General features: G+C 41.4%; 1 protein-coding gene, 1 long non-coding RNA gene and 1 other non-coding gene across 3 annotated transcripts; 1 reads left to right on the forward strand and 2 right to left on the reverse strand.

Moving 5' to 3' along the window:
* Nucleotides 1-32,766: 32,766 nt before the first annotated feature.
* NPSR1 (neuropeptide S receptor 1) lies at nt 32,767-84,352 on the reverse strand. The gene is made up of 7 exons (XM_044946677.2): nt 84,173-84,352; nt 75,948-76,041; nt 70,766-70,967; nt 59,176-59,252; nt 45,033-45,119; nt 33,957-34,137; nt 32,767-32,903 (listed from the first exon to the last, which is right to left on the reverse strand). Exons 1-7 carry the CDS (start codon nt 84,212-84,214, stop codon nt 32,813-32,815), a joined length of 774 nt encoding a protein of 257 aa, XP_044802612.2. The 5' UTR covers nt 84,215-84,352; the 3' UTR covers nt 32,767-32,812.
* On the reverse strand, nt 62,233-62,339 carry LOC112586735. The gene has a single exon (XR_003111221.1). It is a non-coding gene; the product is annotated as a U6 spliceosomal RNA (small nuclear RNA).
* LOC102390371 lies at nt 83,304-110,755 on the forward strand. The gene is made up of 3 exons (XR_006552802.2): nt 83,304-83,410; nt 103,583-103,693; nt 110,128-110,755. It is a non-coding gene; the product is annotated as an uncharacterized LOC102390371 (long non-coding RNA).
* Nucleotides 110,756-113,957: the final 3,202 nt, after the last annotated feature.

A 113,957-nucleotide genomic window follows, 5' to 3' on the forward strand; every position in this document is an offset into this window, starting at 1 on the left:
AGTCCAAGGGACTCTCAAGAGTCTTCTCCAATACCACAGTTCAAAAGCATCAGTTCTTTGGCACTCAGCTTTCTTTGTAGTCCAACTCTCACATCCATACATGACCACTGGAAAAACCATAGCCTTGACTAGACAGAGCTTTGTTGACAAAGTAATGTCTCTGCTTTTGAATATGCTATCTAGGTTGGTCATAACTTTCCTCCCAAGGAGTAAGCGTCTTTTAATTTCCTGGCTGTAGTCACCATCTGCAGTGATTTTGGAGCCCCAAATATAAAGTCTGACACTGTTTCCATTGTTCCCCCATCTATTTGCCATGAAGTGATGGGACCAGATGCCATAATCTTAGTTTTCTGAATGTTGAGCTTTAAGCCAACTTTTTCACTTTCCTCTTTCACTTTTATCAAGAGGCTCTTTAGTTCTTCCTCACTTTCTGCCATAAGGGTGGTATCATCTGCATATCTGAGGTTATTGATATTTCTCCTGGAAATCTTGATTCCAGCTTGTGCTTCCTCCAGCCCAGTGTTTCTCATGATGTACTCTGCATATAAGTTAAATAGGCAGGGTGACAATGTACAGCCTTGACGTACTCGTTTTCCTATTTGGAACCAGTCTGTTGTTCCATGTCCACTTCTAACTGTTGCTTCCTGACCTGCATATAGGTTTCTCAAGAGGCAGGTCAGGTGTTCTGATATTCCCATCTCTTGAAGAATTTTCCACAGTTTAATTGTGATCCACACAGTTAAAGGCTTTGGATAGTCAATAGAGCAGAAATAGATCTTTTTCTGAAACTCTCTTGCTTTTTTGATGATCCAGTGGATGTTGGCAATTTGATCTTTGTTTCCTCTGCCTTTTCTAAAACCAGCTTGAATATCTGGAAGTTCACGGTTCACGTATTGCTGGAGCCTGGCTTGGAGACTTTTGAGCATTACTTTACTAGCGTGTGAGATGAATGCAATTGTGTGGTAGTTTGAGCATTCTTTTGCATTGCCTTACTTTGGGATTGGAATGAAAACTGACCTTTTCCAGTCCTGTGGCCACTGCTGAGTTTTCCAAATTTGCTGGCATATTGAGTGCAGCACTGGAATTCCATCACCTCCACTAGCTTTGTCTGTAGTGATGCTTCCTAAGGCCCACTTGACTTCACATTCCAGGATGTCTTGTTCTAGGTGAGTGATCACACCATCGTGATTATCTGGGTCGTTAAGATCTTTTTTGTACAGTTCTTCTGTGTATTCTTTGCTATGGCAACCCACTCCAGTGTTCTTGCCTGGAGAATCCCAGGGACGGGGGAGCCTAGTGGGCTGCCGTCTCTGGGGTCACACAGAGTCGGACACGACTGAAGCGACTTAGCAGCAGCAGCAGCAGCAGGTCCTTATTGGTTATCTGTTTTCAATTCAGTTCAGTCGCTCAGTCATGTCTGACTCTTTGCGACCCCATGAATCACTTTAGTAGTGTATATATATTAATCCCAGTCTCCTAATTTATCCCTCTCCTTTTCTTTCCCCTTCGGTAACCAAAAGTTTACTTTCTATGTCTGGGTCTATTTCTGTTTTGCATGTAAGTCATTTGTATCATTTTTTAAGATTCCACATATGAGCAATATTGTATGATATTTGTCTTTTCTTTCTAACTTATTTCACGTAGTATGAGAGTTTCTAGGTCCATACATGTTGCTGAATATACCTCTTATGGATGGCATGGACATACTTTCTGAGGCAGTCTTGATTTCAAATATTTGTTTCTATTGTTATACTTTCTCAGAGCTTGTGTCCAGGCCATAGAATCTTAATTCAAAATATATGACCATGGTGTGTATACAGTCCTTCTAATCTCTACTGAAATATTTATTTATTTATTTAATTTTATTTAATTTAACTTTACAATATTGTATTGGTTTTACCATATATATTTTTTTTAATTGCCTGTGAGTCTCCCTTAGGAGACAGTGAGATCCTAAGGGTAGGATCTCACTAAGAGTAGATGTGATTTCTAAGGGTAGAAATCACATCTTACTCATGTGCATGCTCCAGTCTGGCTTAATTGATAAAGAGCATTGCATGGAATGAGAAGAGTTTACCTTGTATCCATCTAGATGTCAGTTTTTATGTCTTTTTCACTTAATAGTGTGTTCAGATTCCTTTTTCTCTCTCCTTATCAAACCAGCTTGTTTGGAGAAGGAAATGGCAACCCAGTCCAGTATTCTTGCCTGGGAAATCCCATGAGCAGAGGAGCCTGGCAGGCTACAGTCCATGGTGCTGCAAAAGAGTTGGACATGACTTATTGACTAAACAACAAACTCATTAGCTACTCCAAACCAGCTTGGTCGAAATGATAGAAACTCACTCTGAGGCATCAGAGACTAATACCAATTTTGTGTGGTAGTTCGTTTTCAATTGGCATCAAAGACTTTGTCCAGAAGCATCCACAAGGAAAAGGTCGGTGACCAAAATCCCATGTGTGTGAGGGCAAGTACATATTGAAATGGACAGGATGGTAGGTTTGGAGCAGAGGTTCTGAACCAGGGATGATTTTCCCCTTCTTCTCCCCACTCAAAGAAATGTCTGGAGACATTCTTGGTTGTCTTAACCTGGGGAGGGATGCTCTACTGGCATCTAACGGGTAGAAGTGAGGGATCCTACAGTTCACAAGACAGCCCCCAGAACAGAGAATTTTCCAGCCCTATATGTCAATAGTACTAAAGATGAAAAATTCAGATTGAGACGGTTTCCTATTGCAGCTGTAACAAATTTTCCTGAACACAGTGGCTTAAAACAGCACAAATTTATTACAGTTCTGGAGGTCAGAAGTCTGAATGGATCTCACTGGGCTAAAAATCAAGGTGTCAGCAGGACTGTGTTCCTTCTGGAGTTTCTAAGGGAGAATACATGTCCTTGCTTTTTCCAGCTTCTAGAGGCCACTCAGATTTGTTGACTTGTCCCTCCTGCACTTCTTCAAAGCCAACAATGTCAGGCCAAGTTCTTTGGGGCCATGCCTTGACCTTTTTCCACTTTCACTTAACGACCTCTTTCACCTAAGACCCCTGATTATGCTGGGTCTATCCATATAAGCCGGGATAATTTCCCTGTTTTCAGGTCATGTGATTAGCAACCCTAATTGCACCTTTGACCTTAATTCCCTTTTGCTCTATAATCTAACATACTCCTAAATTTGGAGATTAGGATGTGGGCATTTTTGGAGGCCATTATTCTGCCTACCACAGAGCTCTGTCCTTGTCCTACAAGTGTTGGTACAACACAATCCTAAATCAAATTCATTTACTGGCTTTATCAAAACTAGTTTGCAAGTCATTTAAGTAATGCCCAAATACGATGATATGATTTTAAAATAATTAAGTGTTGACTGATTGAGATATATAATTGATCTCATTCCCCTTCAATTATGGTTACTTACTGACCAAGGCCTGCAAAATGACCTCCTATGGCTTTGTTTCCTGAACTCTAGGGCTTGTTAAGGGCTCTGGACTCAACCACACTGGCCTCCCAGTGTCATTACCTGATAAGAGGTTTATACACGAGGATCAATAGCCAAATGGAAATCAATATGCCTTTTCATTAAGTGCCAGAGGCAACAACTCCTAGTATAGAGAGGAATCCAAGCGACTTCACTCCTCTTCCCTGAAAATGTAAGATATCAGCCTAAATCTCCTACCCAGTTATAGGCAGAGTGCAGGTGGATGAGAAAGAACCCGAGGTGGGCCTGCCCAGAGGTAGAGGTCCTGTTGAAGGGAGCAAGGTAGTGTGCATGAGGACCAATCATTGTCTGCTCCCACAAGTCAACCTGAAAAATGAGGTTAAAGAAAAAGCTAACACGAGTTTAGGTGGACTATTGGACAGTTGCACTACCCTTAGGAGGTATATTGGAATCCGGGGGGCTTTAGCAGAAAGATTGGGGTTACCAATAGTGAACAGAATGGGCAGTGGAGAGAGTACTGGTATTGGAATCAGAAGTTTCAGTGTGCTGGTGCTGGCTCAACTCTGCCTGGAAAGTCTGCCTTGCATAGCCTTCCAGGGCTTAAGCCACTGCCTGCTACTGTCCTACAGCCTGGTGTTCCAGCCCCCTTCAAGCAGGGCAGGTGCATGCAAATCATTACTATTCTATTATTACTGTTACTTTCTCTACAGAAAATGCACCAGTAGATCGGTGGTCATTACTTTAAGAACACTGTAGGAACATAGCTCTAATTTCAGGCACTCTCTAGCTTTTGATAGTCAGACCTGAATGCCTGGCATGTCACAGAGACTGTGGTCCTGTTGTTTCCTGAGTTGCATGCGAGCCCAGAGGAACATTCTGTTTTGGAGCCACCAATATGATTTATTTGAAAGTCTATAATGAACACGTGCTTCAGATGAAAGAATCAGAATGGTACTGCCAGCACTCAGCCTATTACACTAATGCTCTGCAGGGAGGTAGCTTGAAATTGCTTGCATGAAGGCAGTGGAACACAGAGTGGAGAAAGGGAGCCTGCAGGCAGCCAGAGGTCCCCTATTCTTCATCTTCAATTTGCAAGCGTCTGGGATGCCAGCTGCAGTTGGCAGAGTGGTGACGCTGGTGTTGGCCTGGAAGGCTGGCTGGGCTGGAGAAGTGCCTTCCTTGCATCCCACAGTCTTCCCAAACTTGCTTTTGCTGGCTCCCTTTCCTCTCTTTGGGTGAGAATCAGGAAAGAACAGAACCCAGTGTCCCCACCGTGCCAGGGTGAAGCAGGTCACTGTTCTGGTGACAGATGGAATGGCTGTGCCCCGCTGGCACTAGCACATACATGCCATCAACCTGGAGAAGGATCCAGGGGCTCTGGGTGGACACTGGCCTCACAGCCTAGATGGATGACCTTTTGGGCAACATAAAAAGCATTCTTTCAAGTGAGTGAATGACCCGGAGATGATGGTATTGTATTTGCTAGTGCCAGCGGGGCACAGCCATTCCATCTGTCACCGGAAGTGTGACTTGCTTCACGCTGGCACTGTGGGGATGCTGGGTTCTGTTCTTCTTTCCTGACTCAACTGGGAACCTCAGAAAGTGCTGATATTGCCATTTGCAGCATATCTTGCTCCTTGAAGTCTCAGCAAAAATCCAAAGCCTCATGTGTGCCCATCAGCCCTCCCTGGACTATATGGGAGTATATTCATCTCTTACAGCCACTGTGACAAATTACTACAAACTTAGTGACTGAAAACTCCACACAGTTTTAGAAGTCAGAAATCTAAAACCAAGATGTCAGCAGGGCTGTGTTCCTTCTGGAGGCTTCAGGAAGAGTCTATTACCTTCCCTTTTTCAAAATCTAGAAGCCACCTGTACTCCACTCCATTCCAACTTTTGTCATCACATCTCCTGCTACAGACTCTGAGTCTCCTGCATCTCTCTTGTCAGAACCTTGTGATTACATCGGGCATAATCTCCCCATCCTGAGATCCTTAACTTAATCATATCTGCAAAGTTCCCTCCACTGTCAGGTAAAAGATTCTGAGACTGAGAGCCGGACGTCTTTCGGGAGGGGGGCTGGCTGCTTCTCAACCTACTGGTATAGGAGCACCACAGTTGGTGGTGTGGGATGGGGAGACCACATCCAACCTTTGCCCATCCAGCCTGGCAATGCCTCCTTCAGTGTGGTGGCACCAGGCCCCAGGTCAAAGGGCAGCCCTGGACTCCACCTGCTAGGATAGGTGTATCCCAGCCACTGCCCACAACCTCTCTCCTGATGCTACTCATCTCCCGCCACCTGCAAGTGACCTTGCAGCTCCTTCCCTCCTTGCTCACTTTTTGTTCATCACTAGAGCAATTGGGTTGTGCCATTTCCCTCGTTCTATCCTTGGATTCTATCCAGGAACCTCAGAGGGTGTGTTTTCTCACTTATTAGTGGAATGCATATTTTTCCATAGGTATTAGTTTCCTGCATTTCAGACTCTTTTGTTGACTATGAGGGCTATTCCATTTCTCCTAAGGGATTCTTGCCCACAGTAGTAGATATAATGGTCATCGGAATTAAATTTTCCCATTCATGTCCATTTTAGTTCACTGATTCCTCAAGATGTCAATTTGATTCTCTTACTCATGTCCTGCTTCTGCACCTTGTGACCCTACTCAATTGACCATTTTCCCCAGAAAGCTTGCCATGGCCTAACACGTCCTGTGAAGTCTGAGCACATTCATGTTACAGCAGAAATGCAGAGGTATGCTATCTCTTGACACCAAAGATAGGAGTCTGAGGGTAGCATATGGGAACAGGGATGAGGTCTCAGTGCTTCCTTGTCTCTTGTGGGCAGAACATCAGGCATGATGAGTAGGGGCAGAGAAGTAGAACCAGTGGGACAACTTAGGGGCAGGAAGCAGAGAGATTTGTCATAGGTGAGGGTGCCTCATGAGGAGACCTGCTTGAAACAGAGGATACAGTCACTGCCTAGGGTAGCTGTGGCGGGGGCTGGGGCAGTTGTTCTCAAGAAGACAGACTAAGAACCCAAGACAAGACCTGGACCAACAAGAGAAGATCAGGAACCTCAGAGGGTGTGTTTTCTCACTTATTAATGGAATGCATATTTTTCCATAGGTATTAGTTTCCTGCATTTCAGACTCTTTTGTTGACTATGCGGTCTATTCCATTTCTTCTAAGGGATTCTTGCCCACAGTAGTAGATATAATGGTCATCTGAATTAAATTTGCCCATTCATGTCCATTTTAGTTCACTGATTCCTCAAGATGTTGATATTCACTCTTGCCATCTCCTGCTTGACCACATCCAATTTACCTTGATTCGTGGACCTAACATTCCAAGTTCCTATGCAATATTGTTCTTTACAACATTGGACTTTATTTTCACCACCAGACACACCCACAACTGAGCATCATTTCCGCTTTGGCCCAGCAGCTACTATAACAAATTCCCCAAAATTTGGTATCTTAAAATAGAAGAAATTTATTCTTCCACTGTTCTGAAGATCTGAAATCAGTATCAGTGGGCTGAAATCAAGGTGTAGGATGGCACTCCTTTTGGGCGCTCTGGGGAAAATCTGTTCCTTGCCTCTTTCAGCTTATGATGGTAGCTGGCTTTCCTTGACTTGTGGCTACTTCAGTCTCTGCTTCTGCAGTCACATTGCCTTTCTTCCCTGTGTGAATTGTCACTGTGCTCCTTTATAAGGATGCTTGTAATCACATTATAGCCCATCCTGATATTCCAGGATAATCTCTGCATGTCAAGATCCTTGATTTAGTCACACCTACGATGATTCTTCTTCTTTATAACATTTACAAGTTTCAGTAGTTAAAACCTGTTATATTTGAATGACCGATTTTCAACCCATGACACCATCTTTACACCAGCCTTGTCAATGGCCATGGATGAAGAAGGGAGATGAATGACCACAGTGACATTTCCAGTCTCTCGTCATAGCTCTGACCTTTGTAAAATCAGTCACACGGTGAGTGCCAATGATGATGGGCCTGACATTCTTAGAGAAAAGTGCATCTACAAGATGCTCCAGGCTCAACTTGTATTTCCTGCCCCAGGAGTAGAATCAGCTCTAGATAAACCATGAGGTCTTGCATTAGAGAATGGTCATAGAATCACTAAGTGCTCATTGCTACTGCAGTGTCCCTGCTTTTAATCCCTCTTAGCTGAAAGAGCAAGAAGATATATGTGTGTTTACTAACCTGTGTTTTTCTAAGTGGCTGTTCACTTTAGACTGGGTATTTCTTGGATTCTTCCCCTTTATATTCCTAATAGGAATAGAATTGTTGGGTCCCAACAACAAGGTCCATCAGCAGGACAAGTCTATTAAAATTCACATAACGAATGAGTCTGAATGGACTTTATCCTAATGATACATATTTGTCAAGCTGTATCCTCATAGTCTCCCTTCTGTACTTCATAAGGTCTTACCCTGGGACTTAGACTCATGTTTTTCCTTTTACATACCATGCCTGGCTGGCCCTTAACTTCTACTTATCCAAATTTCTCCATTTTTTTCTAGGTCCAACCTGGATGATTGCATGCATGTGTTTCCATTATCATAATTCATCAAATTGTGTATCTAGGATTTATACAAATTTTCAAATGTATGCTTATTGTTCAGTTGCCCAGTCCTGTCCATCTCTTTGCGACCCCATGGACTGCAGCACACCAAGCTTCCCTGTCCTTCCCAGAGTTTGTTCAAACTCATGTCCATAGAATTGATGATGCCATCCAACCATCTCATCTTCTGTCATCCCCTTCTCCTGCCCTCAATCTTTCCCAGCATCAGGGTCTTTTCCAGCGAGTCAGCTCTTTGTATCAGGTAGCTATATTTTCAATAAAACATTTACTTAAAAAGATACCTTTGATCTAGGTAGAAGACATCAATGACTTTGCTCCCATGAAGTTGAAAGTAAACTTCATGATACTAAAAATAAAAGTTTTTATGCATCAATTAAAATATATTTGTCTTGAAGAAACCCCATCTCAAATTGGTTTAAACAAGGATTTTATTATCTTGGGTTTTAGGAAGTTTTGAGGTAGGAGGACTTTAGGCACAGCTGCTTTGGTGGTCCAGTGATGGCACTGAGGACCAAGGTCTGATGGTCTGCTCAGGCCCCCTGGGCGCTGACTGTGTCCTCGGTGTCAGCAGCCACACTGAAGCATCACTGTCAGACCTCTCAGTACTCAGAGTGTCTCTTCCTGTGGCTCCCCCTAAAGAGCACGGGAACCTTCCCAACAGCTTCCCCCCTCACAAAAATCTTCCCTTCAACACACCCTGAGTCAGAATTTTAAAAGAAAAGGGAGGAGTCTTGGTATCTTTATGTAGGTAACAAATGCTATCCAGAGCTTTCTTCTGAAGAAGAAAGCTCTTTCAGGCAGACTCGCATTTCTGGGATTTTTCCTCAGATCAGATCAGATCAGATCAGTCGCTCAGTCATGTCCGACTCTTTGCGACCCCATGAATCGCAGCACGCCAGGCCTCCCTGTCCATCACCAACTCCCGGAGTTCACTGAGACTCACGTCCATCGAGTCAGTGATGCCATCAAGCCATCTCATCCTCTGTCGTCCCCTTCTCCTCTTGCTCCCAATCCCTCCCAGCATCAGAGTGTTTTCCAATGAGTCAACTCTTCGCATGAGGTGGCCAAAGTACTGGAGTTTCAGCTTTAGCATCATTCCTTCCAAAGAAATCCCAGGGCTGATCTCCTTTAGAATGGACTGGTTGGATCTTCTTGCAGGCCAAGGGACTCTCAAGAGTCTTCTCCAACACCACAGTTCAAAAGCATCAATTCTTCAGCGCTCAGCCTTCTTCACAGTCCAACTCTCACATCCATTCATGACCACAGGAAAAACCATAGCCTTGACTAGACTGACCTTTGTTGGCAAAGTAATGTCTCTGCTTTTGAATATGCTATCTAGGTTGGTCATAACTTTCCTTCCAAGGAGTAAGCGTCTTTTAATTTCATGGCTGCAGTCACCATCTGCAATGATTTTGGAGCCCAGAAAACTAAAGTCTGACACTGTTTCCACTGTTTCCCCATCTATTTCCCATGAAGTGATGGGACCAGATGCCATGATCTTCGTTTTCTGAATGTTGAGCTTTAAGCCAACTTTTTCACTCTCCACTTTCACTTTCATCAAGAGGCTTTTTAGTTCCTCTTCACTTTCTGCCATAAGGGTGGTGTCATCTGCATATCTGAGGTTATTGATATTTCTCCCGGCAATCTTGATTCCAGCTTGTGTTTCTTCCAGCCCAGCGTTTCTCATGATGTACTCTGCATATAAGTTAAATAAACAGGGTGACGATATACAGCATTGACGTACTCCTTTTCCTATTTGGAACCAGTCTGTTGAAGCCCAAGAATACTGGAGTGGGTAGCCTTTCTCTTCTCCAGGGGAACTTCCTGACCTAGGAATCGAACCGGAGTCTCCTGCATTGCAGGCAGATTCTTTACCAGCTGAGCTATCAGGGAAGCCCGGGATTTTTCCTAACCACCCTTAAAAACATATTTGTTGGCTCTTCTCTGCCTTGTCTTCTGATACTGTTGGAATCTGGTTTGAGTGGCCATCACTCTCCTGACCTGCTAGAGGCAAAAATGGGCAGTGAAGGGTCAGGCAGTACCTGTTAGAAAGGAGATGCCTTGGCAGTTATCATGGACCAGGAAAGAGCTACAATGCCCTGAGCAGGGCTGCAGGGTTGGTAAAACAGGTCCTAGACCCAGCTCCTGGCCCAGGATTTTGGAGGTGGGCTCAGTGCCTCACAAGTGTTCCTTCAAATTTTTAAGCACCATTCTCATTTTATATTTTGATGATAAATTTATTAATATCTTTCTCCCTAATCTTCTGTAAACTGCTCAAGACTAGGGAGCATGCCATCTATTTTGCTTAGCTTTGTATATCCAGCTTTGTACAGTGTCCAGAAAAGCATCTGGGACATATGGGGGTTTGCCACTACTGCTTGAATCAGTGAATATGGTGGAAAGGTATTGGTTTTGAGAACAAACCAATGTGGGTTCATTGCCTAACCCAGGGGGACATTTCAGCTTCTGGCTTTCATCTAGGGTCACTTAATTTCTCTGAACCTAAGGAGAACACTACCTTTCAGTCATGTCCGGCTCCTTGGGACTCCATGGACTGTAGCTCACTAGACTCCTCTGTCCATGGAATTCTCCAGACAAGACTGAAATGGGTAGCCATTCCCTTCTCCAGGGAATATTCCCAACCCAGGGAACAAACTCAGGTCTCCCACACTGCAGGTAGACTCTTTCCCATCTGAGCCACCAGGGAATCCTCTAGGAGAGCTTAGTATGTGTTAGTGTGTCCCTTTAGGAGAGCTTAACACATGGTAATGTGTCCCTTGTTTTTCACTCCCCTGACCCCAAACCCCACCACACTGCTTCTTATGAATCACATAGGAACCAAATGCTCGTCTCTTAGAATGATTATGGGAATTAAATAAAGTAAAATGTGTGAAAGAAAGTGCTTTGTAAAAATTGATGCTAAAATTATGAGGATCGTCATTTAAACAGGAGAGTGGAAGAGCCCTGAAGTCTGTGTCCAGCTCACAAGCTTCTAAAAAGTACACAAAACTTCTTACCCTGCAATTGATTTAGCTATATGTCATTTAAAGACCTCAGTGGCATTTTTGAAGGTTGATTATGCAAAGCAAAATTGACTATATTTTTAAACATTTTTGTATTATTGATACTCTGACATTTGGAGCCTTGATCTTAGAAAGACTGCCCCTCCCAGGGCCAGCTAATTTCTAAAGGTAGCAAATGACTTTCCCAAGAGTGCACCTGTGATATACAAACCAGCCAACCCAGAGCCCACACCTACATCATCTCCTTTATTAAACTCACACAGAACAAGTCAGTATTCCTCCTGCCCTGAATTACCCCAGAGCCAGGCCTCAAACACCTAGAGACCACCCACACAGCCCAGAGCCTGTTGAACTCCTTCCAACTTTCCCACCCTAAGCTTATGATTATATCTATCTTGCCTGGCCCATCCTTTCTGGGGAAAACCCCCCAAAAGCTCTGGGCGCTGCTCTCCTCTCTCTCCTCTTCTGCCTCCTTACCCACCTTGTGGCCTTACATGGCATAGCATGGTGTGCCTCTTGTTTCTAGGGATCTGTGACTATAAATTCCTTCTATCACAGTCTTGTCGGTGCCACAGGGACAAGGGAGCCTGGGGTCACCCCTGTCCTTTGGGCAGTGGGGGTGGAGAGCAGGAGTAAAGAAGAGAAAGGAATAAAAGAAGAGAAATGCTATAATCCTATCATCCTACCTTCCAGGTATCTATGTATCTATATATCAACATGTGTGTATTTTTAAAAAATTGGAGGTATACTGTTTATTATTTACTATAAAGCATATACATATAACATACAAGCAAATGGAGTTACACTATAATATTGGCATTTAGCTACCTTTTGTTAGCAGCATTCTGTGTAGTTGGATCTTAGCAGTATTTTGCATAAATTGGCACTTTTCAAGTTTGGTTGTGCTTCGTAATAACCTGGGGAGCTTAAACCTTTTTGTAAATCCCAGGGCTCTTTCCCACATGTTACTGTGTCAGAATTTCTAGGTTTGAACACTGCATTTTTTGCAAGCCCCCCCTGGAGGCTCTGACACAGCCCAGCCTACTGCGACTCATTTTCAGAACCACTGGTGTCCGGGTGCCGTCGTGAGCAGTTAGAAGTGGCAGAGGGCCCGGGACCACCTGCAACACACGGTGAGAGCAGAGGAGCCAGGAAGGGCCCACTGCAAGGTTTCTGGCTTTCTCCTTGAGAGCATCACACAGTCAGCGTCCTGAGGGTGACATGGAAGAGAGGACTCCGGGAAAGAGGAAAGGCTGATCGAAATGAAGAAGGACTGGGGTCTTCCTGTGTGTGACCTCATTTTGGAAATTCCTCACATGACATATCGTCTACCCCCGACCCTGTATCTCATCTTCCAATAAGACCACCACAGATATCTATCCCCCACTTTTTTTTTTTTTTTTTCCTGTGAGCGTCTCTGATCATTACTTTCATCCTCTTCAACTCTTCCCTGAGGGCTGGTCCCTGCTGCTGTGTCTGGGTGTCTGCTCAGGGGACGATGGCATCACAGCTGACTCCAGCTGAGCAGCTTCTTCACACCCTCACAGACACCCCTCAGATCTCAGCTCTAATCCCACCCTGGGGCTGAGAGAGGCTCTAAGCCCTTGTGAGTGAAAACGTGGTCCCAGAGCAGCAAGAGTAATCTCACCTGAAAGCTTGTTAGAAACACAGAATCTCAGGCTGAATCCAAACCTGCATTTCCCCCAAATCCCAGGGGATTCCCATACACATGGAAGCCCTGTTCTAACGGGTAACATCTTCCAAAGAGCACAACTGCTTCCAGTGCCCTACCCTCAAGGACCTGGTTCAAGGGTGACATCAGAGGCTGCATGTTCAGGCAAGCCACCAAGAGGCTCAGGAAGGAACTTGGCCCTGCAGCTTCGTCACTGGATTGGCCAGAAGCTCCCCAAGTTTAAGGTGAGGGCTCAAGCCATTCTCCAAGAGGGTTTCAAGCCCTAGCACTTTATGGAGGCCTGCAGCTGTGCTGGTTCGTGATCCTGGTGACATCTGGCTGCTATTGTTTGGGGAGAATAAGGACCAGCAGGGACAGTATTGCTGCAAAAACTGACTAAAGAGACCAGGCTCCTTTCTGTGTCTGGAGTGACAGGCCCAATTCTGTTTGGGAAAAAACACAATGGCTCTTTATTCACTGCATGTTGCAGGATTTCAATGTCAGACACCAGCCAGATAGACCAGGGGATGATTAAGAGACAAAATACACGGCATTGTGTGCACATCACCCTGAAAGCACTATTGTAACAGCCTTTGTTCACGCAGCCCCTGCCTGGGCCCCTCCACCTTCCTCAGAGATGCTGTGGACCTTGGACATGCTCAGGTCTGTTCAGCTCTTCTCAGGAAAATGAGAGTGAAGCTACAGCAAATTCCGATGGAGTCTTCCAAGGGTGAGTGGGGAGGGGGAGATGCAGGGGTAAAGGACAGGTGGACAGAAGGTGACAGTGAGGCTTGGTTAAGTCAGACCACCGCGGATCAAGGAAGAGGTGTTGGTAGGCAGATCAATAAATGTTGTACTGGGCTCTGAGGAGAAGAAAGATGAGGACAGAGAAATGTTACCAGTGGTTCACACTATGAGACATAATATCAGGAAGCCCAAGTTCAAGTCCCACACCCCACTTAGGGCTGTGTGGCTTGGGCATTTTGCATGTCCTTTCCAAGTCTCATTTTCCTCATCTGCGAAGTGCAGATTCTGATATTTGCCTCATGAGGGGATGCGACAATGAAATGAAATGGAGCACGAAAAAGTAGCTAGTCTACTTGGCACAAAAATCATAAGTTCTAGTTCAGAAAACGTCGCTTTCTTTGTCTGTCACCTAATACAGACCACCGCCCCTATCCCTGCCAGTTCCACACCCTAAGAAAGAGTCAAGGCCTGATCCCCAAAAGCAGTGTTGGGGGAGGGGACGGGGCAAGTCTAGTGGCAGTGAGAACTATGACAAGTGTCCTGGTGGTCATTCATTATGGTCTGAGCTAAGGCGGGGCGTAGAGGAATGGAGAAAAGGCAGCAATTTTAAACAGGGTCTGATGTCATCAAATTTGCATAGAATCATCACTTTCAGGCACTCTTGAGTGAGCTGGCCTGTGTTTTTGCCCTTTGAATTATTTGACTGTTTCACATGAACTGTCCTATTGTCCAATCCCTGCTCCACTCATTCTTGCCCTCACCTGGTAATGAAGGACCACTCCTTGCTCTCAGTTTCCAGAGGCTGCTGCTTAGGAACAGTCCTGCCCGCTACCATACTGTGTCAGCCCGGTCTTGGAGGCCGGTCTTCTTTCTGTGGCCTTTATGGGATTCCCTTCCTCAGAACCCTGGCCCTAATGCTACGTCAGGTGAGCTTCCCTGTGAAGTCATCCCAATTCCTCAGGAGAGGTTGGTCTCCACTCCCCCTGGTGCCACTGCTTCTTTCAAGCAGGCTTGGTGTGCAGCCAGGGCCCCTCCTCATCCTGGCCACCTTACCCAGCCCTTTGGCAGGCTGAGGGCTGGCAGTGCCTCTCTCCCTATGTGTATTCTACTTTAACAGAGGGGGACAAAGCAGCCCTGATGGGTCTAAACTGGAGTTGCCAAGGTGGCCAACACAGTGATGGATACCACAGGACACCAAGTTGCCTCTCTCCTGTGAAGAACAAGGCCTGTCTTCCTGGGCTGTGCTGGGCACCCAGCTCTTCCCTTTAGTGCAAGTTCACTCTCTCTCATGCCGAGAGCAGGCTCACCCCCACCCATCCTCTGGATAAGTACAAGTGCTGCTATATACCTGAGGTGGATTCTGCTGGGGTTTACACTGGATGTCGAGTGCAGCTCTGTGTTCATATCTCATTCCCTTCCTTTGACTTGGGGGATTACTCTGTGCGAAGGGACCTTCAACTCTCATTAGTCAGGATGCTGAAAATTCCCGGTCCCCATGTTCTCCCCAGCTGGATCAGAGCTACTTGGAGATAGGTAGGCTGGACAGGCATAAGGGCATGCTGGGGGTGCTGGCCGGGGAGCACTAAAGGGTGCTGCAGGATGACAAGGGGTTCTAGACTCCTCCTCACTTTTACTTCTGGCAGGTCGAAAAACTTCCTTTCTGAGGACTCCTTGCTCTTTAATAAAGGCAATTCACCAGGCTTATTTAGTAGTCTTCTAACATACCCCAGATACTTTGGCTATTTGGCCTATTTGAACTGTCAGTCTTAGATTCATCTGACTTGATTTCCTTATTAACTTCTTTGTTTGGGGCAGAGGATTGAGATAATTCAATATATTACAGCTTCTCATGTTATAAATTTTAAGGGTTGGAAAATTTTAATAAAACTGATAGGCTTTCTCTATCTGGGGTAGATGTGCCTAGTTTATTCATTCTGCAAATTTCAGAACATCTTTTCATAACTGAGCTCCCTACTGAATGCGAGGCTATGCACACACACAATGTCCAGCACCACAATGTCCTTGAAGAAACTGCCTTTATTTCCTCCTATGGCCTGGAGAATTCTTCAATTTGGCATGAGTTTTGCTGTGGATATCTTCTCCTTCACCTTAACCTCTGAACCTCATACTAACCTAAAGAATAAAGCAAAGATTCACTCTCTTACTCTCCTTTCTTCCCAAAGTGCCAATCTTGCCAAACTCTCTCTTATTTATTCACACCTTATTCCCAAACTTAGTTGCTCAAGCCATCTGACAGGTGGGCAAGAAGAAGCTCACATGTTCGTGGTTTTCTAGGGAATGACATTCTGATAACGATTATGGAAATGAGTTGTTCTGGTCACACAAGGCACAGTGAAACACGGGGCTAGAAGGAATTGAACATCACGAATGAAATGACTTAGCAGCAGCAGCAGGGTCCAAGATACCACAGTGGATGAGTTCCTCTGAACTGTCTGTTTCTCTCTGGTCTCTCTCCTCCCTCTTCTCTCCACTTGCGTTTCTCTGTACAGCTGCACCATTGTCCTTTCTCTATCAGTCAATTTTCTCTGCTTACTCATGGGTCCTACTGTCTTATAAGCTTGAAATGGTCCATTGTAACCTCTCCCATTTGATCATATAAAATTTGGGTTTCAGTTCCCACTAAATGACCCATTCTCTTGGCCACAGTCTGCTGACGAGTCTGTGGATGAGTCCCCATGGGTTGGTGGTCTACCTTGGTCTAATCTGCTTTAGCCAGAAGGTACTAGGCCACATTGGAATGAGCACTGGCCTGAGTATTAAAGGCAGGACAGTGTCCTTCAGGAAAGACTGTGGGTGTGGAAAGCACACTAAAGGGAGCCCATGCCAGCATTATTCCTGCTGTGGTGAGAATCTGAACTCCTCTCTCTATTTCAAGACAAGGAAGGTGGTCTCCATGGCAGGTGAACTCTGAGGCAGGGAGTTGCTGAGGGTATAAACTTCCTTCAGAAAGAGCCTGGTGATTTGTAAGTAAATACCACTAATCTTCAAAGAACAATAAAAGAATGTGCTAAGGACCCCCTGTTATGTCTACTAAGAATGACCTTTTCTGGACTCTGCAGTCAGGAGTAGGTGGAGAGGGAGGTCACTCAACTTTATCCACGGGCTTCCCTGGTGGCTCAGCTGGTAAAGAATCTGCCTGCAATGTGGGAGACATGAATTCGATCCCTGGGTTGGGAAAATCCCCTGGAGAAGGGAACAGCTACCCACTCCAGTATTCTGGCTTGGAGAATTCCGTGGACTTAAGAGTTGGACATGACTGAGTGACATTCACTTTGTCCAGGGAAGCCTATTTGTCTGGCCTTCCACAGACTAGTCACAAGAGAGAAGCAAAGGTAATTCTCCTCTGTTTTATACCAAGGAAATTAGCAATGGGTATGTCTTGGGAAAGAGCTAATACAATCTGGATGGGAAACAAAGGAAAGATTGTTAGAAGTCAAAACAGGGGGTGCACAAAAAAGAAAACACTTTTTTTTCTTTTTTAAAATTTATTTTATTTTATTTTATTTTTTTATTATTTTTTTTATTTTTAACTTTACAATATTGTATTGGTTTTGCCATATATCAACATGAAAACACTCTTTTGATGGGGAGAAATTTTCCATGGGGAGGTGTGGTCATCTTTCTCTAGAAAGCGGCTCCCTCAGTCCTACCTGGTGAGGTTTAATCTGAGTGATTTGAAGGCAGGAGGATGATACTGAGCATGCACAGCTCAGCTCTACTCACTTTCTCTTGGGCTTGAGCTGTCCACAGGGTATAGAAGTTTTCTTCTGCTTCTTTATGTCTCCTCTGAGATGCTAACTCACTGCTGTAGGAGAACCTGTCCTGGGTCAGTTTCAGGAAATTGGAGGGTAGAGAAGGCAGGGTGGCCTGAGGGCTTCAAGAAACAACTTCCAGAAATTCTTTAGCTTCACCCTTTTCTAAGTCCTCAGAGTTTTTCCCATTCAGCTTGCAGATGAGGTTGGGGGTAGCATGAGAAATACTCAAGGGAAGTTTTTATGGATTATGCTATAAAAGAGAACGCACAACTTTTCTTATGATCCATTGCCTAAAATTCATAGGGCCAAAGTTACCTGTAAAAGAGGCTGAGAAATGCATAATGCAGCTGTGCCCAAGAGAAAGGGTAAATACAGATATTAGTGAGCAGTAGCTCTATGTGCCACAGTGCGTGCATGCACGCTTAGTCGCTCAGTCATGTCTGACTCTTTGCAACCCCATGGACTGCAACCTGCCAGGCTCCTCTGTCCATTGGGATTCTCTGGCAAGATTACTGGAATGGGTTGCCATGCCCTCCTCCAGGGGATCTTCCCAACCCAGGGATTGAACCCAGGTTCTCGCACATTGCAGGCGGACTTTTTACCATCTGAGCCACCAGGTAAGTCCAAAAATACTGGAGTAAGTAGCCTATCCCTTCTCCAGGGGATCTTCCCAACCCAGGAATTGAACTGGGGTCTCCTGCGTTACAGGTGGGTTCTTTACCAGCTGAGCTATCAGGGAAGCCTATTTACCACAGTGGGTTCATTGTTAGCAGGCTCTCTTGACTGCAGGTGGAGAAGGCAATGGCACCCCACTCCAGTACTCTTGCCTGAAAAATCCCATGGACAGAGGAGCCTGGTAGGCTGCAGTCCATGGGGTTGCAGAGTTGAACACAACTGAGTGACTTCACTTTCACTTTTCACTTTCATGCTTTGGAGAAGGGAATGGCAACCCACTCCAGTGTTCTTGCTTGGAGAATCCCAGGGATGGCAGAGCCTGGTGGGCTGCCGTCTATGGGGTCGCACAGAGTTGGACACAACTGAAGTGACTTAGCAGCAGCAGCAGCAGCTTGACTGCAGGTACAAGCCACATTTGTTAGTAATAACGGTGTTGTTCTAATCTCTCTCCTGTCATCCTTTATTTGATTTTATAATCTATTCAAAGCTCTTGTGGGGAACAGAGACTATTTTTGGACCCTTCAACTCCAACATTTGGTGCAGGTCCTTGGAACATCGAGAAATAAAACACAGGAGTGGAATAACAAATTGGAGGGAATTGGACTCTAATTTTCTTCAAACCTTAAATCAGATGGGTAAAGAATATGATTTTGGACCTTAAATCCTTTGGACTTTAATATATTTGAACTCTAACTTAATCATTGACTTCAGTCATTGAAATTTAATTTCTTCCCAGAAAATTCATGATGAGAAAGGGTTGATATTCAAACTTGGAACATCTTGTAATTGGTATTTTATTGCTGGAATATCTTAACATGATTTAATTTCTTTGTAGAGCATATAATGATTAGAGTGACAATATAATTTATCACCCAAACTAGGATAGTTCTGAGAGAAAAAGGAGGCTCTATTAATAATTATGCTGGGACAATAGTCGTAAACCTATACTGTTTGGGTTGAGCTGGACTGTATGATCACTCTAGCTATATCGGATAGTGTGGAAGGACGTTAAGAAAGAGAAATTGAATAGGGGATTAATTAAAGCAGTATAGAGATTTAATTGAGATTTTTCTGACTCACGTAAAAGCCCTGTTGGGATCAATTCTAACTTGTCCATCAGTGGTCCCAGGAGGGTCCACAGGGGAACTGTACCAGTCAGGGGCCATACAAGGGAAAGAGGAGCCATGGTAGATATTTCAGAAAGAAGGGACTTATGTACAATTGGGTGCACAGGTGCTAGAGAGCTGAAATAGCAAAGAAGAATGGTAGCCTAGGGATTAATAACTGCAGACAGCAGCTACCACCCCTAAGACTGGAGAACAAAAGGAAGGAGGTATTACCCTAGGAGTTTAGAGAAGGGCCCCCAGGACAGATGTTGAGGTCTCTGGGGCAAGCTCCATGCACCTGAGGAGAGGTGTGGTCTGAATCCTGCTAGTAACCCTGAGGAGATGATGGGAAAGCTGATGATTGAAATACAGAAGGAAGCCCTCTATATTTCCCAAATTGTGTTCTTTTTCCCATATCCTACCCATTTCCCTTTGGCAGACCTTACCTAACAAAAAACAACTAACAAAGGAATTGGGAAATGTGGTTTGCAGAGTCCCAGCCTCAGCTTCAGCATCAAATGGAGTGGAGGATAGGCTTGGAGCAAAGAAACAGTAGGGGCGTAAAGGGTCCAAATGAAGTGGGTGGCATTGGGGGGGTACCTGATGAAAGAGGAATAGAAAGGTCTTGATAGAACTTATGATCTCCTCATCGGAGGATCACCACACCCCTGGCTGACCATAGCCTTAATATTTAATCACAAAGAGTTAAGAACAAATAATTGTGGAAAGTCAGTGGTGGATGATGCTTCTTCATTTCTGATGTGTCCTTTCTTGGAGAGATGTCACATTTTCAACTTTTATTTGCTCTTCAGTTGTTGGAAGAGGTAGACACATTCATCTGTGTCATGAATTTGGAGAGAATAAACTGGGCATGCTCAGCTCAGCCTTCCTCCTCTCCTGGGTGCAAACTGCTTGCAGGATGCTAGTGTTCTCCTCTTCCCCTTTATCCATAAATCTTATTAGTTCACTAACATTTATCAATACATACTCTATCCCAGGCAGTGTTCTGGTCCAGGGGATATAGCAGTGAACAAAATAGGCAAAGATCCTTGTCTCATGGGAGATGTTGGCAATAAGCAGTAAACATAATCATAATCACATTATACAGTGCATTGGAAGATGATAGATGCTGGTGCAAAAAAACAAATCACAAAACAGTGCAGGAGATCAGGATTGCTGGATTGGCAGCCGCAGTGTGAAAGAAAGTGGTCTGGGTAGGCTGACTTAGCAAGTCCATTTGAGCATATGAAGAGAGTCATTTGTCTGCTCACATTCAGAACCCTGTCAACGCCATAGTTTTAGAGGTGAATACTGAACCATTCTTGGAGAAGGAAATGACAGTCCACTCCAGTATTCTTGCCTGGAGAATTCCATGGACAGAGGGGCCTGGTAGGCTGCAGTCCATGGGGTTGCAAAGAGTCAGACATGACTGAGCGACTGAGTATACATACATGCATTGCTCACTCTCTTTCTCAGTCCAACCACCACTTGCCCCTAGTCCTGGACATGCCCTGAGCATCTAGTTTGAGTAGGACTATGGACTCTGGCCCACAGCACAGATAGATTTAATCACTAGGTTTACCTGTTGAGGTGTCATCTTGGAACAAAGTCCAAACCATAATTGCCTATCATTAGTGCTTTACCCCGCTTTGCAAACAGATACACACGGTCAGTTAGCCTACCCACCTCATCCTGCCTCCACTCTGCAGCCAGGACAGCAGTATTAAGGCAATAGCTATTGCTGTTGGCAGACAAATGTGCACACAGTTTTTCTTTAAGGCAGCAGTCCTTCAAGTGTGGTCCAGATCCTGGTGAGTGGAGAGGACCTTTCAGGGAGGGTCTGTGAGATCAAAACAATTTTCATAGTAGCACTAGAATGTTTTTTGGGCCTTTTTCATTTTCTTTCTCTCTTGTGTATGGTGGAATTTTCCAGAGGTCACATGGCATGGACTAGCACAACAGATTGAGTGCAGAAGCAGATTAAAATACTCCTTTTTCCCCCTAACTACATATTTGTGTGAAGCCTGATTTTCTTTACATATTTCTATCAAAACAACATATTGCCACAGATTGAATGCAGAAGATCTGAAAATCCAGCTGTCTTCTATTAAGCCCAACTTAAAGAGATTTACAAAAAGTTAAAACAAGTTGATCTTCCTGCTAAATTTTTTTTTGAAGAGGGAAATAGTTACTTTCCGTATAGAAGATATTTATGTTACTATGTATTGAGTTTATTATTGTTATTTATAAAGGAATTCATAGGTAAATATTAAACAGTTTCTCACATTTAATTTTTAATGCAGTAAATATCTATGAGTATAATCCATATAAACAAGCATGTGAAAGTCAGTCAATTGTGTCTGGCTGTTTGTGACCCCATGGACTGTAACCCGCTAGGCTCCTCTGTCCGTGGAATTCTCCAGGCAAGAATACTGGAATGGGTTGCCATTTCCTACTCCAGGGGAATCTTCTCAACCCAGAGAATGAACCCAAGTCTCCTTCTTTGCAGGTGGATTCTTTACCATCTAAACCTCCAGGGAAGTCCATAAACAAGCATCCAGGGAAGTCCATAAACAAGCATAAAGGGGTCCCGAGTCTGAAGAGGTTAAGAAAGATTGCTCTCAAGGGCTTCAGTGTAATACCCTATCTGCATGTTTTTACAGCCCCCAGACATCCCTTCAGAGGCATCCTTCCTTGTTCTCAGACACCACATAAACTCATGGCGATGCTTCCCCACTTGATTTCATTTGCGTATCTACCTGCATGTAAAACACTCTATACTAAGGTCTGTCTTCTTGTGGTGAAAGAGCATTTAGTCTAGAGTGGATAGAAGAAACAACATTTAGTCCTGGGTTTACCTAACCATTATCTGGAGAGTTGCAAGGTGATGAAGTTGGACTCTTAGAAGAACATTTGTCCTCAGGTTGGACCTAGGGCAACTGGACAGAGGTAAGCCAAGGTGGCCCACACCCTTCCTGGCTATGAGAAACTTGGGCTTTAAAGACCTGGCATGCTGTTAAGCACTGGTTCCTAAGTACTGGCACCTCAAAGAGCTGCAGGAACCCCTGCACAAGAATCACCTGAGCTGCTTGCTGTATGTACAGACTTCCAGGCTGTACTCAGAGACCAATGAATCAGAATGCGGTTGGAGATCTCAAGATCTGTACTTCTTTCCTAAGCCCGTGAGTGATTCTGTGATGCAGCAAGATTTGGGACCCTTTGATCAGCCTTCTTAAACCCTGTCAAATCATCATGGAGATGAGTCAACATGCTTTTGACACCAAATATTTGTCCTGGCTACCTCCTGCAGGCTCAAAGTATCTACTTTTTTTGGAAGTTAGTTCTTTGGCAATAGGGCGGCAATGCCTCAAATGTTCCCTCTTTACATGAAAGCCTCTCTGGAGAAATGCTGATGTGGCTGTACTTGGGGAGTAACACAGCAGGTGTATGTACATGCTATACATGAGGGATGAGAAAGGGCAGAAAGGAGGAGGAGAATCTTTGGAAGGACATGGGGGTTGGAGTTATGAGTAAGAACTTCAGGACTCCAGGACCCCTCAATAGGCAACAAGAGAACAGAAGCTAGATATTGATTTCCACTGGACTGACACTCAAGACTCTATGGAGGAGCCAAGATATTTCTGCAGATTTTGAAAAATGTTGGCATCAATATTCCTGTTACTGGGTGTGAATGATACATTGCTGGCTCAGAATGCAGAGAAGGAACCCAGAAACATCTTTGGGCCATCTCATCTCTGCCGTTTCTTGTGTGTAATCGAGACCCAATTGATCACCTTCCTGTTTCCAATCTGGCTGCCTTCTCTGCACTACTACCAGAATAATAGTCCTAAAAGACTTTGAAAAGCTACAGTTTTAGAAACTTCTAATTGTAAAATATAACACACATTCATAAAAGTGCTGCTACTGGTGCTGCTAAGTCGCTTCAGTCGTGTCCAACTCTTGTGCGACCGCATAGACGGCAGCCCACCAGGCTCTGCCGTCCCTGGGATTCTCCAGGCAAGAACACTGGAGTGGGTTGCCATTTCCTTCTCCAGTGCATGAAAGTGAAAAGTGAAAGTGAAGTCGCTCAGTCGAGTCCGACCCTCAGCGACCCCATGGACTGCAGCCTTCCAGGCTCCTCCGTCCATGGGATTTTCCAGGCAAGAGTACTGGAGTGGGGTGCCATTGCCTTCTCTGCATAAACGCACACCAAATGTAAATATATAGCTTAATGAGTAATTAGAAAGTGAACACCCAAAGCAAGAAACAGAACCTTACCAGCCCCTCTTCTGCAGGCTCCCTCCCAAACACAGCTCTTTCCCATCTCACAAAGGAGCCTCACTCTTGGCTTTTATAAATTACTTCATAAAAGTAATTTCCTTGCATTGCTTTAGAATGTTATCACCTGTGTATGCATCCCTACATACAATAGTAAAATTTGGCTGGTTGTGCATTTTACATAATTGAAATCATATAGTATCTTTTAGTATTTATCTTCTTTACTTTTATATTATGTTTTTAAAGATTTTTTTTTACGTTGTGACAAGCAGCTGGGGTGGGGTTTTTTTTGGTCATTTTTGGTGCTATAAAGTACTTTATTGTATGAAATATACCATATTTTTTTAATCTATTGTCCTGGTGGGCATTTGTTTCACTTCCACTTATGGTTCTTATAAATCAGTATTATTATGATTGTTGTTAAGTTGCTAAGTTGTGTCTGACTCTTTTGCGACCCCATGAACTGTAGCCCACCTGTCTCCTCTTGTCCTTGAGATTTTCCAGGGAAGAATACTGGAGTGGGTTGCCATTCCCTTCACTAATTATTATGAATATTCTTTCACATATATTAAGGCTCACATGATTCTACTCTTCTGTAGTATCTTTACTCAGAAACGGAAATGCAAAGTCATAGAGTATATACATCCTTAATTTTATTAGTTAAAGGCTAGAATGATTGTAGGAGCTTTCCTGATGGCTGAGATGGTAAAGAATCTGCCTGCAACGTGAGAGACACTGGTTTGATCCTTGCTGCTGCTGCTGCTGCTAAGTCGCTTCAGTCGTGTCCAACTCTGTGCGACCCCATAGATGGCAGCCCACCAGGCTCCCCCGTCCCTGGGATTCTCCAGGCAAGAATACTGGAGTGGGTTGCCATTTCCTTCTCCAATGCATGAAAGTGAAGTCACTCAGTCGTGCCCGACTCTTAGCGACCCCATGGACTACAGCCTACCAGGCTCCTCTATCCATGGGATTTTCCAGGCAAGAGTACTGGAGTGGGGTGCCATTGCCTTCTCCGGGTTTGGTCCTTGCTATGCTATGCTAAGTCACTTCAGTCGTGTCCAACTCTGTGTGACCCCGTAGACGGCAGCCACCAGGCTCCCCCGTCCCTGGGATTCTCCAGGCAAGAACACTGGAGTGGGTTGCCATTTCCTTCTTCAATGCATGAAAGTGAAAAGCAAAAGTGAAGTTGCTCAGTCGTGTCCGACTCCCAGCGACCCCATGGACTGCAGCCTACCAGGCTCCTCCATCCATGGGATTTTCCAGGCAAAAGTTCTGGAGTGGGGTGCCATTGCCTTCTCTGGGGTCTGATCCTTAGGTTGTACTAAATATTTACCACCAGAAAACAATGAAAATTTCTGATGTTTCACATCCTAACCAACACTTGATATTGTCAAAGTTTTAAATTTCTGCCAATCTGGTGGGTGCATATTAGTATCTCACTGTGATTTAATTTACTTTTCCCTGACTTCAGTGAGATTTAACATCTTTTCATTTGGTGTTTTATTGGCCTTTTAGAAAATATCTTTTCTGAAATCAAGTCCTGATCAATTTCTATCTGTTTTCAATTGTCTTTTCTTAGTGATTTACGTGAATTTTGCATATTCTAAATACTAGATCTTGGTCATTTGCAAATATCATTTCCCATTCTATCACTTGCTTTTTCACCCTTTTTTATGATGTCTTTTGATTTTCTAATTTTTTGGTAATCAAATTTATTAATCTTTTCCTTTAAAAGCAGCAGTTTTTGTGTTTTGTTTAAAGAGCTCTTGCCCTATTCAGAGATCTTAAAGATCTTCTCTTACATTATTTCTTCAGGGTGTTTTATTTCATGCAGTTAGATCCATAATCCATCTGGAAGCACTTTTGCATATAATCCACCAGGCTTTCATTTTCATTTTTTCCCATGTAACTGCCCAATTTTCCTTACATCATGTATTGAAAGAGCACCCTTTTTCCATTCCTCTGCAATGCTGTCTCTGAAATAAAGAAGTTTTCCAATATGTGGACATCTTTTTCTGAACTTTTTTACTGTTACATTTGTTAATTTGTCTACTCTGACACAATACTATAACTTTCATTATTATGGCTTTGTGATAAGATCAAGTATCTAGCTGATCAAATATTCCCACTTTTTTTTCCTTGGTCTTGGCTAATTTTGGCCTTATGAATTTCTCTATAAATTTTTAGAGGCAACTTGTAAAGTTCTACAAAATTCCTGCTGGAGCTTTGATTGTTACTATATTAATCTTACTGATTGATTGGGGAAGAATGGATGATTTTATGATAAATCATGGTGTACTTGTTTCTACATTGAATTAGTTCCTCTTTAATACCTTTCAATAGTACTATGATTCCTCCATAGAGATTCACACACCATTTATGAATTTATTCTTAGGAACTTGATCTTTTAAGGCTATTGTAAATTGCAATTGAAAAATAATTTTCTATTTGTTGCTCTTGTGTGGAAATGATATTGACTTTTGTATATTGATTTTGTATCCTGCAACCATACTAAACTTTATGATTACTTTTAATTAGTTACAATTATAATTATTAATTCTAATAATTGTATCTTATTTTGATATTGTGTACATTTATATCAATAATAAATTGATTTTTATTATGCATTGCCAATCTGTATGCCTTTTATCTTTTTGTTTTTATTGCTTTACTATATTGGCTAGGATCTTAGTACAATGTTGAATAAAGTGATGATAATAGTATTCTTTGCTCATTCATTCTTTATTTCAAAGGGACTACCTCAAAGTTTTATCATTAGGATTTTTGGTACATAATCTTTAGAGTTAGGGATTTCTTTTTAACTCAAATTTGTGAAAATCTTTTATTGTGCCTTAATGCCCAATAATTTTATTGAACATTTCCCCTGTATCTGTTACACTGATAATGTGTTTTTTTAACTCTTGTAATCTATTAGTATAATGAGTTATTTGAGTAATTCTCTAATATTAAGCCAACTTTGCATTCCTGAAATGAATACAACTTGGTCATGTGTTTTAGTCTTTTTATATTTTGCTGGATTTGGTTTGCTAAAATTTAATTTGGAACTTTTGTTTTTATTTTCATGACAAAATTTCACTTGTAATTTTCCGTTTGGTAATATCTTTGTAGGGTTTTGACATTATGGCATTTTTAGTCTAATAAATAGTTTTAAGTCTCCTGAATAGTATAAGTATATAGAATTGGAGTTGCTTTTTATTTAAATTGTGGTAGAACTCTCCAATGAAGGCATATTTTTTCTTTAGTAGTTATGATATTTACTACTCAACTTTTCTGTTTCTTCTTATGTCAGTTATAGTAAGGTGGCTGTTCATCTATATTTTCAGTTTGCTTTAGTACTTGATCATAATATCCTTTTATTATCTTTTTATTGACTTCAAGACCTGCAGAGATATCCTTAAAATAAATAATACTGCTTACTTGTGCCTTCTCTCTTTTTTCCCTTTGACCAGTCTCACAAGAGGTTTATTGCTTTTATTATTTTTACAAATAACAGAATTTTGTCTTGAGCTTCTAAAATTACATGTTTGTTTTCTATTTTATTACATTTACTCCTGCACATTATTTTCTTGCTTGTATTTCCTGTGGCTTTGTTTTGGTGAATTTCCCTAACTTCATGAACTAGATGATTTATTCATTAACTTAAAGGAAAAGAAGAAAAAGAAGAAGAAAAAAAAAGAAAAGAAGAAAAATTCTTTTTAGTCCTTTGTTTGTATCCCACACTTTTGGTATAATTTCATTATCATTCAATATGATTGTTTTCTACTTTCCATGTACTTTTTTCTTTGATTATAAGTACTAAGAAGTATATTTTCTGGTTTCTAAACCTGGTAATCTTCTAGTTAAGCTCCTGCTCTTGCGTTCTAGCATAATTGCATTGTGATCAGAGAAACCAGTCTGTTTGAGCTCAATCTTTTGAATGTTTTTAAGCTTATTTTATTTATGGCTGACATACGGTCAAGTATTGTAACTGCTTCACATGTGCTTGAAAAGACCATTTATTTTGAAGTGGTAGGATAATGTGCTCTACCTGTGTTATTCATGTTGTTCCAATTATGCAGATCATTCCTAGTTTTTGTCTCCTTCAATTACTGAAATTAAGTGTGACAAAATTCCCCACTATGTCTGTGGACTTGTCTATTTGTTTGATAGTTCTGACAGCTTTTGAAAATACATATTTTTGAGGCCATCTTGTAAATGCTTAGAAATGTAGAGTTATATCATCTCACTGAACTAAAACATTTATCACTTGAAATGTCCCTGTTTACTGCCACTAATGCTTTCCCCCCCTTAAAATGTATTTAGTCTTTATTAATACAGTCTCACCAGCTTTTAGTACTGTTTCCATGGAATACCTTGGTCCTTTCTTTTATTTCCAAACTTTCAGTGTCCTTGTGTTTTAGGCATGTCTCTTGCAAATAACATATAGTTGTTTCATTAAAAGTCTAATCTAACAAAAACTGGAGTATATAATCTGCTTACATTTTTACAGTTACTGATATATTTGGATAAAAAAATCCACCATTTTCCTATGTGCTTTCTATTTGTCCCAGCTATTCATATTTCTACTTCTCTCTTTTCTTGCCTTCTTTTAGACTGCTTGAGTCCTTTTATCATGTTTTTCTTCTTTTAGTTTCAAAGTTATATAGTTCTTTATTTCTATTATTTTAGTGATTACAACCTACATTCTTGAAATGAAAACATGCATTCTTGGTGTATCAATGTCTAATCTATATTCTACCTACATTCCAGGTAATGCAAGGACTTTAAGCAATTTAACTACCTTAATTTTGTCTAGACTTTATATGTCTACTATTGTTGTATATGTGAGTATGAATACTGAGTCACTTCTTTGAGACTTCTTAGGGAGTCCCCAAATAGTCAGAAAACCATGAGACTACATGACTCAAGCCTCTGTCCATCTTAACATTCTGTATGCATGGAATTGCACTTTTAAAATGTTAATCAAACCAGCCCTGTTGAGGATAATACAGTCTTAAAATGCAGCTGCAGAGAAATGAAGCATGTGTTTTTCAGGTTTCCAAAAGCTAGGAGATTGGCCCCTCAACAGGACCATCTACTTTTAGTCAAATGCAATTGAAAAACTGCAGGAAACACTGTTCAGTTCAGTTCAGTCGCTCAGTCGTGTCCTACTCTTTGCGACCCCATGAGTCGCAGCACACCAGGCCTTCCTGTCCATCACCATCTCCCGGAGTTTACTCAGACTCACGTGCATCGAGTCAGGGATGCCATCCAGCCATCTCATCCTCTGTCGTCCCCTTCTCCTCCTGCCCCCAACCCCTCCCAGCATCAGGGTCTTTTCCAGTGAGTCAACTCTTCTCATGAGGTGGCCAAAGTATTGGAGTTTCACCTTTAGCATCAGTCCTTCCAATGAACACCCAGGACTGATCTCCTTTAGGATGGACTGGTTGGATCTCCTTGCAGTCCAAGGGACTCTCAAGAGTCTTCTCCAACACCACAGTTCAAAAGCATCAATTCTTCGGCGCTCAGCTTTCTTCATAGTCCAACTCTCATATCCATACATGACCACAGGAAAAACCATAGCCTTGACTAGATGGTCCTTTGTTGGCAAAGTAATGTCTCTGCTTTTGAATATGCTATCTAGGTTGGTCATAACTTTCCTTCCAAGGAGTAAGTGTCTTTTAATTTCATGGCTGCAGTCACTGTCTGCAGTGATTTTGGAGCCCCAAAAAATAAAGTCTGACACTGTTTCCACTGTTTCCCCATCTATTTCCCATGAAGTGATGGGACCAGATGCCATGATCTTCGTTTTCTGAATGTTGAGCTTTAAGCCAATTTTTTCACTCTCCACTTTCACTTTCATCAAGAGGCTTTTTAGTTCCTCTTCACTTTCTGCCATAAGGGTGGTGTCATCTGCATATCTGAAGCTATTGATATGTCTCCCGGCAATCTTGATTCCAGCTTATGCTTCTTCCAGCCCAGCATTTCTCATGATGTACTCTGCATATAAGTTAAATAAGCAGGGTGACAATATACAGCCTTGACGTACTCCTTTTCCTATTTGGAACCAGTCTGTTGTTCCATGTCCAGTTCTAACTGTTGCTTCCTGATCTGCATATAGGTTTCTCAAGAGCAGGTCAGGTGATCTGGTATTCCCATCTCTTTCAGAATTTTCCACAGTTTCTTGTGATCTACACAGTCAAAGGCTTTGGCATAGTCAATAAAGCAAAAATGGATGTTTTTCTGGAACTCTCTTGCTTTTTCTATGATCCAGCAGATGTTGGCAGTTTGTCTGGTTCCTCTGCCTTTTATAAAACCAGCTTGAGCATCTGGAAGTTCATGGTTCACGTATTGCTGAAGCCTGGCTTGGAGAATTTTGAGCATTACTTTACTAGCGTGTGAGATGAGTGCAATTGTGCGGTAGTTTGAGCATTCTTTGGCATTGCCTTTCTTTGGGATTGGAATGAAAACTGACCTTTTCCAGTCCTGTGGCCACTACTGAGTTTCCCAAATTTGCTGGCTGTAGTGAGGTATAGTCATATGACCGTAAAAAAAGTATAGTTGCCAGAAGGCCTGTAGCTCACTTAAGATGACTCTAGAAGAGTAGAGCTGCTTTATTTCCTGCAAAATATAATTTTGTCTTCCTATTTCCCCACCAGATGCAGGCTTGTGGTCCCTTCCGACACTGTGGGTGCAAAAGGAAGAGGCAAAGTCCTTTCTGTATATGGATGTCTAGAGTTGTCATAATGATGTGGGGAAGTAAGTTTGAGCTGTGTGTTTGGTTGAGAAGGGATACTTTTTTCTCATCATTAATCACAAATTAAAGCCATTTAAAAGGTATGGGAAATGTTGCTTGGCAAAATTAAACTTCCGTTAAATTATGCTCAATACAATCCCTGGAAGCAAAGTTTTTACCATTCATATTTAATTTAGTTCAGTAAAGTGGAGACACTTATTTTCTCTAGCATGGCTAAATATATTAAACACATCTATCCTTATTATCCTAAATTTTTGCCTATGCCTGAAGCTAAGTGATAATGCAATTATAGGTGTCTGTGACATCTTGGTGTAGGAAGTAAGCATCTTAATTTTATATATCACTCTGTTGGCTTCTCTGGCCCCACTTGGGCGTCCAAGGCTATAAACATGACATCACAACACTAAGCTGCTCATTTTCTCCAAGAGTTCAAACTGTATTTCCCAATTGGGAAATGATGTTTCTCTGACTTCATGGTGATAGATGGAGAAATTACACCTTCTAAAGAGCAAACAACTTGGCCATGAGTCATACAATCATTGCCTCCCTGGGGAGGAAATTCCAGAAGCTATGACTCTATGGATTTAAGTTAAGCCATTATAATCTCAGCACCTATATCTGTAAAGAACCCACAAGACTCTCTGCTCCAGCCTTATTTTGTTCCCATTTTACAGATGAGACAGTGATGCTCAGAAACATTAAATAATTTATTCCAAGGTCATAAGACTATGAAACTATTACCAGCATTTCTTAGTGTTTAAATCATGTTTCCTCAAGCTCAGAAAATACATGAAAAGGAGGACCCCAAAGTCCTCACCAGTATGAAGCAAGTTTCATTGTACTGGCAGCTTGTCTTGCAGCAGCCTGTACCATTATCTTACTGATCTCCAGTCTTCACTGGGAATAGGAGTCTCAGTGCTACAGTAACTACAAAATCACATTCACAGTTTTTAAAGCCCACAAAGCCCCTCACTTGACTCTCTCCTTAACTTTCAGGGTCTATTGATGGATGAGGTAGGCATGTTATGCCTTTCTCAGACCAGAGCTTGACAGAGGTTGAAAGCATCTGTCAAAAGAACCCAGGCCTCCCATTTTGCCATGTAGGAAGGGCAGCCACCAGATTTTGCACTGTTAATTGGCTCCCATGCAGACAGTTATCTTAGCAATGATTATGTGGGTCTTCTGTAGCACATCTTGATTTAAAGTGAAATGTCAAAAAGCACTTCTCAACTGCTCAGAGCTTCCAGGTTTGCTCACATTTAGCTGGTTGGACAGAAAGGAAGGCAGCCTTCAGTACTGTTCTGTAGATGTACAACTAGATTATTCAGTCTCCTCAAATTCAGAAAGTAATTCTAAGAGAGATGGTAACTGAGGAGTCTGATTTCTAAGTATCTAAGAGATACTTTTCTTAAGGTCAGATGGAATTGAAAAGAGAGTTTATGGGAAAAATGCCACTGTGACCTTCAGCATGAAGTCTTTGGGTTGACACCATAATGAGGAATGGAGTGCTATTAAAATAATAACTCCACTAGCAGTAGACGAAAAAAGACTTAAGCTCAAGATAATTTTGGGAAGGAGGATTTTGCCAAGGAGATTTTAATGTCAAGAATGTATGTGAGGCTAAAAATAAGGAGCTCACGCGCATCCTAGAACTGTGGGTGGGGATGTATATATAATCAAATTAAATTATTCCACTTCCACTTATGGAAAAATCTGATGGCAAAAATTGATTAGAAAACATTTAGTCATATTTCACTTGGATTATGCTTATATATATCAAACTCCAGGCTTGTCAAAATAAGGCCCACGAGCGCTTCCCAGCCAAGGTGTTAGATAGACAATGGCTAAAATGTGCAAAAATGATAAAGATATTACAGAAACATCATGCCTGGAAAAGCCACAGGCATTCAGCTCCCAACTATAGAGAGAGAAGTGTCCCTGAGGTATGAGACATGGAACCCAGAGTGGCCTAAATGTGGAATGCAAAGGGAGGAGCCTTCAGAGAGCCGGAAAGACATGTGTGAGACCCAGGTGCCACCTCTCAGAGCCTGGAGGTCAGAGCCCCATGACTTTTTGCACTGTTTCTTTTCCTACCAAATAAAGTACCCCTCAATTTCGATTTTTCTCTGGAGGGCCAGCACTTATGTTCTTTCTGCAAATCATCTGTCGATACAATGGGACCGTGAGGCTGGCTGCTGCCAACACATCCGTCTGCCAACCATGGCCATCTGCAGAGGAGACACAAAGCCTCAATGCCTGGAAATGAATTTATTATTTGTTGACATTTCAAGGACAAACATCTCTTTGGCCACAGCTACTGAAACTTGATTCCAAAAATGGGAGGAAAATCTAGGCCCAGGTAAGCCTTTTATTTACTTCTTAAATTGTAATTATAAGAACATGTACAAACATGCTTTGTTAGTCAATTCCCTCTGCTTGCCCAAGCCTGGGCCCCAGGCCAGCAATGTCTCTGTCCGTTGATTCTGGTGCTGACAGCGAGAAGGGCAGCTAGGAGTGGTAGGGAAAGAAGGGGTATCTTTCCTGGCTGGTGTGAATAGTTTGTAACTTCCTATTGGCCAATACTTGCTGACTTTTTAGTGTTTGCCTTGTGCATCCCCCAAGTGATAAAGGTACAGGGCAGAGAAGTTGGCTCAGGCTTTATACACAGGCCCAAGGTGCTAATGGGAACCCAGGAGAGTTGACGGGGCTCAGCCCAGTGCTACCAGTGCCCCATGATCTACATGAATTCTGGCTTGGACAGAACCTGCATCTCATGCTTCTCAGTTCTCTCCCGACATGTCATTCTGGAATCCCGTGATCTTTGCTCCCTAAAGAAAGAACAAAGAGAAAAAATCATTTGTCCTGAATAATTTAACTGTTCAGGAGCTAACACTTGTGGAGAACTTATTAAGGATCAGGCATTGTGCTAAGCACTTTTAATGTAATAGCCCTCACCATACTTCCCCACCACTCACAGCCCTCCTTCCTACAGATCAGCGCCAGAGCCCAGTGACAGAGACATCACTGGCTAAGATGTAGGCACTGCTATTGCTATTAGTCCCCTTTTACATGTGAGGAAATGGAGGTTTATGGAAGTTAAATAACTTTCCCTAGGTCGCATATAGCTATGAATCAACAATGGCAGCATCAAACCCAAGCCTATAACCATTCTGCAATTCCATCATGGAGACAAGAGAGGGCAGGGAGGGGCTGATGGGTGAGAGGCCAGAGGCAAGGCAGGTGAGGGATGCTAGCCATTCTAACATATCAGTGATGTTTAGGATCACTGAGAAATGCTACCATCCATCCATAATTCTAGAAGGACTTGAAAGATCTTGTCAACTGATGGAAGAGAGATTCAACAGAGGGCATCAAACCCAAGCCTGAAACAATTCTAGTACGATTCTATCCCCTAAGGATTTTTCCACCTACCCCCTGTAGATTGTGCAGTAAAACAGCTGAAAAACAGCAGACTGAGTCATTGTGGAAAGGATCTAATTTCAGATCTGTAACTAATTATTCATATAATCTCAATAATGTCACTTAATGTGTGAGCCTTAATTTGTTTATCTGTAAAATGATAATTCTTTGTGTCCTGCTATCTCCATGGCATTGTTTTGAGGCAACTCATGGGGAGAAGCTTTGAACGAAAATAAGGATGGTCTATATGTGACTCAATTAGGATGATTGCTATAGGAGGTGATGTGGTATAGGAGAAAGCATGAGCCATGGCTGGGGGGCCTAGATTTGAATCTGTCAAACTAGCGGGAACTTTTTGACTCTCAGTTTCTCATCTATAACCCGCCCGGGAGCTCTAGCATGAGGAAGACACAGGTTGGAGGTGAGTGCAGTGGGCTTCCCCATGTCTGGATGCCCCTTACCTGCAGGGGAAGCATATGGAGTTGCTGAAAACACAGTAGATGAGGGGGTTGATGGCACTGTTCAAGGCAGGCAGGTTCTGAATGATCACAGAGGCGTAGAAACGCTCCTCAGTGTTTGGAAGGAGGCTGAAATTGTCCAAAATGTCAAAGAGGAAGTAGGGACTCCAACAGCAGATGAAGGCTGGGGAGAAGAGAACCGTTAGCCCTGTAGCAGCCCACAGCCCAGGGGGCCCTCTGTGTTGGCCCTGAGTGGAGCTTCAGTGAGGAGGTCCTTTAGCACCTGGGATCTCAGAAATATTTAGAACAGTTGTGTGTGTTCATATTAATGTCATGTTTACTTAAACACACACACACACACACACTCACACACACTCACACATACATACATTACATCCCACAGACGCATTTCTAAAGTTGAGTAAATTTGCTGGAGCTTCTCTGTTTGTAAAGGGAGGGTCTGATTTAACTACTGCAGTGATCCTTGAAAGGCTGGGAGCTGTTCAGCATGGCCTCAGCCTCTCATTCTACACAGTGCGAAAGAAAATTCAGCAAATCCCTTTGGAGACTCTATGGTAAAAGACAAAACAAGGAGCACTTTATAGTGGCTCCTGTTTTGGGGTCGGCGAAGGGAAGGGGTGGAATCTAGTGTTTCAAAACACAGCCGGCTAAGTCACAAGATTCTCAATTTTATTTTCCATTTCCAAGTCAGCCTCTCCAGGCAACACCCACACTATATACCCCTTACCAAGTCCATTAGTGTGCGTGAGACCCTGATTCTGCTTGCATCCAAATCCTCAGAGGAAGGAGATGAGAAATGGAGACCCAGAGTGCGATGGCCAATTTTATGTGCCACCTTGACTAGGTCATAGGATGCCAAATTTTTTTGTTAATCATTACTTCTGATTATTTCTGTGTTCTCAGAGTATTTCTGAATGAGATTAACATTTGAATTTGTAGATTAAGAAAAGTAAATTGTCCTCCCCAGTGTGGGTGGGCAGTGATCTATCCATAGGCTTGAATACAATAAAAAGGGTGAGTGAGAGAGGAGTCACTCTGTTTGCTTGACTGTCTTCTGGCTAAGACTTTGATCCTCTTTGGCCTTCATACTTTTACTCAGACTGAGACGACAACATTAGCTCTCCTGGATCTGGAGATCTGGGGACTCTTCAGCTTCACAGTCAAATGAGCCAATTGTTTACAATAAATATCTTTATATATATATATATATATATGTATGTGTGTATGTGTGTGTGTGTGTGTGTGTGTGTGTGTGTGTGTGTATATATAATTTCTCTGGAGAACACAGATTAATACCATAGAGATAAACCTTCTTGGGGTTGACTGGAACCCACATGTGCTCTTTCTTACTTTCTTGCCCCATCCTCTCCACTCTCTTTCTTCCCTTTCTCAGTCATAGGATTTTTCCTCAGGCAAGTCAGGCTTCCTTTGCCATCTGACTGCAGGAATCAGCTTGTCACCATAACTCTTTGACTGACACATGTTTTTTTTCCCTCCTTGACCTTGACAATCTGTTAAAAGGGAACAGTTGTAACACAAAGACCACTGAACATTCTGGGCTCTGGTGGTAAAGCCTGGCATTGGCGCAGATAGTAGTTCTGGGGCATGGAGGGGCAAAGCTTCTGTTTGGGGGAATTTTGAAAATGCGTGTGCATATATTTGTGTGTGTTGTGTGTTGGTTCTGGTTTTCCTAGGGATACCTGTCCCCCTGCATCATGCAGCCAGCCGCATCCACGTCTCATACATCCTTCAAATGCCCATTTGGACATTTATGGAACAGAGAATCTGTTTATAATGCTCCCAGTCTAAAAACCTGATTCTATTTTATATATGACCACAATATTTTAAATAAATACTGAGTTTTCCAGAAGTCCAATTCCCTTGCAAATAGAGGAAAGATTACTTTGTTTAATTTGGAACTTTAGCAGGATTTGTTCACCTACTGGGAAAATAAAGTCACTGACAGCAATACTGCTTTATTTTTTATGTCTCCATGAAAACACACCTGCATTGGTTTGCATTTGTAATTATTATTACTTCTTTATTCTACTAAGGACTGTATCCAAGTATTTATATATTGAAATATATATTATTTTGTTATCAATTATTTTCTTCCTAGTCTCTCTTTATGTTATACATTGCTCTGTTAAGAATTATATTAGGTTCATAGGTTTTTATATACATTTCATTTCAGAGTGGTAAAGGGGCATTACAAAATATTTGTTATAGGAAGGGGCATTTTGGTCTGATTGGATCACTGACATGGCTGACCTCCTTGTGGACTTTCTTGCTCTCTGACTAAAGGGAATCCAGTGCCTATGTATATGGCTCCTGATTATAAAAGGCTGTACTGGCTCTGAAACACATATATAAGATATGCTTCCTGACTCAACATCCAGGGAATGTGTATCATGCTCCTGATTGTCTGGGAAAGCAGATAATATCTGATCTACTTCAGAAGCTTCTGGGAAAGGATTCTGAGCCCCAGTGGGTGGTATGTGCTCTATCCCCAGGTCTGCCTGCAATGTTGTTTTGTGAGTGTATTCTTCTGGCTAAGTCATATGGCATGTGGTCTGTTTGGCATTTTGCAGATGCATTTTAGAAAGGTGAGATGGACAGTTCTGGTGACTTAATGTACTAGCAGACCTAACATGAGAGCTATGCTCCCAGAGCTCTTAAGAACCACAAGATGGGTAAGGAGGGATAGTATTTTGAGCTAAGTAAAAAAGGGAATGGCACAGATCTTTTCCTTCATGCATATCCCCATTTGTTCTTTCAACAGATATTAATTAAGCACAGGGTGCATGGACCCTATAAGCCCTTGGTGATAATGTAAGGAAAACAAAAGTGAAAGTCATTGCTTGTGGGGATTTTGCCAGCAGGGGAGACAGACAATAAGCAGATCAATATATACCCTATACTGTCAAGTGGAAGTATAAATATGAAGAAAAAATAAAGTAGGGTAAAGACTATAGGAGAGACATTTAAGACTTGCCAAGGAGGCCTTTCTGAAGAGGTGGTGTATTGTTGGAAAGCAAGATGATGTTAAGCCATGGCATGGATAAGCCATGCCACCATCTGAAGGCGGGGCATTTCAGGTGGGAAATATTGCAAGGTATGAACAAATTGACATTTGAAGAAAGAGCAAGAAAACCAATGTGACTGTTATACATAGAATGGGCAAGGAAGAGGACAGGGGCATGGGGCTGGATACTAGGCTGGAGGACAGATCACACACACTGTGTAAGACATGGGAAAAAGTAAGATTTTATTCCAGTGTAATGGGAATCCATAGGTGAGTTTGCAGGGTAGTGATAGTGTCTGATTAACATTTTAAAAAAGATCACATTATCTGCTTTACAGAGAAGGATTAAGAGAAGATCAATTGCAGTTCCAGTGTTCCAGGCAAAAGTTGGTAGGAGCTTAGATCAAGGAAATAATTGTATAGATGCTGAAAAATGGTTGATTTTGAGATCTCTTTTGCAGGTAAAGCTTCTGTGCCTTACTGATGAGAGAGTCAGTTCCTAGGCAAGTTGATAGGGAGTCTAGGGGTCCCCAAGGAGAGAGGGGTCTGGAATTCTCAAGGAGGAAGAAAGGACAGTCTTTGGATTCAACCTTTTGTTATCTTAAAATGTTAATTATGGGAGTAGACCTGGTCTTTACAAGGATGTATCCTGCCTAAGGACAGTCTTTGGATTCAACCTTTTGTTATCTTAAAATGTTAATTATGGGAGTAGAACTGGTCTTTACAAGGATGTATCTTGCCTGAGGACAGTGTTACCTTAAGATGTAAATTAAGGGAGTGGGTCTGATGAGGTCTTTGCAACCTCCAGACATTCTTTGGCTTATATAACTTCATTGTTAACACTAGCAAGGGGGTACTCTTTCTGCCCCCTTCTGATGCCTGTGTCAGAAGCTTTCTCTATCTCCTTTATACTTTAATAAAACTTTATTACACAAAAGCTCTGAGCAATCAAGCCTTGTCTCTGGCCCCAGATTGAATTCTTCTCCTCTGGGAGCCAAGAATCCTGGTGTATTCTCATGATTCAACAACAACCTTTCATCTTGGGGGCTCGTCCGGGATCCTTCAGGACAAGGTAAGGAAGCTTGGAGCTTTAGTTCTTTGTTCTCTTAGCGAACACGTTTTCTGCCGTGCTTTACTAACTCTACGGTGTGCTTGTGTGAATGAATGGCAGGCCCTTCATGAAGCAAGTAAGGGACCCTGCTCTGCGGTTCCACAGTGATCTCATACGGCTTATGGCAGAAACCTGTCGGGCCATTGTACCAACCTGCCAATGCCAAGAGGCACCCAGTGTCTCCTTCGGGAACCGACCAGAAATGGGCAAAGCGTGTGGACCGAACTCTCCTTTCTCGGTCAAACTTTTCGGTCTCTTTGACCATTTCATAACTCCTTGAAAATCAGGAGTACTAACCTAATCTATCGGATCATAGACTTTCAAGAGACTTGTGATCTATATTGTTACTGTATACTGTGGCTTAGGTCCCAAACTTGGATTGGTATTCATGAAAGCGCCTAGCCTCACTAGGAATCGAAAGTTCGGAAGCTAGATGGAGCTCTAGCCCCCAGAACATCTCTGAGGTTAAAGGTTACGCAGATTGGGACTGCGATGGGTAACGCCGGCTCTTAGTGGATCAGAGGAGGCTGTTATACTGGTGTGGTGATGCTTGGAAAGAACATCTCAGTTTTATGTTCGCGTCGGTCTTATTGTAGTCAGGAAATGCTCAGGGTCGTGCACAGGCACTCAGGTGACGAATGTTTCCCACAGCGGTTTTAGCTTGGGAGGCATTCCGGAAGGTTACTCTGATTCACCCCAGGTGACATCAGAGGCAAACAAGGTTAAGGGTGAAGAGCTGGACGTCAAGTAGGGATGCTATCAAGTCTACCCCTGGTACATCCCCACCCCATCTCGGTGGTAGAACCGGGAGGGACGAGTACGGCGCCTGCGTCGGTAAGGGACAGACTAAGTCCGACCAGGAAGGAAAAGCTTTTGGTGTAACGTCTGTCTACACCCCCATCTAGAGCAGGGAGGGACGCCTCCGGTAGAAAAAATGGCGCTGGTCGCTTTTTTTCTCTCTTACAGATGGGAGCTAACAATTCCAGCCTCACTCCTTTGAACTGTATCCTGAAAAACTGGGATAGATTTGATCCCCAGGGCTTAAAGAAGACACACCTGGTCTTCCTATGTGATACTGCATGGCCACGGTATCCATTGGAGGACGGCGAACGGTGGCCAGTTGGAGGGTCTCTTAAGTATAATACTGTTCTACAATTAGACCGGTTCTATAAGGAACAAGGGAAATGGGTAGAAGTAGCATATGTGTTGCCCTTTTACTCTCTGCGAAATATGCCAGACTTATGTCCTAAGGGTATAGATTTGGGCGTGAAACCTTCAGCTCCCTCCTGTCCTCTTACTTTGCCCCCGTGCTGGGGACTCCAAACTGGGATTCAAACTGCCCACATGGAGGTCCAAACATCTCCTGTCTCAGTACGACCTCAGACTACTCTGGTTTCAGTAGAAACTCAGACCATCGAAGTAAGAGATGAGATGGAGGACAGGAGACAAAGAGAAGAGGAAAAACAGGTTTCTCCAATCTATCCCTGGGATCATATGCGCAGAGCAGCCAGAAAGACTGAGGAACAGTCACACAAGCTGTTGCCTCTTTATGAAACACCCACCGGGAGAAATAATCAGTCTGTGAGAGTTAATAAGCCTTTTTCTTATCAAGAAATACAAAGAATCAAGGAGGATCTGGGAGACTATTTAGATGACCCAGAAAAATATATTAGAGCTTTTAAAGGTGTTACTCTGCTTTATGACCTCACTTGAAAGGATGTGATGTATATCTTGGGACAAATGCTGACTCCTGAGTCAAAGACTCGAGTTTTGGGAAAAGCGGTTGCTTATGGAAATGAATGGCTTGGTAATGAATCAGTAGGGAAGAGGGAGAACGAGATAGCGGCCCTCCCCACTGGGAATCAGGCGGTCCCAATTATAGAACCAGACTGGGACTACAACACAGCTAAAGGAAGATGGGATCAGAGTCATTTTGTTAGATGTATTCTTGAAGGACTTAGGCAGGCACGTTCTAAGCCTTTAAACTATGGCAAATTGGCAGATATAGAACAGGAGGAAAAAGAAGCTCCTGGTAAATTCCTAGATAGACTGAGAGAAGGCCTTCGCAGATTCACTGAGATTGATCCCGAAAGTGAAGAGGGAAAAGTGATCTTAAAGGATAGATTTCTCACTCAGTCGGCTCCAGAGATCCGCCGTAAGCTATTAAAACAGGCGTATGGACCAAATCAGTCTTTAGATACTCTGTTACAACTGGCTCAGACAGTCTATTATGGTAGGGAATATGAGGAAAAGAAAGAAAGGCAAAAAAGACAAAGGAAAAGGCGGAAGCCTTCACCATGGCTATGAAAAACGTTCTTAAACAGCCTGAGAAAAATGCCCAGAGGGGCCCAGGTGAAAAGGGATGGGCTTGCTACTACTGTGGAAAGGAGGGGCACCTCAAGCGGGATTGCCCTCAGGCATCTAAGCCGCCCCCGGCTCCATTTCCGGTCTGCAAAGGACCACAATGGAAGAGAGACTGCCCCCAGAGGCGTAGGTCTCCCGGGTCAGACTCTCAAGACAATCAGGACTGAAGGTGCCCGGGGGTCCCCACACAAGCTCCCGTCCTAATTACATCTGAGGAACCCCGGGTATTAATAGTTGTGGGGGGCCAATCCATCGATTTCCTTTTAGATACTGGGGCAACTTATTCTGTGCTCACTGAAGCCCCTGGCCCACTTTCTTCCCGATCCGCTTCCGTAATGGGACTGTCTGGACGAGCCAAAAGGTATTATTTCAGTTATTCTTTATCTTGCAACTGGGATTCTGTGCTGTTTTCACACGAGTTTCTGATTGTGCCAGAATCTCCCTCACCCCTTTTGGGAAGGGATATACTAAGCAAGGTCCATGCCTCTGTTTTCATGAATATGGAGCCCTCCCTTTCTCTCCCTTTAGTTGAACAAAATGTAAATCCTAGAGTATGGGCGGATGGAAAATCTGTGGGTCGAGCTCAAAATGCTATTCCTGTAGTTGTTAAGCTCAAAGACCCGCACGTATTTCCACATAAGAAGCAGTATCCACTGAAACCTGAAGTTAAGGAAGGGTTAAAACCCATCATTGAAAATTTAAAGGAACAGGGACTATTAATTACCTGTAACAGTCCTTGCAACACTCCTATTTTGGGTATAAAGAAATCGAATGGTAAATGGAGACTAGTTCAAGATTTACGAATAATAAATGAGGCTGTAGTTCCTTTACACCCCGTAGTGCCTAATCCTTATACTCTATTGTCTGAAATTCCTGAACGGGCCAAATATTTCTCAGTAATTGATTTAAAAGATGCCTTCTATTCAGTGCCTTTGGCGAAAGAAAGTCAATTCCTATTTGCCTTTGAAGACCCTACGCAGCCAGCTTCTCAATTAACCTGGACAGTTTTGCCCCAGGGATTTCGTGACAGTCCTCACTTATTCGGACAAAGTTTGTCACGAGATCTACAAAACTTTAATAGCTCTGAAACAGTGGTGTTACAATATGTAGATGATATTTTGCTCTGTGCTGAGACAGAGGAAGCTTGTTCGCGAGCCTCAGAAGATTTCTTAAACTTTCTGGCGGACTGTGGTTACAAGGCATCAAGAGAAAAGGCTCAGCTTTGTCAACAATCGGTTAGATATCTGGGCCTAATCATATCAGAAGGGACTAGGGCCATAGGCCCTGAGAGAATTAAACCTATACTAAATCACCCCCTACCTATGACTTTAAGACAATTGAGAGGATTTTTGGGAATCACAGGTTACTGTCGCATTTGGATTCCGGGTTACGGGGAACTTGCCCGGCCTTTATATAAACTTATAGCTGAAACTCAGCAGGCCCAAACCGACAAACTGGTTTGGTCTCCAGAAACTCAAAAGGCTTTTAAGGTTCTTCAGACTGCTCTCCTGCAAGCTCCAGCTCTGAGCTTGCCCACAGGGTCAGAATTTAATTTGTTTGTCACTGAAAGAAAAGGTGTGGCATTGGGAGTTTTGACACAACCCCGAGGGCCTCACCAGCAACCTGTTGCTTATCTAAGCAGAGAATTAGATGTAGTTTCACGTGGGTGGCCCCACTGCCTAAGAGTAATTGGGGCAGCGGCTTTATTAGCACCTGAAGCTTTAAAAATAATTAATGGACGAAACCTTACTGTACTGACTTCTCATGATGTGAGTGGAATCTTAAATTCTAAGGTTAATATTTGGATGACAGACAGTAGACTTCTTAAGTATCAGTCATTGTTGTTAGAAGGACCAGTAACTAAGCTTAAAGTTTGTGAAAATTTAAATCCTGCCACTTTCCTTCCTGAGAAGGAAAATGAAACACCTGATCACGATTGTTCTCAATTCCTAACTTTAAACTATGCAGCTTGGAAAGATCTAAAGGATAAACTGCTGGGTCTGTGGAGCACTCCCCTCTTCGTCAATGGAAGGCTTCCCGTGGTGGACATCCCCACTTCAAGGAAAAGACTTTCTCCAAGTCTGTGAATACCTTCGACAACAATCACATGCAATGCCTCTTCTTCATCTGATGACGTCTACCAACCCTAAAATGGACTGGTGCAACACTTTGCACTTTAACTATGGACATAATGTGACTTTTAATTATGATTCTGAATGTTGAGTTTTTGCTGTTGGCTCCCTACATCTGTAATTGTATAACTGGATTTGTTTCTAGCCGCATGAAAGCTTTTAAGTTACAAATGGTTGCTCAAACTCCTGCTACTGCTGTAGCTTCCTCCGACTACTATTTGGGGCCCCTGGATCAGATATCCTCAATATGAGGATTAGGAGAATATGTTGCCTCACCAATTTAGGGACAACGCCCCTTGTCAGCTCGGAAGCAGTTATGGAACGAGAACGACGCCCCTTTTCCCTAGGCAACATAATTCTCCTAAAAGAAAAGGGGGGAATGAGAGAGTCAGTTCCTAGGCAAGTTGATAGGGAGTCTAGGGGTCCCCAAGGAGAGAGGGGTCTGGAATTCTCAAGGAGGAAGAAAGGACAGTCTTTGGATTCAACCTTTTGTTATCTTAAAATGTTAATTATGGGAGTAGACCTGGTCTTTACAAGGATGTATCCTGCCTAAGGACAGTCTTTGGATTCAACCTTTTGTTATCTTAAAATGTTAATTATGGGAGTAGAACTGGTCTTTACAAGGATGTATCTTGCCTGAGGACAGTGTTACCTTAAGATGTAAATTAAGGGAGTGGGTCTGATGAGGTCTTTGCAACCTCCAGACATTCTTTGGCTTATATAACTTCATTGTTAACACTAGCAAGGGGGTACTCTTTCTGCCCCCTTCTGATGCCTGTGTCAGAAGCTTTCTCTATCTCCTTTATACTTTAATAAAACTTTATTACACAAAAGCTCTGAGCAATCAAGCCTTGTCTCTGGCCCCAGATTGAATTCTTCTCCTCTGGGAGCCAAGAATCCTGGTGTATTCTCATGATTCAACAACAACCTTTCACTGATAGACTAGATATGTGGCGTGGAAGAGAAGTAGAATAATGACAGACAGATGACCCTTAGGTTTTTGGTGTGGATGAAAGTTGAAGTCATTTACTTGGGAACACAGGAGGACGAGTAAACTTGCAGGAGATAAGAAAGCATGCTGAGACTTCTGGTTTTTCATGTTGAGTATGCTAAGCTTATCATAAATAAAAATTTCAAGTAGAATTATAAAAAAATTTCAAGTAGAAATCATAGATATAATTTCTAAGCAAAGGAAGTGTTCCAAAGAAGAACTGAGCAAATGTTGTTTGGAAATCAACTCAAGACTGAGTATTGACATCTGGCATTTTGTTGGCTGTGGTTACCTTGATAAGTATGCCTGTACTAGAGTAATAGGAAAGAAAGCTAATAGAAATGGGCTCCAGAGAATGAGAAATGAAAAGGGGAGGAGGTCTGCTGGAAAGGAGAGTGTTAAAGAAGAGGGTCTGTTACTGGGGAGTTTATAGAGGGAGCTGTTACAGTGTGTGTATGTGCATATGATCCAGTCAAGGGGGATATCTGTGGGGGAGAGGAGATGATTGCAGGAAGAGAATTCTTGAGTGCTCAGGTGCAGGGAGGAATGGGATGGCTCAAGTGCATTTTGGATTAAGGAGCAGAGATAGTTTATCCATAGTAATAGGAGAAAAGGCAGAGATGCAGGTAGGTCCATGGATATGAAGACAGGTGAATGAGGAAGTTCTATTCTGACAAGAGTGTTTTCCTTGTGAAATAAGAATCCGGACGAGAGGGGGAGGAAGTTTTGAAGGTTTGGGAATGATGAAGAATATAACACCAATCTGACATATATTAGGTGCTCTAGAAATACCTTTTTTTCTTGGACGAGGTGACTTTATGGGTCTTAAGAGTAGAGAGACCAAAAAAAAAAAAAAAAACAAAAGGAAAGGGAAATGACAGGAGCGAGCAGGGAAGATAAGGCATCCATTAGGGAAGAATTTATGGTGACCTTGAAATTAAATGGATTGCAGCCCACCAGGCTCCTCTGTCCATGGTATTTTCCAGGCAAGAGTACTGGAGTGGGGTGCCATTGCCTTCTCCGTGAAATTAAATATCCAGAAGAAATGGAATGCTGCTTCTGTCTTCCTTGTTGTTGAACTTCAGCTCTGGGGAGTGTATGCCTTCAGAAAAGCAACTGGGTCAACTAGATGATGGTGAGCATCAGCTTCAGCTAGTAATGTCTTAATTAGATTTTTTTTCTACATTATCCATCCCATGGCTGTGTTGGACAACAATATTCATAAAGATAGATATAGGAAACCAACGTTGGCCCATGAGGGAGCTACAGTGACACTGATAAGCTCCACACACACATTCCTTTCTAATTGGGAAAAGGCAGAAGTTCCCATAGACAGATTTTTTTCCTTGTGTGCACTCTGTGTCACCAGGTCCCAGGTACAAATTTGTTATTGGAATGTCCACAGTTTTACAACACGAGGAGGGATGTTGCTTACCGAGAATGATGACAATACTATACTTGATGGCCTTGATCTTTGCCTTTGAGATGAGCCCTCGGTTGTAACTGGTGCACAGCTTTCCATCTGCAGATGCAAAAAGCGAACCATAAAGTGAAGTGCTGCTTCTGCCAATAGGAACATTGTAGGTTAGACCCGCAGTTGTCATGGGACCACCTAGATCCTCCTCACCTATGCCCAGGAGGAACCGCCCCTCTCCCGCCCTGCCCTTTGACATAGTCAGAATAAATGGGCTGGATGCTAGAAACTGCTCAGTTAGCAGCTTAATGTAAAATGCAAATGCATTGGGACATCCAGACTCTCAAGACTTGGCTGGATGCCCTGAATCAACTGAATCTGGAATGAGCCAGGTGACCACAGGGGGCGACGCTGAGACATTGGTCTTGTCCCTTCAGCAACCTAGTACAAAGCAGTTTTCCTAGAAATCTTACCCCAGATGAACTTACTTATCTAACTCAGAAATTCCACTCTCAGCAAAAGCTCAAGCCAGAGATATAATAAAACCTGTTCCAAATAAGAGCCTTGTTATAACTTTAATCTTATGTGGGTTGTTTGATACTAAACATGTGAGGATTAAATTTAGGAATCCACTAGAATGTAAGCTTCATGGAGACAGAGACTCTGTTTTCCTCACTCCTGTAGCCTCTAAACTAGTGAATGATTAATTAATATTTATTGAATGAATTAATATAAACCCGTCTCTAGTCAAGGAGTGGTGGTAAAACAAATAACTGATTAGGACGGGCAGAATTCAGTGCAGTAGTTCTTAGTAGAAGGAGTAGTTAAATGGCACATTTGGGAATGGAGGCACTTGACGCAGGGTACCTTGAAGCTGTGAGAGTTTTTTACTATCATGGCTTCTACCAGCCCTCATGGTACCTTTGTGAAAGTTGGGAAAAGATGCCCTCCCTCTGGACATAAGCAGACCCTCAGTGAGGGACAGGCATGGACAGAAGGCCAGCCCCACACACCCTCAGGTGAGTGCCACTGATTAAGGCTCAAGGGACACAAGCCTAGTGGTGGCCGAGGTCAGAGGCCCACCCAGGCACACCTAAGTCATAGAGGTAGGACTACCCTAGAGCCCAACCACCATGCTCACTGGTCCTCACTACACCTTCAGATACTACGTTTGAAATGTATTTAAATCCTCATGGAAACTGGTGTGAAATTTACCTTTGCACTGTGTATTCTACCCTGTCTGCAATCCAATCCAGCCCAACCCACCAAGCGATAAGGACTGAACAAAATAGGCTAAAATAGAGTTCCTCTTCTCTGGGAGCTTTCAATCCAGCAGGAAAGATCACTCAACATGAGGCTGGGTGAGATGAGAGAGACTAAAACCAAAAACCAAGTATGAACGAAGAAGGAAGCCATTCCCCCACTGTAATGCAGAGGTGGCCACAAGGCAGAGGCGGAAATCCCCAAGGCCAAGCTGGGGGTGGGGGCGTAGGATTGGGAAAGATGCCTGAAGCAGAGGGGAAGTCCTCAGCCAAGACGGGGAAATGAGAACATGTAGGAAGTGTTAGAATCTTGGTGAGTCATCTCGCTTGGCTGGAGCCTGAAAGGACGCTGGTTTGAGGGTGGGGAGAAGGACTGAGGCCAAAGTAGGAAGACCTTGAATGTCTCCCTGAGGAGTTTGGGCTGAGTTTCTGAGGCAGCTAGCTGCAAGTCATCGAAGCTTCTGTCTGTTTTCACAGTTTGAACGCTTACTCATTGGAGAAGACAAGCTGTTAGCAGGAATAATAGGAATAAGGGGTTTTTCTGTGCAGTGAACTGAAATGCTATATTTAATTATATAACTGATTTTTATTTCTTGATGTCTACCCTGGGAGGCCACTCTTAGGCACTATTAGGGCCTTCAGATTGTTCCGTGCATTTCACAGAAGCACAAAATTTCAGTGGTATAAGGGAGAAAATGCTTCAGGAGTGTTTATAGCAGCGGTTTTTAGGTGGGGAAATATTGCCCCTGGGGTTATGATTGGACACATTTTTGATTGTCACAATGGTTGGGGTGGGTGTTCCAGGCATCTAGTGGGCAGAGACCAGGAATGCTGCTAAATATCCTTCAATGCACAGGACAGTCCCCACAAAAGAAGAATTATCTAGTTCAAAATACTGACAGTGCCAAGGTTGAAGCCCTGATTTCCAAAGTAGTATCTTGGGAAGGATACAGACTTCCAGATCAAACCTGAATACACACTGCAGCTCCACAGCTTACTAGTGGTGTCATGCAAATTGCCTACTGTTCCCAGCCTCAGTTTCCCACTTTCAAAAATGAAGCATAAAGCACCTAATTCACAGAGTTGTCTTGAAGATTAAAATAAAATAATGCATTCAAGGTGCCAAGCCCCATAGTGAGAATGTCAATTTCCTTATTAGTTGGGATAAATGAGATTTTAACAGTATTTCAGGAGGAATGAGCTGCCTTTATGGAAGTGAACAGAAAATATTACTACATTTGTTGTTGTTGTTTAGTCACTCTGTCATATCCAACTCTTCTGTGACCCCATGGATTGTAGCCCACCAGTCTCCTCTGTCCATGGGATTCTCCAGGCAAGAATACTGGAGAGAGTTGCCAACTCCTTCTCAGGGGGATCTTCCCAAGCCTCCTGCTTGATAGGCGGATTCTTTACCTCTGAATCACCTGGGAAGGCTCATGACTATATTTAGATAGGCTACTATTGAATATCATCTGTATATAGAATTTATATACATCAGATAATTATCAGGATGGGATTATATCCATGGGGGCAAGTGAAAAAGACAGCAGATCAAATCATATCTTTTCAAAGTGTCTCCATTTGCTGGTGTAACAGCTGGCTCCTAAACAGCATGGCTCTGAAGACTTAGTTTTTCAGAAAACTTTTTGAGAATGACATTTGTGCTCTGAAATCTGTTTAAAATGGAAACTTGGAGTACTTTCCACAGGGCAACTGGGTGACAATATAATCAACTCCTACCATTCCATCTCCCAATGAGATCAGTGAAAAGCGTCTTTAATCTGACCACTCTAGGAAATGCAAAACCTCCAGCTCCTGGAGATGGCTCTTCAAAGTAAGATGAGCTGCAAAATCCCAGTAATTCTCCTTTATTGGGAGATAAAAGGATTATTTCCCCTCAGGCCTTGGGGCTGAGCAGGAGTGAAAAGCAGTTAAATTCAGCTGTCACTATGCATTAATAGGGGGTAGCCTAGAGGCAGTGGGTGGATTAGATTTTGGACTGGAAGCAGGATGCTGCCTTGGGCTGTCTTAGTTCAAGGATGAATGCTGTTCCTTTCCTTTCCCATGCTTCATGCCACTTGCAGAGCCCCTGGGAACCCTTTTTTTTTTTTTTTTGTGGGCTGAGCCTCTGAAGGGGGAACACTGATGTCCTGAGATTTTAGATGAAGCAGAATTTATTCCGGTCTGGTTGGGGCTGGGGGTAGGCATAAGTGGACCTACAAGAGTCCAGGTGATTTGTTTGTTAACAAGGAAGTCTACCTGATAATATTTTAAAATCATTATTTTTTCATATGTTGGTAACTTCATGTATTTCAGATTAATTAAAAAAAATTGAACATTTGAACAATTATGTCTGATTTCTAAAAATTTTGAACTTAAAATTTATTTTTAATTTCTGATCATTGATAACCTCTTTATGAATATAACCTTAATGTGAACTATTTTTAGCACATTATATCTCATCTACTTAGCTCAGAACTTTGGCCACCTCCACTTCCTTTCCTTGTGTGTGTTTTCTTTTTTTAAAACAGAAGGTCACAGATACAAGGAAGTATGACCTAACTCACCTAACTCACAGCCTTGTCTATTCCTCAGCTACTCAGTTCAGGTGGAACCAGGAACCCTGGCAGACCCAAAATAATTGTGGCAGACAGGTTAGCTATCCACCAAATTCTTTCCTTTGCCCCCAACACCCACAGAGAGATGACATTTCCCAGCCTCCTTTTCAGCAGGGGTTGTTCATTTCAGTTCACTTCCTCAGTCGTGTCCGACTCTTTGAAACCCCATGGACTGCATGTTCATCAAACTCATGTCCATCAAGTCGGTGATGCCATCCAACCATCTCATCCTCTGTGGTCCCCTTCCCCTCCTGCCTTCAGTCTTTCCCAGCATCAGGGTCTTTTCTAATGAGTCAGCTCTTCGCATCAGTGGCCAAAGTATTGGAGCTTAAGCTCAGCATCAGTCTTTCCAATGAATCTTCAGGACTGATTTCCTTTAGGATTAACTGGTTTGATCTCCTTTCAGTCCAAGGGACTCTCAGAGTCTTCTCCAACACCACAGTTCAAAAGCATCAATTCCTTGGTGCTCAGTTTTCTTTATGATCCAACTCTCACATCCATACATGACCACTGGAAAAACTATGACTTTGACTAGATGGACCTTTGTCGGCAAAGTAATGTCTCTGCTTTTTAATAGGCTGTCTAGGTTGGTCATAGCTTTTCTTCCAAGGAGCAAGTGTCTTTTAATTTCATGGCTGCAGTCACAATCCACAGTGATTTTGGAGCCCAAGAAAATAAAATCTATCACTGTTTCCATTGTTTCCCCATCTATTTGCCATGAAGTAATGGGACCAGATGCCATGATCTTAGTTTTCCTTTCCGCTGGGGGCAGTCACATGATTAAGTTCTGCCTATAGGAACATGGAGAGAACTCAGGCCTGGCTCCGATAAACTCCCTGAGTAATCCTTCATGCTGTCTTCCCTCATCCCCAATCTGCTGGATACTGATGCTAAGCCATACTGTAGTAGCCATTTGTTAAAGAGTAGCAGCATTGTCATTTTGAGTTTCTGAATGACTGTGTGTCTTTCCCGTTGACCTTTACTGTCAATTCGACTTGAACTGACTTTAACTGAAGAAGAAACAAGTTTCTCTTTTGTTAAGGCTACTATATTTGAGGGTTTCTCTAATATAGCTGCTGGTGCTTCCTTAACTAAAGCAGAGATTGAAGCTTCACATGCAATGCTGTCATAATGCAAACCTACAGCATGCGGCGTAGGCCTAGGCAGGGAGCAGGTAGTGAGCAGACCCATAGGGAAAGCTGGGACGGTCGAGATGCACTGGCTAGAAGTGGAATAAAGGGAAGGCAGGTTGTGTGCTTACTGAGACTGGACTCCCAGGGAGAGTACGAAGGTGGTATAGAGTTAGGATTCTCCAGAGAAAGAGACCATATATGTCTCTATTGGTAGCTATATCCATGTATATGTGGAAATTTATTATAGAAATTGACTCATGCAGTTATGGAGGCTAAATTCCATAATCTGCTGTCTGCAGAACCAAGAGGTCTGATGGTCTAATTCAGCCCAAATCCAAAAACATGAAAACCAGGAGAGACAATGATGTACATCTAAGTCAAAACGCTGGAGAATCAGGCAACCAATAGTGTAAATCTTTGTCCTAGTCTTAGGTCCCAGGAAGAGAGTAGGACAAGATGGATGTCCCAGCTCGAGCAAATTTGCCCTTCCTTTGCTTTTAGTTCTATCCTGGCCCTCAGTGGATTGGATGATTCTCACTGTCATTGGTGAGGCCTGTCTTCTTTACTTAGTGTGCAGATTCACATGCTTCCAGGAATGCCCTCTAGACACACTTAGAAATAATGTTTTACCAGCTATCTGGCTAGCACAACAAGTTGACACAGAAAATTAACTATCTCAGTTGGTAAACAGAATGTTAATAGTGTGTGTTGATTGCCACCAGCTGTGTTTAGCAAAGTATTAGGAAAAAAGAGATGAACTCAGACAAGAGTTGGTTGGAGTATGAACAAAAATGAAGGAAGTTAGGGAAAGTCCTAAAATTTGGAAACCTTTAAAAATTTTTTATTTATTTTTTCGCTATGCTGGGTCTTCACTGCTGGACTTGGGCTTTTTTAGTGGCGGGGAGTAGAGGATACTCTGTGGTTGTGGTGCCTCGGCTTTACATTGCAGTCGCTTCTCTTATAGCAGAGCATGGTCTCTAGGGCACTAGGCTTCAGCAGTTGTAGCACGTGGGCTCAATAGTTGTGGCCTCTGCACTTTAGAGCATGGGCTCAATAGTTGTGGCACACAGGGTTAGCTGCCACACGGCATGTAGGATCTTCCTGGACCAGAGATCAAACCCATTTCATGGATTCTTTACCACTGAGCCACCAAGGAAGCCCCTTAAAATTTGGAATCTTATAGAGTTGCATGGCTTGATTGTTTCTTGTCTTCATAGCACCAAGTACATACTTTGTATGCTGCTGCTGCTGCTGCTAAGTCACTTCAGTCGTGTCCGACTCTGTGCGACCCCATAGACGGCAGCCCACCAGGCTCCTCCGTCCATGGGGTTTTCCAGGCAAGAGTACTGGAGTGGGGTGCCATGGCCCAATGCAAATTGAAAATGCAAACGGACTGCTAAAGCAAATGTGTATACCTTTTGACTGTGCACATCTTATGCCAGTGAAGCCAGTATCCAAATTCAGTTGTAACAGAAGTTAACATCAGCAATGACCCATTCAGAATCATTCCTGAGAGGAAAGGCAGACTGAGGATGTGGCCTCCCACCTATTGTTTCAGATGACCTCAAGCTAGCTTCTATTCTAGGGGATTGAATGAGGAAGCAAAGAAACTAGTCAGACCTGAGAATTATTTTCAGAAAGACTGTTTGGATATGGTTGCTGGTGAAGCTGACTGGAAGCAAATAAGTCAGAAGTCTACTAAGATTTTTAGGAATGATATTGCTAGATAAACCATGAGGTTTATATCTTTGTTAATACTTAGAAATACCAGATTTTAAAACTTTACCAATCCTGTGACTGACAAATTATACCTAGTTGAAGTTTAAATGTATACTTTCCTCGTGTATCAGTGAGGTTGAGAACCTTGTTTTTGGCTATTTCTCTTTTCCCTCTTACGAAAACTATTTTTGTCTTCCTCATTTTTCTTCTATTTATCTTTTTAAAAAATATTTTTATTGAATCTTAAGAATTCTTTATACATTCTAGATACTAATCTTTTCCTAGATAATGTATTGCAAATAGCTTCTCCTACTTTTTAGCTTGACTTTTAAACATAAATAGAGTCAAATTTATTTATCACTTTTTTGGTTTAATGCATCTTGTCTCTTGTTTAAGAAATCCTTTCTTATTCCAGTGTCATAAAGATAACATCCTTCATTGTCTTTAAAGAAATTTTAAAGTCTTACATTTCACATCTAAGTTTCAAATTTCCCTGGTATTTAATTATATTCTTTGTAGCCAAAGATGGAGAAGCTCTATACAGTCAGCAAAAACAAGACCAGGAGCTGACTGTGGCTCAGATCATGAACTCCTTATTGCCAAATTCAGACTTAAATTGAAGAAAGTAGGGAAAACCACTAGACCATTCAGGTATGACCTAAATCAAATCCCTTATGATTATACAGTGGAAGTGAGAAATAGATTTAAGGACCTAGATCTGATAGCTAGAGTGCCTGATGAACTATGGACCGAGGTTTGTGACATTGTACAGGAGACAGGGATCAAGACCATCCCCATGGAAAAGAAATGCAAAAAAGCAAAATGTCTGTCTGGGGAGTCCTTACAAATAGCTGTGAAAAGAAGAGAAGCAAAAAGCAAAGGAGAAAAGGAAAGATATAAACATCTGAATGTAGAGTTCCAAAGAATAGCAAGAAGAGATAAGAAAGCCTTCTTCAGCGATCAATGCAAAGAAATAGAGGAAAACAACAGAATGGGAAAGACTAGAGATCTCTTCAAGAAAATTAGAGATACCAAGGGAACATTTCATGGAAAGATGGGCTCAATAAAGGACAGAAATGGTATGGACCTAACAGAAGCAGAAGATATTAAGAAGAGGTGGGAAGAATACACAGAAGAACTGTACAAAAAAGATCTTCATGACCCAGATAATCACGATGGTGTGATCACTGACCTAGAGTCAGACATCCTGGAATGTGAAGTCAAATGGGCCTTGGAAAGCATCACTATGAACAAAGCTAGTGGAGGTGATGGAATTCCAGTTGAGCTATTCCAAATCCTGAAAGATGATGCTGTAAAAGTGCTGCACTCAATATGCCAGCAAATTTGGAAAACTCAGCAGTGGCCACAGGACTGGAAAAAGTCAGTTTTCATTCCAATCCCAAAGAAAGGCAATGCCAAAGAATGCTCAAACTACCGCACAACTTCACTCATCTCACACCCTAGTAAAGTAATGCTCAAAATTCTCCAAGCCAGGCTTCAGCAATATGTGAACCGTGAACTTCCTGATGTTCAAGCTGGTTTTAGAAAAGGCAGAGGAACCAGAGATCAAATTGCCAACATCCGCTGGATCATCAAAAAAGCAAGAGAGTTCCAGAAAAAGATCTATTTCTGCTTTATTGACTATGCCAAAGCCTTTGACTGTGTGGATCACAATCAACTGTGGAAAATTCTGAAAGAGATGGGAATACCAGACCACCTGATCTGCCTCTTGAGAAATTTGTATGCAGGTCAGGAAGCAACAGTTAGAACTGGATGTGAAACAACAGACTGGTTCCAAATAGGAAAAGGAGTACGTCAAGGCTGTATATTGTCACCCTGCTTATTTAACTTATATGCAGAGTACATCATGAGAAACGCTGGACTGGAAGAAACACAAGCTGGAATCAAGATTGACAGGAGTAATATCAATAACCTCAGATATGCAGATGACACCACCCTTATGGCAGAAAGTGAAGAGGAACTAAAAAGCCTCTTGATGAAAGTGAAAGAGGAGAGTGAAAAAGTTGGTTTAAAGCTCAACATTCAGAAAACGAAGATCATGGCATCTGGTCCCATCACTTCATGGGAAATAGATGGGGAAACAGTGGAAACAGTGTCAGACTTTATTTTGGGGGGGCTCCAAAATCACTGCAGATGGTGACTGCAGCCATGAAATTAAAAGACACTTACTCCTTGGAAGGAAAGTTATGACCAACCTAGATAGCATATTCTAAAGCAGAGACATTACTTTGCCAACTAAGGTCCGTCTAGTCAAGGCTATGGTTTTTCCTGTGGTCATGTATGGATGTGAGAGTTGGACTGTGAAGAAGGCTGAGCGCCGAAGAATTGATGCTTTTGAACTGTGGTGTTGGAGAAGACTCTTGAGAGTCCCTTGGACTGCAAGGAGATCCAACCAGTCCATTCTGAAGGAGATCAGCCCTGGGATTTCTTTGGAAGGAATGATGCTAAAGCTGAAACTCCAGTACTTTGGCCACCTCATGCGAAGAGTTGACTCATTGGAAAAGACTCTGATACTGGGAGGGATTGGGGGCAGGAGGAGGAGGGGACGACAGAGGATGAGATGGCTGGATGGCATCACTGACTCGATGGACGTGAGTCTGGGTGAACTCCGGGAGTTGGTGATGGATAGGGATGCCTGGCGTGCTGTGATTCATGGGGTCGCAAAGAGTTGGACACAACTGAGCGACTGAACTGAACTGATGAATTGAGGTGAAGATCCAATTAATTGATTACCCTATGATCTTCTGACGTATATCAAGTGCTTATATTATATGTGTGGGTCTCTTTGGGAGCTTTTTTTTTTTTCCTATTGAATTGTGTCTATACCATACTCTATTAGTCACTCTAACTTTATGATAAATCAGTGTTTATACATTAAACCTTTACTACCTTGGGCTTCCCTTGTAGCTTAGTCAGTAAAGAATCTGCCTGCAGTGCAGGAGACCTGGGTTTGATCCTTGGGTTGGGAAGATCCCCTGGAGAAGGAAATCGCAACCCCACTGCAGTGTCCTTGCCTGGAAAATCTCATGGACAGAGGAGCTTGGTGGGCTGCAGTCCATGGGGCCACAAAGAGTCAGGTATGACTGAGCTACTAACACTTTTACTACCTTGTAATTCTCCAGAACTGTCTTCCTGGCTTTTCTTGACTCTTGAAATTTCCATGTATGTTTTTAAATTGGCTTATCAAGCTTAAGAAAACATCCCATTTGAATTTTGATTTTAACTATATCAATCTGTGAATCACTTGAGGAGAATAGACATCTTTATAGAACTGAATCTTGCTATCCACAAACATGCTATATATATATATAAGTTTCATTTATTTTATGTTTGGTTTTTTTTTTTCACATGGAAAAGGAAATGGCAACCTACTCCAGTATTCTTGCTTGGGAAATCCCAAGGACAGAGGAGCCTGGCAGGCTCCAGTACATACATAGGAGTTGCAAGAGTCAGACCTGACTTAGTGACTAAACAACTTTTTTTTTTGCCTTTTGTTGAAGGTAGTTGTTTGCAGAAAAGCCATTTCACTCTCATGTACTGATAAAGAAAAGTACTTAAAGGGCTTATTTTAAGTTTATTAAGCTGGAAGTGATCAGGACTTTAACCCAATTGCTCCTAATCAGAAACTTTTTTCTTCAGCTTGTTCTGCCCCATTTAATTGGAAACACGTACTTTGGCTATAGCATGGGTCACATCATATCTTCCAAGTCATATTGGCCAGATGCAGTTATATCCAGATATGTTACATTTTGTCCATTTCATGGGTGCACCTCTTCCATCTCCTGCCCACAGGCAGTAAATGTTCTGTTTTATAAGAGTAAACATCCCTGGGCATCAAAAGCAAGCTCATTTATAAAGGATAACCTACAGGATTGGAAACCTCATATTCTCTACCTCTTGCCTGTCAAGCACTTGTTTTAGGGAAATTCTGTAGATCATTTATTAAATAGTTATTTCTTTTCCTTTCTGTCAGACTTGAGGGGGAAGAAATAGATATACTTGCCAGGAAGAAGAATGATTCTGAAACTTGAATTTTGTAGCCGTGTTTACAAAGTTAGCTTCTGTTCACACTAATCATTGCTTATTTCCCCTTGTTGATGGGCAGTAATCCTGGAATACTAAAACCAGTGGAAACCTTTTTCCTAGCCAACTCTGGAGTTACTTGGCTGTAATGAGATTGAAAATTGAGCTGCTTATGAATAAGATACAGACAGTACACAGGCTTTTTGGAACTACTCTCTGCTCCTCATTCCAGAAAAGGGTCAGTGATGCTGATACAAAGATATAGACAAATAAAAAATTGATACAATGGACATATAAACTTGTACTAGAGAATAAAAACTGATTGTAGCCATTTCCACCTTTGGAGAGGAGAGGCATACTGTATATCAGTGGAAAATGGATCTCTTGGCAGCTTTATAAAATCTCAGGGACTGGAGGATGGGGGAATCTAAGAGTGCAGGAACTAGAAAATTGAGTAGCAGGGAGATTTGGGGGACTCTGGAGAGAGACAAGGTAATCACAGATGTAAAAGGCCTGCTGAGATAAAAGTGGGAGGTCCCGCAGGTGGTGGGGTAGCTGACAGAATGTGGAAACTCTTCATCACTTCAAGCCTAAGGAAATGAGATGGATTCCATGATTCATTGGATCAAGAGCAGAGGGAACAGACGAGCTGTTGGAGGTGAGACCGTGGGGTGAGAGCTCAGAGGGACAGTGAGAGAGGACACACCAGTCTCCTGGAACTGGCAGAAATCACAGACAAGGGTTTAAACCAATCTGATTTAAATCTGAAATTACAGGAAGACCTCAGCCTACTTAAGCAAAATTAGGTCACCTTTTAGATTTTTAAATACATCAAAACACTTCGGGAGATGATTCTGGAAGAGTGCTCTGAAGGCAGAGCTCAGCAAAGAGGCTGGCGGTTGACAGCCATGCCAACAATCCTGAGTTTGAGTTTTATAATTAAAAAAAATTTAAAAATTGAGCTTTTTTCAGTCATTCACCACCTTCCTTTCTGTAATGTTCTTTCTTCTGAGAGGCAGCCTAATGTGGAAGAGAAAACATAGGCTGATGTAACATGAGCTACCTATGAAAACAAGCAAATTGCTTAACCTTTGAGCCTGTCTTCCATTTGTAAGAGAGAGATGATGATGCCACCTTACAGAGTTGTGTAAGGATTCAGGGAGGTAAAGTATGGAAAGGACCCAGAAGTGGCTGACTGAGCACAGCTGCAGAAGGCTTTGTGCCTTCTCATGCTCCTCTCAAGAACAATAACCACCTTAATATTACTTTTCAGTCAGCTCAGCCGAGGAGAGGAAAAGACAAGTCAGAATTACGAGGCCTAACTTCTTCATCCCGGGACCGTGCCTGCGGAATGAGGAGAGGGGTCGGGAGCCGCGTTAGGCATTACTGACAGCTGACAGTAGATGCACTGTGTCTCTCTGTCTTGTCAGTCTGTGTTGACAGACTAAGCAAACAAATGGATGGTAGCCAGATCATATATAAGATGGAACTTTGACCCACACTCTGCAGCAACCAACCCAGGAAACCAACCCATTATCTACAGTAACCAGTCAAGGAAACCAACCTACTCTATGCAAGTCAGACTTGTAGAAAGTCAGACCACTGTTTCTAACCCAGAGTCCATAAACTGCATAATACCTCCTGGAACAGTCTACCACAAATACCCAAGATTTGACTACTGACTGATAGCTCTTCAATTTTTGCTCCTATTGTCAACTTAAAACCAACCAGAGAAAGCCAAATATGCATGCCTAACCCATCACACAGGATGCTGTGCTTTTGATCAGCACACTTACAGCTTCCCCATGACAACAGCCCCCAGTCAGGGCACATCTGAGGCTTTACCACTCCTCTGACTGCTTTTGTGTTTCTGTCAAAAGACAAGTGATGGTGGCTGATTCCCTTGCTATAGCCAGCTTTGACTAAATAGCCTTTGTCTACTCTCATTGGCTTGGTGTATGTTTATTTCCACTGTCTCTCTCTCTTCTCACTTTTTCCCCTGACTCTTCCCCTGTTATGCACTGTGTATTTGTGTCATCACAAAATTCATAAGTTGAAGACTTAACCGCCCAATATGATGGTATTAATTTTTGCAGATGGGGCCTTTGGGAAATAGAGTTAGATGAGAACAGGAATCTTATGATGGAATTAGTGCCCTTATAAGAAGAGACAGTTGAAAAATTTCTGTCTCTCCTCTCTGCTTTGTGAGTAGATAGCAAGAAGCCAGCAAGGCCATCTGCAGTCCAAGAAGAGAGCTCTTACCAGGAACAGAATTGACTGGTACCTCGGTCTTGGGTTTCCAGTCTCTAGAACTGTGATAAAATAAATTTATTGTTTAAGCCACTTGCTGTGGTATATTGTTATGGCAGCTTGAGCACACTAAAACACCCTCCTTTTCCCTGTGTTTCCCCTCCAACCTAGAGCTCTGGGCTTTCCGAAACCCTCTGGTCCTACCTCACTTGAGCTGTCAAACTAGGATTATGAACTCTGTTAAGTGATAACTCAATCAAAAACCTACCCAGACAATGCAATGATATATCTATAGAGATAGGTATAATTTAAAATTAATGATTTCCATTTGTAAAAGATGGATGATAATTTTTACAAAATTAATATATATGTGTGGTCTTGGTCCATGGAAACTCCATGGTCTCCTTTTTCAGAACTAGCCATTTTATAGTAACTAGACACCCAGGAGACCTGCTCTTCTCTCTCGGGCATGTTTGTGTGCTGTGTTCTCTCCAGGTTGTTCTCAGAGGCCCAGCGGTGTCTGCCTGGGAAGCAGATGGGCCTCCAAGTCTCAGCACCTATTGTGTAGGTGGTTCTCAGCAGTAAGGTTGCTGAAATGGGATTTGGGGAAGGGCTGTAGCAGGCAGTCTTGGGCTTGTTCTGCTGTGTGGGGTATGCTCAAACCATGGGGAGGGCATGTATTCTGCCTTGACTGTCCTAGGGCCCAGGACTGTTTTGTGGTTAGATGACAGTTTTTCTGTAAATTTAAGCCAAGCAGAAATGTCTGTCCTCATGTTTTGCTGAACGTGTGGCCTCCTCTCTACACGGTCCTCTCTTTTCATACCAGAGTCCTCTTGGGTGCCTCTCTGCAAACCCACCAGGATAGGGTTACCCTCAGACCCTGGCTTAGAGCTGTTTCAAGGGTCTCTGCTGGCACAGCTCAGCCAGACCCAAAGTCCTCCTTCCTCAGATTTTGGGAGAGCCATGTGGAGAAGGCAAACTGCCTGAAACAGCTTTTGGGGGGTCTGACCTGCCAGCTGGTCTCTGATATAACAGCAGGCTTGTTATAACTGTAAAACCCCAGCTCATGTTTGCTAGAGAAAAACCTCTGCAGAAGCAAAATTAGCTAAGGATTTGGTAATGCAGATAAAAGACTTACCTGAGCAGTTGGAAATCACTGTCTCATAGGCTTTGCTTTTGACCCAAATAGTTCTGATCACAATGGCATAGATGACACTGCGGAAAGGACCAAAGATAGTATTAAAGTGGCTGGTGGGTCCCCACTCTGAGGACCACTCCAGTTCCCCAAGTGTGAGATATGGAGGCAAGGGTCTCTCAACCATGGTCTGCCCCCCTATCCTTCCTGATTACAGAGTCACAATAGATGGCACCCGCTTCTTTTTTTTAAGTCAGGAGCCTTGGACTGGGTGAAATTAAGTGATTTCTCCAAGATAATTCAGATGGTCAGAGGTACAGCTGAGACTGGAATCCAAACACAGGGTCTGGGGTCAGAAAAATTTAGATTTGTAACTAGCTCTATTATTTGCTGGTTGTATGGCCTTGACAGGCTTTCCTTGACTCCATAATTCCTGCCTCAGGTGTTCACATCACTGTCATCCTCTCCCCTTGAGTATGGCCAGACCTGTGACTTGCTTATCAGTGCTTTGGGGTGAAAGTGATGGGATGTCTATGATTACATAAGTGTGTAGGATCTGTCTTGCTAGTGTCTCTAGTGCATTGCTAGCTTTGAAGAAGCAAGCTTTTGTGAGTCCTTTTGCCCCAAGAAATCAATTCTGCCAGAAGTCCAGGGAAACTTGGAGGAAAATCCTCCCTTACTTGAGCCTCTGATAACACCCCAGCCCTGGCAGACACCTAAGCAGAGGACCCAGTTAAACCATGTCCAGACTCTGACCCACAGAAGCTGAGAGATAATAAGTTATAGCAACCCGAACCCATTAAGAGATAGATTATCATGAACCTGGTGACTTAAAATAATAATATGTTACCCAGAAATAGATAACTAATACACTGAGTGAAACAGGAAGAATTGTGTCCCTCCTCCCCAAATTTATATGTTGAAATCCTACTGTCCAATATGGTGTTATAAGGATATGGGACTTTGGGGAGGTGCTTAGGTCATATGGAGGGTTGCATCTTCATGAGTGGGATTAATGCCCTTGTAAGAGGATATTCCCACAGAATTCTCGTGACATTTTTGTCGTGTGAGGCTACAAGGAGAAGTCTGCAACCTGGAAGAGAGCTCTCACCCAACCGTACTACTGCTTGTGCTCGTTGCTAATTCATGTCCTACTCCTTTGCGACCCCATGGACCGTAGCCCGCCAAGTTCCTCTGTCCATGGGCTTTCCCAGGCAAGAATACTGGAGTGGATTGTCATTTCCTCCTCCAGGGGATCTTCCCAACCTAGGGGTCAAACCCCCATCTCCTGCATTGCAGGCGGATTCTTTACCACTGAGCCACCAGGGAGGCCCCACCCAACTGAACTGGCAACCTGATTTCAGACTTCTAGCCTCCAGTACTGTGAGAAATATATTTCTGTTGTTTGCAATTCACCTGCTCTGTGGTGTTCTATCATAGCAGCCAGAACCCACTAAAAGACTGGGTCTTAGTTTAGACCATCAAATCAAGTTAGTAATGCAACCTAAAGAGTTTTTTAGGGATCAAATGTGACAACCTTTAAAGTGCTATACACAGTGTTTTAAAATTATCAGAGGCTCAATGAATGTCATTTTCTTAACCTTCCTTCTTCATTCTTCACATGATATCACACCTAATATTACATGGTGTAATCTGCACCTAGGGGCTTCCCTGGTGACCCAGTGGTAAAGAATCCACCTGCAATAAAGGAGATGTGGGTTTGATCCCTGGGTTAGGAAGATCCCCTGGAGGAGGAAATGGCAACCCAGTCCAGTATTCTTGCCTGGGAAATCCCATGGACAGAGGAGCCTGGTGGGCTACAGTCCATGGGTTTGCAAAGAGTCAGACATGACTGAGTGGCTAAACAACAACAACAGCAAAATCTGCACCTAACAGGAAAAAAGGACCAATGACTCAAAAGCATTAGCGAAGTTTGTATCCTTTATCCTCTTTGATAAATATAAACATACCCTTCTTTAATTAGTTATTTGACATTTCTAATATACTAAGAACCTTGACTAAAAACTTTGAGAAAAAGCACTGCTTCATTTTAAAACTGCACTAACATCCCTCTTGAGAATCACTTGGTTAAAAAAAAATCAGAGTTCTAGTTCACAGTAGCTGACAAAGCACTAATTGCTTTTAATGATCTCTGTAATATAACTCAATTAATGACTGTGGTAAAACCCTCCTTATTGCTTTTCCCTGCTCAGAGAACCTCCTCTGAGTCTGCCAGGAAAGTTCAGGGTCTTTGAGGAGCATCCTCACCCCTCCTATACCTGCCCAGGGACTTTTCTGGAAATTGTTTGTCTACATGAAAGAAAAAATGAGAAACCAAATTGCTAGTGAGTCTGTTCTTTTCCCTAAGTTGAATATTTGTGACATCAGGAGAACTTCTTCCCAGATAAATGAAATACAAGGAAAGGTTACAATATCATCAAGTATAATTGAGTACCGCAGTTGCAACCCCGCTGCTTAATTGAATAATAATTCAAGTATTTGTTGATTATCAACCGTATACACAGTGGAAAATTAAGAAAGGTTTTATGTGTTAGGGGTTTGGGCCTTAGTCACCCCCACCTTGTCCTGCTAGGATCAGTCAGGCAAGTAGAAAGCCAGGAGCAGCTTTACTGTTAGCCAGGAAAACTAATAAGTAGGATGCCCCCTTTATTTCCCAAATGCAGCCACTTCTCAGGAGGTAACAGTCATATATCAGAGAGAACTGTGAATACATCTATTTCCTTCTTGCTGATTCTTTTCATCTAATTAATCAGCAAATTCTGTGAATTGTCGCTTCAAAATGTCTCCATCATCTGTACCTTCCTCTCCACTTCTGCTCTTCAGCATCACTTCAGACCCTTACAGTATCTTCTTGTTTAATATCTAGAACCTTCTTTATTGTGATGAAATAAATATAATATAAAATTTACCGTTTTATCCATTTTTAAGTGTACAGTTTGGCAGCATTAAGTACACTGACATTGCTGTGCAACTCTCACTATCATCCATCTCCAAAACTTTCTCATCTTTCCCAGCTGAAACTTTGTATCCATTAAGCACAGAAATATGCATGAACGCACAAATTAATGTGTCATCCTTATGCAGGGGCCATGAACATTTTCTTTGTATCCTTCTAATTTTAATATATGTGCTGCCAGAACAAACACTCCTTATCATCTCTTGCCTGATTTATTGCCATAGTCTTATAAACATCTCCACTTTGCTACCATCTGGAATGTCAATACCACTTGCCATCAGAACTGGAGCTTTGGGACAGAATCATTCCTTGGCTTAAAAACCCTCCAGTGCCTCCACTCTCCTACATGATGCTATCTAGTCTCTTGAGCAGGGCATCCAAAGCCTCCCACAATCTATCTCTGCCTTCTTCACCTCTGTTGTCACCATCCTGCCTCCCTCTACTCCACTGTCTCTCAATACACCTTCTTCCATGTCAGCAACAGGAGGAGCCAACTAAACTAACCCCAATTCCATGCTTAATATGTAGTTGACTTTGGGTGAACATAAGGTCCAATATCTTCCATTTCTCTGTGTCTCCTTTGCTTCCTAAAAATACATTTTTTTAGCCCATTCTCCGTGTATCATGTTGATACGAAACCTTTCTCTTCCTCGGTGACAGTTGGCTACCTCTTCCTTGGGGCCTCTGGGCTGGTATAACACTTGGTATGTTGAGTCTTGTCTATGCCTTGCATGGGTGCTCAGTCACTCTCATCCAACTTTTTGTGACCCCGTGGACTGTATCCCACCAGGTTCCTCTGTCCATAGGACTTTACAGGCAAGAATACTGGAGTAGGTTGCCATTTCCTGCTACAGGGGATCTTCGTGACCCAGAGATTGAACCCATGTCTCCTATATCCTCTATATTTGGTAGGTGTTTCTTTACCACTGAGCCACCTGGGAAGTCCCTTGTCTATGGCAGTCATATCTTAAAGATTAAGCAGATCCAGAAATGGCCCATTCTCAGAAACAGCTGAGGAACAGCATCTCCATCCTTTAGGGTTAACTTCTTCCATGCCTTTTATTTATTTCCATTCTCTCAGCAGGCATAGTTTTATTTCAAGCTTCTTACAAACCTGAAAACCTAAGGGGTACCAAGATTGAGTAAAGTATCCCTTTCCTGGCTTGTTTATTTCTTGATTTTATGGAAGGCGATCCAAACACAAACACATTTTCTTCTGTTGCTTTCTGAAGGCAGCTTCTGGCCATGAAAGAGTGTGAGAGTGCAAACCAGAGGAAGACTTTTCAAGTGGCACTAAGTACTGAAGAGGATGCCTAAGGCTACTTCCTGAGTCTTGCTTCTAGATTGTGTATGAGTGTCAGGAAATGGAATCAAAAGTTCCCTCTGTCCTCAAGATACAGGGAGAACATTCCACTCAGACCAGAAGTGCCCCTTTCATGACTCCTATTCAGCACAGGTCAGGGACTTGATGGATGCCCATCACAGTCTTAGAGCCACGGTTCCATCTCTGTCTCTAACTTTGCCTCATTCTGGGGCCTGAGTATGAGTTTCAGTTGTGCTCTGTAGATCTAACTTAGAAGCTAAGCATGAGTGGGAGTAGAAGCAGGAGTATGGGGAGCTGATGCTTCACTTGGCAGGCTTCACGTGGTCCTTTTCACTCTTCTCCTACTAGTGGCTTAAGGATGCTCCCTGATCAAAAGTGTCTCTCTTCTCATTAATTAGTTTCACTAACACTAATGCCATGAAGATAAGATATAGGGGATGTAAGAGTATGTAATAGAGGCTTGGCTTGAAAGGCTTCAGGAAAGCCTTTTCAGAAGAGGTGTAGTTTCAGCTAAGATCTGAAGAATAAAATGGTTTTTTTAAATGCAAAAAATAAGGTGGTCATTCAAGCAGAGGGAATAGCACTCGCAAAGTCTCTGAGACAGGAGGGATCAGGCCCATTTGAAGAACTTAGAGAAGGCCAGTGTGGTTGAAGCATGGTGAGTAAGGCAGCTTGTGTGGCCTAAGAAAAGGATGGAGAGTGAGGCATAGACCAGGTCACACATGGCCTTGAGTACAGGGTTTGAGGTCTTGGACTTTTTGTCTGAAACAATAGAAATCCACTGAATGGCCCTAAACAGGAAAGTGAAGCGATTGATCAACTTGTTCTTTTTTTCCAAAGATCAGATGTCCTTCAGTATGTTTAATTTGTCTCTGTACATATGTATATGCTGGTATGTGAACTGAACAGTCCTGGAAGGGTGTATAACAAGATCTTAACACAGATGCTTCTGAGGAGGGAAACAGGGGAAGGAAGATTTTTATTTTTCATTTCATACCGTTGTGTTTGCTTAAAATGGGGAAATCTTTCCAAAAGCTCTTCAAAAGACACTGCCTCACATTTCATTGCCTAGAAGTAGATCTGAAGCATTCACATGCTAAGGGGAGGGGTTGCCATGAGCAGCTTAGAGTGGAATGGATATGGGGAACTCAAATATAAGCATCTACCATAACCTAGCAGGCTAGTAATGACGGCTTTTTCAAAAGACCTACCTCTTGCCATCTCTCAGACAATATCCTTTGGCCTTGGACATCTCGTACCATGGACAGTGCTGGCTAGGACCTTGGGCCCTTATATCTACCATGACCTTGTAGTCCACAGACCTGTCCTGACCTCTGCATGGGGCTTTCCCCACAGCATGACCCCCTTTCCCCAAACAAAATAAGTGGATTTTTTTTCTGCATAATATAAATCAATGCTCCATGACCAATGTGCATTTTTCCACTTATTGTTTTGCAGTTGCCAGCTATGGCTCTTTTATGCCTCCACCTTCATCTCCTAGAGTAAAAATGATAGGAGAATGAGAAATCAATTAGGTAGCAAGACAATAACCATAGCTAGAGTAAATCAATTACAGTAGGGCTAAAAACCTTTCCCAGCAACAGTCAGACAAGTCAAATGAATTTTGAAGCAACAGGAGTTCTGGTGACCCAGAAAAACAATGCATTGCCTTTATTGTCAGTCACTGTGGTTTCAGGTCCTGGGAGCCTGATTTAATTAGTGATAGAACAGCTAAATTTTTATCCATGCACAGCTCTCAGGAGAGTTTGCCACTGACAATATGACTCCTTCCTTCCTCTTTCCCTTCCTCTCTGCATTTCTTCCTCTCTCTCTCTTCTTTCCTTTCACATATGTTTACAGAGTATCTGCCATATGCCAGAAACTGATCTAGGCATTAAATAACCAGAAATTTCCATACTAGATGTGTGTGTGTGTGTGTGTGTGTGTGTGTGTGTGTTTGTGTGAGAGAGAGAGAGAGAGATGGAGTGACATAATACTTCTGTCTAATTGACGAAGTTCAGCAGTCAGGTCTGCATTGTTTATTTAATCTAACATTTACAAAGTGTTCATTATGTGCTGAGTTTGGAGTCTCGAGATTGAGACAAGAGTCACATGCTCAAGAGATACAGTTGCAGAAGCAGGCAGTGACACTCCCATGAAGCCTTAATGGCAGCTTGGACAAGTTGAGGTCGGATGTGGCCTAGGATTGGCAGAGACAACTCCGTCAGTCTTTGAAATAAGACAGAAAGAATGTGAATCATTTTGCCAGAAGTGAGGCAGAGTGAGTCTGGAGGAGTGCCCAGACATAAGGAATGATGTGCACAAAGGCCCAGGGATGAGAGGAGTGTGGGGTGTTCAGACAGCTTGTTCTGGCTGGAGTAGTGGGTGCAAGGAGAGTGTGTGAGCAGCTTCCCCAGGAATAGCCTTAGAATCTAAAAAAGGCATAGATCTTGTCTTAGCAGATACTAATTGTATATAAAGCTACAGTCATTAAAACAATGTAATATCAGTAGCAGAAAAACCACTAACTTAATTATTTGTGTGGTCTTTCCTTTTCTTAATTGTGTCAATCTCTACTAACTGGAAACAAAATGAAAGCATATTCAACCACGCTGTGGAATATTATGCATGCATTCTATTTCATATTCCCAGAGATTTTTTAATGAGAAGGGGTACCTTCAGAAGGTAGTACTTTTTCATCAGGACCATGTCATTTCCTCTTCTGCTTGGACATTTTTGATTGATTTCTTTTCTACTTAAAAAATTTTTACTTTTTAAAAACTTTGTTGAATTGTGTTGATTTATAGTGTTATGTTGATTTCTGCTGTACAGAAAAGTAATTCAGTTATACATATATACTCTTTTTCGTATTATTTTCCATTACGGTTTATTACAGGATATTGAATATAGTTCCCTGTGCTATACAGCAGGACCTTGTTGTTTATCCATATGTGTAATAATTTGCATCTGCTAATCTGAAACTCTCCATTGATTTCTTTTGCTGTATAAACTTTTGAAGGATTCTCATTGTATTTTATTAAATTGTTTTTTAAGAAAGTTTGTAAAAAATTTCACTCTCTGCCTCCCACTGTGTCCCTCACTCCCAAGTCTTTTTAAAAATGTTGCCAGTTTGATATGAGAAAAATGCTATTAAGCGTATTTTCATATGAGAAAAAGGAAATCATATTGAAAATGAAGAAACAAATGAAAAACTGGGGAAATATTTACAACATATTAAAGAAGAAAAAAATTATTGTATAACGGTTTCTCTAAAGATAAAGAATAGAGAAAACAAAAACAAAATAAAGTGAAGAGATTAGAAAGCTCCTAAACACTAAGAACATTTATAATATAAATATGCATATGATAGAATTACCATTTCATACCATAGAGAAAGGGAAATTATTCAGTAAGTAATGTTGGAGTGAATGACCCAGCATTAAAAAAAAATAAATTTAACTTAGATTTTTAATTTATATTACATAAAAATCAAGTAAAATCTCAAAATTAGACATCACAATAAAATAATACAATTTTAAAGTGATATTTTTAACATGCTCCCAAAACTGAAATTATTTTCAAATAAGTAAAATAATAAATCATTTAAAAGTTAAAATATAGGTAAGTTTGTGAAATGAACTTATTTTTTTCTAAGAGAGAATAGAAATAAAAAATGTAAAGTGTGAGTGGATGTGAATACACTAAAATATAAAATGTTTATATATTACAGAAAAGCCATTTACATTTCATTCATTTTTTCATATGCATTTATATAAACTTTTGCCAAGTACTTTCCTATGATTCTTTTTTCAAACTGATTCATTTGACTTTCTAATTTTAGTTATTCATAATTTCTCTCCTCTTGATTATGTCAGTCTTATTAACTGAAAGCAAAATAAAATCATATTCAAAATGAAAAGGCCAACTAGGGACAAACTAGGGAAATATCCCAATCATATGAAAACAGGGAAAGTTTTTATATAAAAATATCTCTAAAGAGAGAGAATAAGATAAATGGAGAAAAAGAATATGAATAGCTAAGTTACTTAAAAAACAGAAATAGGTCTTCCCTGGTAGCTCAGTGGTAAAGAATCTGCCTGCCAATGCAGGAGACGTGGGTTCAATCCCTGACCTGGGAAGATCCCACATGCTGCTGAGCAGCTAAGCCCATGTGCTGCAACTAAGGAGCCTGTGCTCTAGAGCCCAGGAGCCACAACTCCTGAGCCCACATGCAACAACTGCAGTAGGGCCCTTTGCCTAGAGGCCATGCTCCACAACAAGAGAAGCCACCGCAACGAGAAGCCCACAAACTGCAGCTAGAGTAGCTTCTGCTGTATGGCAACTAGAGAAAGCCTGCACTCAGCAACGAAGACCCAACACAGCCAAAAATAAATGAATAAATAAAAAGCAAAATAAACCAAAAATAATATTGAACATATAAAATGTGTTCCCCTTCATGTATCACAGCCTTGTCATGGCAAAGGGGCTTGCATAACTCAATGAAGTGGTATTCAATATGTTCAACCTCGTTTGTGATGAAAGAAATGCAAATTAAAACAACAACATATATATATATATATATTGCCAATCATTTTGGTAAGAATATACATTTATGTTTATGTGTATTATATATATATCTGTATATAAATGTATCATGCATGAGGGGCAATAAAGAATGAGACATGGTTAATAAAACTAGTGAACACTTGAGTTGTTTCTTTCTTCTACTCAGTCTTGGAATTAAGACTTTAAACTTATCTGAAAGTCACTAGCAACAGAATCAAGCTCAGGGTGCCAAAGTATGGTTAAAAAAAAAAGAAAACAATAAAAAAGAGTTGCTCTTTATCTCTGAGACAACTGAAATTATAGCAACTTATCCCTCAAACTAGTTGGAAAACAAATGCCTCAGAAAACTTCGTTCATACCTGGTCCTCGTTCAAGAACAGGTGATTTGCTCTGGTGCATCCCCCCAGAGAGAAGCTCTTTCTCCCGCAGAAGGCTGACCACAGGAGGCAGAAGAGGGAAGATAATGACTGAGTAGGTAAGAAACGCTTCAGGGGAGCTAAAGTACAGAACAAGGTCACTGCATTTTCATGGTTCTGCCCTGGCTGGAAGCAAGCATCAGGATTTACTGATGCCTTAGTCTGACAAGGGCTGACTGAAAAGGACTTTTGAAATCACCCCCTTTAATCATTAAGTTAGACTTTGCATTTTCCAAGGACACTACAAAAATGCACAAGCTGAACTGTAGGCAAGTTGGAAAAGAAGCAGCTTGAATGAATGGGGGAAATTTCAGACCGTGAAAGCCCTGAGTGAGAGATCTGGCCAGACAGCGTGTTGTGAGCCTGTGCTTCAGGGTTGCATCCACCCTGTGGAACAGGGGTTTGAACTGATTTCAGGAGCTGATGGGAAATCAATCAGGAGAGAAGCAGGGATATTCGCTGCTGCTGAAATCAATGTGTCAGTTCCCTGTGACGACATGATTCGCTTCCTTCCAAATACTTTCTTACCATTGCAGCTGGCCTCTTTCTGTGCTTCTTTTAACTGACTGTTACCTAGTTTTGATCAACTGTCTAAATAACTTTAATCATCCCTTCCAGCTTCCTCCCAGATTCAGCTTGGTGAAGAGGAGAGCAGTAAGTTGAAATATAGTATAGATGTTAACTTGTGGATTCAGCAGAGATGACTGGATAATATCCAATCTCAGAAAGGCTGAGCGGCTGACCGTGGGAATCACTCTGCTCCTGTCTACCTTTGATGGAAAGCAAATCATTTCACTTCTTTTAGCTGTAGGTCTATTTGTGAAAAGTTTAGGGGCTGGACTATGTGATGGGTAACATTTTTCCAGTTTTAGCATCTTATGAGACAAAGATGAACAAAGAGCAAGAACAAGTAATTCCTATAACATCAGAAAACACTTGAAAATATCCAATCACTTAATCCAAGAAATGCATATGGAAACAATGAGATACTTTTTTAAACCTTTGTGATCAGCAAAGATTTAATAAAGAAATGATATCACCTTTCTCTGGGTGAGGGGAAGAAAAATCAGAGCTCTTGTTTGCTGTTGTCAGGAATACACATTTTTTTTTATAGGGCAGGTTATGAATATGCATCAAAAGTCTTAAAATGAACATCATCTATGATCTAGCAATTCCATTAGAATGAGTTCTGAGGAAATAATCAGGGACTCATGAATAATTTTAAGTACCAAGATTTTTATCACAGCATTATTTATACTATTAATATTGAAACACAAAGGCTGATCTTCATTTGCCCAGGACAACTTACGTGGTACTTGATAGTAGACTTGGGAACACTCAAGAGGTGCAGAATCGGCAAGTTCCATGTTTGTACTTAACAAGCCAGTTATCTCCCTGCTGTTTCCAATCCCACCAACCTGTGCTGAGCCAGCCTTTCAGAGAGGATCCTATGATGTGACTAAGGGAGACCCTGCCTTGTCCAGGAGGTTGTGATCTTCTCTACTGAAAGACCATCTTTGGTCCACCATTGGCTGCAGGGCAAAAGGAACATCCTATGGCTTGTTTCCTAAGGCCCTTCACAATGAGCCTCACCCCATCCAGAAAGAGCTTATTGCCAACTTCTCTTCCATTGGCACTGCCTGCCTGTCCTTTCCAGTCACCATATACACTCTTATCCCCAGTCACCAGGTAACCTGTTCTTACCTTCCCCTTCTCCTATCTGAAGGCTTCCCTCATTTAAAGGATGCTTCCAAGAAGTGCTCCCTGCCATTGTTTGACTTCATTGAATACACATGCTAGCATATTTGTGTGTATACTGTGTTTTCATTTTTTCCAGTTTTGTTTCAAGTTTGTCTGTCTTTTCAATTATAAGGTTTCTGAAACTGGTACTAGGTCTTATATTTAAAAAGTTGCATGATATTGGAGAGAGAACAGGATATGAAATCAGACAAACCTGGGGTTAAATACCATGTTATGTTGAATAAGTTACTTGGCTTATTTGTGCTTGAGTTTTGTCATGTATAAAATGGGGATAAGAGTAGTTATTTCATAGAGTTGTGTTGGATGGGATAATTGTTAGCCACTTTTCACAAGGCCTGCCCCATAGCACATAATCAGAAAATGTTAGTTCCATCCTCCTTATTCCACTTTGGAGGAGTTGAGCTTAGCATATGGTAGCTTTACATAAGATCTTGGCTCCTAGCCAGTTCCCCAAAGGACACTAGGAGCAATGAGTGCCTAGAAGGAAAGAGAACAGCAGTTGATGAACTGGGAAAGCCCCCGTATGTGTCTGGCCTGCTGGCCTCTTACCTGATGATTGTCAGGGGGATGAAGTACACCAGGAAGGCCACGATGGTCATGTACGGGGTCCAGTAGGAGTCGTCGGGCCACAGGGCCCAGCACTGCACTTCACCATTGGAGAGTTTCCTTTTCCCAAATATGATAAGGGTAGGAATGGAGAACAGGAAAGAGAGGCTCCAGGCAATCATGATGAGGACCTTGGCCTGCTTTTCTGCTCAAAGAAAAGAGAGGGATGCCTGGGCATCTGGAAACAGCCTCTGGGAGCACACTTGGTATCTGGTGTGGAAAAAGATCGTGGTGGGAGAGGAATTCTAGAACTCTCAGAGCCTCAGTTTCCTTATGCTTAAAATGGGGGTAATAGGACCTGCATCTAGAGCTGATGCAAGGATTAAAGGGAGAATTTAATCACAGAAGCTACAGCACTGCTTGGCCCAATCTCTCCTTCTCTTCTTCTTCCCTGATTTACCTGTTTGACTTGAGATGCTGACACATACCTACAGTACTATGGAGCTCAGTTCGTATCATGTACATTTGATAGGTTGCTGTGCAAATGCTTGTCTCTGGTGCCTTGCTCATCCTGAAAGGCAGAGATGGGGCCTTTGATCTGGTTGTTATTCTTCTCACATACCTAGCAAAATGAAGCACTGTGACAGTGTTTGAAGGCTGTTTGGCAAACGTTCAATAGCCTTCTTTTGTTTGAAGGAACAAGGGAGGAGTGGTAAGGCAGAGAAAGAGCAGTGGGCTTGGTTCTGGAGAGCAGAGTTCTTTCAACCATCCCTGAAGTCTGGTAGCTCTGACCCTACACACTAGATTTGGGCTCTTTCAGATGTGATGTTTTGACCTTGGGCAAACCACTCAGTCTCAAACTGAGTTCTTGAAAGTGGAATTAAAAAAAATATACACTCTGCTCATCTAACCATGATGGAGTCAGATGGAGACAATTAATACAAATCAGAGTGTTCTTTTGAAACAGTTTTTATGATGCCTTCTGTTAAGCTGGTGTTGAAGCTCTTCATCTTCATCCCCACTGTAGCTGTGCTGTCTGTGTTGACTGACCCTGGTTGGCCCCTTCATCCAGGGACAGGACACCTCCCTCCACCTCCCAACTTTCAAATTGGAAAACCAGTTCATGTCTCAGGGTGAGGGAGGGAAATGTAGAATCAGGAGGTATTGTAGAGAGGTGAGTAGTATGTGATCAGGAAGACTATAAGAAGTGAGAACAATTCTAGAAGAAACTAGGGGCTCTATTAGAATCTTGAATCCCAAATATTTGTGAAATAATATCTGGGATTCTGTTCTTGTTGAACTGTCACTCTGAAAAGAGCTATTGGAAAGATTTAGAAAACAGATATAACTGGCACAGTGAACAAACAGGAACCTTGGGGTAGAATTATAATACAGTCTTTTTAGGTCTTCCCATCATTCCGTTCTCCCTTACTTTTCACTTTTATTCTTTCCTCAGCTATTTGTAAAGCCTCCTCAGATAACCCCTTTGCCTCTTGCATTTCTTTCTTTGAGATGGTTTTGCTCGCTGCCTCATGTACAATATTATGAACCTCTGACCATAGTTCTTCAGGCACTCTGTTTACTAGATCTAATCCCTTGAATCTATTTGTCAATTCCACTGTATATTCATAGGGCATTTGATTTAAGTCATACTTGACTGGCCTAGTGGTTTTCCCCACTTCCTTTAGTTTAAAGCCTGAATTTTGCTATCAGGAGCTGATGATCTGAGCCACAGTCAGCTCCAGGTCTTGCTTTTACTAACTGTACACAGCTTCTCCATCTTCACCTACAAAGAAGGTATATGTATCCAGAGGCCCCGTAGGGGTGGGGACTCTCCCCCACCTGCTTGAAAACTCAGGAAAGCTCTTTGATATCAGTGACTTTAAGTAGTAAACAGTTATAATTAACAGAGTTTTATATTTTAATATCTGGCTCTATATATCTCTCTTCATTACTGGTTGATGCTTTGCTAAATATTCTCACATTTAATTTTACTAAAGAGCTTAAAAATTGATGACTCCTCTGGAGTTGCTGGCTAAGGAAACTACCACTTAAGTAAAACGCAGTAAAGCATCAGTAAAATGTGTTCACTCCCCCATTGCTGCTGTCCTTCCTTTGGTTGTGTTGCCATTGCCATGTGATTACTCAGGCACAGGAGAGTCCCTGCCGGCCTCCACTGGCCCCATTCTCTGTGCTGCTCTGTGGGGAATCTCCTGCCTGCCTTCTCAATCCTGCCCCTCACCCCTTATATTCCAACGAGCTGGAGCACCAAGAAGGCTCTAACACACAGTTCCCTCCACCCTGTGCCACCGACTGCCTTATCCTATAACACTGAGAATCTTTTCATCTTCCTGCCAGGCCATGCAGCTTTCCTAGGGGGCTTGGCATCCATGTTATGTTTAATCTGATGCCCACGTGCTGGGAATTCCTTGAAGTTTCTGGTCTTTGGATGGCGTCTTTCCTTGGCTCCCTTCCCGGCTGCAGGTGTCCTCCTATCTGTGTGCTTCTTCCATGACTTCAGCTGGAATTGGGCGGAGGAAGGGAAAGTGGCTAATTTCAGTTTCTAAGCTTGCATCTTTCCCTGGAGTTATTAGAGATGATTATTTTCCAAGTGCCCTACATGAAGCCTCTATTAATTTTATAGTGAGGAAATAAATTGCTTTCCATATTTTAAAGAACACTATAATATTCATTGCTGTCTTTCCTGTAATTTAGGGACCAATCCATAATATTGGGCAGTATCTCTCAGAACCAGTCGTATTTTCCATAACCTAAATAGTTGATTTGTTTTTTAGCTAATGAATATGGTTAGACGTGTAACTCACCATGTTTCCCCCTTGGCTATGGATCCCAAAGCCTCTCCCTCTAGCAAATGTCCTGGGACACCCCCTCACAGATTTTCTTATACTTATGTTTTCTTTAATCCAATTTCTTCACCTTGAAATACTCTGATAGAGATGTCTTTTTGTACATTGTCTGCAATCCTCCCCAGAGCTTGCTGGGTGTTAGTAAGTAGATGGATGGGTAAATGTATCATACTTCTGAATATACATATCATACATACATATCATAAAATGTCTCTCCCCTTTACCCCATTTCCTCCTCTACTTCCTTCTCTGCCATCATCACTAGACCATAACAGTCTCCAGAAAGCTTAGTGCAGATTGCACCCCTTCACACAAATGCTTTACAAAAAACCTTAGAAATAGATATCAATTTTATCTTAAAATTAGTTTCACATCACACTGATGTGTTGCTGGTATAAAAATTACCTAATGGCATGTAAGTCCCTGTGGTCACTATGGAGATTCCAACTCCTATCCCCAGAGGTAAGTACTAGTTGGTGTGCATTTTTGTGGGCAGTTGTTTATTATTCTGAGACCTCCCTATTTCTTGCATTCTTTCCTGCTTTTCTCTCTCTCTCTAGCGTTGTTTTGAGTTTTTCTTTGTATTAATGTTATACTATATACATACTGAATGTATATTGTTTTTATTACTCAAAATATGATGCAGACATTTTCATGGTGATGCATATCTCTCTCCATGGCTGCCCTACCTCTTCATTGAGAGACAGGATATATAGTACTTGAGTGCACCTGAGCTGAACCCAGACCATCTGGGTTCAAATCCTGCCCCTGCAACTAACTGCGATTTGGGCAAACTTCTTTAACTCTTTGAATTGCAACTGCCCAGACTAAGATGCAAATAATAATAGCACCTATATCACAGAGCTATTGTGAGGATTAAAGTATTTAACATATACAAAGAACTTAGAATCATGACTAGTACATAGTACACAATCAATGAACCTAAGCTATTAAAACTTGTGCATAGGGTGCTATTCATTCCTCCATTGAGGGACACCAAGGTGAGCATTGAATTCCTGATATTCTGAGTAATGCTACAATACACAACACATGTGTATATATGCACACATGTCAGCATTTGTCCAGAGAAGATACCAAGAAGTAGAACTTCTATATCAAAGGGCTGCACATTTTACATTTTAATTAGGTATTGCTACGTTGCCATCCAAAGTATCTGTGTCAGTACTGCCTGACGTATTTAATAGTATCTGATGACATTATTGCTACTTATTCTAAAATTCTGCTTGCTCTATTAATTTTGTTTCCTCAGGTGTAAATTCTGCAGAATGGTATTTTAAACATATTATCTATCTTGTACAGTTTGGCTTTTGTCACACTTTTTCATGATATTTGATTGCACCTCATTTTTGTAGACAAGATTTCATGTTAGGTTCTTCACTTTATCAGTTTCACAGCCTGCTTGGAAACGTGAAGTACTTTGGACTCTTATTTGCTTTTGGAGGTCAGAGATGTAAGTGGCTTCTGCCTGTGGGCAGAGCAATGGACAATTAGTCCTGTGACTAGGTATCCAGCATCCCTCCAAGGTGTCATTGCTCCCCAGGGCCCCACCCTGGGTCTTGAAATCCAGTGTCCCCACTACTTGGAAGCAGAGATGTTCATCCTTGCTGCACATCTGGGAAGGGGAAGGACAGCAGGATGGGAGATGTGCTCTGATAAAAGGTCCTCATTGTACTCTTAAGAATCACCCTGCCAGTTTCCCCGAGTCCGTCTTGCTCCAAGCATTTCCACAATCTGTTTAGGAAGACCTCTGCCCCATTGCTGTAGCATCATCTGTGTGTACTGTGGGTTGTGTGCCTTGAGCCTTCCTGCTGACCCTTTCTGCTTCCTTCTTTCAGGGATTCTTCACTATCTCTGGATCAAAGAGGGTTTTCCTTGTTTCCATTATAATTATCAATTTGAAACATTTTCCCAATTATTTCCATGGTTTTGGGGTAAGGAAGGCAAAATGCTTCTTTCTGGAAAATAAGCAAGTTGAAGTGGGAGTGTTCCTCAGTTTGGATAGTTATGTGTTTCAACAGTACTCTAAAAAAAAGAAGCTGGAAGCATCAGTGTCAAGGAAAATGGTCACAGAGTGGGCTCAGCAAAGCATCTTTCCTCACAGTTCTTGGCCATCCAGGCCAGCTCTCAGCATTTTCCCAGGCAGCCAAGTTTCTTTTCTACGTGTTTTTCGACAATCAGACTCAAGAAGTGGGGGAGGAAGGGGAAGAGGAAAAAGGGGGAGGAAAAGAGCCATTACTAAGAGGATAATATTAGCAAAAACCCTCACCCAAGCATAGTACTTGGTGGAGCCTGCTCACCTCCTTGCAGGAACTTCATGGGGTAGACGATGGCATGGTATCTGTCTATGCTGAGGGACACCAGGACATAGGTAGAGGCATAGAGCAGCACAACCTGAAGACAGAAATGAGAGGAGGTGAGTGGTTTCATAAAGGTGAGGAAATGCACATCATGGAGAGAAGAGCATTTTGTGCTATTTAGAAACCTAGGCACCAAACCAAGGGCTGGCTGAGGTTTGGAGTATGGACAGGAATGCCTGGCTCCCGCCCAGGCAGAAGACGGCTCTTCTCGGTGCTGGACTTTGCACTGCCGGCGGTGACAGGTGCGAGTGCCTCCAGCTCTCACTTGCTCACTCTTTCGCTTGGCTTCTTGGAGACTCCACGTTTCTCCAAGGATCAGTCCCCCTTGACATTCGGGCAGTACATTTGTTTGTCATTGACTTTTAAAGTAAACTAATTTTCTCTGCTACAGTTGACATTCCAGAATAATTAGAAACAAACGTTCACTTGCCTTTTATCAACGTGAGTTGTTGAAAGATGATAGGAGGCATCTGGCTTCAAGGAGCCTGGGTGCTATTTTGAATCATTTATCACCATCTGGGCTGACATTCTTAGAGCTCCCCTTCTTCATCCACTTCTGCAGCAGCGATGCCCACTAGGGTCAGCCTTTGGGTCCCCTCTTCTGCCTTCCCACCTTCTTTTATTAAGCTTACCCATGTCCTTTAATTATTCTATGTTCAGTGGTATTTGCTTACTTTGTAGAGAACATTTTGATTTAAGAGGTTAATATCTCTTCTGTGAAGAGCATACTCTAAAGATAGTTAAATATATCTGAAAGGATTATCAAGATGGAAAATTTTCCAATAACTTTGAGCCTCATTTCTACCAGGAGTCTAGCCATATCACTACTTTGTAAACTTTTGGTCAAATTCATAGTGAGTAGAAAGTAACTTGAAGACTGAAGTCTAGGGGTGAGTGTCTGAATTTCTTCTAAGATGAAATAGGGATAACATGACTTTGTTAATAACCTTTGTCTGAATTTGTACCGTTTTGTTAATTCTCTGCCTCAGAAAAATAATCAGCTACACTGATATTCTTTATTATTTTTATTTCTGTAACACTGCCACATATACATCCCAGCATCTGTGTTGCAGAAGGTGCCATGGAGAGGGTGTTCTGAAAACTGACCAGAGACTGAAGCCTCCCCTGAGGGATGCAAGAAGAAATTCTCATCTTGCTAAGAAGCTGATGAGTGATCAGAAAGAAAAATGGCATACAGTTTTTACAACAGCAACAAAAATAAGATTGTATCCTTAGAGAAAACTGGGATTTCTTTGTGGGATCCATGGATTCAGAGTTGTTAATGCTGGCCACACTGAGTTGAGGAGAAGGATGGGAAAGAGAACTCTCAATGGGAGAACTGCATGGGTTAGAATGTTGTGATGAGACAGTCATGAGAATCATGGCATCTGCAACTGTGCTGAGTGAGATGACTGGCTCACACAAATTCAGGACCTGGGGCAAGAGAAAAGGTCACAACAGACTGGCCAGAGAAGCAGAAAGAGTTAAGAAAAAGATATCTACTTTTGAGACATGGTCAAAAAGAATATTTAACTTCAGGAGTCTTCAAACATCTAGACAGGGTTTTTGTTTTTTTAAAAATGTTAAAGATTATCTGAAAGAAATATACCTCAAATTGTCATGCCTCCTCTCCACAAAAATAAATGCCAGAAAACAGAACAAAAAGATTAATGAGTGTTGAAAGAAAAATTGTGATTCAAAAATTTGGTAAATATTTTTGTACCAAGGCACAGAATAATTTTCTTACATATAAGTAGAAGGAAACATCACCTACTTTTGGAAAAAAAATCTTTCCTGAAGAAACATTTCTGCTGACTGAGAATTGTTTTGAAATTAAGTACTCAAGAAGGGGAAAGGGGATAGAATACGAAAGCCATAGTAAGCAATGAGTCAGAAAAACACAAAATGTTTAAAATAGCTATGAATATAATTACATAATATTTCAGAGAAAATGTGGTGAGTTGGATGAGGGCAGAAAGTAGAAGGAAAGCAATTGCATCAAATTTCTATTTAGATATTTTAGACATCTTTTTTGTTGTTTTTATTTTGATAGAGATGTATTGCACTTTAAAGATAAGCTACAATAGAGTAAAATAGAAATAGAGAAAAAAGATTTATTAGCGTCCTATGACCACCATAACAAATTGCCACAAACACTGTGGCTTAAACCAACATAAATTTATTCTTTTATATTTTTGGAGACCAGAAGTCAGAATCAGTTGTACTGAGTCAAAATCAAGGTGTTGGTAGGGCCACTCTCCCTCTCGAGGCTCTGGGGAGAATTCTTTCCTAGTCTTTTCCAGCTTTAGGTGGCTACCAGAGTTCTCTGAATTGTGGGCACACCAATACCATCTTTGAGCCCATGGTTACAGTGCCTCTTCTGTCTGTGTGTCAAATCTTCCTCTGCCTCCCTCTTTCAAGGATCTGTATGTTTGCCTTTGGACTCAATAGTAATAATGATTGAGATAATTCAGAATGCTATGCTATGCTATGCTATGCTATGCTAAGTCACTTCAGTCGTGTCTGACTCTGTGCGACCCCATAGACGGCAGCCCACCAGGCTCCCCTGTCCCTGGGATTCTCCAGGCAAGAACACTGGAGTGGGTTGCCATTTCCTTCTCCAATGCATGAAAGTGAAAAGTGAAAGTGAAGTCACTCAGTCGTGTCCGACTCTTAGCGACCCCATGGATTGCAGCCTAGCAGGCTCCTCCGTCCATGGGATTTTCCAAGCAAGAGTACTGGAGTGGGGTGCCATTGCCTTCTCTGAACTTAATCACATCTGCAAAGTCCTTTTGCCATATAAGGTAACATACACAGGTTTCATGTATTAGGATTTAGAAATGTTTGGGGGGCCATTTTTCAGCCTACCACAATTATAACCAAATATATAGAAAGGGAAAAAAATGAGTGAATAAAAAATTAACACAGAAAGATTAAAATGATATGATTGAAATAGTACCAAACACTATTTGTCAAAATAAAAATGAATGGCTTGAGCTCCTCCATTAAAACAAATATTGTTTACACAACTCTTCCCCAAGTCCAACTGTATACTGTTTAGAAGAGAAACTTCTAAAACCAAAAGATTATCAAAGTTTAAAAATAGAGTGATGGCCAATGGTACATTGAGCAACTGAAAACTAAAAGAAAGCATTCATTGCAATAGTATTATTAGACAAATTAAATTCAAAGCAATTAGTACTACATGGATTGAAGGGATCATTTGTATTATAATAGATACAATACCACAAAGGCAACAGAATATCAATAAACCTAAAAGTAACATTGAACCCAGGTCTCCCACATTGCAGGCAGAGGCTTTATGGTCTAAGCCACCAGGGAAGCCCAAATGTAACAATAGCATAACACTAAACATAGAGAAACTCTGGGCTGGAGGAAGCACAGGCTGGAATCAAGATTGCTGGGAGAAATATCAATAACCTCAGATATGCAGATGACACCACCCTTATGGCAGAAAGTGAAGAGGAACTAAAAAGCCTCCTGATGAAAATGAAAGAGGAGAGTGAAAAAGTTGGCTTAAAGCTCAACATTCAGAAAACGAAGATCATGGCACCCGGTCCCATCACTTCATGGGAAATAGATGGGGAAACAGTGGAAACAGTGTCAGACTTTATTTTTCTGGGCTCCAAAATCACTGCAGATGGTGATTGCAGCCATGAAATTAAAAGATGCTTACTCCTTGGAAGGAAAGTTATGACCAACCTAGATAGCATATTCAAAAGCAGAGACATTACTTTGCCAACAAAGGTCCATCTAGTCAAGGTTATGGTTTTTTCAGTAGTCATGTATGAATGTGCGAGTTGGACTGTGAAGAAAGCTGAGCACTGAAGAATTGATGCTTTTGAACTGTGGTGTTGGAGAAGACTCTTGAGAGTCCCTTGGACTGCAAGGAGATCCAACCAGTCCATTCTGAAGGAGATCAGCCCTGGGATTTCTTTGGAAGGAATGATGCTAAAGCTGAAACTCCAGTACGCTGGCCACCTCATGCGAAGAGTTGACTCATTGAAAAAGATGCTGATGCTGGGAGGGATTGGGGGCAGGAGGAGAAGAGGATGACAGAAGATGAGATGGCTGGATGGCATCACTGACTCGATGGACGTGAGTTTGAGTGAACTCTGGGAGTTGATGAGGGACAGGGAGGCCTGGTGTGCTGCAGTTCATGGGGTCACAAAGAGTCGGACACAACTGAGCAACTGAACTGAAATATATATAACTAAAATATTTGTAGTTCTACAGAGGGAACAAGTACAATAATACATAGGTAAAAATAATTAAACAAACTCTAAGAATGATACAATTATTATAAAATATCTAAGCAGTATTTCAAAAATTAATCATAAACTAAGCTATCAAGGAAAAAAAAAACCCTCAATATATTCCAAAAAGTGGAACTTAATACAATTCACAAATTTAAAACAACAAGCAATGAAAGCTGAAATTAGTATCATGAATTTTTTTTTAAATAGCACTTGGAAATTTAAACACCCTTATAATTAACTTGAGTCAAGAAGGAAATTAAAGTACAATTATAGTCAATTCATAAATGTCAACAATGAAAATTCTACACATCAACAACATATGGGATACCATTTGGAGAACAGATGGAAGCTTGAGGACATATGTCTAAATTCTCACTATCCCACCCTCAATTCTGACAAAAATGACCTAGGAAGTATGAAACCAAAAAAAAAAAAAAAAAAAAAAATCTGGTAGAAAAGTGAGACTTAAATGCAGAAAACTTAAATTTTTTATTTAGAAAAATGCCAGATTGGATTCATTTAAAGTAGAATCTCTGGACTGACTTTAAAAAATCAATATACTTTATCTTTTAGAACAATTTTAGTTTCACAGAAAAAATTGAGCAGATAAGACAAAGAGTACCCATATTAGCCACCCCCCTCCACCACACACACTTTCTCTTCTTATTAAACCTTACATTAGTGTGATCAATTTTTTTAAATTAACAGACTGATGTTGATACATTATGATTAACTGAAGTCCATGGCTTGTATTGAGATTCACTATTTGTGTTGTACAGTTCTGTGGGTTTTGATAAATGCATAATACCGTGTATCCTTTATTATAGTGTTATACAGAAGAGATTTACTGTCCTAAAAATCCCTTGTGCCTTATCTATTTAATCCCTCCAAATCCCTGGCAACCACTGATCTTTTTACTGTCTGCATGGTGTTGCCTTTTCCAATGTCATGTAGTTATAATCACACAAACATAGTCTTTTTAGACTTGCTTCTTTCAGTTAGCAATGTGCTTTTAAGATTCCTCCATGACTTTTCATGGTTTATTTTTCATTTGGTTTATTTATCCATTCAGCTTCTGAGGAGTATCTTGCTTTCAATTTCTTGCAATTGTGAATAAAACTGCTACAAACATTCTTGTGCAGACTTTCATGTGGATATAAGTTGTCAACTCAACTGAGTAAATACCTAGGAGCACAATTGCTAGATGGCTGGTAAGAGTATGTTCAAGTTTATAAGAAATTGCCAAACTGTCTTCTAAAGTGTACCATTTTACATTTCCACAAAAGATGAACGAGACTTCCTATAGCTACATATTCTCAGTCCCATTTCATATTGTCAGTTTAAAAAATATTGTTTTAGCCATTCTAATAAGTATATAGTGGTATGTCATTGTTTTAATTGAGAATTTCCTAATGCCTAAGTAATGAACATTGAAATTCTTTCTATATGCTTGCTTGTCATCTGTAGATCTTCTTTGGTGAAGTATCTGTTCAGGTCTTTTGACCACTTTGATGAGGGTTGTTTATTTTCTTATTGTTATTTGAGGATTTCTTTGTTTCTTTGACTTCCCTGGTGGCTCAGATTGTAAAGCATCTGCCTACAATGTGGGACACCGGGGTTCAATCCCTGAGTCAGGAAGATCTCCGGGAGAAGGAAATGTCAACCCACTCCAATATTCTTGCCTGGAAAATCCCATGGACAGAGGAACCTGGTAGGCTACAGTCCATGGGGTTGCAAAGAGTTGGACACGACTGAGCAACTTCACTTTCTTTCTTTCACTTTTGTTTCTTTATCAAATATATGTTTTTTATATTTTTCCCAATTCTGTGCCCTATTTTTCCAATTTCTTGACAGTGTCTTTTGCAGAGAATCAATTTTAAATTTTCATAAAACCCCAACTTTCAATTGTTTCTTTCATGGATTGTGCTTTTGATGTTATATCTAAAAAAATCACAGAAAGACCCAAAGTCCCCTGATTTTATCCTATGTTATTTTCTAGTAGTTTTATAGTACTCCATATTTCATTCCAATCTGTGATCCATACTGAGTTAGTTCTTGTGAAAGGGGTGAAGTATGTGCTTGGATTCTTACTTATTTATTTTTGCAAATGGATATCCAGTGACTCCAGCAGCATTTCTTGAGTAGGCTATCCTTTCTCCATTGAACTGTCTTTGATCCTTTGTTAAAGATCCATTAGGCTTTTTGTGTGTATCTCTTTCTGCACTGTCTATTCTGCTCCATTGATCTATTTGTTGATTCTTTTCCAGTATCATGCTGTTTTGATTTTTGGAGCATTTTGTAATTCTTGAAATCAGATAGGGTCAATCTTCCAACCATATTCTTCTTTTTCCATATTGTATTGACTGTTCTGTGTTTTTTACTTAAACTTTAGAGCTTGTCCATATCTATAAAGTAACCTGGTGGGATTTTGATTGGAATTACATTGAATTTATAAGTTGTACTGGCAGAATTATCATCTTGACAATAGTGAGTCTTCCTATCTATGAACATGGAATATCTATACATTTCAAGATATTCTTTGATTTTTTTCCAGAGTTTTTCCAGTTTTCTTCATATTGATCTTGCACATATTTTGTTAGATTTATACCTAAATATTTCATATTTTGGGTGCTAACATAAATGGTACTGTGTTGTAAATTTTAACTTCAAATTGTTGATTGCTGGTATATGAAAAAACATCTGAACTTTTGGATGTTCAGTTCAGTTCAGTCACTCAGTCATGTCCTACTCTTTGCAACCCCACAGACTGTAGCATGCCAGGCTTCCCTGTCCATCACCAACTCCTGGAGCCTACTCAAACTCATATCTATTGAGTCGATGATGCCATCCAGCCAGCTCATCCTCTGTCGTCCCCTAACCTTGTATTCTGTGACCTTACTGGTTTTCACTTTATTGTCTATAGAGACAAAGTTATTTGTAAACACAGATGTTTTTAATTTCATCTTTCTGTACCAATCTGTGTAACCTTTTATTTTTTTTCTTGTCATTTTGAATTAGTTGGAACTTCCAGCATGATGCTGAATACGAGTGTGAGAGGAGACATCTTTGTGTTATTTCCAGTCTCAAGAGGAAAGCTTTTAGCTTCTCACCATTAAGTCTGAGGTTAGTTGTAGGTTTTTTGTAGATTTTTGTTATCAAGTTGAGGAAGTTTCTCTCTATACATAGTTTGCTGAGAGTTTTTATCATGAGTGGGTATAAGATTTTCTCAAATGCTTTTTCTGTATCTACTGATAGGATCATATAATCTTTTCTTACCTTTTTATGTTATGAATTACATCAATTGAGTTTTAAATGTTGAACCAGCCTTGCATACCCAGAATAAATCCCATTTGGTCATGGTGTGTGAGGAAATAATGAGATGTCTGCAGTCTGGAGGAAGGCTATCACCTGACCAGGCTGGTACACTAATTTTCGACTTCCAGCCTCTAGAACTGTGAGAAATAAATTGTTGTTTATAAGCCACCTATCCTGTGAAAGTTGCTCAGTCATGTCTGACTTTTTATGACCCCATTGACTATATAGTCCATGGAATTCTCCAGGTCAGAACGGTATTTTATATCAGCATCCTTGGACTAAGACAGCCAGAATATGTCAAAAAGAATAATAACCCAGAAATTTTACCTAATGCTTGAACTAGGAATGCTTATGTTCTTATTATTGCTTACTTGGGTTTTCTTTATATATGTATTATTTTTAACAAACAAAAAACATGAAAAATATAAATTTTGCTTGTCCTTTCAACTATGAAGAAGTGAGCAATTTGTTGCATCAGAGTACAGGGTTTTACACTATTTTCCTTATGAAGAATCCAAGAGGTAATTTTGGTATCAGTTTGTCTCATCATATTTGGAAGGTGCTACATACCTGCAAATAGCGGACCACGCGGCAAACCAGGTCAGGTGCCATGAAGTCTCCAGTGAATCTCCAAATGATATCTGTCAAGATGTTAAACAGTCCTGTGAAAGAATCTAACAAAAACACATAAAAGTGGTTGATTTCAATCTCTTTCAAATTTGCAGCTATGCTACAGTAGAAATGAATTCCTGGAGCCTTTTTTTTTTTTTTTTTCCTGATTTATTAGGTGGCAAATGGCTTCCCTGATAGCTCAGTTGGTAAAGAATCTGCCTGCAATGGGGGAGACCTGGGTTTGATCCCTGGGTCAGGAAGATACCCTGGAGAAGGGAAAGGCTACCCACTCCAGTATTCTGGCCTGGAGAATTCCACGGACTGTAGTCCATGGTGTCCCAAAGAGTCAGACATGACTGAGTGACTTTCACTTTCACTTTCAATAGAGAAAACGTTAAGGCAAGGTAGGAGTTACATTTTATTGTTAGAGTCTGTTGACACTCAGATGCAGCCACTTAGGAAGAACTTTTGTAATGACTGATAAGAAATATTATCCGAGAGTTGACCTTCTAAGTCACAGAAGAGGAGTTTTAAAGATGTTTGCTGCTGCTGCTGCTAAGTTGCTTCAGTTGTATCTGACTCTGTGCGACCCCATAGATGGCAGCCCACTAGGCTCCTCTGTCCCTGCGATTCTCCAGGCAAGAACACTGGAGTGGGTTGCCATTTCCTTCTCCAATGCATGAAAGTGAAAAGTGAAAGTGAAGTCACTCAGTCGTGCCTGACTCTTAGTGACCCCATGGACTGCAGCCTACCAGGCTCCTCTGTCCGTGGGATTTTCCAGGCAAGAGTACTGGAGTGGGTTGCTATTGCCCAAGGACAGTGTGAGGAGCAATATAAGGCAAAACTGAGAAAAGGCAAATATTTATTCCCATGAAGCCTTTCAAAATTTTCCTTTCTGCACCCATCATTTTACAACTTGGACTTCTTGTTACCACCCTATATGAGTTGTGGTCATCTTCCTCTACTTTCTTCTTCTTTCCTCTTTGGAAAAAGTCAAGTGCATGATCAATGACTTAGTTTTTTAAACTACTGAGGAATTGAGGCCAAAATCTGAGACCAATGTTAGAGACTTTCTGCTCAGTTCTATAATTGCAGACTATATAAGTTGTATGGATGTCCAGAGCTATGGCAAAATATGCCGTGTGTCTAGAAGTTCCTTCTCGCCATACCTCTATGCAGATATTTCTCATTAATTATGTGATCTAGAATCATTCTCAAATCAGTGCTTCAGGGATTTTCTGCTGATCAATGGATAGGACTAGAACTTAAGACAGATTCATTGACTTAGGGCCACTTTCTTGAGACATGGGATATAACACTCTGTCAAGGACCTAAAAACCTTCTTTATCTGACTCTTCACCATTAATAAAGTCTGAGCCCTGAGTTTAGCATCAAAGCCTTCCACAGTCTGGTCTTGCCTGCCCCTTGCCAAGTCCCCAACTGGCATTTTTATATTGAGCATCAGTGTTCTGCCTGTTTCTTCCTTTTTGTTTCCCTATAGGTAACAACAATTAGAAGCATTGGCAAGCACATAGAAACTACCACAAAACTGTCTAAAAAGTTGGAGAAGAGAAATCTCACAGCAATTCTGGGTAGTCAGAGGTGTTCTAGCTGAGAAGGTCAGATGAAAGCAGGGTCTTCAGAGCTGTGGGGTTGTGATTTGATCAGATAGGAATTTCATGAAGCTTTTACTGGCAGGAATAGACTCGAATGAGTGGAATGGACACTGGAGTTACTTGGATATGCTCTTTTGGTTTATTTATTACTTAATTTTTAAAAAATTAAGGAAAAAAAAAACCAATATCTAGATCTAAGTGGTTATGTGAACAATTATAATGTACTCCAGTTAAAAAAAAAAAAGCAATTTCCCTCTGGAGCTCAAACTTAAATAAGCCCATCTCTGGAAGGAGACTATCAATGGGCTGTGTCACAGCATTTGTTATTTGCTATTAAGCAAATGCTGCTCTATCTGATCCGTAAATGCTATTTAGTTGCCTAAGTAATTGGGGACATTGCAAATAAGCCTTCCCTAAATGGCAATTAATGGGACCTTGGGAACAAAGGGCACACTTGAAAGGCTTCATCACTTCTATGTATTACTCTTGCTTTTTAAAATCTCTTCTGTGAACAATTCTAGGAAACTGTTATACTCAGAAAAGCCAAAACAGGCTCACAGCAGTCTTTAGTGCTCCTTTGACAGATTCTTACAAACATGAAGTGGGTTCCCACTTGGAGAAGGAGAATGGGTATTGTAGGGAGAAGTCAAAATGAGGTGACCCCTGAACGGAACCCTAAAGGTTTGGACAGGTCAGTGGAAGAGGGAGGAAAGGATGTTAACTCTGGCACAGGTGACAGCATGAATGAAGTTACGGAGGTGAGACAGAGTGAGATGAGAAACTCAATTGCTTTTGCATATGAAACAACATCTATTTGTTGTTGCTGAAGCCTGAAATAGGTGCTTGAAAGTGGCAAGAAATGGGCCTTGAGAGTCAAGAACCAAGGATTTTTAAGGTCTTATGTGCCAATTAAAGGAGCTTTCTTTTTTTTCCCCATATATTGGGGGGGGGGGGGCAGGGAAATTAAATGTTTGTGTATCCAAACATGTGTTTTACATGGGTGGGGAAAGGGGGTAGATCCATTTGGTAGGTCCAATACTGAAATTGGGCTTCCCTGGTAGCTCAGATAGTAAAGAATTGGCCTGCAATGCAGGTGAGCCGATTTCAATCTCCGGGTCAGGAAGATCTCCTGGAGGAGGGAATTGGTACCCACTACAGCATTCTTGCCTAGAGAATTCCATGGACAGAGAAGCCTGGCAGGCTACAGTCCATGGGATTGCAAAGACTCAGACATGACCGAGTGACTAACACACAATGCTGGAATTGCCATTCATATTTGTTAGGGAACTGTGCAGAAGTTCAAGAAAGAGATCATTGGTACCTAGCATGTGTCAAATAGCAAAAATAGAGAAGGAAATGCAGATGTGACATATATTTTGAGGGTAAAATAAGGAGGACTTTGGTGTTTTAAAAGTGAGGTAGAGGGGGGAGTCAACAATATATTAGGGTCCTGGAATGGGTAGATGGTGGTGCTTCCTGCAAATATAGGAGGATAAGCTCATTCTGTTTGGGTTGCTTCCAGGTTTCAGCTCTCCCAAATAAAACTGCTATGAACATTCCTATATAAGATTTTATGTGAACATAAGTTTTCATTTTCTTGGGGTAAATACCCAGGAGTAGACTGTTGGGCCCTAGGGTTAAGTATAGCTTTTCATAAGAAACTGCTCAACTGTTTTCCAGAGTTGCTGCACCAGTGTGCTCCTTACCAATAAAGTATAAGAAATACTTCTGCATCCTTGGTACCACTTGATATTCTCAATGTGTTTTATTTATTCAACCATGAGTGTACTGTGCTGTGCTCAGTTGCTCAGTCATGTCCGACTCTTTACAACGCTTTGGACTGTAGCCCACAGGCTCCTCTGTCCATGGGATTTTCCAGGTAAGAATACTGGAATGGGTTGCCATTTCTCCTCCTGAGATAGAACCTGCATCTCCTGTGTCTCCTGCATTGCAGGCAGATTCTTTACCCTCTGAGCCATTGGGGAAGCTCAGACTGTGGCCTTTCATTATGACTTCAATGTGCATTTCCCTAATGGTTAATGATTTTGTTGCTGTGGACATCCTCAGTCCCTAGAGGCTTCAGATTCCTTTTGGATGCTCTATTAGCATGGGAGTTGGGGTGTTGGAGGGTTTTAATACTCCACTCTTGGCTTTCAGATGCATTTGTAGTCCTGTAGCATTGTTACTATTTGCTGTTCAATGCTTACTAAGCTGGTAGTTGTAATGCTCTATTTTTTCCTGGCCAAGCCTCAGTCTCACATAGACCTGTACACCTGGGCCCTGAGGGTGGGACATTCTCAGTGTTCCAGTTCCTCCCTGGAAATCAAAGTGGTGGGTCTTGTGTGGGAAAGATTTTCAATGTCTTTCCCTAGTGGTAGGAGACTGCTAATTAGTATTAGTTTAATATCCTGGCCCAGCCATTTTATACCTCCATCCCCAAGAGTTGAGGGATTTTTATTTCTGTGCCTTTCCTTGTTCTCTAGGGCATTTGGTCCTGCAGTGGCCTAGGGCTTTTGTTGAAAGAAGTGACTGATGAATGGATAAGAAAGCTGTGGTACATATACACAATGGAGTATTACTCAGCCATTAAAAAGAATACATTTGAATCAGTTCTAATGAGGTGGATGAAACTGGAGCCTATTATACACAGTGAAGTAAGCCAGAAAGAAAAACACCAATACAGTATACTAACGCATATATATGGAATTTAGAAAGATGGTAACAATAACCCTGTATACGAGACAGCAAAAGAGACACTGATGTATAGAACAGTCTTATGGACTGTGGGAGAGGGAGAGGGTGGGATGATTTGGGAGAATGGCATTGAAATATGTATAATATCATATAAGGAACGAGTCACCAGTCCAGGTTTGATGCACGATACTGGATGCTTGGGGCTGGTTGCACTGGGATGACCCAGAGGGATGGTATGGGGAAGGAGGAGGGAGGAGGGTTCAGGATGGGGAACACATGTATACCAGTGGTGGATTCATTTCGATATTTGGCAAAACCAATACAATGTTGTAAAGTTTAAAAATAAAATAAAATTAAAATAATAATAATAATAATAAAAAAAAAAAGAAAGAAGTGACTGGCAGGAAGGAGGTATTTCATGCTTTTCCTGTAGGCATAGCCTAAACCTTCTTGTATACCTGCACACCATCTCTATAACAACTCTTCAGCTCTGCCATTGTAGGGTGAAGGCAGCCATAGGTACTCCTCTAACTGATTGGACATGGCTATGTACCAATAAAACTTTATTTATAAAAATGGGTTTGGGGCTGAGATTGACCTGTGGGCTATAGATTGCCACTCCCTGATCTATAGAATAAAGTCCAAATGCCCTATTGTGACTTTTGGAGCCTTCCTGCCTCTTTCTTCAGTTTGATCTTTTCTCATCCTCTCCTAAATTCATGCTACAAGAGAAACCCTTTCAACTAGTACATTAACAGTGACACCAGTTTGATGGTCAAAACATTGGTTAAAGAAAGAAAGCACACCCACAAAACCACCTTAAAATATCTTAACATAAAACATGAATGTACATTTGTCTTATCTTTACCATAGGGGCAAGACTTTGATTTTATGAATCATCTTTTTTAGTGCATAAAATGCCTCCATAATGCATCTTTCATGATTTCCAGTCCTGGTTGCTTTAGAGTGAGAACTTGAGATATCAGCAAAGCAATTTGAGGCAGAATCTCATTGTAGGGAATTTTATAATCCTCCTTTATTCTTTTATAGTTCCATTTCCTGGGCTTGCTTCTATTGTAGCTTCTCTTAGTTACTCAGTAAAAATAAAAGTCAAGTTTTTTCAAAATATCCAACTTGATTTTCACAGAAACAACTCTCCAGTGTTGTTTATGTTAATTATATAATTTCAGTAATGAGTACAACTGGCACAAACTGATTGGGAACAAACTCCTGTGACTCACATAATATAAGAAGTGGAAGCAGAAAGGGGACAGGCTCATTAGTGTCCATCCGACTGGCCACAGATGCTGGTAGGGTATTTTCTGCTAGTTTGCAGAAAGAGTGGAAGTGCTGCTTAATCAAGTGAAGCACTTAAGATGTAGTTAAGAGAGAAGACCTTACTGTTCCTTGACCATCCCCAGCATTTTCCTCTGCCAGCCCCTTTCTTTATGTTGGTCCCTTGACTTGGCAAGTTCTTTATGTACCTCTACCTGAAGGATATCTCTTAACTTTTTAAAGTTTAGTTCAAGATTACCTCCTTTATGATGCATGTTCTTCTTCCTGAAGATACTGAGATTGGCTGATTCCCTCTTCTGGGTTTCTCCCTACCCTACTATTGAAGTACCTGTAACACATTAACATTTTTAATATTTCTTTTCAATTACACTATAGTTTGGGAAGATAGAGATTTTTTAAAAATTCACCTTTATGTCTCTAGACCCTGACATTGTTTTATTATGTGGTAAAAGCTTGGTAACTTCCTACTAAATAAATGACTACATTATTACTGCTGTTGCTTGACTGGCTGACCACAGGCTCCCGCAGAGGTTGCTAGAGAGGTGATGCCTCAGAGCAGATGGAGCCACATTAACCATCTTCTTCAGTGTAGGTTAAGATAATGATTAGAAATCCAGATGCTGGAAGGAGGAATATGATTGGAAGTTTTGCTCCCTCAACAGGTTTCCAAAAGAGCTCTCTCTACAAATGACCCAATTTCACTCCTTTTAATGGCCGAGTAATATTCCATGTGTATATGTAAAATAGATAGCTAGTGGGAACCTGCTATATAGCATAGGGAACTCAGCTTGGTCCTCTGTGATGACGTTGATTGCTGGGTTGGAGGGGGTGGTTGGAGGTGGTGGTGGGAGGGAGGTCTAAGACAGAGGAGATATATGTATATGTATAGCTGATTCACTTTGTTGTACAGCAGAAACTAACACAATATTGTAAAGCAACTATACCCCAATTTTTCTTTTTTTTAAAGAGCTCTCTTGATTCTAAGGTCTCTGCTAGGTTGCAGTACCACAGTGGCTGTGCCTTATTCATGTTTATACTCTTATCCCTTTTTATACTGTCTTGCAAAATATTCAGTGTTTGCTAGCAAAAGAAGGAAATGTTGGCTTATAAAACAGATTTGCAAATACCTTGAAAATGCAAGGCCACCAGTGTAGGATTCACTCTGCAGAGAGAGAAAGTTGAAGCACCATTTCTACTTGCTCTAAGTTGATGTTTGAACTTTCCCATGCAGAGCAGAACTATAGGAATAGTGAACACCTAGAAAGCTGAGTAACTTTTTCTTGGCAAGTGAGTAGTACATGAACATTTGTTGCACTGGATAGGGGGCTATTGAATACAAACACAATTTCTATAAGATTGAGATTTCTGATAATGTAAGATACTTTTTGGAGAAGGCAACGGCAACCCACTCCAGTATTCTTGTCTGGAAAATCCCATGGATGGAGGAGCCTGGTAGGCTTCAGTCCATGGGGTCGCTAAGAGTCGGATACGACTGAGCATCTTCACTTTCACTTTTCACTTTCATGCATTGGAGAGGGAAGTGGCAACCCACTCCAGTGTTCTTGCCTGGAGAATCCCAGGGACGGGGGAGCCTCGTGGGCTGCTGTCTATGGGGTCGCACAGAGTCGGACACGACTGAAGCGACTTAGCAGCAGCAGCAGCAAGATACTTGTAGTGCCAACTAGAGATTATGGAGTAGTGTTGCTTGGTTTTACTGTAGGGACACTCTGGGTAACAATTTCAACCATGAATCTCCAGGGTTTGTGATGCTTCTAGTTCAACTCAGTGTCATTGTGTTGTTTGTTTTGTTTTAAAAGCAAGGGAGGTGATAATGGCTTGTTTGCTTGCAGTTGCGCAGGAAACTATTTTTGATATTACTAAGGATCCCACTCTCTCCCACTTTGCTTTTATAACAACCATATGCTTGAGAACACTCTAAATGGAATAAGATTTCAAGACCTTATGTGAAAGTTAGTTTAATGAGAGAACTTGTGTTGCCCAAACTGATGTCAGATGATTAACTGCCAAGTAAAATTATTTCTCAGAAAAGTAAGTTCTCGTGTCTCTAAGTTTTGGGCTCATTTTACAATACTAATATAATTCTGGCACCATGCCCTTCACCAAGATTGAGCACTAGCTGAGCTTAATGGCCTAAACTGTCGACTCCCGGGTTCTTTATTAATCCTGGAAAAAGTGGCCTGCACCTCAGTCATTATTGCTCAATTAGGTAAATAATCATCACATCCATTCCCATTATAGCACTTTCTTCACAGAAAGCTTCATTCCTGAGATTTTTCAATTAGTCTTAACAAGTCATAAAATGCCACTAATGTCTCTCTTTCTCCATTGGTCCACCAAACAAATAAAAATCATATGTCCAATTAAAGAAACCCAAGTCCTCCTAAAACGTATTCCCTTTGCTTCTATTATACTCAAAAGCCAAGAATCTCATTTAATGAGGCCAAATGGTCAGCCTGGGTCATTGGTCATTGCTGAGTGGTGAAGAATTCTTACACTCATATGTACAAACATCAGGTTCAGCAAGAGCAAACGTTTCCTTAAGATAAGGGAAAATAAGGCACGGAGTCACTACTACTTCTCCATGTTATGTGGAAATGTCTTGAGGCAGGGTCATGCACAATCGTCACTGCACAACATGGGACTCAGACTGGCTCAGTATAAAGGTAAGAAATGGAAACTCATTTCCTCTTTTAATGAGACTGTGTTTTCCTTTTAAAAAGAACTGACATCAGTGAATCAATTTATTATAAGATGTTTAGAAATCTAAGTGTAGGGGTGGGGAAAATCATTTGTAGTTATCCAAGAGACAAGTTCTTTAAATATCTTTTTTTCCTTTTGTACTCATGCCAAAGGACAAATGAGTTGTGGCAGGTTGGGATGGATATGGTAGATTGTATCAAGAAATATTTGGACCATCATTGTCTTGGATGGTCTTTATGGCTGCCCTTTTGTATAATTTAAGATCTCAGTAACTATCTTATTTCACTGACGCTGCCCAGGACTGTACTGTACACCTCTCTGTCATCAAGGGTTTTGTAGTTAATATATGTTGTTTAATAATCATAAAGATCAAATTACCAACATCCATTGGATCATAGAAAAGGCAAGAGAATTCCAGAAAAAACATTTAATTCTGCTTCATTGACTATGCTAAAGCCTTTGACTGTGTGGATCATAACAAACTTTGGAAAATTCTTAAAGAGATGGGACTACCAGACTACCTTACCTACCTCCTGCAAAACCTGTATGCAAGTCAAGAAGCAACAATTAGAACTGGACATGGAAAAATAGACTAGTTCCAAATCGGGAAAAGAGTACATCAAGGCTATATATTTTCATCCTGCTTATTTAAATTGAATACAGAGTACATCATGCACAATGCCAGGCCTATCTGGTCTCATCAGTTCAGTTCAGTTCAGTTCAGTCGCTCAGCTGTGTCCGATTCTTTGTGACCCCATGAACCAGAGCATGCCAGGCCTCGCTGTCCATCACAAACTCCTGGAGTTTACACAAACTCATGTCCATTGAGTTGGTGATGCCATCCAACCATCTCATCCTCTGTCGTCCCCTTCTCCTCCTGCCCTCAATCTTTCCAGGAATCAGGGTCTTTTCAAATGAGTCAGCTCTTTGCATCAGGTGGCCAAAGTATTGGAGTTTCAGTCAACATCAGTCCTTCCAGTGAACACCCAGGACTGATCTCCTTTAGGATGGACTGGTTGGATCTCCTTGCAGTCCAAGGGACTCTCAAGAGTCTTCTCCAACACCACAGTTCAAAAGCATCAATTCTTCAGTGCTCAGCTTTCTTTAGAGTCCAACTCTCACATCTATACATGACCACTGGAAAAACCATAGCCTTGACTAGACGGACCTTTGTTGGCAAATTAATGTCTCTGCTTTTGAATATGCTGTCTAGGTTGGTCATAACTTTCCTTCCAAGGAGTAAGCGTCTTAATTTCATGGCTGCAGTCACCATCTGCAGTGATTTTGGAGCCCAGAAAAATAAAGTCTGACACTGTTTCCACTGTTTCCCCATCTATTTCCCATGAAGTGATGGAACCAGATGCCATGATCTTCATTTTATGAATGTTGAGCTTTAAGCCAACTTTGTCACTCTCCTCTTTCACTTTCATCAAGAGGCTTTTTAGTTCCTCTTCACTTTCTGCCATAAGGGTGATGTCTTCTGCATATCTGAGGTTATTGATATTTCTCCCGGCAATCTTGATTCCAGCTTGTGCTTCCTCCAGCCCAGCATTTCTCATGATGTACTCTGCATATAAATTAAATAAGCAGGGTGACAATATACAGCCTTGATGTACTCCTTTTCCTATTTGGAACCAATCTGTTGTTCCATGTCCAGTTCTAACTGTTGCTTCCTGACGTGCATACAGGTTTCTCAAGAAGCAGGTCAGGTGGTCTGGTATTCCCATCTCTTTCAGAATTTTCCAGTTTATTTTGATCCACACAGTCAAAGGCTTTGGCATAGTCAATAAAGCAGAAATAGATGTTTTTCTGGAAGTCCCTTGCTTTTTCGATGATCCAGCAGATGTTAGCAATTTGATCTCTGGTTCCTCTGCCTTTCCTAAAACCAGCTTGAACATCTGGAATTTCATGGTTCACGTATTGCTCCAAGCCTGGTTTGAAGAATTTTGAGCATTACTTTACTAGCGTGTGAGATGAGTGCAATTGTGTGGTAGTTTGAGCATTCTTTGGCATTGCCTTTCTTTGGGATTGGAATGAAAACTGACCTTTTCCAGTCCTGTGGCCACTGCTGAGTTTTCCAAATTTGCTGACACATTGAGTGCAGCACTTTCACAGCATCATCTTTTAGGATTTGAAATAGCTCCACTGGAATTCCATCACCTCCACTAGCTTTGTTTGTAGTGATGCTTCCTAAGGCCCACTTGACTTCATATTCCAGGATGTCTGGCTCAAGATGAGTGATCACACCATCGTGATTAACTGGGTCGTGAAGATCCTTTTTGTATATTTCTTCTGTGTATTCTTGCCGGTCTCATCACTTCATTGCAAATAGATGTGGAAACAATGTAAACAGTGACAAACTTTATTTTCTTGGGATCCAAAATCACTGTGGAAAGTGACTGCAGCCATGAAATTAAAAGATGGTCCTTGGAAGAAAAGCTATGACAAACCTGGACAGCTTATTTAAAAAAGCAGAAACATTACTTGGCCAACAAAGGACTGAATAGTCAAAGCTATGGGTCTTCCAGTAGTCATGTACGGATGTGAGAGTGGACTATCAAAAAGGCTAAGCATCAAAGAATTGATGCTTTTAAACTGTGGTGTTGGAGAAGACCCTTGAGAGTCCCTTGGACTGCAAGGAGATCCAACCAGTCCATCCTAAAGGAAATCAGTCCTGAATATTCATTGGAAGGACTGATGCTGAAGCTGAATATCCAACACTTTGGCCATCTGATGTGAAGAGCTGACTCATAGAAAAGACCTTGATGCTGGGAAAGATTGAAGGCAGGAGAAGTGGATAGCAGAGGATGGGATGGTTGGATGGTATCACTGACTGAAAAGACATGAGTTTGAGCAAGTTCCAGGAGATGGTGATGGACAGGGAAGCCTGGCATGCTGTAGTCCATGGGGTCACAAAAAGGCAGATATGACTGAGCTACCAAACAACAACAACAACAACAAATAATCATAGAGGACTAGGTAGCCTCTGCTGCTGCTGCTAAGTTGCTTCAGTCGTGTCCAACTCTGTGCGACCCCATAGATGGCAGCCCACCAGGCTCCGCCATCCCTGGGATTCTCCAGGCAAGAATAGTGGAGTGGGTTGCCATTTCCTTCTCCAATGCATGAAAGTGAAAAGTGAAAGTGAAGTCGCTCAGTGTCCGACTCTTCGCGACCCCATGGACTGCTGCCTACCAGGCTCCTCCATCCATGGGATTTTCCAGGTAAGAGTACTGGAGTGGGTTGCCATTGCCTTCTTGGTGGTGGCCTCTATGCTCTATTAATCCCCAAACAGTGAAAACCTTCACTGATATATTCCTGACACCCATGATATAAGTTACCCATTCATAAATCTTAAGTTAGGAGCATACATCCTGTTTCCTAGTACCTACTCCCACACCCTAGGTTAACTGTAAAATTGTCCCAGTGGCCCCTTGCCAGTGTGGGGTGCAGCTGTGAATGCTTCCAGATCATTGTCTGCCCCCAACCTAATCCAACCCTGTAAGTAAGTGACCCTGTGATAAACTGACTCATTGAGTATATGAAGCTACCTGCCTCGTTTTTTGGTCTCAAGATGCCTTCTCAATTCAATGGACACTTCATTCCCTCTGTCCTGGAAGTCTTCATGCTCTCTTCTCCTATTGAAGGTCTATGAGAATCACTTACTGTAAGGATGTTTTTGGGCTTCCCCAGTGGCTCAGCAGTAAAGAATCTGCTTGCAATTCAGGGAACTCAGGAGATGTGGGTTTGATCCCTGGGTCAGGAAGATCCCTTGGAGGAGGGCATGGCAACTCACTCCAGTATTTTGACCTGGAGAATCTCATGGACAAAGGAGCCTGTCTGGTTACAGATTACCTGTAACCTGGCAGGTTACAGTCCATAGGGTTGTGAAGAGTCAGACACGACTGAAGCAACTGTGCATGCACACACACACACAAGGACGTTTTAGAGAATGTTTTACTGAAGTCTTATCAAAGTCCTGCATACAAGGCTCCACAGGATCAATGTTCATGATCCAGAAACTTCTTGAGATACATTTCCCTCAAGGCTGGAAGGAATCACATCTGAGGAGTTTTGCCCTTAGTTTTGGCTGCTAAGAAACACAGAGTGAAATATAGTCAGCCACAATAACTTTGTAGTACCTCAAAACTTAAATTTGGTTTTGATTTTGTTGTCCCTGTAGTTTAACATTTTCCATGGCTCTTGTATTTTATTTTGTATTTTCTACTTTATTGGGCCTGTCTTACATGTTACATGTAAGACAGTGCATGCAGTATGGGTCCTGGGACCTGACTGCAGGGGTTTGGAATGTAGGTTCTGCCACATAATAGCTGCACCATCTTGGGTATGTTACTAACCATGCTGAGTATCAGATTCTTTGTAAAAAATGATAATAAGAGTACATGATTTATAGGGATATTGTGAAGGTTAAATAGCTTGTAAAGCACCTGGTAAAATGGATGGCGTAAGCCCTGGGTACCTCTAATTGGTGTTGGTACAACAAACAGGGCTGAATGACTAAATGGAGCACTTGCATAGACTAGAAATGAACGGGACTTCACCTTAAGATCTGAGTTCATAACCAATTTTCTGGAAGATAGTTTTCTGAAAAGAACTGATAAGTAAGAGGTTGAGGCTCTGTTTAAATCAGATCAACAGTCAAGGCTGGCTGTTTTATCTACTATAAGGCATGGTAGTTAATTCAATACATTTAGCACCTATTAAGGAAAGGGTGGTGATTAAGTTAACTGAGTGCCTGACAACCGAGCCAATACTCGAGGAAACAGAACTCAAGAAAGACAAGCTGTGATGACTGATTCAGGGATTGGATAGCTATTTGTTAGCAGGGATGCTGTTCGTGGGGCTATTCTTTATCAGTCTAGTCTGCTCTGTGCATTATAGGAAATTTCACATCCCTGGACTCTCAGATGACTCCAAATGCCCCACCATTTCCAAATGCCCCTAAACTGCTTCCATTTGAGAATCACTGAAATATGAAAGGATATTGAGGCTTAGACTGAGAAAATAAACTGGTGTGTAGTTCCTATAGCCCTTTCACTCAAATATATCCTGGTCTCCATGGCTCCTTGAAGATGGTTGTTTCCAGGCCTGGGGCTGGGAAGAGTACAAGGTGAGTATGGAAGTAAAGTGTCATCTCGGCTTCATCTTTCCAGGTGACACTTTTTCCAAGAAAAGGTTCTCCGAGTCTGATCCTTGTCTTTAAGCAGGATGGGGACAACTATCGTCAGACCACCCTTGTGCCAGGCATTGTACTAGGCAATTCAGACATTCTCTTATTTAATGCAGTGTTTTATATGAATGTATCTGAACCAGACTCTGTGCACATAAATAGAAACAGTGACCATTCATTCAGAATGTGCATTCAACTTTGCTTCAGTGATATTTGGAGTATAAATTGGACTTTTATATACTCCTAACTGAATAGAATAATTAGATGAAACGATTCACTCTAACGTGCAGTACAACAAAAGATACTAAAAAAAAAAAATCACAGAATCTTAGAAGAAGCAAGAAAACTATCATTGAACCAATATAGAAACTTCTGCATATAATAAGGATTGACCTCAATAAACAAGGAAGGCCAAGTCAGGCAAAATTATGTACATAATCTCTTCCCAACACTATACCTGTTCAAAAAGAGGCAATAGTATAATTTCTGCTCCTTGTGGTCATTATGAGGGTTAACTTCAGTAAAGCACAGACTTAGTGCCAATCACAAAAGAGGACCTGCATGCATGGAGCCTCCTCTGCTCATTTCTCCAAGAGAGAAAGGAAGCTGGGAGAATTCAAGTAATGTTTCTAAAGCTATGTAAATAATAAATGATTGAGCCAGGATTCAACCCAGATCTCCAGACCCCACTACTTAATTTTGTACAGTTGTCAAACTAAGAATCTTTTTTATCTTCAAGAATTTTGAAAACATTTTTCTCTACACAGTAATTTCATACAAGGATTCTCTAATAAAAATAAAAAGACGTATCTCAGACTAAGAATATTTAAAAACATGTTTTAGCTTTTGAAAAAATCAAGAGAAGAAAAATATTTTTGTGGCACATGAAAATAATGTGAAATTCAAATTTGAGCATCCACTGATAAAGTCTGTTGGAACACAACCACTCCCATTCAGTTACATACTTTCCATGCCTGCTTTCGTGCCACAACGGCAGAGTTGGGTGGTTGTGACAGGGACAGTATGGCCTTCAAAACCTAAAATGTTTATTATCTGGCTCTTAATAGAAAAAGCTGGCTGACTTCTGCTCTAGAGCTTAAGACGCCTGCTCTTTCCATTATGCCCAAGTGCTGGTGGATCCAGATTGCTTGTGACTTTGCCAAATCTTCTTGTATTCTTGGGGAATTATTAAATTGCCACTTCATTGCACTGAAGTACTTTCTGCTAGCTTACATTGGAGAGCTTTGAAGATACCAGGTGGGGCCAGATTCCTTTCTTTCATCTTAGCAAAAATCCAATCTCACTCTCTTTCATGTTCAAAATGATTTGATTCATTAGGACGTAAAGGGGGCAAAGAGCAAACCATGCTGTAGGGCTAGGCTGAGCAGGCATTTGGATCTGCTGTATTTGAGCTCCTCCTTCTCCATTCTGACTGGCTCTCTGGATGCCCAGCCCTGTCTAATGGAAACTGTGCATCAGAGGTCAAAGCACAAGCTTTAGAGTTGGGGACCTGTGTTTGAACTCCATTTGGTAACTATGACTCTGGGCAAATTATTTAAACTCCCCAGTTTCAGTTTCCGTAAGTCAAACATGAGAGTAACAAGAGTATAGCTCAGGTAATATGGAGGAATAAATGAGAGCATGGAAAGGTTTTCTGTTTGTTTTGCAAACAGTTGATTCAGTAAGCGTCAGGCCATAATACTGGAGTGGGTAGCCTTTCCCTTCTCCAGGGGATCAACCCAGGGATTGAACCCAGGTCTCCCACATTGAAGGTAGATTTTTAACCAGCTGAGCCACAAGGGAAGCCCAAGAATACTGGAGTGGGTAGCCTACCCCTTCTACTGTGGATATTCCTGACCCAGGAATTGAACCAGGGTCTCCTGCACTCCAGGCAGATTCTTTACCAACTGAGCTATCAGGGAAGTCCCATTAAATATTAGCTATTGTTATTAATTTTTCTGCTTACTTATCAGCAGGGAAGGAGAAAAATCTCTGATCCAAATTAAAATGCCCTAGAAGGTGCTTTTAAATATGGTTTCTGTGTTCTTTATAAGTAATGCAAGCATATAATACAAAATTCAAGTAGTACAAATAATAAAAAATAACTGTCTCACAAAACAATGTGTCTGAAGTGTTCAAGGCAGTAATAGTCATAATAGCTCTAAACTGGAAATTACCCAAATGCCCATCACCAGTAAAACATAGAAATCGATTGTGGTATATTTATACAATGAAATGCCATTCAATAGCATGAATGGTGTGTAACTACAGGCTACAATGATGATGAATCTCTTGAACAAATGCTAAGCAAAAGAAGCCAGACAGAAAAGCATACATCTAGATTCCATCTAGATAAGGTACAGAATCAGGTGAAATCTCACCTTTGCCTCAGGGACTTACCCTGAGTGGAGGTGGTGATGGGAAACTGGAGGGAGGTGGCTTAGCGGGCAGCTAATAATGCTGAGTTTCTTGATTTGGGTGCTGGTTACTCAGGTGTGTTCAGTTTGTGGAAACACACCAACAGATGCTTACAAATACTTTATGGGATTCGATTTCATATTTCAATAAAAATAATAAAATCTAAAAATAAAGACAATTTTCTCCTATTTTTGACTCCTAGTCACTTAGTCCCCTCCTCAGAAGCAGTCACTGTTACCATCAAAGAGAATATACAGTCATTGAGTATATAATAACCTGTCTACCTGTATATAAGGTGTGCATTATTATTATTATTCTTTCTTGAAAGCAAGTTTTTACCTTATTTTATGAGGACTTTATTTTTTAGGGCAGTTTTAGGGTTACAGAAAAATCAAGGAAAAGTACAGAGCTCTTGTATACTCCCTGCACCCACAGCCTTCCTCACTACCCACCCTGCACAGGAGGGTTGCATTTGTTATGAAAGATGAACTACTGTGAGATTTCCCAGGTGGCTCACTGGGCAAAGAACCCACGAGACATTGGTTTGATCACTGTTTTGGGAAGGTCCCCTGAAGGAGAGTATGACAACCCACTCCAGTATTCCTGGAGAATTCCCATGGACAAAGGAGCCTGGCATGCTACAGTCCATAGGGTTGCCAAGAGTCAGACATGACTAAAGCTACTGAGCAAGCATTCACACATGTATGAACTATGGTGATACTTTATAATCATCCAAAGTTTGTAGTTTACATTAGGGTTCATTCCTGGTGCTGTACATCCCGGAGGATGGACAAAAGTATAATAACATGTATCTATCATTATAGCATCCTTCGCTGCCCTGAAAACCCTCTGTCTGAGAGCAAGTTTTGATGTAGCTGGCCTTTTGACGAGTCAACCATCTGCTGCAAAGAGGACAGTAGATCTTAGATCTCAGGAGGTCAGGTAGAAAAGAGGAGATGAGAAAGGGTCCTGATGCTGGGTGACCCTCTTGGAGCTGGCAAGGTTTCTGCAAATGTTTGTTGACAACAGTCAAAGAGAATTTAGGGGCTTCAAGATGGCTGGACCTTCTTCTTGGTGTTGGATTGGGCCCCATATAAGGTCATCCTATGTCTTTGTGTTTAAAACTCTAGGTGTCCTGTTGGGCAGTTCTGCTCCTCAGGTCTTCTGTTCATGATGAACATTCAACTCAATATGTGGTTTACAATAACACCCATTCTTCTCTGTGGAACAATATTCCTCATTCTGAAGCTGACAACATGTAACAATAGGGTGGGATACGTGAAAGCAGAACTACTGTGAAACATCTGGGAAGATATTCTTTTATTCTGTCTTATCCTTCTAGCTGATAACTTTCTCCTACACTATTTGCAGCATCAACAACTCCAGATATTACTCATCATCTAAGACACAATGCAAACTCAACCCCCATCCATCAAGTTCCCACCATGTTTCCCTGGAGGTCCTCAATTTGTATAACTTCATTTAGCACTTATTTAAATGATCATCAGTCTATAATTGCTGATTTCTGTTTACTAGGCTTCAGATACCATGCCATATGCTGGGAATTCAAGAAAGAAAACACTATTTCTGTCCTCAACTTCCTCACATTCCAGTGTCAAAGGGAGGCATGTAAAATATCAGACAGTATTGCATGGTATCTGTATAAAAAGATGTGGTAATTGGTCAAATCTGGTAAAGTAGGAACCAGGAGGACAAGGCATTCTTCACAGAGGTATCCCTTGAGTTTTGAACGTTGAAGAATGAGTCAGGCTTTGCTAGACAGACCCAAGCGAGAGAAGGGCACTCGGGTTGCAAGAGCAACACCTGTGAAGGTGTGGAACCATGAAGCACATACTGTCATTCACCATTTAATAAGTTTATGTCATTTGATTTACTAGGATTTCCCCCCAAACTATGAGAGACTCCTGGATAAGACTCATAACTTAGGCTTCTCTATCCCCGACTCTCTCAAATACCTAGTAAAATTCTGGATACTAAAATTAGATAGACACAAGAGTAAGGGCAAACACAGGAAGAGTCTTTTTAAAAGATTTAACTGAAGACCTGAATTTTAAATATTCAACAGATCTCCATTTTTAGAATGTGAACTTCTCATCAGATTTGAAATATAAAAGAAATCTAAAGCAATAAAATTGAACTTTAATTGGAGCACTTGTTATAATCATGGCCAAACTGTGATGCCTTTTCATACTGTTCTTGGGGTTCTCAAGGCAAGAATACTGAAGTGGTTTGCCATTCCCTTCTCCAGTTTTGGTATTCTGGGAGAAATATCAATAACGTCAGATATGCAGATGACACCAGCCTTATGGCATAAAGTGAAGAGGAACTAAAGAGCCTCTTGATGAAAGTGAAAGAGCAGAGTGAAAAAGTTGGCTTAAAGCTCAATATTCAGAAAACAAAGATCATGGCATCTGGTCCCATCACTAAATGGGAAATAGATGGGGCAACAGTGGAAACAGTGGCTGACTTTATTTTTCTGGGCTCCAAAATCACTGCAAATAGTGACTGCAGCCATGAAATTAAAAGACGCTTACTCCTTGGAAGGAAAGTTATGACCAATCTAGACAGCATATTCAAAAGCAGAGACATTACTTTGTCAACATCTAGACCCATCTAGTCAAAGCTATGGTTTTTCCTGTGGTCATGTATGGATGTGAGAGTTGGGCTGTGAAGAAAGCTGAGCACTGAAGAATTGATGCTTTTGAACTGTGGTGTTGGAGAAGACTCTTGAGAGTCCCTTGGACAGCAAGGAGATCCAACCAGTCCATCCTAAAGGAGATCAGTCCTGGGTATTCATTGGAAGGACTGATGTTGAGGCTGAAACTCCAATACTTTGGCCACCTGATGCAAAGAGCTGACTCATTTGAAAAGACCCTGATGCGGGAAAGATTGAGGACAGGAGGAGAAAGGGACAACAGAGGATGAGATGGTTGGATGGCATCACCAACTCAGTGGACATGGGTTTGGGTGGACTCTGGGAGTTGGTGATGGACAGGAGGCCTGGCATGCTGTGGTTCATGGGGTAACAAAGAGTCGGACATGACTGAGCAACTGAACTCAACTGAAACTGTGATGAGCAGCTGATATCCTCCTCACTTTCTGCCCTGTTCAGTGCCCACCCTGGGATCCCTGGGGCTTGGCTCTCAGGTTCTCAGGAGGATAGGGATTATTTTGAGTATAATTGGGCCTGGCCTTTGACACAGGCATTATTTGAATCCATCGTTTGCTACTTAATTGCTCTGTGACCTTGGGCAACTTACTTAGACATCTTATAAAATTGAAGTAAGTATACTTACTTTGTCAAGATTAAATGTCAAAGTGTTTGGAACTAGTAGGCTCTCAATAATGTGAGTTTTCCTTCCTTCCTTCTCTTTCCCCTTTCTACCCTCTTCCCCTTTTCTTTGGAATGTTTAGGAAGAAATCTTGGAGAAGACAGCACAGCGCCTAGGAGGCAGAGAAAGAAGCGATTCTGAGCAGCTGATGGAGACTTTGGAGGTAAATGAATGGACCCAGAGGAAATTTAAGGTACTTTGCCATGTTTCATGTGATTTACCCAAAGATAAATACCATTGCCTCTGAGAGGTTTCTTTTAGACTGAAGTTGGAGATTTCTTCAGAAACATCAAGCTGAGAGTGGCTTCAAGGGGGCTCAGTTTTGTTGGGGTTGTACAGATTGCAGAGAGGGAATAGGGTATTATTTATCTAGAAGAAGAGGAGATTCAGGGTCTCATGCTTGACTTCAGTGTGTGCCTGTTACACCTTCTCTTAAGGATTGCCACCTGGGAGGAGCATTAGGCCTCAGGCTTGTATAGGCTGGGCTCAGGGTCTTTTCTCAGTATTACCTTGGAGCTTCCAAGTAGCTTGCTTAGGAGGAGGGGATTACTCCAGATCCTCAGTCCCCTAGTCAGGGATTCGGGCACTGTGAGGAGATGGATGCACTTGCATCTCTGAGCCTATAATGACTCACCAGGATCCTTCCCTATGTCACCCATCTGACTCCCAGGCAGAGATTCCCAACACTCCACTTAGCCTTCTCCTACCTGCTCCTGCCTCATGTCAGTCCACCAAAACTGAAAGCTCTCAGCTGTAAACAAACGAATCTGACAAACTAATTCTTGGGAGCTAATGGCTAAAGTGGCCAAAGAAACTGAAACTTTATTTTCCTGAGCTGCAAAATCACTGCAGATGGTCACTGCAGCCATAAAATTAAAAGACGCTTACTCCTTTGAAGAAAAGCTATGACCATCTAGACAGCATATTAAAAAGCAGAGACATAACTTTGCTAACAAAAGTCCGTCTAGTCAAAGCTATGGTTTTCCAGTACTCATGTATGGATGTGAGAGTTGGACCATAAAGAAAAGTGAATGCCAAGGAATTGGTGCTTTTGAACTGGGGTGCTGGACAAGATTCTGGAGAGTCCCTTGGACTGCAAGGAGATCCAACCAGTCCATCCTAAAGGAAATCAGTCCTGAATATTCATTGGAAGGATTGATGCTGAAGCTGAAGATCCAATACTTTGGCCACCTGATGCAAAGAACTGACTCACTTGAAAAGACCCTGATGCTGGGAAAGATTGAAGGCAGGAGGAGAAGGGGATGACAGAGGATGCGATGGTTAAATGGCATCACCGACTCAATGGACATGAGTTTGAGCAAGCTCTGGGAGTTGGTGATGGACAGGGAAGCCTGGTGTGCTGCAGGCCATGGGTCTCAGAGAGTTGGACATCACTGAACGACTGAACTGAACTGAATGGCTAAAGGCATTTAATTCTCTCAATAGCATTTTCATTTTAATAGGGGCATCAAACCTTGGCCCAGGAGGGATCTCTAATGGAGGGATTCCAGGCAGTGTGGAATGCAGAGAGGAACAGAATGGACTGGCAGCTTGCCCAAGGTCACACAACAAGGTGGTCAGCAGAGCTATGAATAAAACCCGACTATGTCGACTTCCTGTCTCATACTGATGGAGGCTGCCTCTGGTTTGGACACTGGGGACTCTCTGCCCCATTCTTGAGCCATGTCGGGTACTGTGGTCCACTCTGAGTGTGCAGAGGCTGTGATGTGAGCCTAAACCATCCACCACACTGCCAGACCTCACAGGAAGAATAGTAGCGTTGAGGAGGCTTGATCAATAGATATTATGCAAATGCCTAGAGCAATAACATTCCCTGCCATTACCAAGCTAACAGTCCCCGTCAAGAGCCTGCCTGCATTCTGACAGTTTTATTTTTCCTGGTTTGTCAGCCTGAAATCAGGGTCTGACTGATGCCCATATGAAGCATAAAACGTATATGACTGGCAGAGGCCCAACTCCTTTTTCTTTGAATTAGAGGCCCTTTCTCTATGAGCTGGCAAGAGTTCTGTGTACATTAATTATATTTTCTGACTGAGAGCCTTGCTGAGCAGAACCAGGCAGTAAGCGTTCCTGGAGCCACGATGAGCCTTATTTGTGATGCAGTTCCCATAGAAAGCAAACTGAGAGGCAGGGGTACCCAGATCCCTACCCTCTATCGCCTCTTCATCTCCTCCCAGCTGTCACCCAGCTAAGGGATTCTGGAATCTGAGCATTCGTTACACTTCTGATTGTAGTTGTACAAGAAAGATAACATTCTTCATCTTCTGAAACTGAAATTAATTTCATCTCTGAACTCTTACTCTGCTGGATGTCAAAATTTAATTGCAGTCAATTAAGTGTTTACCCTTCACTTGTCTCTGTAGTCCTTTTAAAGTTCTAGAAAGCTTATTCAGTATCAAGTCGTGTATGTGTGTTGTGTCTGGTCCTCGGCATCATTCCTTATCCTCACTGACATCTACTGAAATGATGTCCCCAACCCCATCTTGCATTTCGTTGTCAGTAGATTAAAGTGGTCCCTTCCTTTTTTCCAACTGCAGGACCTCTTTAAGACACGGACTCTCTCTGCTCTGGGTTCCTCAGAAGGCATTCTCTGTCCCCACAACAGAATTCAGGTACAGAGACCATATAAAGTTGTTCCAGGCTCTCTGCCTGGCTACCCACATACCCATTTCTTCTCACTGTCAGTGCTACATGGGAGGCAGAACCCAGTGCCTCACTCATTCCCTGGACTGTCTCTTGAGAAAGTGGGTAGAGTGAGTTACATATCTTCTTGCTCTCGAATTTCTCCAACTTGTTATCTCCCCTCTCATATCCTCCTCAACATTTGTCCTTTGGTGGCTCAGGGTCTGCTTCCCAGCAAGGCCCTGATGTTGAGGCTCCTGTCTCCTACACATGCTCTTCTCATCCTTTCCCACTGTTAGATCCACATAATCAGGCATTTCATTTTTCCTCCCAAATCATTTGAAACTCAAAGTCAAGAAGTAGACTATTTTGTTTTCATGTTCCTTTAATAAACCTTCATTGTAGCAGTAAAAACTTCTAAGTGGAGGAGTGCTAGAAACTCTGAAGAGGAGGTGGAAAGAACACAATGATTAAGAAGCAAAAACATTATACAGTTACATTAGATACAAGTTTCAATAACTTGCAGTGTTTCTTAACCAAGTTCCAGAGAAAACGACTGGTGCTTTCATTTTCTCAATGTTCCCAGTGTTGACACCTTCCTAAAAGTGCCCAGGGCAATTCCCAAGGGTATTCTCCATGCATAGGAGAGAAGGAATTCATTTAAATTAATGGATGCCGTGGGGAGGTGATTTTCAAGTGGTCTGAGGACCCCTAAGTGTTCCTGAGACCCTCAATCTATCAGGTCAAAATTATTTTGATAATAATACTAAGACTTTGCCTTTTTTCCTTTCATCTCTCATGAGTGTACTAAGACCTTTGAAAAGCTCCACTGTGCAAGCATGAACAACTGTGTACACACAGAAACCAAGTGTTCAGAGATTTCATATACTGAAAACATCAGAAAAACAGTATTATGTAGCATCTAAAAATATATTAAAAGAAATAAAACAGGGGATTATACATTTGATGATATTTAAAAAATGACTCTCTAATTGACCAGGTATATTAAAAGAAGAACAAAATAAAACTTTTAGAAATGACAAAAAGTTATGTAAGAATTAAAATTAGTATCTTAATAAGCATGATAAGTAGAAGTTTGGAAACAGATGAAAAGAGAATCAGTAAGCTTAAATAGAGATCTGAAGAAATCACATTGAAGGCAATAGATAGAGACAAAGAAGGAAATCAAATTTAAGAGATATAGTGAATAGAATGAGAATGTCTAATAAAAATCTCATTGGAGTTCCAGGAGATGATAAAGAAAATGGAAAAGAGGCATTATTCAAAAAGATAGTGCCTAGGAGCTTTATATAATTAAAGAAGCATGTCAGTCTCAGGTACAGCAAACCTGAGAAAGTCCCAGTTTTAAATATCTTATACTATTTTCAGACAAAGTCACAGCTTTTGGAAGAGGAAATGGTTTCACAGAGATAATGACTGTTGTTTTCAATGGACAAACCAAATGGAATGTTTATCATGAACGCAACCCCTGTGGGTCAGGTACACCTAGAGTTTCAAACACAAAGAACTCATAGGGATAATTTATCTGAGTCCAAGGCCAACACTAGGGAGAAGGCCTGGCAATTTAATTCACTTTGATGCCAGATGAAAGATCAGAGCTTCTTCCCATATCCTCTGATTTCCCTGTTCCTCTTACCCTGAGGTGTCCCTCCCACCCCTTGGGAGCAGATGGTCAACCTGGACACAGAACTAGACATATGAGTACTTGTTCTCAGGAAGGCAGAAGAAGGAAGCATCTAAAACATAAAAACCACACACTGTTAAAATAAGAAATGATATAGACAAATGCTAACTAAAAGAAAGATGCTATAGCTAAACCAATATAAGATAAAATCCTTAAAAACATTACTAGAAACAATGAGAGTCACTGAATAATGGTTGAAAAAGTTCAATTCACCAGTAAGATGTATCAATTCTAAACCTGTTAAAATAAATAAGGTAAAAATTTAATAAAATGACAGGGAGAGACAGACAAATTCCCCACCATAACTGCAGATTTTAGCAACTTATTTTAATTATTTATACATCAAGTAGATTTAAAAAATCACCAAGGATAGAGGAAGTTTGAATCGCACAGGAAGCAACCTTGACCTGATGTAAATAATTAATAATACTTCTCAAATCTGGAGAACACTGTTTTTAAAGGCACATGGCACATTATAAAAATATTGTGCATTACACCATATGTCAGGTTTCATTTAATTTCAAAAAGTCTAAAATAAGATATTAAGCTAGGAAATACTCACAAAGACAAGTCTAGTACTTTTGAAAATTAAAGTTCTAAATAACAATTTGTTAAAATTGTTGAGAAAGAAATCATAATAGAAATTAAAGATTAATTATAATGAGATAGAAATGAAAATAATATCTATCAGAACTTGTAAGATGAGATTAAAGCACTTTTGACAAATACTTATAGTGCCTAAATGCCTATAATAGAAAAGAAAAAAATGTGAAGACAACTGATCTAAGAATCTATCTTAAGAACTTAAAAAAGCTAGGTGTGACGTTGTTGAAAATGATCGAGTGGGGAACTCCAGTGCTCCATCATTCTAGCAGCTAATGCACTAGAGAAAACTGTCAGGATCAACTTGCACAGAACTCTGGGATTCAGTCAACAACTTACAACAACCAGGAAAAAGCCTAGTGAAGAAAGTCAGTGCCCTGTGGTAAGAGAGTGCTACAAAATTTTAATTTGCTCACTTGCCATCCTCCACCCCCAGGTCAACAGAGGGCACAAAGATACTGCATGTCTGGGGCAGGTTGCTAGTGCCACAGGGAATAACACAAACCTTACTCTCAACATGCTGTGATTGTGTGTTTTCACCTGTCTGTCTACTTCTAGCGGACTCCTCTCCATGGAAGAGAAGAATCTAGGAACCACATTTTCTAGATTCTCCTTCCCCATGGGGTTCCAGGTTAGAGTTTTTCAATGAGAAATTTTAAAGGAAAAGTGAAGCGAGGCCGTTACTGTCAGCAGCCATAGAAGGCAGGTTTATGAGCAACCGCAAGGCTTACAGCTTCTCAGAATTCTGAAAGAGCCTGCTTTGCTGCTGCAGTTGAGGCAATTGAGAGCTTTGCCGCAGATCTTGAGAAAAGCTGCAGTTCCCCAAAGAACATTTAAGAACCACAAATGTTGGGGATATTTCTTTGATCTTCTGGCTTCAGTCTTCTTGATCTTCCCTTTTCAAACTCTGCTCACACTTAGGAAAGCACCAATTTATCTACTCAGTTCCCTGTTGTTGTTTAGTCACTCACTTGTATCTGACTCTTTTGTGACCCCATGGGTTGTAGTCCACAAAGATCCTCTGTCAATGGGATTTTCCAGGCAAGAATGCTGGAGTGGGTTGCCATTTCCTCCTCCAGGGCATCTTCCCAACCCAGTGATCAAACCAGCGTCTCCTGCATCTTCTGTTTTGCAGGCAGATTCTTTACTGCTAAGCCACAGGGAAAGCCCCTTCAGTCCCTTGATTCATATAATAATTAGAGTAACTCTGATTTCCAGACCAAATCCTGACTGATACAGATGGGAAAGAATCCAAATGGAATAGATTTGGGGAGTGAAAATCAAGATTTAGTTTTGGACATGAATTGTTTGAGGTATCTTTTTGCAGTGATGTATAGTAGAGTTGCATATTCTTATTTAGAGGTCAGGAGCAAGGTCTAATGTGGAGATATAAATGGGAGAGTTGTTGGCACATGGATAATATATACAGGTATGCCTCTGTGTGAAGTCATTAGGGAAGTCGGTGTGGCCAGAGAAGAGTAAAGTTCTGTGGACCAACTTCTGAGACACCCAACGCTAAAAGATCAGGTCAAAGATGAAGAACAAGGAAAGGAGACAAGGAAAGATAGACCAAAGGGTGGGTGATAAACCAGGAGAGTATGGTGTTTTAGAAGGCAAGTTTGGAAAGTGTTTTTTGGGAGGAGGGAGCGATTAACTATGTCAAATTCTGCTGACAGGTCAATTGAGATGATTGAGAGATGAACATCGGTTATGCTTACTAAAAATATGGAAACTAAAGAAAAGTACAAAGTTGGGAGAGAAGGAGGATCATACTTTCTATCATCACCAAAATCAACAGTTATTTATGTTCATTTTTCTATGTAAGCCTTTAATTTTTTATATAGCTGGAATTTATGTGGCTATATAATTTTCTATATTGCTTTTCATTTACTTGGAAGATTTTTCATTGTTATTACAAATTTATTACTAAAATTATTTTAATGTACATTATATTCTTTGAGGAAATGTAACATATGTTATTTAACTGTTCTTTCAGTGTTGGGCATTTAATTTGTTTACACTTTTCTATTTTATAAATAGCTCTGCAAAATTTCTTTGCAAAAAGCTTTATCAGCAATTTTATATGATTTCCTCAGGGTAGATTATGAAAACCTTAGCCACTATTTCAAATAAATGAATATTTTTAGAGCTCTGTTTTGGGCTTTTGGAAATTAACTCATTAAGCATTACTTTTCACAGGACCCAAGCCCTTTTCTCTGGATCTGGAGTTGAGAGCTTTCCCTTTTCCTGCTATTCAGGTCAGTTCAGTTCAGTCACTCAGTCATGTCTGATTCTTTGCGACCCCATGAATTGCAGCAGGCCAGGCTTCCCTGTCCATCACCAGCTCCTAGAGCTTGCACAAACTTATGTCCATTGAGTTGGTGATGCCATCCAACCATCTCATCCTCTGTCGTCCCTTTCTCCTCCTGCCTTCAATCTTTCCCAGCATCAGGGTCTTTTCAAATGAGTCAATTCTTCACATCAGGTGGCCAAAGTATTGGATCTTCAGCTTCAGCATCAGTCCTTCCAAAGAATATTCAGGACTGATCTCCTTTAGGATGGACTGGTTGGATCTCCATGCAGTCCAAGGGACTCTAAAGAGTCTTCTCCAACACCACAGTTCAAAAGCATCAATTCTTCTGTGCTTAGTTTTCTTTATAGTCCAACTCTTACATCCATACATGACTATGGGAAAAACCAGAGCCTTGACTAGACGACCTTTGTTGGCAAAGTAATGTCTCTGCTTTTTAATATACTGTCTAGGTTGGTCATAGCTTTTCTTCCAAGGAGCAAGTGTCTTTTAATTTTATGGCTGAAGATTTGGAGCCCAAGAAAATAGTCTGTCACTGTTTCCATTGTTTCCCCATCTATTTGCCATGAAGTGATGGGGCCAGATGCCACGATCTTAGTTTTCTGAATATTGAGTTTTAAGCCAACTTTTTTTTTTTTAACCATTTCCTGCTATTAAATTCTAATAGTTGCTCAGTTTATTTTTCAAAAGAAATAAAGAAGGTTGGCATGGGTTTTATAGGGATCATAGGTGTGGGATCCAAATATACATTCATTTATTTACCAAAACAAATAAAAAGAAGAAAGGGACAGGGTCATGGGGTAAGAAACAAGAGGGATGACCTCCTGTGAATGGTGCAACAAGTTGGGGTTGATTTTAGCTTTGATCTCCAGAGTAGTCTTTTTTCTGAAACCTCCAGGGCCTCCCCATGAAGCATGGCCATCTCTGCCTCTAGACATGGCTATGAGTGGAGACTTGAGAGGGAACCCATGGTTTACTCCTGTGAATCACCAAACCATGGTGAGGTTCAGGGAGATGAAAAATCTGAGGCTCACTGAGGTTTTACTGGTCATCTGTTGGTTTTGCTTACCCTACATATATTAATATTTCTTCTTATGATAACAGCATCTCAATTATCTTTTCCTGAACCAGTCTTAATCCACATGATTTAGGTGGTGTTGACTCCCAGCCTGTTGGGGACTCATGACCCCATGACGGTTATCTACCCCATGGTCACAGTGATTGTTTCTTAGTCTTGGGAAGCCCAGTGTTGAGGATAATGCAAGCCTAATGCTTCTGGGGTTCCTTGTTGGAGAGATCTTGCCTGGGAGAAACATCTCAGAGAAAAATACAGAGAAGCACCTTCTCAGAGAAAAATACAACCATTAAATGAGAGAACAAGCAAGAGAAAAACAGATAAGACCAAAAGGAAATGACAGATAAGACATTTGCAGGTGGACTTGAGTTTTCAAGACTGAAATCTAAGAACTTCATAGCCATATAGACCAGTTTGCTGAGAAACAGTGTCCTCTGGTGAGCTATTCCATCTCAGTCTTAAAAAAAAAGGAAATGATAAATCTAATCGCAGGTAGGAGCAAAATTTTCATAATGAGATGTTGCTATTTCAATACCTAGATTCCCCTTGAGAACAGGCACCTATAGTCAAGTTTTCTTTTAACTTTTGAAAGAATATAATTTCCCTGAAACTACCAAAGAATTATTTTTCAAATTATATAAGCTTTTTTTGCTAATTGCTGCCCCAAGTTTGTGGATTTGTAGGACATGTTAGGTTTTGAAGAGACTACATGTTGCAATGTATTCAAAGTTTGAAATGTGTTCAAGAAGTTCTCTATATTTTCTGTCTTAACAAGTGCCACCCAATCCTCCAAGCTGTCCATGTCTAACCATGAGGTTAGACATTTGCTATTCTTCCATTTTCAACTGTCAGCCATCATGGAGGTCTATCTCATAAATGTTTTTTTAGTATATCATGTCAGTTGCCACTGTGTAGTTCAGAGCAGCATTCTCAGTTCTCATCTTCCATCAGAATCACCTGGGGAACTTAAAAACATATAATGCCCAGAAACCACCCGCAGATATTCTCAACATATTTTCAGCATCTACTATTTAAAGCTGTAATGGTACATTTATTGTGCATGTGTTCCTGTACAAATACCTACTAACACTCTTAAGTTAACCAGCATTTTATCATCTATTTATTTATCTTTAACAAGTTGAGCAGTTTTTGAATGGGGCAGTCATTAAAACAGGAATCTGTAGTTTCCAAAACTCTCCAGCTGACTCTGTGATTCAACTAGAGTTGAGGACCACTGGGTTTGGGATCCTTATCATCTTTTTAGGACTATGAAAATAGTCTCCTAAGCTGTCACTTTGACTCTTCCAGTCTGGTTTCTTTTTGATCTGTCCTCCACCAATCTGTCTGTCCATTTCCATAGGGATCATTCAGTGAAATTGGTGTCAGGAGAACCAATCTGATTTCATCGCTCCTATGGTTGTGAGCCTTCTGTCTCTAACCCCCAGGCATGGCTTGAAACTCAACCTCATGGTCAGCTTCCCATCTCCCATTTAATCAATATCATCTCCTGTGACTTTTCCCTCCCAGTTTGCTCTATAGCAGTACCAAAGTACTGCTATTTTATACTCCAAAGGAGAAATATCTCAACTTAGTTGTGAAACTCCATTTTCTTGAATGTCAGATGATTTCGTTCTATAACTGAAAAATTTGTGACTTCCATGACTCTATAAATGCAAGACTAAGGTAATTTAAATAGCAATTATATAGTATATTTTGTCATGAAAATAATCTCCACACAATATTGTATTACATCTCCACAGTAACACTAACCAAGAATGATGAATGAAGTTAATTATTCCCATAGAAACCACATTTTTACAGAGGTGTGTGATTAAGGAGCCCTCTCCTCACAAAGGCCTATTATTCATATTCTTCAAATAAAAAAATATATTTTAAAAACTTCCAACCAACTTCTATTTTTCAGCATATACTGTTTAAAGCCTTAAGAATACTTTTGCTGTGCGTGGGTTCCTGTATAGTCAAACACCTACTAACACTGTTAAGTTAACCGCAATTTTATCTTCCATTTATTTTATCTCTAACCGGATGAGCAGTTTTTAAATTGGGTGATCATTAAAAGTATTATGAATCATCTTACCTCTTTCTAAATGTTGTACTTA

The sequence above is a fragment of the Bubalus bubalis genome, chromosome 8 (assembly GCF_019923935.1).
Source record: "Bubalus bubalis isolate 160015118507 breed Murrah chromosome 8, NDDB_SH_1, whole genome shotgun sequence".
Lineage (NCBI taxonomy): Eukaryota > Metazoa > Chordata > Mammalia > Artiodactyla > Bovidae > Bubalus > Bubalus bubalis.

What these genes read in the sequence shown, in the direction of transcription:
- NPSR1 (XM_044946677.2), bottom strand. Translation starts at nt 84,214, where the DNA reads ATGGCACCTGACCTGGTTTGCCGCGTGGTCCGCTATTTGCAG. An exon ending in ATCCCCCTGACAATCATCAG is followed by an intron (nt 59,253 to 70,765) that starts GTAAGAGGCCAG and finishes TCCTTTCCGCAG; the next exon opens with TGTCATCTATGCCATTGTGA. An exon ending in TAGTATTGTCATCATTCTCG is followed by an intron (nt 34,138 to 45,032) that starts GTAAGCAACATC and finishes TCTTCTCCCCAG; the next exon opens with CCTTCATCTGCTGTTGGAGT.